The 144,179-nt window shown below is 35.8% G+C and overlaps 1 protein-coding gene across 2 annotated transcripts; it reads right to left on the reverse strand.

The window, feature by feature from the left end:
- Positions 1 to 973: 973 nt before the first annotated feature.
- On the reverse strand, positions 974 to 96,087 carry NET1 (neuroepithelial cell transforming 1). 2 transcript variants are annotated; one of them, XM_074194917.1, is made up of 12 exons: positions 95,810 to 96,087; positions 56,921 to 56,987; positions 45,731 to 45,790; positions 10,294 to 10,401; positions 9,572 to 9,739; positions 6,600 to 6,662; positions 6,190 to 6,286; positions 6,017 to 6,093; positions 5,228 to 5,485; positions 4,778 to 4,948; positions 3,416 to 3,602; positions 974 to 2,778 (listed from the first exon to the last, which is right to left on the reverse strand). In XM_074194917.1, exons 1-12 carry the CDS (start codon positions 95,953 to 95,955, stop codon positions 2,375 to 2,377), a joined length of 1,806 nt encoding a protein of 601 aa, XP_074051018.1. In that variant the 5' UTR covers positions 95,956 to 96,087; the 3' UTR covers positions 974 to 2,374. The 2 variants fall into 2 exon arrangements, with proteins under 2 accessions (XP_074051018.1, XP_074051019.1); XM_074194918.1 differs by lacking the exons at positions 45,731 to 45,790; positions 56,921 to 56,987; positions 95,810 to 96,087 and adding an exon at positions 18,829 to 19,110.
- Positions 96,088 to 144,179: the final 48,092 nt, after the last annotated feature.

The following is a 144,179-nucleotide window of genomic DNA, read 5'->3' on the forward strand; positions in this document are numbered from 1 at the left end:
AAGATGTATCTAAGAGTCTTCTGCATAGAGATGACAGCCAATAATAAGAGTATAGTGAGAAGACAACCCAAGGCAGGGTCTTCTGGCATCCTCATGTAAAATGATGGAGATTGAAAAGGTCAAATGGGTGGGAGAGAATAAGAGAGCAATATCATTGGAGGAGAAGGTGTCAACAGTATCAGAGGAAGATAGAGAAAAAGTTTCAAGTGACAAGTTTAGAAGCCAGATTTAAAGGGATGAGTAGGAGGCGAGAAAGTAGAGGAAATTAATATAAACAGGACCTTTTTTAGGAGTTTGGCTGTGAAAGAGAGGAGACTCAAAAGATTGTTTGAGGGGAATCAAGTAAAGCTTGATTAAGAACTAATGGCTTAAAAAGAAAGAAAAGAGAAGAGAAGATGATGGAAGGAGAAAGCCCCCAAAAGAAGCAAGAGGGAATGGATAGAATCTACCTTTTCCTCTGAGATTTAAGTAAAGGAAGAGAGTGGGAATGACGTTGAGGTGTTTGGGGTTGTGGAAAAAAGAGGGCTTGGAACAGAGAACCTCCTTTTTTTTCAGTGAAGTATTTATTAAAAGTCTTCAGCTGAGAGGGAGAAGACAATGATGTAGTGATTTGAAGAGAAGGAAAGTCTCAATACATGTCAACATACCCTATATTTAAATTTCACAAAATATACGAATATATACATATACAAGAAGCTTTTGGGGTGAGTTTGGGTTTTTTAATAGTATAATTCATTTATACAGACACCCCCTCTTTTGGTTTCATATATTCACAAACTTTTCCAATTCTCCTTTTCACTGTAAAATATGTAAGCTGTGATTAAAATTTTAGTCATTGTAGGGATGCACTCAACTTAAGTGTTTTTTAACAGATGGAAAACAAAACTAATTACTTTTTCTGATACATTCCCCTGGAAACATTTGGAAAGGTCTCCCAAGTGATCACACTCCTTGTGAAATTAAACCCCTAAAATAATACTACTAGTCAACTTTGTCAAGATTTAATCTTTTCCAAGTAACTTTTCTCAAATTCACTTCTTATTCACCATTCTTAACACCTTGCAAATCAAGTTCAATTCCCTCCAGCCTTCTTCAACTTGCTTTATACACCTTTGGTTTGTCTTCAATTTCCAATACTTTCACATTCTGGCAAAGACTAGCTATTTTACTTTAAGACAAAACCACTCCCCTTTTCCTTTTTGAAACTTATCAACCTGACCTTGTCCTTTTCTTCCCTAAGACTTTCACTGTGCTTCACAACAGCTCTCCTTCAGTAATGTGGAGCATAATCAAACCCTTTATTCATAATCAAACTTCTCCAAATGCTCCATTTAAAAGATGACTTTTTTTTACTGACTCAGGAAATAGTTTAGCTAAAATTATTTTAAAATAGATATATGTATACACACACACACATATACACCCAACACACACATACATATATACATACATACATATATTTTAAGAAAAGGAAGGCCAAACTTTAAAGAAATGCCAATGTGAAAAAACCATCAAAAATTTTAAAAAAGAAAATCTTAGCACTACTTAACAATGAAAAAAAAGTAACTAATTGGCAGCTTATATAAATGAAAAACAAAGAATGTGCAGTAAAAACCCAAAGTGTTCCAGTTATTAAAATATAAACTATTGAATTTCATGGTCTGTTTTCCAAAGAATTTCTATTTCATTTCAGATTTTAAAATACTACAGATACACATTACGCAGATTTTAATTGACTGTATAAAAATTCAATTTTGAGAAAAGTTCAGTTGTAAGATTAATGGGAAAAATATTGGTAAAGTTGTGAGTTTTCCTGACATTTCAATTATCATAATTGGTATCAAGAAGTCACAGCAGATTTCTTTTGCTTTATTTTTCTTGATTTATGTTTTCTTCTGCAGTATGACTAATATGAAAATGCTTTGCATGACTGCACATGGATAATATATCAAATTGCTTGCCTTCTCATTGAGGGAGGAAAGGGAAGGGAGAACTCAAAAGTTTAAAAAACAAATAGCAAAAATTATTTTTTACATTGTCATTGAGAGGGAAAAAAAAATCCATATTCTTTTTTTTTGTTTTTTTGCCCAAGGTCACACAGCTAGGTGATTATTAAGTGTCTGAGGAGGGATTTGAACTCAGGTCCTCCTGACTCCAGGGCCAGTGCTCTATCAACTGTGCCACCTAGCCACCCCTGAAAAAATTCCATATTCTTAAAAAAAAAAAACAGACCTTAGTTTAAGAAAGTTTTTACTATACCAGTAGCTGCCATTAAAACTTGAACACATTAGAATAAAGTAACCCTGGCAGATTCATATTACATCAAAAAATTTACATATTTATAAAGTCTTTTCTTTATTGGTACATGGTCCTGTTATACCAAAGTCTCTTTCCTTTTATCATTCAGCTGGGCCTTCTCTTGTGCTTTTTGGGACCCAGATTGTATTCTGTATGCTTTTATACCTGTGGAGTCTTCACTTAGAGCCACACTGGAAAATTCTGGGGAATTTTCATCCACTTCTAGAGGTATCAGACCAGAAAGTGTTGATGATTTCCTTTGGGTTTTGATATGTGATACCAAAGGGTTGTTCTTTTCACATCCCTTATTGAGCTCTGACAAGCCCTTAAACTCTGTTGGGCTGGTGGACTGATGAAAGGAGGCAATGGCAGTACGGATACAGTTGAACCACTGTTGCTTATGGAACACATCATTAGCTTGTAAAGTGTGGGACTGTCCTGGCAAAGGCTCTCGAAAACGAACTCTGAAGATATTTTTAGCTGGAAAAAATAAAAAAAAAATCTTATTTTAAAAAAGAGATTATACTAGCAAAAAGGATCAGATTGTAACTGATAATATTACTTCCCTTAAAAGATTTTACAGATAAGAAAATTTGGAGATTTGCTTAAATTTTCTGCCCTTCTCCCATTTACCAGAACAATCTGATGGTTGTTGGGTGTATATTATAAATTTCAAAAGATACAAACACAAGAATATTTCCATTCTTTAATTATTTGATCCTAGCAAAGATGTTAGGATTGAAGTCTGGCCTAATTTCTGTGAAATTTTTTTGTCTTTTTCTTTTTAATGATGAAAGATTTACTAAAGCAGATCAGCACCTCATCTGAAAGAGCTATCCAGCTGTTATGAGATAGGAACAGAATTTGAACGGGGTCTTCCTGATGTCAAAGCCATTTTTACCTTTCACTATTGGAGTTTTAGACCATTTAAAAGAATACTAGGACAAGATGGTTTTATTTTTGAAAAATCAGAGAAAAAATGTTTATCTAAAAAAAAGAAACTTTGGGTTAAGTTTTGGTGAATTACAATTAAAGATACTATATGCCACATCTCAATACCAGATACCATACATTAATATTAAAAAAAAGTGAAATTATCTAAAACATTTTTCTTTACCTTTGTCGGAATTGCTAAAAGCACCTCTAAATGACCCTCCCATTCTGACGTCACCATCTTGCAAATCCTCTAAAACCAGCTCTTGGACAGGAATAGGCTGACGGTAGACTTGGTAAGAGAGGCGTTCATTGCGTATAACAGGACGAGTCAAGACAAGGATATCTTGGAACAAGAAAATATAGAGTTTCTGGGGAAATGAAAGACAATAAAACAAAATATGAAATTATTATTTTTGGAGGCTGGCATTAGGGTCAGGTAGATGGTTTAGTGGATAGAATACTGTGCCACTTACTATTTAGGTGGTTTGAGCAAAACAGTTAATCTTTGCCTTCCTTAGTCCACTGGAGAAGGAAATGGCAAACTACTCTAGTATCTTTGTCAAGAAAATCACATGGACACTATGGTTGAGGGGTCACAATGAATCTGTCATGACTGAACTAAAAAACCATACTGCTAATACTGATTTGATTCAATAACACATGCCTCAATAAATTATTTTAGTGAAAACTATTTTCTTTATCCAAGGACAATATTCTCAAAATGGTTTAATTTTCTAGATGTAAATGATTTTATTCAAAAAATGTCTAATTTCAGACTGTGACTCCTGTTCTCAATTATTATTATTTATATTTATACCTTTGTGAGTGGAAAGTTAATTCAATCTAGGCTTCTAAGCATTTTTTAAGTTCCTACTATGCACCAGGCTTAGCTAAACACAAAGGCAAAAATAGTCTTTGTTATCAAGAAGCTCATAATATAATGGGATATTGTGGAGGGGTGTGGTGACAACATATATTCACAGGAGATCCATACAGAATAAACTGGGGGACAGTGTTAGAAGGAAAGCATTAAGATTAACGTCTCAGAAAGGTGTTTGACAGAAAGTGAAGCTTTAGCTGAGCCTGAAGCTATGAGATAGAGATGAGAAGGGAGAGTTCCAGGAATGGGGGATACAGCCTGTGAAAATGACCTCTAAGTGTCCTTTCTAGGTCTGAAAATTTCTTGATTTAAACAAAAGCATTTAGAAAATAGTTATGACTATCTTGTAATCACTTTATCAGATATTTGAATTATTACTTGAAGATGATTACACAATGTAAAAAATAATGATCCTTTTAAATATAGTAATTCCCCTCCTTTTTTTGGGTGAGGCAATGACTTGACCAAGGTCATAAAGTCAATAAGTATCAAGTATTGGAGGCTGAATTTGAACTCAGGTCCTCTGGACTCCAGGGTTGGTACTCTATGCACTGTGTCAATATATCTCCAAACATTTTTAAAAGATATAAAAAAGTGATCAAAACAAAAACAGTTTGAATAACTTTCTAATTTCACTTTACACTAGTAAGGAAATAAACTTACATGTCCATTTTTATTCTTCAATTCTCCATGGCAAAGCAACACTTTGCTAGCATCAATCCTAGGATCCTTCTGCTTGTCATCTAAATATTCCAGTTTGTCAATATAATATTGGCATTCTGATTCTCCTTTCTTCAAGTTGATATCGGAGAGTACTCCTTGTATTACCAACAGCTAAAAGACAAAAAAACCTCTTGTAGCAGTGTTTTTTTTAAAATAATATTTGCTTAAATATCCTTAATATTCCATTTCCCCAACTACATTAAAAGGCAGAATTTGCCATTTTTCTGTGCATCCAAGGCACAATGCAAGTACAAAAGAGTGTACACAGTAAAAATTTGATGTTGATGATTAACTTGAAAGTACCATTTTACACCATTCTAAGGTAATCCATAAATCTATAAATAAAATATTTCTAAAAATTTACATATATAAATTATTTTTATTACTTACAGCTTCTTCTAGAAGTTTTATATCAGTGTGGTCTTTGGGTGTATGTCTGAGAATTTCTTTTAACAACAAAGGGTATTTGACTAGGCGACTTCGAGGAATATCCAGGAAGCTCCAGAGGTCTAATTTTCTACTGAAAGGAGACTCAAGGCATCGTTGAAGGAAATCTTGAACTCTTGCATCTTGTTTTTTTTGATCAAGAAGAGCTTTAGCTGCAAACTGGTTACTGCAGTATCCTTTATAAGCATTTAAACCTGGCAACTGAAAGATTTTAAAATGAAACTTAAAGTAATTTTAGGAGAGACATCATTACTGAAAGTCTTGGATATACAACAATTTTCATAGTAAATTCTAAAAATCTACATGTTTATCACAATGGATTTGGGAGGTAGTAAATTTACAAGCTCATCATGAATTTTGTCCAGTTGGAGAATGATAGTTTCCCCAACTCTAACTACATGATGAGTTTTCTCCTCCAGATTAGATAGAAAAAAGTATAAATTCCTGATCTATCATTTAATAATTGTGAGATCTCTGTAAGGCTTAGTGAACCCCTCTGTTTAAAAAAGAAAGAGGGATGTGAAGGGGAGATTGTCCTGCCTCCTTTTGATGAAGATGAAATGATATAAAACATTAAGTATTTTGTAAATCATTAGGCATTGTATATTTTTATTATTTAACATGTTCAGTTAAAGTGTCTTATTTGTGCTGGTTCAATGATCCAGATCTTTCAAAAATTTGTCAATAAATTTCAATGAACTATCCTTTCAACAAATTTAACTTATCACATACCCAGTTCACAAGTATACGACCAATTTCCTCTACTGTCCCATCTGGCTTTGTTGCTTCTCCCAATCTTGCCAACAGATCTGAAATATTAAAAAGGTAAAATATTTTACAGTTGTTTTTAAAATGACTTGCAATAGATAATCATATGCAGTTGAAAAATAAATTGTAGGTTTTACCTTCATGCAGAGGTATGTAGGCATCTAAATCTCCAAATATGTGTGTGAGCTCTTCCTCTGACATAATAGATAGCTTCAACATTGGGTCATGGTAGGCCTATTGGGGGAATCAGGGGAAACTTGTCACATGTAAAACTAGCTAATTACAGTAAGACTACATCTGAAAACAGTCAATCAGAAAATGGGCCAAGTGAATATATTACAAGTAGAGGTGATAATCATGTAAGATGATTTTATTTCAAAAGACAGGATTTAGGAATAGATTGTTTCCATTTCCAAGTATTTAATAAGCATTTTAAAGTATTTTGAAAAAGTAGTGGAATTTTAATTTTTTTGGTGAAGTTGAGGAGAGATATAATAGAGGGAAATTGGGGAAATGGCATTTTTGAGAGCAAAAACTACTTACTGACCTTTCTGGCAAGCTTAAGATCCTCAATTAAATCTTGTTCTCCTCGGAGCATTTCATATATTGCCTGAAAAGGAAATACATTACATAGATGTGTTCTTTGCCTCTCTCTCTCTCTCTCAAAAAAAAAAAAGAGTAGTTATTGTAAAATTGCTTATATGGAGGGGCAGCTAGCTGGCAAAGTGGATAATAGAGCCCTAAAGTCAGGAGGACCTGAGTTCAAATTCAGCCTCCATCACAAGTTATATGAGCCTGGACAAGTTACCTAATTTCTGTCTTCCTCAATTTCCCCAACTGCATAATGGGGATAATAATGTCAACTACCTCCAAATGTTATTGTGAAGATCAAATGAGATAATATTTACCAAGTGCTTAGCATAGTATCTGGCATAAAAGATACTATATAAATGCTAGTTATGATAATCATCATCATCATCATTACACATATTGTAATTATTATATATAATCTATATAATAATATAATATTACTCAGTGTTTGGTAAAATAAAATTAATATCTTGACTAGACACTTGGGGACCATTACATGATCTGAGATAATGTATGCCATTTAGAATTGTTTGAAAATGGTAAATTCTTTGGTGTAAAAGCTCTAATAACATGGCTAAAAAACAAACTACCAAAAATAATTCTTTGATTTTGTGACAATCTGATCTAAAAGCAATGAGCAAGATGAGCAGAACCAGAAAAACATTGTAAAACCTAACAGCAGCATGGGAGTGATGATGAACCTTGATGGACTTGCTCATTCTATCAGTGCTACAACCAGGGACAATTTTGGGCTATTTGCAATGGAGAATACCATCTGTATCCAGAGAAAGAACTGTGGAGTTTGAACAAAGACCAAAGACTATTACTTTTAACTCAGGAAAAAACCTGTTGTCTTATTTTGCAATTTTGCTTTTTCTTCCTTAAAGATGTGATTTCTCTCTCATCACATTCAACTTAGATCAGTGTATACCATGGAAACAATGTAAAGACTAACAGACTGCCTTCTGTGGTGGTAGGTGGAGGGAAGCAAGATTAGGGGGGAAAATCGTAAAACTTAAAATAAAGAAAATCTTTCTAAAAAAATAAAAGCATTGTGTCAGTCAAGAAACATTTATTAAGCTGTCCATTTTGTTCTAGGCATTGGAGTGAACTAACCTTAATTCAAAAAGAGCTGACATTCTAACAAGCAGTAAAGCAGCACAGGGGTGAAGTGGAGGCCAAGAACAAATAGAACAAATTTAAGATGAGAGAAAGGCTGTTGGGGGAACTCAATAAAAGTTGGGGAAGGATCTCTTGAAAGGCTTCACACAGACAGTAGTTTGAGCTTTGTTTTGAAGGAAATGCAACCTGTGACATGGAGTTGGGAATTAAAGGGTTCAATATGAGGAACAGAGTGAAGGTCTGTTTGGCAGGAACACAAAGTATAAAGGAGGGCTAGGAGGTAATGGGCTTTAAAAGACAAAGAAGCAACTTTATATTTTATCCGAAAGGCAGTAGGAGTAGGGCAGTTATATAATCAAATTTGTATTTAGGGGAAAAATTACTTTGGTAATAGTGTGGACAACAGACCAGAGTGAAGAGAGCCAAAGACACCAATGAGGATGTTGGTTGTTGAAATAATATAGACAACAAAGAACAATAAAATTGATCATACTCTTTTATCCAACAATACCACTACTAGGTCCTCATCCCATAGGAAAAAAAACTGGAAAAGTCTCACATATTCAAAAATATTTATAGCAGCTCTTTTTTTTTTTGTAGTGATAAGGAACTGGAAATTGAGGGGATATCCATCAATGAGAGAATGGTTAAACATGTTATAGTATATGAATATTATGGTACTGTTCTGTAAGAAATCATGAGCAGCTGGACACATTGTACACATAAACAACATTGTGAGATGATCAAGTATGATGGATGCAGCTCCTCTCAGCAGTTCAGAGATCAAGGACAATCCTGAGAGATCTACTATGGACAATGCCATCCACATCCAGGGAAAAGCCATGGAATCTGAATACAGAGCAAAGCATACTATTGTCCACTGTTCAAAAGCTCCTTTTATTTTTTCCTTTTTTTCTCTGGCTTTTCCATTCCCTTTAATTCTAATTCCTCTTTCACAACATGATTAATGTGTAAATATGTTAAACACATGTACAACTTTTAGCAGACTGTTTGCTGTTATGGGGAGGGGGGGAAGGAAAGGGAGTGATAGAAAAATGTGGAACTCAAATCTGCAAATGGATGAATATTGAAAAACCACTATTGCATGTAATTGGAAAAATAAAATTTCAACAAAAAATAATATAGGCAAGAGGTGATGAGGGCTTGAACTAAGGCAATAACTTATGTGAAGCTGAGATGAGAGTAGGGGGTGAATATGAGAGATGTTTACATTAAAGCTCTACTTTTAGTAATTCACAGACCTTATATCATTGCTTCAAGGACTGTGATTCTTAGTCAGTATAGGCATTCCCTTTACCAGGCAAATAACAATTCCAGTAAGTATTAGCTTTATAAATTGTTGAGGCAGAAAGAATCTTCTTTTTTGTGGAGCTCAATCTCTGAACTTAGGCTGTTTCTCAGGTTACAGACATATAGCTATCTGACTAGTCCTTTTGAGTATAGTAGCCACTGGCTACCATCATTGGCACAGCTTTAAAAAACTCAGCTATCACTTTCTATTCCATAATGAGGCATGAAAGATTCATGAATTCATTTAAAATGATTATATATACACACCCTAGAGTATATAAAATCACTAATCTTAATAAACAAGTTAATTAGGGCATTAGAACCAGCATTCTACTAATTTAATTAGCATTCCATAACTATTTTTGCCAGTTTTGCAAATTTTGAGAAATTTAGAGAAATACACTTAACATATAGTAACAACATCCTAAGATTATAGCAGGTCTTTCCCCTATGACAGACATCAAGCATTAATGACATTTTGGATACACAACTTACCTCCTGACGTTTGATTTCTTTGGTGGTTAAAGATTCTTTCATGTTGATATCTAACATCTCTGACCATCTTACACTGTTTCTTCTTTTAGAAGGAGTTGGGACAGTAGCCCTACTAAATGACTTCTGGCCACAAGCAGGAGATCTGCTTTCACTTCGAAGTGTAAATGACTATTAAAAGATAAAAAAAATATAAAAGTATTAAAAAAAAAATCCTAACAATCAGAAAATATTTTAGTCGGAAATTAAATTAAAAAAATTTTAAATAAAAAAAGCATTAAAGAGGTTATGGCTTTTTCTTACTATATAGTATATTACTATCAGATCAAACCTTTTTTTTCTGAAACTGTAATTTTGAGGTAGAGATCATTCAAGAAATTCTTATTATAAACTAAGATCATGATTTCATTTGTTTTGATAACAATGTTATTTAGCTATTAAATTATTCCAAAATCTCTTAGCATATTTCCATTTATTTCTCATTAATGTGGCAGTATAACAAGTAACATCAGAATCATTAAGACCCGAGTTCAAGTGCCTATGACACAAACCTTGTTAAGTATTTAAGCATGTAAGTTAAAGAAAAACTGCCTAAGTTGGGAGAGAGATCCCTAAGAGGAGTTTCCTATGTCAATGAAATCACAGGGCCAAACCAAAAGTGAAGCAAAACAAAAACTTCTACAAAAAATATAATCTCATTTCTTCATAAAGGAACTTTTTCTTACTTGTATTGTTTGTCCAAAACGTCTGACTGCTCCATTTCTCACAGGAGAGATTAAACTTGCTAAAGATGAGACCCGGGCCAGAGATCGAACTCTTTTATTGCTTGGCTCCTGTGTAAGCAAAGACAGATTTTCATACTCAGTTTTTGCAAACAAGCTAGAACAATATCGAAGCAATAACAACATATATGCTTTCATACAAAGAACAGAAATGTGATTTTCTGAAAGAACAACATGGCACTTACTAAAAAATGAAAAACTCCCAAAATCACTTTCAGAACACATCATGTAGCAGTGGGGAACATTAACAAAGTATTTATTGTTCTAACTCCATTTAAAATGTCAAATATCTCATAAATATAACACCAAATTTGTTTTAGAATATAGTAAAATCTTATTTTGGTCTCTTAATTGTAATTATCAATATTAACTTCTTTAATCAAGTGCTGTCCGTCAAGACCTAGAAACGGATTGATGTCAAATTATCTGAGAAGAAAAAAAAATACTTGTAGACATAAGAAAACCAGATTTACTAATTAAATTTTGTAACCTTTATTCCTATTCTGGTCAATGAACAAATTATTAACTTAAAAGCAAGTAGGAACAATGTATCTTAGAATCTAAATTTAGACAACCAGTTAAGCATTTATCAAGTGCTGACTTTGTGCCAGACATTGCACTAAGCATGCATGCTGAATACAAAGAAAGGGAAAAAAATAAAAACACTGTCTCTAGTCCTTTGAGGAGTTGATATTCTCATGGAGAAAACAATATAAAAATAACTATGCATATAAACAGGTTACATACAGAAAAGAAAAATAATCTCAGAAGGAAGGTAGGTTTGGGACTGGAATGGACTCTAGTAGAAGGTATAATTTGAACTGAATCTTGAAGGAAGCTAGAGGAAAAAATAAAAAAATGTTCTTCCTATCAGTTACTAAAAGTTGGTGCGACACCTTCAAAGATGGCTTTTATGTATTATGTACTTTTCTGTATAATTTCAGAACTGAGTCATCCACAGTATATCTAGGTTACTCAATTTTTAGAGTGTAGGAGTTTATTCAGGGATTTTGAATTTCTAGGGTTTTTTTAATCTTTAATTCTAAACTTAAACACTAAAAAGGAAAAAAAAATTTCTATACACAACCTGAATCTCTATACCCCCCCATAATCTATTTTACTTTCAAAATTGTCCTGTTTGTTTGTGCTTCCTTCTTTGTCTTCTATACATTTAAAAAAAATTTCAATGGGTTAGTACTTGCTCACCTCCTCTTTTCCCCTAAACCCCAATGAAAATGGAATAACAACAGTCATACAAATGAATCCATATAATGATCATGTCTAAAATATGTCTGTACAATTTGCTCATTTATTCACTGAGATGAAAAAGATGAGTAATATGACTCGTCACAGATCCTCTAGGGGTATGGCTTATCATTTAATTGATCAGAATCTTTAAAACTTTGTTGTTTATCTCTAACATGTTACTCGTTCTCCTGGGTCTACTCATTCATTGGATCATACTAGCTAAGATTCTCTGAATGAACTCTGTTGTTTCTTATATAGCAACAACTCTCCACAAATGCAATATACTACAATGTGCTCACTCAATTCAGTTCTTTGCTTCAGAGGCACCACCATCTCCTGCTGTGCCCCCCCCCCCCCCCAACTCCTACCTTTTGGAATTAGAAGTTTGCTTTGTTTGCAGTTATTTCCTCAGTACTGTCTTCCCTCCTAAAGCATTCTATCTCACCATCCTGGTTTGTTTCTCTCTTTACTGTATTTAGGTATAATGGAGCCTAAATCACCTAACATGGATGGATGGAGATATCCAGAGGGGACTTTGGAGCATGCCTAGATGGTCCAAGATGGAGGCACTCTTTGGTATGTCTTCCTAATTCCAAGTCTAATACTATCTACTGTTGCCACCTAGATGTCATTTATATTTGTTCTATGCTAAATTATTTATAATAGGATGAAGAAAGACTGGAATCAGAATTTATCAGGAAGGGTCTTTAGACATCACCTTGTCAATAGGTAAAGAATTGGAAGAGAGCCCAAAGTCAATCTTTATCATTTTTGTCTAGGCTTCTATGGGAAGTAAACAAAGGTAGAAGAGGTAGAGATGCTCTCTATTGCTGCTTCCAGATTCTGCATTTGCTGCCTTCTTTTAAATTAATTTAATCCAAATTTAGAACCCAGTCAAGATTTTGGTAGTTATTTGACAGCCAACTCATTCTGCTCCCTTTTTCACTGAGTTCAGTGTCTTAGATCACAGTGATCTCCACTCCAAATTTTTCTCATTCTGGAGGGCTTCATCATACATTTTAACATTCTCTTAAATGCTGCCTTATTTTCTTGTTCATCAATGATAATTCTCATGCTCTACTCCAAAAGGGGGTGACCATGCTCTTGATCTTGATGTCAAGGTTTAACCTCCATATTCAAGTGGTTAATTTTTTGTTTCTGATCACAATCATTTATCTCTCCATCTTCCCTAAGTTTCCCCTACTCCTCCTAAACCTACACTTTGTCCTTATGTATGTCTCCATGGCTCAGGATTAACCCAGGCCATTAACCCTACTCTCAGTACTTCTTCATTCACAATCTTGAGTTCCTGGTGAACCAGTTCAATTCTATACTATACTATATTGTACTATATTATATTCTTGAATCCCCTGTTATCTTGTTCTATATCTTACCACTTTCCAAAATCCTAACCCAACAAATTTATACTGGCTCTCACGACAAGATGATCCTCATTTTTCCTTTACTGATCTCCTATTCCAAACCTTTTCTTAAGTATTCTATGCTACTCTCTCCCTACCCTCCTTCTTCTAAGGACTTCACTTCATACTTTGTCTCCAAAATGGATGACATTCACAGTAAATTCCTTATCTTCCCCTCTTCTCTCTATATCCCTCTGAAGCCAGCTCCCTTCACTCCAGTTTCTGACAAGATGGACCTTCTACTTAACAAAGCCAACCTTAGTCTCCACACATACCCTTAGATTCTACCCCTTCACTTCTCCAAAACATTGCTTCCACCATTACTCTTATTCTTGTTTTCTCTAAACTTCAATCTCTCTCTAAAAACTGGCTCTTTTCCTGTTGCCTTTAAATATACCCAAGTTGCCTGCATTAAAAAGAAAAACCCTCATTAAATCTTGTCATGCTTGGTAATTATCATCCTCTGCTTCTTCTCAGCTAAACTCTGAAAAAAAAAACAAACAAACCAGACACCATATTTGGTGCCTCCAAAACCCTTTGTAATCTGATTTCTGACTTAATTATTCAACTGAAACTACTCATTCCAAAGTTATCAATTGATCTTTTCCTAATTCTTACACTTTAAAATTTCTCTGTACCACATGACACACTGTTAACCACCCCTCCTGAATATACTTTCCTCTTTGGGTTTTTGTGCCCCCATTCTCTCTTCACTATAATACCTGTTGTCTGACTCCTCCGTTGTGGTCTCTTTGTTGGATCTTCATGTCACAGCTATTCTTTGAGTGTATTTTCCCTTGGCCTTTCAAGGCCCTCAACTCTTATTTATATTTCATCTACTCCTATGCAGTATATCTCTTACATATGTATTCCTCTTTTCACTCACATAGTTAACCCCATAAAGTTCAGGTCCCCTCACCTCAACTACTATAACAACCTTCAATTAGCAGGTAGGTGGGTAGAGAGGATAGAGCCCTGGGCCTAGATTCAGGAAGACAGATCAAATTCAACCTTACAAACATACCAGCAATGTGTTGCTGAGCAAGTCACTTGGTCTCCATTTGCCTCAGTTTCCTCAACTATAAAACAGGAATAATAATAGTACTTCTCAAGCAGGGTTGTTGTTGCTATTATCTAAGATAATATTTGGTATTGAATAGGCCCTATATAAATGCTACTTCCTGGGACAGCTAGGTGGCACAGTGAATAGAGCATTGGCCCTGGAGTCAGGAAGTCTTGAGTTCAAATTCAGCTTCAGACACTTAGTAATTGCCTAGTTGTGTGACCTTGGGCAAGTCACTTGACCCCACTACCTTGCAAAAAAAGAGAGAGAGAATGCTACATTCTTCCCCTAATTTCTCTGCCCCAATTTATGCTCCAATCATCTGTCAAAGTTCTGAGGATGCCACCATGACCCCCATTTGGCAAATTCCAGTGTCTCCTTATTACTTCAGGATCAAACTGTAAGTCCTTTGTTTAGCTTGTAAAGTTCTTTATAACCTATTCTTCCAATCTTTTTACACTGTAATCCTCTCCCTGAATTTCTATGATTTAGTCATATTGATTTATTAACTGTTCCTTGTGATACTCTTTTCTTTGAACCTTGGCTTCTTGAATTCCTAGCTTCTTTTAAGATTTTCTGAGATCTTTCCTGGTTCCCTCAGATTCTTGTCCCACATTTTCTATGAGTATCTTCATCAGTTCTATATTTAGCTTGCACCTTGAGGGAAGGGCTTGCTTTTTCTTACATATAAAATGCTTTATAAATGTTTGATAAGTCAATACCAGAACATTTCAATAATTTGTTAATTATCATCCCATACTGAAGTTTTTATTAATTCAACATACTAAAAAAGAATGTAGAAATAAAGGAGATTTCAGTCCTTTCTTCTAGGAAATGGCCTCTGGGGCAGAATCTATTTCCATTTTTTTCTCAACACTTCAATTCCTAGTACACACTAAACTTTTAAATAATCATTATCATTATTCTAGTTTTATTAATGTTTGGAATTTGATGATTCCTTCACTTTAAGAGGAAGAGGAGCTCAGAGTCATGAACAACCCCATTCTCATTTTGTAATGTCTCTCTATTTTGGGGGTTACTGTTTGTATCAGTGTCTTTTACTTTATTTTTTTTGTCTGCTTGTTTTTTTTTGGGGGGGGGTTAAGTGACTTGCCCAAGGTCATACTACTATATAATTATTAAGTGTCTGAGGCTGCATTTTAACTCAGGTCCTTCTGACTCCAGGGACGTGCTCCATCTACTGTACCACCTAGCTGCTCCCACAATTTACCTTAAAAGAACCAAAACAATCATATATTTAATGCTTTGAATTAATCAAGAAATTGAGAGAGCTGGGAAGATATCCCTAAAATTATTATCAGAGAAATAAGGTGTACAATATTAGTATATACTATGTTCTTTGGGACAAATACGACATCTCTTTACTAAATGATACTACATTCCAAAGGATAATAAACTTGTGTTTTAGTGAAGTTTCTGTACTTCATTTCATATGAAATATTAGGATATGTAGTGAGAAAACCTTATAGTTAATTCCAAGAGCTCAGTTACAGTTTCAGGGGAAAAAAATTAATTCCAACTTTAAGACTATTGAACAAATGGGACAAACAAAAGTGAACTGAAAAATAAGAGGCCTTTCACATATAGAGTTAATTGACACATTGAGGTAAATGACATATGTGAATGTCTTTCCACTATGCATCTGTGCAAGACTGAAGTGACACATGCATGTGCAGAAGGTCTGTCAAAAGGCATTCCTTTTCCTTTAGTAAAAACAGTACAAAAGGACTTCTGTTAGAAGGCAGACATAGTTACCATTCCCCTAGAATAAACTAAGAGTCATATTAAGATAAGCTAATATTAAGTAGAAACAAAACAGGTGTCAGTTTGGTTCTTTTTTGGGAATGAAAGTAACTCCCTTAAGGCAAAGAGGATTTAGCTTTCCTAGGTGTTCTTCCAGGGAATTAAAAAAAAAATTCCTGATATTATCTATAAGTTAAGTATTATATGACTATAGTAAATCAATTTAAGTAACAAAAATTTTCTTACAGTAAAAACAAGTGCTGAACAAAGGTAAATATTATTAAAAATACAAATTTTTAAAGCCAAATAATGGGTATAACTTTTATTTTCCTTTGAAAATATGAACTATAAAATAACTATAATGTTTGTTAAAAAGTTTAGCATTATACAAAGTTTTTAAGTGATCTTGCAAACATACAGAGAAAATAAATATCAACTATCTCACATAACTATGAATCACATTAGTATTAAAAGTACCTAATTTCTCTGCCAGTTTCAGGCTTGGCCCTTACCCAACTAGGTGGCCAGGGGCTTGGGTTAGCTTTAAAATTGGTCTGGAGGTGGGTGGTGGATAGGGAGTTGATTTTGGTTTCTTAAGTCATCTGTTCTATTTCTATTTATGTTCAAACCATTAGGTGACAGTTATTTATTTACTAGCACTGAAGGAAACTTATATGACTACATATATATATATATATGTAATACATATATGTGTATGTACACACACACACACACACACACACACACACACACACACCTCAAATAGGGTAAAAATGAGCTCCTGGGTTTTTGTAGTTTTATTTTTTTTTTGCCTTTCTTTGTGAAACTTAAAATAGTGTCCCAAACACAGAAGGCACTTAATAAATATTAGTTTTCTGATAAGCTGAATAACCCTCTTTTCCCACCCAAGGCATTGATTGCTGACAAGAGATTTTTTTGTATGCTTGAATAGAATTAAAAGGGGATCACATATATGAAAACAAAAAAGAAATGGATAATCAAAATTTTCACCACAAGGAGAAAAATCTTCCACTTCCATAAAGTTTTCATTACAGTACAAAGAGCAGCAATGTGTATTATATATGTAGAGGACTTTCTCCTACAAGCAACCTTTAACCAATAGTAAAGGTCACTTGCAGGGTATGAGGGGAAACATCACTAAATTTTGCAATTTAAATTTCCACAACATCCTTAGTAGTATTGCCACAATGTTTTTTTCAGGTATGTATACCTTTCTCTCTACTCATAGTCACCAACCTAGCTCAGTCCTTTGTCCTAAATTACTAATAGCCCAGACTAATGCAATAGTCTCTAATGTCTCCATCTGAAACCTCTTCCCAGTGTAGTTACCCTATGAGATATTTCTGAAGCACAGATCTGATCATATACTGTGACACTCTTTCAAACTCTCTCCTCTTCCTCCCCCCATCCCCCCATAAACTCCAGTGGTGGTACCCTATCAACTCTTGGAACAAATGCCACCATTTGGTATTTAAATTTTTTCATAACTTGGTCCAGTCCTCCCTTCCCATCCATTACACAATTTCTCCATCTCATATACACTAAGAGTCCAGTGAGGTTGCTTTCTTGTTATGCCTCACAAACATCACTCCATTTTCAGTTCCTGTGCCTTTGTCCTGGTTATTCTCCAGGCCAGGTTTCCTTCAGTTCAAACAGCATCTTCTACAAGAGGCCACTCTTTCTCCTTTAAGCATTAATATATGCTCTATATGTTTTTTATATAAACTTTTATGTGTGCAAGTTGTCCTCCTCATTAGAATGTAAGCTCCTTGAGAGCAAGAACCATTTAGCTCAGGACTTTATATCTCTATCACAAGGCACTTAGTAGCTGCATGAGTGAACTGACTGCCAATTTACCCACCAATTTTATTTTACTTTAATGAGAAATTTTTTCAGATTTTGCTTATTATATAATAGAATTAAGATTTTTAAGATAAATCTTTGATTAAATATGCTCTCTGATTTTTTAAAAATGTAAATAATTTTTGTCTTGTTAAAGTTTAATAGTTATGGCTTAATACAACACTTGAGACTACACATAAGAGAATCTTTGTTAACAAAGGAGAAGGCATATAAAATTCACAGAAGTTATCTTAAAATATGAAAATTTATACCTTACATAACTTCTATCCAGAGACAATTTAATACTGAGTGAAAATCATTTCATTTTTATTTTAGGAATTGTTTTTATAGGAAGAAACGAAAGTTGCAGAAATTAAATTCAGCTTCTGGATTCTAGAACTTGCCTAGTTGTTCTTTAATCATCTGAATGGACTTATATTTAAAATAAAGCAGATATTTTAAACCTGAGTAGTGAAGAAAAACTAGTTGATTATTGAGAACAAAATAATCAATTATTGATTTTGCTAAATTCCTCTTCAAATATTATTATTTAACAATGTGATGAAGCACATAAGGAAAAAAATGCCAAACAAAATTGATTTATGAAGGAAGCAGTTTTAAACACCAATGGGTTTAAGTTTAAATACAAAATTCAGTGTTTATAATCTGCCTTTCAAAATACAACTGGAGAAATGTCTAACGAAAATCTTGCTTTAAAACCGTCAGATAAAACATTTACTAATTTGATTAAAGATATGTTTATAAGAAATTTTTCAAATAACTATTTCAGAGAGTTAAAATAAGACTAGAGATTTAACATTGCTTTCTTCTGAGGAAGGACAGAACATAAAAGCAATCTGACAGATCAAGAATAAAAAAGTTAAGACATCAGACAACTTTATGCTTCCAATTTCTTCCAAGAAATAATTTTTTATACTTCTTAAAGTACTTAATAGACTGATATAGAAAGTAATGCACACATTTTAAATGCACACATTTAAAAATATATAGTAAGTAAATGTACATTTCTAGCCCATAAATCAACTTCAAACATTCATAAAAGGAGGACTGTAACATTTAAAACTGAGAAAAGCACTAAAATCATTTTCAAAGTCTTACCTCTTGTTCTCTAAAGGACTGATTATTAGCATCTAGAACCCGAATAGTCCTTTTAATAGGCAAGAAACTTCCAATTTCATCATGAGCCACCATGCTTTACCAAGTTCCACATACAACTTTTTTAAATAATCCACATCCGACTTGAGTCTACAAAGAATTACTATGGAATTTTTTTCTGTAAGCGTTCAGCCACCCTTGTCTGCCATTTGCCCAAGCTTCTTGCTGTGGTAAAACTCACAGCTTTACTAACTTCTGAGAGTTCAAAGCACAGCAAGGCAGGAGGAGGGGCGGCAGCAACAGACTACTTTAATAGGCTGGCTCCAAGAATCACATGACTTTGGTTAACTGACAGCTGCTGGCACACCTAGGCTGTGCAGTTTTCACAGTGGAGGAGAAAATCCTTTATACAAGACCTCTGGAATGTCTTTAGTTATTTCAATGAACATTATCATATTCTATAAGAGGATACTAGGTTTGGGTAGGATGGATGTTCCTAATGTATAGCTGAAACTTCTGTAGCATATTGACATCATAATAAGGATTTCAAAATGCTTCCAAAAACATACACTAATTTAGTATTTAATCTTTGGCATAAAGGTTAAAATAAATAAGCAACCTATGCAATTGCCATAACCTTATAGGTCCTTCCTCATTGCCTCAGCTATTAGTCCCTTCTCCTTTTTAGATATTTTGCTAGCTTGCAAACATTAAAAAAATTAACCTTTGTAATGTACAAAGAACATAAATAAGGAATTGTATATTAAACTGTACTACTTACTTACTGGCTATCCTGGAATGCTCACCTCCCCCTCTGGTTTACTTCAAGACTCAGCTCAAATGCCACCTATAAAAGGCTTCTTTTTCTTTGTTGTTTGATCATCCCTAACCTCATTTGAGATTTTTTCCATTTACATACCTAATATGCATCTTATATATTCAGTCTGTATATCAACCCCATTGAAGTGCTTGAAAGAATGGACCACATTTTTTACCTTTCTTTGTATACACAATGCTTGACCCTTTTAAAAAATGTATAAAACTTGTGTTCTTTTCAGAATTTTCTTATGATTTTTTTGTATATAATTCTAAATGTATCATTGCTTTATATTTATTTTTCCTACAATCTTGTATTTACTTTGAATTTGGATTTACAGTGAAAGTGACACTAGGCTAAACTTCCTGGAGATAAAAATACTTAAACTAGACAAGCTCGGCCTTCAAGGAACTTGCATTCAATTCAGGAGAGACAAAATATTTATGCCTTGCCCTCAAGGAATTTACATGCTAATAGGAGTGGAGACTAGGGAAGTCACAACAATAATTAAGTGAGATAAAGCAGTCCACAACACATCTTTTTCTAAGGCAAAGGTAGTAGTGATTATAGTTCTGAGGACGGGGAATGGGGGCAGGGAAGAGGGGGGAAGAGAGGAGTGGTTTAGAAATAATATAGGACAGAAAAAGGCCAGCATGAAAAGTTGTCTTTTGGGTTTTAGTGAGTCACCAAGTGGTCTGGCTCCCAGCAAAGAAGCTGTGAGCTTTTATCTGTGACAATGTAAACTTTTGAATTTCAGGGTGGGGAGTATTGAGTTTTATATTAGTATCCCCTGCACCTAACATGGTACTTAGTAGGTACTTTACTACCTACTTGCTAATGGACTGATACTGGAGAAGAGAGAGGATTGATATTGAAGAAAGAGAAAAAAATCATGCCCCTTTCTCTGCTCTGATACTGCCCTCTCCCTGGCCTTCTTGTGGGTCTCCCTGCTTTTTGCTTTTTATTACTATAAATATACTCCACTCTGCTAATCAAACTGATCTTCCTAAAGCAGAAATCTGCCTAAATCTAGTCAATAAACTCCAGTGGCTCCCTCCAGTGGCTCACCTCCAGTTTTTAAAGCCTGGTCTCTTTCTACCTTTCCAGTAATCTCACATCTTACTTCTCTCCTTATACTCTGTAATTCAGTTACTTTGGCATCACAAAAGAGCTATCTCCTGATGCCATGTATTTACATTGGTTGTCCTGCCTGGAATTTTCTCCCTTTTCATCTCCATCCACAAGGATTATTTCAGTTCTTGGTTTCAAAAAGCCTCTTCTATCCCCCTTTAATGCAGTGCCTTTCCCTCTAAGATTATCTCTAATTAATCTTGTATATTTCTTGTTTTTACATAGTTGTCATGAACTGTATCCCCAGAAATACAGTATTTGTCACACAGTAGATGTTTAATAATTCCCCATGTATGACAGACATCAGTCCATATCCTTTTACTAGATAGAAAGAATATATTCACAGATAACTATAATAACAAGTTAAGGAGTGACAGGAAGAAACAAATCAAAGAAGTAAAGGAAAATTTGAGGAGGAGGAAGAATGCATTCGTGGGGAAGGGGTTAGGGATGTCTCTTTCAAAAAGAAAATAGTATTTGGATGGATTCCTAAAGGAAGATTCTGAAAGGGAAAGGAACAATGAGGAAGGAATGCATAGAGGAGATGGCTGAAATCAGGAAATAGTACATTTTGTCTGGAATATATAATATGAAAGGGGAGTTAGGTGAGAAAGGGTTAGAAAGGTAGATTAGTTTCAGATGGTGGAGATTCTTAAATCCCTAATAAGGGGTTTATATTTGATTTTAGAGGCAACATGGAGCCATTGTGCTAGGCTCTAGGGAAACCTGTGCCTTAGGAAGATCAATTTACAAGTTGCTGAGTTAGGAAATTACATGGTCAGACCTGTGCATCAGGAAGATTACTTTGACAGTTTTGTAAAAGAATAGATTGTTGATAGAAAAAATGGAATTAAGGAAAAGATTACAAAAGTCTAGTGATTCTGTCGCCGCTGATTTGTTTCTTGCCTTCAGAAGTTCTGCCTCGTGATGAATTGCAACTCAGACTCGGGAATGCAAGTTTTGGAAAGAAGAGATTTATTAAAAAGAAGTTACAACACATTAAGAAAGTGACAGAAAAGTTATGAAAAGTTTAAAAAGAAGATCACATGGATTGCAGATTGAACTGGTCAGGCCAGCTGACCAGAGTTTCAACAGGAGGCCAAGAGAAGAGCCCCTTCCTCCAACTCCTTAAATTCTCCCTCAGAGTCCATGGGAGGCGTGGTGACCTGGGAGAGACCCAAATCCGGCATTGGAGATTTTGCCTTTTGGGGAGGGGTCTCTGCTGCTAAGCTTTCTGGCTGTCCCACCAGAAGGCAAAGCAATACAAATCAGGCTAAAAGTCAGGCCCTCAGGTGTGGCCTAAATTAGATGATAAAGGAAGAAGGAAGATTCTCTTAACAATGCAAACAAAAGATTTACAGTTTGTCTCCAACTGATCTCAAAGCCGCCTAATGCCTACACTTTCTCTGCATCAATTCATGAAGTGATTCATGAAGGTTTTAACTGGGTATGTGAGTATTCAAAAGGAGAGAACTGAATAGATGTGAGAGATTCCCTGGATGGAAAACGAATCTATTGGGGAAAAAATCATTCCCTACCACATACCATCCCCATAGGGGCAAGATCCTAAAAATCTTATAATGGACTTCTCCCATTTAATTGCTTTGGATCTTTTACTAAAGAACATTCCTAATATAGGCAGTACTGAAAGAAAAAGGGGGGAAAAAACTACATTCCTTTCAAAGATTCCCCACTTCCCCCAAGGGCTGATATTGTTGTGCTGGCAGTTAGGTGGCACAATGGACAGAGAAATGGCAAACATTCCAGTATTTTTACCAAGAAAACCCCATGGATGGTATTAAAATGATAAAAGATATATGACATGAAAAGATAAGTCTCTTGGGTCAGAAGATGTCTAACACATTACTGGGGAAGAGAAGAGGACAACTACAAGTAACTCTAGAAAGAATGATGTGGCTAGATCAAAATCAAAAGGAAGCTCAGCTGGGGATATGTGGTGATAAAAGCTGGGGTCTGATGCTATGAAGATTCCATAGGAATCTGAAATATAAGACCTATGAACTAAGGTAAACTGGATCTGGCAGCTCTGTTTGTGGTGGCAAAAAAATGGAAACTGAGGGAAAGTCCATCAATTGGGGAATGGCTTAACAAACTATGGTATATTTGTGTGATGGAACACTATTGTTCTATTAGAAACCAGGGAGGATGAGAATTCAGGGAAGCCTGGAAGGATTTCCATGTACTGATGCTGAGCAAGAGGAGTAGAACCAGAAGAACATCATACACCCTAACAGCAACATAGGAGTGATGATCAACCTTAATGGACTTGCTTATACCAACAGGGCAGCAAGCAGGCACAATTTTGGGGGTGTCTGTGATGGAGAATGCCACCTGTATCCTGAGAAAGAATTGTGAAGCTTGAACAAAGACCAAGGACTATTATTTTTAATTTTAAAAATGTCTTAGTATGTAATTCTGCTATATCTCATACTATATGTTTCTTCCTTAAGGATATTTCTCTCTCATCACATTCAACTTAGATCAATGCATACCATGGAAACAATGTAAAGACTAACAGACTACCTTCTGTGGGAGGTGGGGGAAAATTATAAAACTCAAAATAAATAAAACCTTTCTAAAATTAAAAAAAATCAGGAGATGGAAAGATTAAACACTGACATCTTGGATATCAGGGAACTTAAATGGATGGGAGGGGAGTTTAACTTAGGCAATTATTACTGTGAGAAGAAATCCCTTGGAAGAAATACAGTAGCCCTCATAGTCACAAAAAGATGAGAAAGGTAGTAATGGGATATAATCTCAGAATAAAAATCTGTTTAAATCCCAGGTAAACCATTTAATATCAAAGTAATACAAATCTATGCCAAAGAGGTTTCCAAAATTGCTCAATTCTATGAAGCCCACATCTTCTAGAAATGACACCCCCCAAAACCCCCCATAGTCATGGGGATTTGGAATGCTAAAGTAGGAAATCAAGAGATAATTGGAATAACAGGCAAATTTGGCCTGGAATACAAAATGAAGCAGTTAAAATTAACTCACTGGTTATGGTAAATAGCTTTCAGCAACACAGTCAATATCAAAATCATATTGATTATATGTAAGTTGTAGCCAAAGGCGGAGAAACTCTATATAGTCAATTAAAATAACACTTGGAGCTACTTGTGGTTTAAATCATGAACATCTTATTGCAAAATTCTGACAATTTAAAGAAAGAAGAGAAAACCATAAGATCATAAGTATGACCAAAATAAAATATTTAGAAATATGAAATAGAGGTGATGAACACATTTAAAGGATTTGATTTGGTAGAGTGTGAAGAACTATGGAAAGAGGTTCACAATACTGTACAGGAAGTAACTATAAAAACATTTTAAAGAAAAAGAATAGCAAGAAAGCAAAAAGGCTTTCCGATGAGGGTTTACAAATAGCTGAAGGAAAAAAGGAAAACTAAAGGTAAAGATATACCCAACTGAATGCAGAATTCAAGAGAAAAGCAAATTGCAGAGATATAGTAAACAATAGAATGGGAAAGACAAGAGTTCTCTCCAAGAAAATTACAGTTAGCAAGGGAAAATTTCATTCAAAAATGATAAAAGATGATGCTGTCAAAGAGCTGCACTTAATATTCTAGCAAATTTGGAAAATTCAACAGTAGTCATTGGGTTAGAAAAGTTCAATTGATACCCTATTCCTAAAGAAGGGTAATGCTGAAGAATGTTCAAATTAACAAACAATTGTGCTCATTTCACATTCCAGCAGGTTATGCTTAAGATTCTGCAAGTTAAGTTTCAGCAATATATAAATTGAGAACTACTAGAAGAGCATGCTGATTTTAGAAGAGGCAGAGGAACTAGACACCAAATTGCCAACATTTGCTGGATTATGGAGAAAGCAAGGGAGTTCAGAAAAACATATGCTTCTGCTTCACAATAATATTGTGAATCACAATAAGATGTGGGGGGTGGAGCCAAGATGGAGATAAGAAAGGATCCTGTCTTAGGTGCTCTCTCATAAAACTTCGAAACTAAAGACTAAATTTTCGAGAGACAGAGCCCACAGAGGGACCCAGTGAGGCAGTTCTCCTACTCAAGGTAACCTGGAAAAGAGCAGAAAGGCTCTGCTTCCCGGGGCCGGAGGGGCAGCCTGCCAGAGCCAAAGAACTTCAGCCTCCTGGAGGCAGCCCCAGGGCGCTGGGAGCCGGGGCTCACAGCAGCGGGGGAGTCTCCTGAGCTACGCCCTGGGGAGCACCAGGCACAAAGTGGGGGAACAGCGGGGGGGACCTCTGCCAAAGCAAGCATGTGAAGCCCAGCCCTCAGGACACACAGTAAGCAGCGTGGCCAAGGCAGTCCAGATCCAGGAACAGAAGCAGGTAAGCAGGAGCCCCCAGGGCATGAGCCCACTGAACTTAGGGAGGGGAGTGAAGAGAGAGATTGTGGAGCTCTGTCCTCTGTCCCTGGAACAGGACTCTGGGGCTCTGACCATATTCAGATCCTGATGGCAGTCTAGGCCCCCCCATACAACAACAGGACCCCCCCCACCTTGGCCCTGTGGCAGAGGGGGGTGCTTATGGTCATTCACAGACCAGGAGGGAGGACAGAACCTCACACACTGAGACCCTTGTGGGAGTGTCCCAAAAGCTCAGGAAGCACCCCAAAACCCAGGACCAGGCTGGGAAAATGAGCAAGCAGAGAAATAAGAGGAAGACCATTCAGAAATATTTTGCCTGTGAGCCCAAGAAGGATCAAAATACTCAGTCTGAAGATGAGGAAGCACAAGCTCCTGCATCTAAAGACTCCAAGAAAAACAGAAATTGGGCTCAAGCTATGACAGAGCTCAAAAAAGACTTTGAAAATCAAATGAGGAAGTTAGAAGAAAAACTGGGAAAAGAAAGGAGAGAGATGCAGGAAAAACATGAAAATGAAGTCAGCAGCCTAGTCAAGGAAATCCAAAAAAATGCTGAAGAAAATAGCATGCTAAAAACCAGCTTAGGTCAAATGGATAAAACAGTTCAAAAAGTTATTGAGGAGAACGCTTTAAAAAGCAAAATTGGCCAGATGGAAAAAGAGATAAGAAAACTCTCTGAGGGGAACAAATCCTTCAGACAAAGAACAGAATTCAGGGAGATTGATGAATTTAAGAGAAATCAGGACTCATTACTTCAAAACCAAAATAAATGAAAAATTAGAAAATGTGAAACATCTCATTGAAAAAACAACTGATATGGAAAACAGACTTAGGAAAGATAATTTAAAAATTATTGGAATACCTGAAAGTCATGATCAGGAAAAGAGCCTTAACATCATTTTCAAAGAATTACTACAGGAAAACTGCCCTGATATTCTAGAAGCAGAGGGCAAAATAGAAATGGAGAGAATCCACCAATCCCCCAGAGAAAGAGATCCCAAAAAACCAACCCCTAGGAATATTATAGCCAAGTTCCAGAACTCCCAAGTCAAAGAGAAAATATTACAAGCAGCCAGAAGGACAGAGTTCAAATACTGTGAAGCTGCAGTCAGCATCACACAGGACTTAGCAGCAACTACATTGGAAGCTCATAGGGCTTGGAATAGAATATACTGGAAGGCAAAAGAGCTTAGAATGCAGCCAAGAGTCAACTACGCAGCAAGGCTGCATGTCCTCTTCCAGGGAAAAAGATGGACTTTCAATGAACCAGGGGAATTTCAAATGTTCCTGTTGGAATGGCCGGAGCTGAACAGAAGGTTTGATCTTCAGATACAGGACTCAGGTGAAGTATGGAGATTGGAGGAGAGGGGGGAAATATGAGGGACTTAATGAGGCTGAACTGCATGTATTCCTGCATAGAAAAATGACACTGATAATACTCATATGAACCATCTCAGTTAATAGAGCAGGTAGAGGGAGCTTTTATAGTTGAAGCACAGGAGAAAGCTGAATTTGAAGATAAAATATGGTGTAAAAATGGAGTCAACATAAAAAAGGGAAATGTAATGGGAGAAAGAAAAAGGAGAGGGGGAATAGGCCAAGATATTTCATATAATAAGATTTTTCTTTATTACAATGAGCTATTGCAATGATATGGAAGGGGGGAAGACAAGGGGGAATGAGGGAATCTTTGCTCTCATCAGAGGTGGCTAGGAAGAGGAAACAGCAGATATACTCAATGGGGTATAGACATCTGGAGTAAGAAGGGGGGACAGGGGGAGGGGGGGTGATGTGAGTGATGGAGGAGAGGATGGACCATGGGGGGAGAGTGGTCAGATGTAACACATTTTCTTTTGTACTTCTTTGCAAGGGGCTGGGATTGGATGGCCTGTCTGGAACCATAGGGCCTGGTGGATGCTGGGCCTAAGGGGTGGTATGGGGGCTCAGGGCCTCTTGGCCCCAGGACCAGGGATCTGTCAGCTGTGCTACTCAGCGACCCTACAGCAGAGTCAGAGTGAAAGGAGAGAGAAAATATAGTACATGGTAGTGGAGAAATATGAAAGGAGGGAGTTGTGATCAGCAATGGCAATGGTGGAAAAATATGGAAGTAACTTTTGCCATGGACTTATCATAAAGAATGTGACCCGCTCACAACAGAGTTGTTGGTGTTGGAACAAAGACTCAAGCACATTTTTTATTATTATTATTTTTTTGGGGGGGATGTAGGGCAAATGCGGCTGGGTGACCTGCCTGGGTTCGCACAGCAGGGTAATTGTTGGGTGTCTGAGGCCAGATTTGGACCCAGGTGCTCCTGGCTCAAGGGCCAATTCTCTGTCTGCCACCCAGCCACCCCTACTATTATTACTGTTTTATTTTGGGTCTTTTCCCCCCTTTTTTTGGTTTTTGCAGGGCAGTGGGGTTCAGGTGGCTTGCATGTCACATGGTTGGGTGATTGTTGGGTGTACGGGGCCGGATGTGGGCTCGGGTGCTCATGGCTCCAGGGCTGGGGCTCCGTCCACTGTGACACCTGGCCATACCTACAATTATTACTATTATTTTTTTTATTTTAATTTTTTTCTCTCCCCTTTATTGCTCAAGTGAGTCTATATTTATGGGGGAGGGGTATTTCATTTACTCTTAAACAAAAATATTTTATTAATGTATGAAGACATTATTTGTACAAAATGAGAATAAATATTAAATTAAAAAAAGAAAAAACTCCAATAAGATGTGGTAAGTTTTCAAAGAGACGAGAATATCAGATCATTTTAACTTTGTCTCCTGAGGAACCTGTATGTGAACCAAGAAACAAAAGTTAAAAACAAACTGAGAGCAACTAATTGGTTCAAGATTGGGAGAAGAGTATGACAAATTGAAGTTAATTCAGAGTATTCATCTGAATGGGCAGCTAGATGGTGCAGTGGATAGAGAACTTGGCTTGGAATGAGAAAGACTCCTTAGCTCAAATCCAGGCTTAGACAAGTAACTTAACATTGTTTGCTTCAGTTCCTTATTTGTAAAATGATCTAGGGAAGAAAATGGTGGGGTAGCTAGGTGGCACAGTGGATAGAGCACTGGTCGAGGGCCTGAGTTCAAATCTGATCTCAAACACTTAATAATGACCCTGTTGTGTGACCTTGGGCAAGTCATTTAATCCCATTGCCTTGTAAAAACAGAGAAAGAAAGAAAGAAAGAAAGAAAGAAAGAAAGAAAGAAAGAAAGAAAGAAAGATAAGAACTACTCAAAAAAAAATCCCAACATGGGGGCACTAAGATTGATACAATGCAACAAGAACAACATCCACTGGAAGGACCAATACTGAAGCTGAAACACTTTGACCACATATATGGTTGGACTCGTTGCAAACAACCCTGATAGTAAGACTGAAGGTAAAAGGAGAAGGGGAAAGCATAGGGTAAGATGGATAGAGTTATGGAAACAATGAACAGGAGTTTAAACAGACTTCAGGAGATACTGAAAGATAGAAGGGTCTGGTGTGCTATGATCCATGAAGTCATGAAGAGTAGAATACGACTAAACAACAAAATGAATATATAGCCCATAGGCTGTATACATACAATTTAGTGTCCCCCTGTTTCTACTTGAGCTTGACACTGCTCTGGAGCATATTCCTGGTCTTCACTCTATATCATTTAATCTTGACCTTTATACCAATTTCAGGTCTAAATGAAGAAAATAAGCTTTTGAGGGATTGCCAGGGAACTGAATGATTTAGGCAATAGCATTTTATAGCAAAGACAACTAAAACTCAGAAAAGGTTAAATGACTTATTAAATCATACCAATCAATAAGCAGTTTTAAACACCTATGATGTGCCAAGTATTATGATGAGTTTAAGATTTCTACTGGATATCCAGTTTGAAATGTCTGATAAGCAGCTGAAAATGTGAGATTGGAATTCAGCAGAGTGAGTGGGGCAGGAAAGGCAGTATAGACATGAAGTGGTTTGGAAGAAGAGAGCTTAGAACAGAACCCTGAAGGGACACCTAGAGTTAAAAGGACATGATTTGGAAACAAACAACCAACCAACAAGCATTTTTAAACACCTATTATATGACAGGGGATAAAAAGACAAAATGAAAAAGGCCTTATCCTCAAGGGAATTTTATTCTGTTAAAGAAGTCAATACACAATATACAGAGTCAAGTCAAAGTAATATTAGGATTGTCACAGGATACTCGATTCCCTTTACCTTTATAAAGATGGATAATGGAGATACTGAGATCAACCTGAGATAAACAGTTGGCTTCAGCATTGATTGATGATCTATAAGAACATTATGGAAGCGTTCAACCCATCTTTCTAGGATCATGACCCTATCATTAATCAATGTAGCTCCATCAGAAATAGTCAAGGTGTATCATAGGTCTTTGGTCTATAAATAGCCTTCAGGGAATCATAAAAGCTCTTTAGATTGTTACTATCAGTGAAAACTGAATATCATCTGCCTTCTTACTGAGCCAATATTGCACTTGCACTTTACTTTTTTTTTGCAAGGCGGTGGGGTTAAGTGACTTGCCCAAGTTCACACAGCTAGGAAATTATTAAAGGTATGAGACTGAATTTGAACTCAGGTCCTCCTTACTCTAGGGTTGGTGCTCCAGGGCTAGTACTGTACCACCTAGTTGCCCTGTACTTTACTTTTGATGGAATTAAATGTCTTAGAAATGGATGAACTATCTTCCTGGTAAACCCTGTGGAGTTCTTGCTTTTCATTTAGCAGCTTCTGAATTTCCCCTTCATTTTCATCAAATCAGTCTTGATATTTGTGAGTGTTCTAACATAGATAGGCAAATGCAATGTTGTTCACTGTATCTCTGAAATCTTCCCTCTCCTTTTCTGCTCCACTGTTCCCATCTGTGTGTTGGCTCAATTTTCCTCCCAAGGTAGCATCAAACTGCAGAGAAGCACTCTAATCTGTTGACATTAATTCCTTTAAGTTCCTTTAAACTTTTTATGTCTGACCCTACCATGTTAGGGCAGAAGGTAGCAGAGAATAGTTAAAGTGCTGACTTTGGAGTAAGAAAGATATGTTCAGTTCTACTTTCACATACTAAATGTGTGACCATGAGTGAGTTATTTGAGTTTTGAGAAACTAAGAATTTATAAAGTATATGCAAGACCATCAATGCAAGGAATTTGCCACACCAAGAAGTCTCCAACAGCATTTAAATGAGAATGTCATTAGCATTTGCTAGTGTTTTGCAAGGAAATACCAATGTAGTCATTTGCAAGATGTAAATTTGCTAGCAGACAATAATATGGACTATTTGTTTCCTGTAGCATTATTTCATCTAAAGTCATATTTTGTCAGAATCAAATAATTTTCTATCATATTATTTTATTATTAAATTGATTTGTGCATAATCTCCAGAACAACACTGTGAGTTCCTTAAAGGTAGTAGTAGTAGTAGTAGTAGTAGTTGTTACAATGATGGCATTATCCTTCCCTTATTCTTAGTTGTGAATTATACTTGAACTTGTCTATTATCCTATGTGCTTAGGAAAAAAAGGAGTGAGAAAACAGAAAAAGACTGAAGTAATTTGTAGTGATTCAAAAATAAACTTATTTTAAGGTTATTCAAACAATATTTTCCAGGAAAATGACAATTACAAGACCCATTAAAATAATTGACAGATTATTTTTATTAAGAGATTGCTAAATATCTGGCACTAAAGGAAAAATAAATCCATTTGTATAATAATCAAAACTGTAATAGGTGGCACAATGGAGTGAGGGTTAGACTTAGAGTGAGTAACACTTGAAATCAAATTCTGCCTCAGACACACATTAAGCTATGTGCTTCTGAGTAAGTCATTTAACAGGTTTCAGCTTCCTCATCTGTAAAAAGGGAATAATGATGGCACCTTACAATGTTCTTATAAGAATCAAATAATATATTTGTAAAAAAACTTTTTCAATCCTTAAAAGTTTTATATAAATTCTAGCTATCACCATTTTAAAATTTTTTCTTTTTTAAATTATATATGTTTTCCAATTACATACAAATGGTAGTTTCTTCCAATCATTTTTTTGCAAGATTTTGAGTTTTACAGTTTTTTCTCCCTCCCTCCCTTCCTTCCCTTCCCTCAATAGAAAACAATCTGATAGAGTCTTTCTAGCTATTACAATTAAAAGAACTACACTGAAAGGAATTTTATGAGCTATTAAAGTAATATTGTCATGCCACTTAAGGAAAAGTGTTTCTGTATTAGAAACACACAACCACTTATCAGGAAGAAAAAGTTTTAATATAAAAAACAACAACAACAACAACAACAACAACAACAAAACTTGGCTAAACCTTGAACCCACAGGTCTACATCAGGATCTGATCTCTTTCCTTGAAGGGATAGGGTATGATTATTTTTTTTTCCAAAAATATCTGCTAGGTAGTATACACCTAACATCATTATAGAAAAAGTCAGTAAATTGGGAATACTTTTTTTTTTAACTTATCTCTAAGCTCAATAGTACTTTTAAGCACTTTGCTGTGAGATAACCACAGAATCTCTGGTTGATACAAAAGATTTTCATGTTCACTTTCTACCTCATTACAAAGAATTAACAGCTAGGAGATATAGTAATAGAGTGCTGGGTCTGGAGTCAGGGACACTTGAGTACCTGAAGCACACTTCCTTGCAGAGGTCACTTATGCTCTGCTTCAGTTTCCTCATCTATAAAATGGAATAATAGTAGTTAGCTTTCACCTTCCTAGATTTTTGTGAGAATCAAATGAGAACATAATTGCATATAGGAAAGCATCACATAAATGCTTTCTATTATTATGGCATCTCTGCAGAAAGGGAAGGAAAGTATATTTACTTATCTATTCTTCTAGGTCACAATTAATAGATTTATGTTTCATTTTTTGTTGTGTACTTTTCAATGTGATAGTCATTGAGAACATTGTTTTCCTATTTTGTCTTATGTTTTTGTATTCTGTTTTCACTCTGTATCATTTCACCTAAGTATTCCTATGTTTCTTGGGCTTCAAAGCCCTACATTCAGCAGTTCTTACAATGTAGTGATACTATAAAACATTAATGAAATACAATTCATTTATTCATTTTCTAAATCACTGTGTATTTGTTTTCATGTGCTGCTTTGAATATTTTGGGATCTTTGTTTTTTAACCTCTGGAGTTAAGCAGTGGGATTTCTCATTTAAAGAGTTCAACCTAAAATGCCTTAATCACCAAAAAAAAAAAAAAAAAAAAAAAAAAAAGATAATTCTAAATTTCTTTTGAGAGTGGAAAGCTCCACTGATAGCTCCAACTATTTCTATAATTTGTCAGCAATCTATTTGCTGCATGTAAAATGAAACCCCAAGGTTGTTTTGATGTTCATTTCTCTTAGTATTATTGATGTGGAACAACCTTTCATTTGATTGCTAATAACTGGTAATGTTTGTCCTTCATTTTCGAAGAAAGAACATGACATCAGGGAGGTGATGTCATGCATGACAAGCATGTGAATTGGATTTTAGTGAAGGGGTGCTGTGCCTCACTTTCTCCTCCAGAGTCACATGGGTCCAGAGGCCAGATATGAATCAGGACAACTGGAGACGACCCTGGACAATTAGACAATTAGAGTTCAGTGATTTGCCCAAGATCACACAGCTAGTAAGTGGCAAGTGTCTGAGGCTACATTTAGAACTCCAGTCCTCCTGAATCCAAGGCCAGTGTTCTATTCACTCTGCTACTTAGCTGCCCCTTGATAACTAACTGGTAAGTTTTCTTTGTATTTGTAATAACTGATAGGTTTTCTTCTGAGAACTGCTTGTTCATATTCTTTGACTAATCTATTCAACTCTTGGCCTTTTATTCTATTCTATATAGCTTAGATATCAGACCCTTATCAGAAACAGTTAATATCAAGATATTACTGGTTCCCATTACCATCCCTGCTTCCCTTCTTACTTAAAGAAGACACTGAATAAATCTATTATATGAAAATATTATTACTGACTATTAGTTATTAGTAATAACAGTACTCTTAAAACTTATTACTAAGATGTTTTGAAAGAAAGGTTGCCAGTGAGTTGTATATGATGAAATAATTCTAAAAATCACAAGGGGGTAGGAAAAAATTTAAAGGAGAAATTATCTCATGAAACCAAAGAATAAAAAAAAGAATACTGAGGAAGCAGGCAGAAGTGGAAAGCTGGTAATATTGGAACCTTACTCTCTCACCTGGGTTGAAGAGGAATCAACAGTATACAAAAAGAGGTTTAAAATTTTTGAACTACAGATGAAAAAACTGGGGGATAGGTTGAGAGAGGGATGTTTAGATTAAGATTAGAAGGGTGGGGTGAATGGATAAGACAATAATAGATGAGAGAGGGACTTTCAGAGGGGTGGATATAATGAAGAGTAAGAGGAGAATATGGGGAGAAGATAAAATAACTGATAGAATGAAAAGAGAGGCTAAGAAGGAAAATATTAAGTACATCACTGGTCAAAACAGATATAAAGAGGGATTTTACAAGAAAATTAAAAGAACATATATTACTTATCAAACTTAGGGACAGGCAAAAAAATTATAAATAAATAAGAGATAGAGAGTAATGTAAAGTGGTTAGTTTTGATTACCTGAAATTAAAGATTTTGGACAAATAAAACAAATATAGCCAAGATCAGAAGGAAAGCAGAAAATTGGAGAAAATGTTTAATAGACATTTGATCAGATAAAGATCTTGTAGCTAAAATAAATAAGGAATTTTATAAAATCTCTAAGAACACAAGTCATTCCTCAATTGATAAACGGTCAAAAGAAATCAACAGGCAATTTTCTAATAAAGAAATCAAAGCAATTTATAGTTACATGAAAGAATGCTCTAAATCAATTACTGATTAGAGAAATTTAAAACAACCTTGAGTATAATGATAATATACCCACCAGATTAGGCTAAAATGCTAGAAAGAAAAGTAACAAATATTGGAGGGGAATGTGGCAAAACTGTTAGTGGAATTGTGAAATAACCCAATCATTTTGGAGAGCAATCTAGAATTATGCCCTAAGAGTTATGAAACTACTCATACTTTTTGACCCAGCACCTTGGTCCATTTCCAAAGATAATTAGAAAAAAAGAAAAAGAATCTACATATTCTAAAATATTTATAACAGCTATCTTTGTGGTGGCAAAGAACTGGATATCCATAAATTGAGAAATAGTGGAACAAGTTGTGGCATATGAATATAATGGAATATATTGTTCTATAAGAAATGATGAGGTAGATTTGAGAAAAACCTAGACTTACATGAACTGATAATGAGTGAAGTAGCAGAATCAGGAGAACATTTTTTACAGTGACAACAACATAGTGTGATGATCAATTTTGACCTTCTCAACAATATAATAATCAAAAGCAATTCTAAAAGACTTCTATTGGAAGATGCCATGCACATCCAGAGAAAGAACTATGGAGAACAAATGAAAATCAACGCATACTATTTTCATTTTTTAAACTTGTTTTTTGATTTCTTTTTTGTGGTTTTTCCTTTTTGTTCTGATTCTTCTTTCATAACGTGACTAATATAGAAATATGTTTAAGATGATTCTGCATTTATAATCTATATTAGATTGGATGCTGCCTAGAAAAGAGAGGAGGGAGAAAATTTTACAAAAATGAATGTTGAAAACTATCTTTAGATGTAATTGGAAAAAATACTAAGATTAAAAAAGAAATGATATGCTCAATGATTTTAGAAAAAAATGTGGAAAGATGAAGTAATGAAGACAAAAATAATGAAGAGCAAAATGAGCAAAACCAAGAGAACATTGCTTACAGTAATAAGTTACTTTGAATATTATAAATAACCAAATTAACTGTACAGAACAAATGAAGAAAAGTGCTACCTGCAGCCAGAGAAAGAACTGATGAATATAAGTATATATAGAATAATGTCACACACAGACACATATATATCTCTATATGGGTCTAATGGTCACCATTTCTATGGAGGGATGACAAAAAATAAATTTACATGATAATGCTATATATTTGAAAGGAATAGCAATTTTGCATAATAGATTTGCAATTTCATGTGCAATCATCCTTTTTATTGTACTATGTCACAGGAATGCTTGTTTGATTTCATAAACTAAAAAAAAATTTAAAAAGTAGTAATAAAACATTTTCTTTTAACATTTGTTTCCTAAGGGTAAGTTTTATTTTGTAAGAAATCCAGGTTAATAACTGACAATCATAGTTGAAGAACTTTGGTCAAGAAACAACCTAAGTATTTCTCAACATAATATCAATTTACTTCCCAAGGGTAAACAGTACTTTTTGTGTCTTCCTTTAGATAACAAAGGCAATGATAACAAACAAGGACACACCTTGAAGACAAACACTGTGTTCTTTTCAAAATGAATCATTTAAAACCTAATAAAATAGTAAAGATAGATTTACAGCTGAGTATAATAAAACTTTAGCTAAGAAAAAAACATGAAAGATAAAATAGCCAATTAGTAATGTTAAATTATAACAAAATTAAATTAAATTTTAATTTCTTGTTATAGGGTTTCTAAATAATACACAATATTTATATAAATAGATCATGTTTCATTGAATACTCAAAATAGTTTTTACATATTTTAGTATAATAATCAATGTAATATTTATGTAATTATAGTTAGACTGAAAACTGCAAACTATTTTCAACTTTTTGACTTTTAAACAATTCCAATAGCTATAGATAGAGTGCCTGGACAGAAATCAGGGAGACCAAGTTGAAATCCATCCCCAGTCACTAATCAGATATATAACCCTGGGCAAATCACTTAATCCTGTTGGCCTCCTGTTTCCTTATTTGTAAAATGAATTGGAGAAGGAAATGGCAACCCATTCTAGTATATTTGTCAAGGCAACACTAAATGGGATTCTAAAGAACTGGACACATCTGAAAAACGACTAAACAAGTTTTAATACATAATCATTTTTTTCTTTTATCACTAGAGATGCCCTTCCTAGTCTTACTACTCCTCTTCATCCCTTAGGCAAATGAAGGAAGAGGAGACAGCTGAGCCTTTCATATGGTCAAATCATAGTAGAAAATATCTTTTGATATAAGCAAAGAAAAAAATATGAGAGGAAGTGAAGGATGTGTGATTTTGTTTGCATGAGGAACTCTAGGTGAGAGAATTAGCAGAATCATAGTTCAGAGCTGGAAGGAACTCTGGAGGCCATGGAGTCTAACCTCTATCATTTTATATATTAGGAAATTTAAATACAGAACAGTTACATTTCTATACCCAGGGGTAAGGGAGGAAGGAAAATAAGGAAAATAAGGGAGGGAACGAATTAAAAGCTGAGGATATAAATAGATATCTAGGTAGTGCAGTATGTGATAGAGTCCCTGACCTGGAGTTAGGAAAATTCGCAAGAGTCAGATTCATAAAGAATCAGACACGAGTGAAATGACTCAACATATAAATCAAGAGACAGCTCATATTCTCAAGAAGATCGTACTAGTGGGGAGATAACATAAAAGAAAGTTCAGCTCCAGACCATATGAAAGGCTCAGCTGTCCTCTTCCTTCATTTGCCTAAAATGAGTAATTTTTTACTACTAGGAGTAATTGGTAATTGTAATTTACAACAGTAGAAGTATATAAATAAATATAACATCATATCTTTCCAAATAACTTCTATTTTCCAGTAATCAAAACTTACAAGTAACTCCCAATTTCCTTCTCATTAGGTATATAGCCCAAATTTGCTTCTTCCTCCTTTATTTCTTCATATTACTATCTAACCTGCTTACTTCCTTTCAGTCAATATCATGGCACACCATGTTAGTTACTTTTATTTTTTGTGTTTGTTTTTGCAAGGCAACAGGGCTAAGTGGCTTGCTCAATCACACAGCTAGATAATTACTGTCTGAGGCTGCATTTGAACTCGGGTCCTCATGACTCCAGGACCGGTGTTCAACCCACTGAGCCATCTAGCCACCCCATTAGTTACTTTTAAATTGATATGTTTTGTTTAGGCAATAACAAACCTTATTCCAATATCCCTTCCTAACACTTTCTACCCCTCCCTTTCTAAGTCAGCAAATACAACAAATATATTTTAAAGAAAAAGGAAGAAGAGAAAATGGAAAGAAAAACCCTGCAAAGCCAATAAATACACCCCCAAAATCTGAGAGAAAACACAATATTCCATACCCATTGAACTTGCATCTCTGCTAAGGAGTAGGATGAAGGACATCTTATATCTCTACTTTGGGGCCATGTTTGTTATTTGTAATTTTGCAACATTCATTTTTAGATTTTTTGTTATTGTTCTTCCCATTTATATTACTGAAGAGAATGTATATGTTATTTTCTTGGTTTTGCTTGCTTTACTCTACATCAGTTTATGAATATCTCAAAATGTCATTATTCTTTCCAAACCCTCCCTCCTTCCAAACTTCCCTAATACCTTTGAGGGTACACCATACTCTAAGTCTCCAGGTACCTCACTTAGGTATCATCCTCTGTTCCTTACTCTTTCTCATCCCTATTCTCGATCTCCCCATTCAATGTTTTGCCAAGACCTGTCAATTTTACCTTGGAAACATCTCTTAAAAGGGAAGCTAGATGGTGCGGTGGATAGAGTACTTGGACAGGAGTCAGGAAGACTCATCTTCCAGAGTTCAAATATGATCTTAGATACTAGCTCTTTGCCTGCCTCCGTTTAATTCAGTTTGCCTCCTTTTTCTAGTCTGTAAAATGAATTGGGAGAAAGAAATGGCAAACTACTTCAGTATCTCCAAGAAAACCCCAAAAGGCATCACAAGGAATCAGACATGACTGACAACGACTGAACAACAACAAACATCTCTTAAATCACACTGCCTGAGGCAGACCCTCATCATCTCACATCTAGAATACAGCAACAGATCCATCTGTCACAAATCTCTCCTCACTCCAGTTCATCTCTCCTCTGATGCCAAACTGATTTTTCAAGTGTTAATCTGACTATGGCTCTATCTATTAACAACAAGATGACATATGAAATCCTAGTTGTCTTTTAAAGGACTTTGCAACTTGGGCCCCTCTCTTACTTTTTCTCATTTCCCAACTTTATGCCTTTTCACTGGCTATAATTGGAATGCAATCCCTCTTTATTTTTGTCTCCTGTCTTACTTCAAGATTCAGATCGGATCCTATCTTTTACGAGAAGACCCCCCCCACCCTCTCCCCCAATTCCAGCCTTTCCTCTGAGATTATTTCCAATTAATCCTCCAAATATATTACATAGCCATTTACAAGTTGTCTTTCCTATTAGAACAGAATCCCCTTGGGACTGGAACCATGTTTTTTACTTTGTATCTCACACAGCAAGAACATTTGCTGGCTTGCCCTAACTAGCCTAATTAAATTATAAGAGGCTTATTCAAAGACGATTTACTAACTCCTACAGGTATGGGAAACTCTGTGCCCATATGCATGAAATCATAGATAGGTGTAGTAAAAGATTAATTTCCACCTGTGACTTTGTTCTGAACTTGTGTCTTGGCATGTAGCCACAGAGCTCTCTGCATGGACCATAACAATGAAATTATGGATCTATGTAGTCATAAAGTATTAATAGTTTACATTTACACAAGTGTTTTACATTTTACAAAGTAAACAATTACCTGAATTGGAACTTATCCTGGTATAAAGCCTGGATGTTTTCATGTGTGGAATACAGAAACACATTTTGTGATTCCCTCTCTATGCCTACTTTCTTCCTGTTCACCCTACTTCAATAAAAATGTACATGTTTTTATGAAAAGACCTATTTTTTTCCTTACCAAAGTATTTTATGCACAGCAGGCACTTAAAATTTTTTTTGGGAGGGGAGGCTAGGTGGCATAATGGTTAAAGCACCGGCCCTGGAGTCAGGAGTACCTGGGTTCAAATCCGGTCTCAGACACTTAATAATTACCTAGCTGTGTGGCCTTGGGCAAGCCACTTAACCCCGTTTGCCTTACAAAAAAAAAAAACCTAAAAAAATTTTTTTTGTTAAGTTATCCTTTTTTTTTTACAGCTGAGAAAACTGGTGTTTAATGAGGATATTTTACCTAAAATTTATTAAATAGCAATCCTTTCAAAAATCTGAGAATAATTAACACGTCAGTCATGAAATCTTCTCTTATTCAGGTTAAATATCCCTACTTCATTATCCTAGCTGGGTTTCTCTAATGAGCTCTAGCTCAATAATATCCATTTAAAAACTGTGATCTTCAAAAGAGAATACACAACTCCAGATGTAGCCTACCCAAGGCAGAATACATATTCCTTTCTCAATGTAGCCCAAGACTGAAATAACCTTTCGGACTGCCATATCACATTTCTGACTCATACTGAGTTTAAAGTCTACTCTTTTTTCAGATGAACTATTGAGTGGCCCCAAACCACTGATCTTTTACTTATTAAGTTACATCTTAGTTGTCAATCCAAAGATCTAGTTTGTCTTTTTCAGTCCTGACCCTGCTCTCTATTCTGCTGGCTATTCCTCCAATCTTTGTCTTATCTGCATATTTGAAAACCTGCCATCTATGCATTTATGCATGTTACTAATTAAAAAAAAATCAAGCATAGGTTCATGGCGCTTTCTTAACTAGAGATCTCTTTCCAATTTGACAACAGACCATTAATCTTTGAGTCTAAATAAGAAATTTATTCCAAACCTACAATTTTGTCAGGATAAAAGTCAAACTTGCTTGCCTACCATTTGTTGATCATAATGTCCCATTTTTTTCAAAAAAAGAAAACAACATATGTCCTTCTATAGTATCCCTCCTGCTACCCATTATTTGTCAGATATCACTGGCAGTGGCTCAGGAGAGATATTTGACACCTTTTTCAGTCCTCTAAGATGTAGCTGATCAAAGATTACTTTCTTACTATCTCTCTAGAATGGCATAGAAGATAGAATGCTGGACTTGGAAACATAAAAATCTGGGTTCAAATATTATTTCTGTGTGATCATTGGCAAGTCATCTTAATCTCTAAGAGCCTCAGTTTTTACAACTATAAAATGGGGAGAATATATGTAATACTTCAACAGGGCTGTCCTGAGATTCAAATGAGACGATGCATATAATGGACTTTGCAAACATTAAAATGTCACATATATGTCACTATTTATCCAGTCTAAACATCATTCTTCTGAGCAGATAAAACAGAAGCAAGAGTTGAGTGGCACTGCCTTCTTTCTGTTATCTACTATACCACCCATGATCTTATTCTTAGGAAAACTTAAAACTGCACTAAGACTTTTGGAACACAGTGGAAAATTAAAAATCACTTATTTTTCTATCACTTGTTTTCCTTGCCAGTCATAGCCTATTTCAAGTTTTAGCAGCACCAATGCCATTTTGCCACTCTGCCACCCTTCTGTATTCATCTGTGTTACCTTTCATCTTCTGAATGATTTAAAAAAAAATAAGCTACTCAAGTACAATGATCAAAGACAATTCTAAAAAACTTGTGATGGAAAATACCATCCATATCCAGAGAAGTAACTATGAAGTCGGAATAAAGCCCAAAGCAAACTGTTTTCACTTTTTAAAAATTTGTTTTTTTTCTTTCTCCTAGTTTTCCCCCTTTTACTATGATTCTTTTAAAAATAATATAACTAATATAGAAATATGTTTAATATTATTGCACATGTATAATAACCTATATCAGATTATTCTCTGTCTAGGGAAGGGAGGATGAAAGAGAGGGAAGTAGAAAAATGTGAAACTCAAAATCTTACAAAAAATGAAAGTTGAAAACTATCTTTACAAGTAATTGGAAAAAAAATAAAATTAAAGTAAAAAAGTAAGATGTTTGATATTTCCTGTGTGTGTGTGTGTGTGTGTGTGTGTGTGTGTGTATTATTACTGTCAGACAATTCTATTTTCATCATCACCTGAAATATTTGTGTATTCAGAATTTTTTCTTTTCCCATTCTTTCATCTACAGCACAGTTGGCATGTGTGGACCTTGCATGATGTCCAAACCAGATTAAATTGTAATTGGAAAACATTCAAAAAATATTTTGTGGTTTTCTAAGTTCACAGGCTGCAATAGGGATTCATTTATATTTGATTTGTGCTTGAATTCTCATTTTAAAACATTTTAAAAACTCTTGCTTCAACCCTTGTAAAGACCTTGTTGATCTTGTAATCAAATTTTTGTTGTTTTAGACTTCTCTTACAGACGTTGTGGACTCATTCTCTTCATTTGGATTTATGCCTTAGGCATTCATGAATTTATAATTTTTTTTATTATCAGAGTCTTATTTGTTCCTTTTTACAGCCTTACTTCTTAAATTGGAACTTTGAGACAGTCAGGCACTGCACATTGAGGCCAGTGAAGCAGGCTATTGCAAAAATTTAAGTAAGAAGTGGCAGTTGTACCAGTGGAGAAAAGTGGTTGGATGTGAGAGATGTGAAAATAAGAAATAGTAGGATTTGGCAACTGATGGGCTGAGGAAGCTTGAGGAATCCAGAATACTGTCAAGATCATGAATCTGGGAGACCTGAAGAATTGTTGAACCTTTGATAGTGGGCAAGTATAGGGAGAAAGATAATGAACTCAGTTTTAGACATGCTGAGTTTTAAGATTTCTCCAGTTTGAAATGCTAAATAAGAAATTGGTGATGTGGGACTAAAACTCAGGGGACAGAGTAGGGGCTGGGTATATAGATCTGGGAATTATTTGCATAGACTACAATTTTAGACCTACATTTAAATTTCATGAGGTTATTTTGTCTGCTATTCCCTGTATGCAACTGTGCCTCTGTATATGTCATATCTGTATATGTGTTCTTTGCTTTGCACTGCCAGTCTACTCACCTTAACACCCAACTCAAAAACACCTCCCAGAAAAGTTTCCATTATTTATTCCCTTCTTTTTAACTGTTTATTTTTCTTACCAAATACTATGTTTACTAGTATATATATATATATGTATAAAATTGCTCCTGTTGTTCCCATTACAGTTGGCTTTAAGAGTTGGAACAAAATCATATCACACTATCCTATACAGGCAATTTCCCAAAGAAATTCAATAAATATTATTGAGAGACAAAAATTTTCTCCATTTTAATGTCCAAGATAAAAAAAATTTTTTTCAACTGTCTACTAATACTTTAAATTCACATGCAAAATACAACTAACAAGCAAAGAGAACTAGAGATGCAGGGAGGAAAAATTTGACCTCATAGATTTATCATTATGATGTGGTATGATGTAACTAATAGTTGGACTACTTATGTTACTAGGAGGATATAATTTATTCAAAAAGAACAGGATAGGTTAAAGGTTGAGAAGTACTAGCATTCTGAATTAAGAAGATATAGTCATGTTAGGAAATCTAAGAGCCATAAAGAAGGAAGCACTATAGAAAATATTTGAAGAATCATGTCAAGTTAAATCAACAAGCACTTTTTAAGTACTAATATATGATTTAATTGGATAAATAGTGATAGAAACTAATTGCTACAAGCAGAGTAATAAATATAACCATTATTTTTGTCAGATATAAACAGCATTATTTGATATTTTTGTTGTTTATTACAAAAAGAAAAGAACTGGAATGTGACAGAACTAATATTTATCAGTGTTTCTCTGAAGCAGATTCCCCCCCCCCCAACATGGGGAAGAGCAGGTCCCTCCTTGCTTCCCTAAACCTTTGGGATTAGTATTTTCCTAAAAGGAGATAAAGCTGTCTTCAGGATCTAAGTGACCCAGGCTTACTCAAAAATCTAAAAGCATAAGAAGTCACAGCCATAGCCAGTCAGGGTACCTCAGACTCAGTGGATTTATGAATACCACTCTATCAGGTTCTTCCTTGAAAACTAGGCAAGTTTCCATATGGAGATGTGGTGGACTACATCTAGAGAAGCTAAGGGCCAATATACCTTGTTGATCAAAGATCATTTATCAAGGGAGTTACTATTTGTGAAATGCTTAGTTCAGTGCCTAAGCATATAGTAGGCACTCAATAAATGTTTATTCTCTTTCCATTACTTATATTCTCAGTGTTAAGATAAACATCCTTCTGTTAAGTGTTCAATGAACTGAAAAACATCTCATTCTGTCCTAATAGCCAAAGGAATACTGGCATTAATCTCCAAAATAGGATATCCAAATGTGAACTTGCTTTTTTTTTCTGTTCTAATTTATAAATATAATGGAACCATAACTTTGTATATATAATTTGTATTCAAATTATTATTGCCCTAGTCCAAAAAAAGAACCATCTTATTAATTCAATAATTATATATTAGCTTCAGCTGAAAATCTGATGTCAAAATTTCTCTCACCACTTGCAATACCATAATGATGTAAAATGTTATCAAAGGATGAATCATCACTATAGGAAGAAGGATACTAACTCTTTAAATGTAATAGGGCAAATATCACAAACAAGTCCACAAATCAGTATGCTCACTCATACTTAACAGAATTCATTATTGTATTGAAGGGGAAATCCATCCCCCCCCAACAGAATAACAACTTTGAAAAAATTCTCAACTAGATTTAGGCAAATCTGAAGAAATTCATTGTTTTCATGGTGGTCATTTTTGTAATGACACATAAACATTAATGATCTCAATTACTACTGTGCTTAAAATTGTAATAACAAATTAGATAATTTGATTTGGGCATTTTTTCCACATAAGATTTTTAGGATACATTTTTTATTTAAAGGTTTTTTTCTTTAAGCAGAAATATGATTTCATTAATGTAGGGTGTCCTCTACTCCTTCAGATCAATGCCTTCTCTGAAACTTAGAGTCTATGAATTCATCAGGGCACTGAAAATCTAAAAGACTTCCCTAAGATCATAATGGTCAATCATGTCAGAGGCAAGACTTTAACTCTAATTTTCCTGACTCTGAGCACTGACTGACTCTCTTTCCTCTACGACAATTCTAATTTTTAAGGAATGATTTTCTTTAGTGAGTTTTTGTACCAACTTTTCCATCTGGCCAATTCTACTTTTTAGGTAGTTCTTTTCTTCACTGAATTTTTGTCTTTTTCCATCTGGCCAATTTTGCTTTTCAAGATACTTTTCCTGTTCACTGGATTTTTTTTGACTCTTACCATTTGAACTATTCTGTTTTTTTGAGAAGTTATTTTTGTCAGATTCTTTATCAAGCTAATTGATTCTTTTTTCATGATTTTCTCCCTTCACTCTCATTTCTCCTTATTTTTTCTCTATCTCTTTTTTTATTTTTTATTTTTAGATTTTTCAAGGCAATGTGGTTAAGTGGCTTTATTAAGTGTCTGAGGTTGGATTTGAACTCAGGTACTCCTGACTCCAGGGCCAGTGCTCTGCCACTCCTCTTTATTCATTTTTTTGGCCTATTCTTGACTTTTTACTCTATGCCTAATGCTGTTGTGTTGGGGTTTAGCCTTTGCTCCATTATCACCACAGTGTAACACACCTTTCCTATTCTTCTAAATTGTCTTGGGCTGGAAAATTGCTTTACCCCATGTTTTTGTGGGTTCTGGTCTTCATTTCTTTTGAGATATTATTTAAAGTTGTTTAGAGGGGCTTAAGGGAGACTTCAAACAAATCCCTGACTTTTCTCCACCATCTTGGCTCAACTCCCTCACAAGATAACATTTCTGAAAATACTTAATCCCTTTTTTTGGTATTTTTTCTTTTTTTTGGTAATTTATTTTATAATTTTTTTTTAAAGGTTTTTGCAGGGCAATGGGGTTAAGAGGCTTGCCCAAGACCACACAGCTAGGCAATTATTAAGTGTCTGAGGCTGGATTTGAACTCAGGTACTCCTGACTCCAGGGCCGGTGCTCTATCGACTGCACCACCTAGCCGCCCCATAATGATTTTTAAAACAATAAATAACATAGACATTCTTAGAAATTTGATAGAAAAAGACAATTCTACATGTAACTGCAGATCTACATTAAGGCCAGCTTGATTTTCTTTTTTTTTTAACTTTTAAATTTGAAAATAATTAATTCCTAATCAAAATATTGTAAGAAGTTCTACAAAAGCTCCTGATTTTTGAAATGCACAAATTTTGGAGGATATATTTTAAAAAAATAGATATGCTACAATCAAATATGTTCTTCAATATTTGTCAAGTTCATCCAGAGCAAGATGGGCAAGTGCTGGGTTTTTAGGATTTGCTCTCAATAAATGTTATCTGTGTGTATATATATAATTGTCATTTAATCATTTAAACCTCAATATTCCTTTGCTGTCTTTCATTTCTGTTTTAGATAGTGATATTAAAAAAAAGGATACTGCTAATTTCAAAATAAGACACAGGGGAATCTATATTACTCTGGACAAATTTTAGATACTATTCTAATATAATAAAGCAATTATACGAGTTAGTGTCTTATGATATATTAATAAAATGTTTAAATATTCAGACAATTATCTAAGACCAAAATTACAGAAAAATTAACTGCTTTGGTTAAGGAATTTTTTCACTCAGAGATCTTGATAACAATGACATCACTGGTCTGGACAGGATTTGTATATTTATAGTGTCTTGCTTTAACAGAGACACATCAACCACAAAATTAATTACCTTAAGATCCAGGCTGCTAAGACTTACAACATCATCATCTTTTTCTCTTCGTTTTCTTTTCTATAAAAAGAGAAAAACTCATTTAAATTATCAAATTTAACATGAAGATTTAACACTTAAAAAATAAGAAACTATGTAATCAGAAAGTCATATGAAAAAGAATTAAGTTGAATAATTACAAGTATTCTCTTACATATAAAAATTTGGGAGGCAAATCTCAAGAAAATGATTTTAGAAAATAACAGCTTTAAATGGCAGTGAACAGAGCTGGCTTCAGAATCAGGAAGCTGTTGGTTCTAGTTCTCTGATTCATATTGACTGTGTGATCATGGGCAAATCCTAACCTCTCAATCCTTTAGGACTATGCCAACTCATAAAGGTTATGGCTTGCTGGAGAGCCTAACTTGCATTGACACCAGAGATTTAGTTTCTGTTTCTTAACAGCAAAATAAAGGCAGGGATAAAAAGGAATGGTAGGCTTAATTTATTTACCTGGATAAACATTCCCTTTAACACAGTCTTTTGTTACTACCCTTTGTCTAAGTTGCATAGACAGATTTTTGTCAACAATTTTAAAAAAAGTCCTTATAGAGTCATACAATGTTAGAACCAGGAAGCACATTAAGAGATAATCTAATCAAAATACATTTTAAAATCAAGAAATAAAAATTAAATATATATATTACATATATATATTTTTTTGGTTACATGAAAAATGACCATTTTCTTTGTTCTTTAATTTGGGTTTTTTTTTTCTGCAAGGCAATGGGTCTAAGTGACTTGCCCAAGGTCACATAGCTAGGGATTTATTGTCTGAGGCTGGATTCTAACTCAGGTTTTCCTGACTCCATGTCTGGTGCTCTACCAACTCTGCCACTGTATCGCCCAAAATGATCATTTTCTAAAGGAAAGAAAACAAATGCCCTTACTCTTAACTACCTTTGATTTTGGAGGATATTACTTCATTTATCCCTAATTTTAATCAAATGGTCTCTTATCAAGCATGATAAGTATGATTTCTGGTAAAATTAGTTGCTCAAAAAGAAGGGAGAGGGCATCTCATAGTAAACTTATCAAAATAGATTATTTAAACACAATATATGATTCTTTAACTTAAGACGGGTTAATAAAATTGTTTTGCAGACTATAATTTTGGTCGAGTTCAAATATTTACAAGACTATTCTATTCAATATATTCCCTCTCTTTAGTGGAAAAAACCCTAAATATATTATTTCATACATTCACCAAGGACTAACAACTACTTTCTATAATAATAATAATAATAATAATAATAATAATAATAATAATAATAATAATAGATAAATGTTTCTGTGAGTCAGTTAACTTGATAATATATAATTACTCATTTATTAAGACAGTGAGAAAAATTAACAATTCTCAACTTAAAAAAATTAAAATGAAAGCTCTCTCAAATGACCCTTTATGCTTATTGATAGGTCAAAAGGTGAACCCTGGATATAAAGGAAGTGAATATAAAGCTGTATATTGAAGGAAGGTACAGCAGGCTGGGTCCAAGTGGACTCCAGCAGTGGGTAGTGGGAAGAAAAAGTCTTTTATAGGGTGTTGGATAGAGGAGGCATGGCATCTGTAGGGACTGGGAGCTGCTGAAGTCTCCAAAGAGGATGTGTTTTGTTGATGTGGTTCACCAAGGTGAGATTGTGCATTGCTTGGAGTTTCTATGGAGGTTAGGGTTCATGTCTTTAGGAAAGGATAATCAATGAAACTGGGGTCCAACACTTGTGTATGCATGAGAGGAGGATATGGCCCTTTCCTCTAGTCTTTCTAAACAATTTCACTCAATGATCTCATCCAAGCCCATGCATTTAATTATCATTTTCATGTTAATGATTCTCAGATCTATCTATCTTGCCCCAATCTCTCTGCTGATTCCCAAGCTAGAATTTCCAACTTCCTTTTTAGACATCTCAAATTGGATAACCAGAACTTTATAATTTTTTCCTCTAAATCCCTGAAAAGGACAACAGTATCCTCCCAGACATTCAGGCTTGCACTTTTGGAGTTAGCCTCAATTCCTCATTATCTTTCACCTCCCAAATCTAGGCAGTTACAAAGGTTTGATAATTTTATCACTGTAACATCTCTTGAATATGGCCTTCTCTCCTCTGATACCAATATTACTTCAGGGTCTTATCACCTCAAGCCTTGACTATTGATTACAGTAGCCTGTCAGTGGTTCTTTCTGTCTTAAGTTCCTTGATTCTGCCATCAAAGTGATTTTATCTAAGTCCAGCTGAGATCATGTCAAACCCTATCCCACTCTACTCAATAAATTGCAGTGGCATCTTCTTATAAGGTTCAAATAAAAAAAAATCACTCTATCATTCAAAGCCCTTCAAAACTTAGCCCCCCCATCCATTCAGTCTTCTTAGACCTTTTGATCTTGCAACACTGACCTGCTGCTTATTCCAAGAATAAGACACCTTCTCTCTCAACTAAAGAGACTTTCTCCCAAGCTCCCAAAAGCTCTCTCAACTTCAGCTACTGACTTCAGTGGTTTCCTTTAAGTTCCAACTACAATCTCAATCCCTTTTAATTCTAGTGTCTTCTCTCTGTTAATTATTTCCTATTTATTCTGTATATAGCTTGTTTTGTATGATATTTATTTGTATGTCTCCCCCATTAGCTAGTAATATCTTTGTGGACAGAGATTATATTTTGTCTCTTTTTGTATCCCACCCAGCTCTTAGCACAGTGCCTGGACAAAGTAGGCACATAATAAATGTTAAATGACTGACTGACATGTAAAAGATATGTAAACCAAAAAATCCTGAGCAAATGGCATTGGTGGCATTCCCGAAAGAAATCAAAAGTATTTTAAACCTGGATAGATCTAGTCTAAAAAGTATGTTTCTAAATAGATTAATCTACAGAATTCATTATAATGTACATTTTAATGCATAATCTTATAAAAGGCAGTAAGTTCACAAGCATTAATACAAATAAGAAAACCATATCATAGAAATCTGGTGATTCTTAAGAGATACCTTATTATTAAAGGAAACAACTCTACAAATATATTTTATGCATAAAGCTTTTGGTTAAGCATCATTTGAAGTGGTTATTTTATACTAAATCCTTAAAAGTAAAAGTCAAGCAAAAATACATAAAATGAAAAATACAATGAAGTATATTAAGGTAGCTTAGGATTTTTTGCAAAAATATGGATACAAAGAATCAATAAATATTTTAAATAATTTTCTTCCATTTTCTCTTTATTTTTCATTTCATTGCTTTTTCATTCTTATATTTTAAAATTTTATTTTACACATAACCAAAATATTATGTCATTTAAAACTTTTTTCCTTAATGGAGAATGGACAATGGCAGACAATATATTAAGCAGATATTTTGAGAGAAGAGAAAAGGCTCTTAGAAAAGGACTTTGAGAGCAATCACAATTAAAGGGAGTGGTATGGTAAGACAGCAAACATGATGGAGAAATACCAGTCAAATATAAAGAAAACCAGAAGAAAGTGATGTTATGAAAACCCAGAGAAGAAAAAGTATCCAAGAGGAGAAGGTAGTTAAAGGGTCAAACTAGGCAGATAGGAAAAAAAGAGGACTGAAAAACATTAGATAAAAGAACACTTTTTTAATTTAAAAGATGTTACAAAGCAATTATAATGTTCTTAAGTTAAAGACTAAGTGAGCCTTAATCATATTTTAAATATCCATTAACAAATAAATTTAAATATTTACAAATTATTCAATTTTTTACTCCCTTCCATAGTATGTATCACTTATCAAAATAATACTTATTTTACTACTAATCTCAAAAATTATTATAGTCCAAGAGAATTTGGTAATCATGTTATCTGAGAGCTAAAATGTTAAGTTATACTTCTATGGGAAAGCAACTTGAACAAACACTGGTGCTGGAGTCAGAAGTCTTGAATATTAATCCTGATTCTGAAGCTTACTTTCTATGTGACCTTGGACAAATGTTCCATGGGATTCAAGTTTATAAAACAAGAAGGTTAGACTACATGACCTCTGAGGTCCCTTATAGCTCTAAATCTAAGTTCCTTTGCAAAATGGCAATCAAATCATTTGTGTGTGTGTGTGTGTGTGTGTGTGTGTGTGTGAGAGAGAGAGAGAGAGAGAGAGAGAGAGAGAGAGAGAGTGTGTGTGTGTGTGTGTGTGTGTGTGTGTGTATGTACGTGTGAAAAACTTTGGAAACTAAAACATTATACAAATATAATACTGATATTAATAGGATGACTGAAACAGCCCCGAAAGACTACATAGTAGGAAGAAGTTCATTATTAAATATTATGCTATGGATTCACAATAACTAAGATAAGAATACAGAAATAATTTAAAAAAATAATAATTGACCAGTTAGATAAACGAATGTGTAAACTGCACATAATGTAAAATGGAGGCATTTAGATTTTGCATTAAGGAAATTATTGGTAATATTAACCCATAGAAAGGGAAGCAAATTCTATTCAGAGCAACTTTAGAAATTTCTTGTCATTACTGAAATAGACAACTTTATTGATTTACTGAATTTAGACAGCTTTTATTGTTTAGAATTTAGATAACTAAATAATAAACATTCATTCTAAGATACAACAAAGTGAATGAGTGCTCTTTCTCAAAAGGACACAAAAGTGGAGAATATACATCTTTATCAGCTCATTGTGAAATGATGGTAAATATAGAACAGAATAACCTTCCATCAAAATAAGAAAGTCTAGTATGTAGTTGACAGAGGACTGATTAAATTATTGTCCAAGTCTCTACTCTCCCTGAGAATTCATTTAATGATTTACTGAAATTCTTCTGTTGATTTTGTACTAGTTAAATAAGCTATTTAATGTCTGTTAACTTGGGTATTTTAAATTTTTCTAAGCATTCATTCATTTCCTCTAAATTATCAATTTTTGGCACATTATTAGACAGTAGTTTCTGATAATTTCCTTTATTTCTTCTTCAATTGTTGTGAATTCTCCTTTTTAATATTTGTTAAGAATAATTTTATTCTCTCTTTTAAAAGAATCATTAGTTTATGTACTTAAACATAGTTTATATGGCAATATAAATTGCAGAGGGTGATTTGATATACTAAATTTTTTATTTGTACATTTGATTCACTGATTCCCCCACCTTTTGTTGAAAATATTTAAAGAAAAAAATTTCCCCGTAAGGACTGCCTTAGTTGTATCTGGTATATTGTTTCATAACTGTCATTTTCTTTAACAAATTTTTTCATGTTACCACCAATTCTTTGGAAATAAATTATTAGTATCGATTTGGAAATATGTTTTGCATGACTGCACATGAGTAACATATCAAGTTGTTTACAATCTAAGGAAAGGGAAAAGGAAGGGAAAGAAGGGATTTGGAACTCAAAATTAAAAAAAAAAGTTAAAAAGTTTTTATTTTAATTGAGAAAAAAATTATTACTCCAAAAAAGTAATTTAGGTTATAATTAATTTAAGTTGTCTTCAAAGTCCCTTTATTGAATATAATTTTGTTGCATTATAGTAAATTATGTTTATATTTCTTTTTGTGTTGAAGATTTTGTGCCTACTATATAGTGAAATATTGTAAAAGTGACAGACACAGCTGAGAGGTATTAACTTCTTTTCTGTTCGCATTGTATATGTGAGAACATTAAGCTCTACCTTTTAAAAATTCTTTTCAGGTTCTGAACTTCTTTCTTGTTTATCTTGTTTATATGCTTTTTAGGTGTGAGAGGGGTACATTGTATCTAGATGCCACAACCAAATATTAGCATATATATTAAGTACTTAAATTGATTCACTGTTTAAGGTCACATTAAAGTAATTTCACTGCTTATCTTTTTTTAGTCATGTCAAAACAAAACCATATCTGAAACCCAAATTGCAAAACTTTGTAGAGTTCATCTAGGATATTAATAACTCTTTTTCTCTTTCCCTGATTCCTCATTCCAAATTTTAATTTCTTTTTCTTTTAAATTTCCCCTCATATTCTTCCCCTGGACACTGGGTTTTGTTTTGTTTTGGTTAAACCTATCTTGTTATTTTGTTACATTCCATCTTAAGCCCTCTCTGTTGCTGTCAACAATAACAAACTTTTTTTGAGTAATATTTTTCCCAATTACAATAAAAAGAATTTAACTTTTTTTTTAAATTGAGTTGTCTTTATGTTTAAGGTTTTAAAACTGATCTTTATGTGAATAGATATGTGTAATTGTGCTCAATTGTTTTCCCTCTGGCTCAGATGGAAATAAGGTTCACAGAACACTCCTACTTACCACCCCTTCTTCCATATTTGAAATACTCTTCATCTTATATACCTCTATTATTTGGTGATTTCTTTACTCTTCCTCCTTTTTTCCCCCTCCCCTATCCCTCCAAATTTTGCATTTTCCTAGAATCATCAAAATCATTCCCAGGTCGCAGTCTGTCATATTTTTCTTTATAATTCTTGAATATCCTAGAGTTCTGAGAAGACAATAATTTTTAACCAGTCAGTGGCATTTAAACTGCCCATCCTCGTGCTGTCCCCTTTAATTGAACAAGGTTTGTACTTTATATGTTTGTCTTGATTCTGGTATTTCTACTTCAAAGTAATCAGCTCTGCTGTTTTCAAGAAAGTTTGGAAATCTTTCATTTTCCCATTGAAGGGTTATACTTAATTTTGTTGAACAGGTTATTCTTGATTGTAAGTTTTTATCATTAGTATTTTGGAACAAATATTTCAAAGTTTCTTCTCATTTACTCTTATGGAATGTAGACCAGAGATGGTAAACTCATAGATCACAAAAACTCCAAATACAGTCCTCAAATTTAATCTGGTTAAGCCAGAATAAGAAGTAATTGAGAAATGTTTAACAATATACATAGATAGGGCAGCTAGGTAACACAGTTGATGGAGCACTGACCCTACAGTCAGGAGTACTTGAGTTCAAATCCAGCTTCAGACACTTAATAATGCCTAGCTGTGTGACCTTGGGGGCAAGTCACTTGACCTCATTGCCTTAAATAAAAAAAATTTTTGTACTCAAATATGCATAGTTATTATTTACAGATTATACAACATACCTCTATACTGATAATTATGTATATTATAAAACTTATACAAAATGACATTATTATTATTTTATTATTATCATATTTATTTATATTATATTCATACTATTATTTATGATTTAATTTTAATTCTTATTATTTAATCTATTATTATTTAATTAATTCATCATTCAACTAATTTATTATTTAATTAATATAATTAAATTAATATAATTAAATTAATTATTATTTAATTTATTATTTAATTTTGTTATAAGAGTAAACATAACCCCCCCCAAGAAGATGAGACCTCAAGAATAGTGAGAGAAATAAAATGTACTTCAGTCTGTGTTCAGAAATAAATAAAATTTTTTAAAAATACCTTAACCCCCCCGCCCCAATATACATAGGTAATGTTGAGCTGTGGTTTCCTAAGTCAATACATGAACTTTAGGGATCCATTTCAATTTGAGTTTGACACCACTGAAGTAGACTGTAGCTCTTTGGTACTCAAACTTTCTTTTGGGATGCTTAAATTATTATTATTATTTTTGATCTAGGACCTCTGGCTTATGGTTATGACATTGCTGGATGTTTTCTCTTTGGGGTTTCTTTTGATTTCATTTTGTCCTTCCATGAAATAATATTTCTCCTAGTCTTTCTAGGTATGATAAAACTTACTCTGTCTGCTGATTCCTTTCTTTGTCTTTTTCCAAGGAGGACATGTGAGCTATATTTCCATTATTTGCCTGCAACATCTTTCTTCTGGTTTCATTTATGGCAAGGATGTTAAGATGAATGAGATTCAGTATCTTCAGCAATATATTCATTTGTTGGTCACTGGACAAGTTGTTTATGATTACTATTTTACAGATGGGGCAACTAAGGTTTTAATTTCTTCACAGGATGAAGGAAGGTATCTTAAAATAATCTAGTATAACCTCCTCATTTTCAGTTTAGTAAATTGAGATCCAGGGTGGTAAAATAATTTAACCAAGGTAAAAATTACTAAAAACTATAGAAGTGAGAGAGGATTCAAACAGTTCCCTGTTTTTAAATCCAGTATTCTTTCTCCAGTATATGATCCTGTTTCTCTGAAAGTTGGAAAAAATGTGATACTAGCCCTAGAGTTGGAGGAGCTAGTTTTAAATCCCACCTTTGGCACTAACTACTTAAGTAACATTGGGCAATCACTTAATCTCCCTAGATCATAGTTTATTCATTCATAAAACAAGAGTTAGTTGAATTCAATAGCTTCTGAGGTAATTTCCAGCTCTAGTTCTATAACCTTGAGATTTGCCCAAGGTCACAAAGCTTTAAAATCGAGACTAAACTTATACCTTCTGATTCTAAAACCAGTACCTTCTCCATTATATTATGTTGACTCTCTATCATATAGCCCATAAACAGAGGTTACAGTACTTATCTGTGATGAGTATGCCAACTTCTAGTAGAAAGTTAGCTCCTTAAGGGAAAGACCTATCTCATTTCTGCATTCATATTCCCCAGTTCCCAAGCTTATACTAGGTTAACTATAATACAAGTTAGAACATGTTTATTGCTTAAAAGAAAAAACAAACTTAAAAAGATCAAGACAAAATAGGATATACTGTATAAACAAGTATATGATATTCTTCAAATCAAATCAAAAAGCATTTATTAAATGATTATTATTTGCTAGGCATTATACCAAATGATGGGGATAGAAAAAAGGCAAAACAAAAGCAATCAAGCAAAAACAACAGTTCCTTCTCTCAAGGAGTTCAGAGTTTTAATGGGGAAGACAACACAGAACAACATGCAGACAAGATATATACAGGATTAATTAAAGAGAATTTAAAAGGGGAAAAGGGCAAAGAAGCAGATTCTTGCAGAAAGTGTGACTTTAACCAAGGCTTGAAGGAAATTAGGATATAGAAATAAATAGGAATAGAGTTGGCAGGTATGAGAGACAATGAGTAAAAATGCACATTATCAAGAGATAAGAGTATACTGTGCAAGAATAGCAAGGAGACTAGAGTCACTGGGTCATAGAATATACAGAAAAGTGAAAAATAAAAAACCTGTAAGGGGCTAGGACATAAAGAGCCATTGGAGTTTCTTCAATAGGGGTTGATAAGGCAGACCTGTATTATTACTTTGATAACTGAGTGGAGGATGTGCCAGGTAGGGAAAGGTCTGAGGCAGGGAGACCCATCTGCAAGGTAGTGTAGTACTCTAGGTAGGTGATAGGAGCCTACAGCAGGGAAGTGATAATGTTAGATAAGAGGGGGGTACACACAAGAAATATTTCCAAGGCAGCAGAATTTAGCAATTGATTAGATATGGAAAAAGGTGAATGAAAGGAAAGGATGACCCCTAAGTTTCAAATCTGGGTGATTAGAAATCCTTGACAGAAACAGGGAAGTTCAAAAGATGGTTTGGGGAAAAACAGAATTTCGTTTTGAGTAAGTTAGTTTTTGATATTCAATATAAGTTGAAGATGAGATACTGGAAGTCACAAAAGGGATTAGGGTTAAACAAAAAGATCTGAGAATTATATTATAATTGAATACATGGAAGTTAGAGTAATTATTAGGACAAAGAGGAGGAGAATTTAAGAGGGCCCACTACAAAGCTTTAAGGACATCCACAATTAGCAGGTAAAATCAGGATAAAAATTCAGCAAAGGAGACAGAGAAGGAAGAAGAAAATCAGGAAAGAGTAGTCACAAAAAACTAGAGACAGGAAGAAAGTGGCTGACAGGATCAATGGCTGCAGAGAGAGATTTAAAAAAAGGATGAAGATTGAGAAAAGGTCATTAGATATGGCAATTAATTGGAGAAAGGTATTTTAGTTGAATAATGAAGTCAGAAGACAGATTACAGAAAGTTAATAAGACAGTGAGAGGAAAGGAAATGGATCAGTCATTCTTCAGTCTCTGAATTTCTCCACTTCTTTCTATTGCTCCTGCTTTTCAGATCTCCTTTTATATATTCTTTCCTCAACAGAATTAATAAGCTCCTTGAGAACAGGGACTATCTTCATTTTGCTTATACTTGTATTCCCACAGTACTTCATACATACTAAGTGCTTAATAAAAACTTGTTGACTCATTGGAACCTGGAAGGGAGGACAACACAGGACAACTGCTAACAGAAATGGACAGATACTATGAAGAACTTCTGAGGATAGGAGAGACAAGGGCATGTTTGTAGGTAGTAGGAGAGCTGACAATAGAGACAGAAATTGAAAACAAAAGAGAGGGGTGGTAATGATAGATGGGGCTGAAATGGAACAGAGAGTTTGGTTTGGCATCAAAAAAGGCTGCCTCTTTATGTGAATGGGTGAAGGAAGAGATGGTAGCAGAAAGTGTCCAGGAGATAGGAGGAGAGTTCAATAGAGCCAATCCAGTGAATTATGTAGCAAAGGTTTTCAGTTGAGAGAATGGAGAAGAGGAAGCTATGAAACATAGCTGGGTGGTACAGTAGATAAAGCACCTACTATTTGCCAAGCTTTGTATAAATATCTCATTGGGGTTGTGGTTAGGTACTATAATTATTCCCACTTTACAACTGAGGAAACTAATTTAGGTGGAAGTTAAGCGACTTGTTCAAGGTCACACAGTCAACAAGTTGTCTGAGGTCAAATTTGAACTTGGATCTTCCAGACTCCACTCCCACCATTCACAAAGTTTAAGGAGGGATGAAATGGTTTGGAAAAGTTATTGTGGGAAGTAAAACAGTGAATCAATTAGAAAAGAGCTGTTCTGTTGAAGTTAAATAACAGAATTGTAGTGGACCTAGTGAAACAGTTTCCAGATCTCCACTTTGCTCATCAGCATGTGAGTAGGAACAAAGGCAGTGAAGAGTAGAAAGGCTGAAGCCTGGCAAGGCAAGATCCTTGATAGAAAAAGGAGGCATGGGACTGGAGAGAAGTGGACAGTGTAGGGCTGAAGTGGATCACCAATGATTCATGAAACTTACAACTGTTAAAATTTGTCCTTTGGGTTTCTAGAGTTGTTTTGGGTTTTTTAAAAATCTAAATAGACTTCTCAATTTATTACTTCTATGTGCACTTCATAAAGAATATTAAATCTATAGAATTCCAAGTGCTAGCAAATTTTAAAGAGTTTTATTAAGGATATAAAAGGTATTTACCCACCAAAGTGAAATCCCAATGTGGTCCAGGTGTTAGAAATGTGAAGGAACTGCCTCTCCGAAGGGAGTATCTATTAACAGAAAATACAAAAAATAAATTTATGAGCTATAGACAGAGAAAATTGGTTATAATTTTGGGATACTTTTGAAGTAGCTTGGAGAAACAGTTAAAATATTTAATAACAGAATTAAAACCTCACCTCCATTTGTTCTTTCTCCCCCAGGTAACCCAATACAAAGCCAGAAGTAAGATTAATGTTATTAAAACAAAAGCAAATTAAGTGGACAATTTTTTACTATAACTTCCCCCCCTCCATTGGCAGAGATCACAAGTGGTTATCCAGATTATCCTCCTCCTAATTTTAGCACATCAAATCCAAAAAAAGACAAAAAATACAAGTCTGTATTTATAACAGATTGCTCTTAATAATCCCAAGTTTCTCCTGAAAGAGATTGATCATTTTAACATTATATTCATCCAAAGATATTATATGGTTATAATTCATGGACTATCTCTACAAACTAAAAGATTAAGATCAAAGAACATCCTAGTTTAAAGATCACCCCAAAAATAATGAAGAATGAATGGCTGGGGCGGCTAGGTGGCACTGTGGATAGAGCACCACCAGCCCTGGAGTGAGGAGTACCTGAGTTCAAATCCGGCCTCAGACACTTAATAATTACCTAGCTGTGTGGCTTTGGGCCCACTTAAACCTATTGCCTTGCAAAAACTAAAAATAAAAAATAAAAAAAAATGATGGTTGTGAGCATACTATAATATATTAACAATAACAATTTATATAGGAATAGTATGAAAGATATTGTAACAAAAAAAGTATGACAGGAAAAAGAAATGGACTAGTCATGTGACAAAAGTGAATAATTGATGGACAACTCATAGAATCACAGAATTTTAGTCTAATTTAGATCAGAAAGAAATCCTACTATAACACAGTTGACAAGTGATCAACTCTCAAAGTTTTCTTTTTTCTTCTTTTTAGAGTTTTTTTAAGTTTTTTTTTTTGCAAGGCAAACGGGGTTAAGTGGCTTGTCCAAGGCCACACAGCTAGGTAATTATTAAATGTCTGAGACTGGATTTGAACCCAGGTACTCCTGACTCTAGGGCCGGTGATTTATCCACTACGCCACCTAGCCGCCCCTCAAAGTTTTCTAATATGAGGAAATTGCAAGGCTACATATTCTACTTTGGAAAAGATTTAATTGCTATGACCTCTTCCTCTAATTTAAATATGCTTCTTTGCCATTTCCATTTGTTGTTACTGATTATATGATTCTTTAATTGATTCTCAAATGATTACATGAATAAATATTTATTGTTTATTACTCATCAGGCACTGTGATAAGTGCTGAACTTGCTGGGTGGTACAGTGGGTAAAAGCACTGGCCCAATTTCAAATCTGGCCTCAGTCACTTATTAATTGCTTAGCTATGTGATCTTGGGCAAGTCACTCTTTTTATTTATTTATTTTTAAAGAAAGATTTTATTTATTTTGAATTTTATAACCCCCCCCATCTTGCTGGTCACTCTTAACTCCATTGTCTTAAATTTTTTTTTAAAAAGAAAGAAAATAGGTTGAAATGAAATGGCATGAAGATGTTGAGGAAGCAAAAATGTAGTGGTCTGAATTTGGCCAATTATGGTCAATGTTCACCCAGGAGAGTTGGAGTATTAAATAAGAGGTAGAAGAATAGAGCATAGTTTTGTGCTATTGGGTCAAGGAAGGACTTTGGTAGTACTCATTCTTACTTTTCAAACAATTTGTGTAATATTGAAAAGAACTGTTCTTTAAATGTTTAAAAAAATTCACTTGTAAATATATTAGACCTATATTTTTATTTTCTGACAGTTAATTTATAATTTATTTAATGTCTTTTGTTGAGATTGGGTTGAGAACTCTATTTCTTGAACTGCTAATTTGAGCATTTTATATTAAATATCCATCAATTTAATTTAATCAGTTTTATTGTCTTATAATTGGGCAAATAGTTTCTGAAAATTTCCTTCTTTGAACATTTTCCTAGGACTTGAATGCTAGCTTAAAGATGCCTGAAGATGAAACTAGCCTATAATAGCATCTGAGAACCCAGTCTGGAAAAAGATTACTGGGTCCTGCATCACCATGAATTACAAGTGATCTCATACTGACTAGGCAGGATTATAAGTAGCTTGGAGACAGCATTCATGTACTTTACCTACCCACAAGGATCTATAAAGGAAGTAAAGCCATAATATGTTACAACTTTTTTTTAATCACAAAAGTTTTCTCAAAAGAGTATTTAGGGGTGGCAAAGTGGCACAGTGAATACAGCACCAGCCCTGGAGTCAGGAGTACCTGAGTTCAAATCCAGCCTCAGACACTTAATAATTGCCTAGCTGTGTGGCCTTGGGCAGGCCACTTAACCCCATTTTTTGCATAAAAAAGAAGATTATTTAGGACTTGAACTTTGAAATTTAAATAAGAATTGAATTTTTCCCTAGAAAAAAGGTAATTGTCTTTATTTTTTCTTTTCTAATACATGTCAAGACAATTTTAAGATTTTTTTTTAAACAAGAATTTGAGTTTTAAATTTTTCTCCCTCTTTCTTGCCCTCTCTCTTCCAAAAATGACAGGCAATTTTTTTTTCCTTTATGGCAATGGGGTTAAGTAATGCCCAAGATCACAACAGCTAGGCAATTATCAAGTATCTGAAGTCCAATTTGAACTCAGGTCTATTATCCTGACTTCAAGGCCGGTGCTCCACCCACTTCGCCACCTAGCTGCCATCAATGATAGGCAATTTAATATAGTTTATACATCTGCTATCATGTAAAACATATTTCAATGTCACAATCACAGTTGTGAAAAGAGAAACAGATCAAAAGAAACGGGAGAAAATATGAAAAAGAATAAAATTTAAAAATATGCTTCAGGCAGCTGCATGGCACAGTGGATAGAGCACTGGCCCTAGACAGTGGTATCTGAGTTCAAATGCAGCCTAAGACACTTAATAATTGCCTAGCTGTGTTACCTTGGTCAAGTCACTTAGCCTCCTTGCCTTAAATAAAAATTTAAAAAAAAATATGCTTCAATCTGCATTCAGAGTTCATCAGTTCTTCACCTAATATGGATAGCACTTTCTTTCATGAGTCCCTGAATGTGTCTTGGATCATTATGTTGCTGAGAAAAGCTGATCATCACTATGTTGTTGATAGTATGTACAATGTTTCCCTAGTTCTGCTCACTCTGCTTCAGTTTGTACAAATCTTCCCAGGCTTTTTTGAAATATGCCTGTTCATTTCTTATTGTACAATAGTATTCCATTACATTCCTATACCAAAGTTTGTTTAGCCATTCCCCAATTGATGGGTATCCATTCAATTTCCAATTCCTTGCCATCACAAAAATGACTACTAAAATATTTTTGCATATGTAGGTCCTTTTCTCTTTTTTTATGATCTTTTTAGGATACAGACCTAATAGTGTATTGCTAGATCTTTTAGGGCATAGTTACGCAATTCCACCAACAGTATATTAGTGTCTCAATTGTTCTACATCCTTGCTAACATTTATAATTTTCCTTTTTTTCCATATTAGCCAATCTGATTAAATGTGAGGTGGTACCTCAAGAATTGTTTTAATTTGCATTTCTCTAATCATAAGTGAACATATGTCTATAGGTGTTTTTGATTTCATCTGAAAACTACCTGTTCATATCCTTTGATTATCAATTGAAGAATGGCTCACATTTCAATAAATTTAACTCAATTTTCTATATATTTTAGAAATGAGGTTCTTATCAGAAACATGATGCAAAAATTGTTTCCCAGCATTCTGCTTTTCTTCTACTCTTGGTTGCATTGGTTTAGTTTGTATAAAAGTTTTTTAATTTAATATAATCAAAACTATCCATTTTACATTTCGTAATGCTACTTCATTTGGTTATGTTCTTATAACAAGAATATGTATACAAGCCCTGTTTGGGGTAGCAAAGAATTGGAAATTAAGTAAATGTCCTTCAATTAGGGAATGGCTTAACAAACTGTGGTATATGTATGTCATGGAACACTATTGTTCTATTAGATACCAGGAGGGATGGGATTTCAGGTAAGCCTGGGGGATTTGCATGAACTGATGCTGAGTGAGATGAGCAGAACCAGAAAAACACTGTGCACTCTAACAGCAACATGGGGGTGATGATCAACCTTGGTGCACTAGCTCATTTCATCAGTGCAACAACCAGGGACAATTTGGAGCTGTCTGTGATGGAGAATACCATCTGTATCCAGAGAAAGAACTGTGGAGTTTGAACAAAAACCAAGGACTATTACTTTCAGTTTAGGGGGAAAAATCCATTATCTTATTATGTAATTTTGCTATTTCTTATACTTTATTTTTCATCCTTAAGGATATGATTTCTATTTCATCACATTCAACTTAGATCAATGTATGCCATGGAAACAATGTAAAGACTAACAGAATGCCTTCTGTGAGGGGCGGGGGAGGGAAGCAAGAGTAGGGGAAAAGTTATAAAACTCAAAATAAATAAAATTTTTCTTTTAGAAAATATATGTGCTGAGGACTTCCAGCCAAGATGGTGGAGAGAAGATAGGTACAGTTCTAGTCTCCTGATCTTCCCTCACATATAAAATGAAACAAACCTTCTAACGGAAATCCAATCTACAAAACCCAGAACGGAAAGCCAGGAGAAGAATATCTAGCTCAGGATTTGTCTTCCTAGACAGTGGGTGAGTCCCATCCACCAGACCTCTAAGAGCCCGGGAGCCTGAGGGCCTGAAAACCGGACTGGCTCAATCAGTGGTTGGGGCTAGAGCCTGGGCGGCCACGGGGACTCAGGTCAACCAGAAAGCAGAGGCATTGGTTGTGGTGCTGACCCTTGAGTATGCGGGCAGGGTGGAGGGAGAGTTCCAGTGCCGGAGAACTGCAGACACCATCCCTGGGCTCCTGTGGGCCAGAGGAACTCAGAGTCCACACCTCCATTTCAGCTGAAGCCTCTTCCCAGAGCAAAGACAATTACAGCCCACCTTCTGCCCCAGGCTAAGACCAAGCAGCAGAACCAGCCCAGCGGGGAATAGGGAGAGCATTACCTGGCCCCAGGGTAGAGTCCACCTTGGATCAAAGATAAAAGTATTCAACAGCTTCAACCACTCCCTCCAGGCCAAGGGAGAGCGCCTCAATCAAGGTCACAGACACTCCAAAGAAAGAAACTAGCACCTCCTACTGGCCAACTGGAGAAATTGCACCCAGCGAGTAAAGCCTCCAGGGATCCCAACACCAAACCCCAGTGAACCAGCCCCTCCCCCAACGCAAGGTCTTAGGATAATGAAGAAAGGCCAGTAAAAAGGAAGGTCCATAGAGAAATTCTTAGAAGGAAAAGACACTAACTCAGAGAGACCTAGAACCTCTGAGGAGAATATAACCTGCACAGAAAGACTTCCTTGAAGAAATAAGGAAGGAGTTTAAAGGAAGGAGTTTAAAAATCAACTGGAAAATTAACACCTTGCAACAAGTAAACAATTCTCAGGGTGGCTAGCTGTCGAAGTGGATAAAACACCAACACTGGCCCTGGAGTCAGGAGTACCTGGGTTCAAATCCCATCTCAGACACTAAACAATTACCTAGCTGTGTGGCCTTGGGCAAGCCACTTAACTCCATTTGCCTTGCAAAAACCTAAAACAAACAAAAAAACAAACCAAGAAAACAATTCTCTCAAAACCTCAATTAACCAAATGGAAAACTCTTACAAAAATAAAACTGATCAATTGGAAAAGGAATTGAAAAGGTAAATGAAGAAAATTCTTCTCTAAAAAAATGGAGTCTGTGGAAACAAATGACATCCTGAGACAGCAAGAGTTTGTTAAATAAAACCAAAAAATTGAAAATTAGAAGAAAATGTAAAGTACCTCATCAGCAAAACCAGTGACCTTGAGAATAGATGAAGGAAGGACAACCTGAGAATTATAGGCCTTCCTGAAAACAATGAAGAGAAAAAAAGCCTGGGCTAATATTATAGGATTTAGTGATGGAAAAATGCCCTCATATCATGGAACCAGAGGGCAAAATGGTAATTATATTTATAATTTTATTTTTTTTAGGTTTTTGCAAGGCAAATGGGGTTAAGTGGTTTGTCCAAGGCCACACAGCTAGGTAATTGTCAAGTGTCTGAAGCCGGATTTGAACTCAGGTACTCCTGACTCCAGAGCCGGTGCTCTATCCACTGCACCACCTAGCCGCCCCTGCAAAATAGTAATACTGCCAAGAATCCACTATTTGGCAAAAATGAGCCTTATCTTCCAGGAGAAAAGATGGTCATTTAATGAAACAATTCCTGATGAAAAGACCAGAGCTAAATAGAAAATTTGGACTCAAACAGGAGGTTCAAGAGACACATGAAAAGGTAAAAAAAAAAAAAGGGGGGGCTAAAGAGGAAGAAAAAACTGCTATCCAATAAGATGAAACTGGATATATCCCAGCATGGGAAAAAGATTCCCATAACTCTTGAGAATTGTAACTCTAGCAGAGAGAATATACTTAGCCAGAAGTGATGGACACTCATGACTTATCCATGAGGCCACTATCCGATGGGAAGAAACTGGCTATAACCCTACTTGGGAGAAAGACTCTAATAACTCTGGAGAATTGTAACTATTAGAGAGAATATACTTAGCCAGAAGTGATGGATTCTCATGATTTTCTGTGACACAGAATGATTTTAAAACACTACCTCCTTAAAAAGGGGGATAGGAAGGAGACAGGAGGATGGAGGAGATTGAATGGGGGAATCTCATTACATAAAGAGGTACAAAAGACCTAACAGAGGGGAAGAAGGGAGGAGATGAGAAACACCTGAATCTTCCTCTCATCAGACTTGGCTTAAAGTTAACTTACACACACTCAGTTAACTTGAGAAACATCTTACCTTTCAAGTATTAAAAGGGGAAAAGGGGAGGGGGGAACGGAGACAGGGAGGAGGAGAAAAAGGGAACTAACGGAAGGGAAGGAAAAAGGGAAAGAAAGGGGGAGGGGTGGATACAGGAGGGCAAACACACTGAGGTGGTGGTGTTCAAAAACAATACAGGGGAATATGGATAATGTGAAAAGGAGGGGGAAATACAATCAGAGCAAAGATAGCATGGAGGGCAATAAAGAGTTAGAAATTATAACTTTGAACGTGAATAGGATGAACTCTCCCTTAAAATATAAGCGAACAGCAGAGTATATTAAAAACCAGAATCCTACAATATGCTGCTTACAAGAAACTCATTTGAAGCAGAGAGATACATAATAGAGTAAAGGTAAAAGGTTGGAACAAAATATATTTTGCTTCAGCTTAAGTGAAAAAAGCAGAGGTAGCAATCCTTATCTCAGACAAAGCAGCTGCAAAAATAGAGAGCATTAAAAGAGATAAGGAAGGAAACTATATCCTCCTAAAAGTTATGTCAGATCTATGGAAAGGGAAGCAGTTTGTGACCAAGGAAGAGATGGAGAACATCACTAAAAACAAACTAGATGATTTTGATTAAATTAAAAAGCTTTTGCACAGACAAAACCACTGTAACCAAGATCAAAAGAACTAGGAAACAATCTTTACAACTAGTATTTATGACAAAGGACTCATTTCTAAAATTAATATAGAGAACTTGAGTCAAATTAAAATAAAAACAAGCCATTGACAAATGGCTTGTTGACAAATTGACAAATTGACAAGCCAATTGACAAATGGTCAAAGGATATGCAAAGGCAATTTCCAGATGAGGAAATCAAAGCAATACACAGTCACAGGAAAAATTGCTCTAAATCATTACTTATTAGGGAAATGCAAATTAAAGCATTTCTGTGGTACCACCTCACACCTCTCAGACTGGCCAATATGATGAGAAATGACAAGGATCAATGTCAGAAGGGATGTGGGAAATTTGGGACACTAATACATTGTTGGTGGAGCTGTGAACTCACCTGACCTTTCTAAAGAACAATTTGGAATTATACCCAAAGGGCAACAAAAATGTGCATACCCTTTGATCTAGCAATATCACTACTGCGGTCTAATACCCTGAAGAGATGATGAAAAAGGGTAAAAACATCATTTGTACAAAAATATTCATAGCAGCCCTGTTTGTGGTGGCAAAGAATTAGTAATCAAGTAAATGTCCTTCAATTGGGGAATGGCTTAGCAAACTGTGGTATATATGTATGTGATAGAACACTATTGTTCTATTGGAAACCAGGAGGGATGGGATTTCAGGTAAGCCTGGAGGGATTTGCATGAACTGATGTTGAGTGAGATAAGCAGAACCAGAAAAACATTGTATAACCTAACAGCAACATGGGGGTGATGATCAACCTTGATGAACTTGCTCATTCCATCCGCGCAACTATCAGGGACAATTTGGAGCTATCTGTGGAGAATACCATCTGTATCTAGAGAAAAGAACTGTGGAGTCTGAATAAGACCAAGGACTATTACCATTAATTTGGAAAAAAAAAACCTGATCTCTTATTATGTAATCTTGCTATCTCTTATACTTTTTCTTCCTTAAGGATATGATTTCTCTCTCATCACATTCAATATGGATCATTGTATACTATGGAAACAATGTAAAGACTGGCAAATTGCCTTCTGTGGGGGGGTGAGGGCGGGAAGCATGATTAGGAGAAAAATTGTAAAACTCAAAATAAATAAAATCTTTCAAGTATGCTAATTTGGACTTATTCCCAAACAGTTATACAACTATGGATAACATTTGATCCAGCGACACTACTACTAAATCTGTATCCCAAAGAGAACAAAAAAAGGGCAAAAGACTCACATATACAAAATATTTGTAGCAACTCTTTGTTGCAGCAAAGAATTGGAAATTGAGGAAATGGGGGCAGCTAGATGCAGTAGATAGAGCACTTGTCTTGGAGTCAGGAGGACCTGAGTTTAAATCCAGCCTCAGATGCTGCGTGACCTTGGGCAAGTCACTTAATCTCATTGCTTTGCAAAAAAAAAAGGAAATTGAGGAGATAGCCATACATTGGTGAATGACTGAACAAGTTAAGGCATAAGAATATAATAGATACAGTTTTTCTGTAGAATTGATGAGATTTCAGAAAATCCTGTCATGAACAGATTTTAAGTGATGTGAGCAGAACCAGAAGAACACTGTACACAGTAGAAGTAACATTTACTTTGCATATGCTTTGATCCAGCAATATCCCTACTGGGTCTGTATCCTGAAGAGATCATGAAAAAGGATAAAAATACCACATGTACAAAAATATTCCTAGCAACTCTTTTTATAGTGGCAAAGAATTGGAAACTAAGGGGATACTCAACAATTGGGGAATGGCTGAACAAACTGTGGTATTTGTATGTGATGGAATACTATTGTTCTATAAGAAATCATGAGGGACAGGATTTCAGAAAAGCTTGAAAATACCTGCATGAATTGATGCTGAGTGAAATGAGCAGAACCATTAAGAACATTATACACACTAACAACAACATGGAACGATGATCAACCATGATGGACAATTTTGAAAGACTTGAGATGGAAAATACCATCTTTATTCCAGAAAAGAAGCTGTGGAATTTAAATGAAGACCAAAACTCATTATCTTCAATTTTTAAAAGTTGTCTTATGCATTATGAATTTTGTTATCTCTAATTTTTCTTTCTTCCTTTTGGATCTGATCCTTTTCTCCAAACACGTTTGATTTCAATCTATGTTTAGCATGGTTACAAATGTAGAGGCTATATTGGATTGCTTTCTGGGCGGGGGGGGGGGAGGAGAAAAACTGTAAAACTCAAAACCTTGCAAAAAAAAAGACTGGTAAAAACTACTATTGTATATAGTTGGAAAAACAAAATATTTATATATAAAAAGTAACATTTGTATGATTAACAACTATGATACACTTAGTTCTTTCTCAGTAATACAATGATTCAAGACAATTCCAAAAAAAATAGTGATGGAAAAAAAGTAACCTGAAGAACTATGGAATTTGAAAGTAAATTACAAATTGAAGTATACTATTTTCATTTTTTTGTTTTTTTCTCATAATTTTCCCCTTTTGTTGATTTTTTTCCAAAACATGACTAATGTAGAAATGTTTAATGTGATTGTACATTTATAACCTATATCAGATTGCTTGCTGTCTCAGGGAGGGTGGAGGGGAAGAAAGGAAGGGAATAAAATTTGGAACTTAAAATCTTACAAAAACATGCTAAAAACTATATATGTAATTATTTTAAAAAATACTATTAAGTAAAATAAGACTTTGAATATTGTGCTTGTGTTTAGTGTTGCTATTTCATTGTCTGTGGCACTTTTTTTTAGTAAAATGTAATTTTCCTTATCTCTTTTAGATCTAGTTTTGCTTTTGCTTTGTCTGAGATCAGGACTGCTATTCCTTTTTGTACTTCAGCTGAAGCATAAAACTTTGCTCTAGCCCCTTTCCTTAACTCTGTGTGAATCTCTTGGCTTCAAGTGTGTGTTTTTTGTAAATAACACTGCAGGATCCTGATTCTTGATCCACTCTGCTATCTGCTTCCATTTTATGGAAGAATTCATTCCATTTACATTCACAGTTATGATTACTAAATTATTTTTCCTCTTATTTGTCCTCTCTCTTCTTTCATCTTTTCCCCTCTCAATAGTGTTTTATTTCTGTCAACTGCCTCCCTTGGTCTGTCCTCTCTTCTGTCCTTCATACCCACTAGCTATCAATATTCAATATTGTGTATATTATTCCTCATTTGAGCCAATAAGAGTGAGTTTAAGGTTCAAGAGATGACTGTTGCCCACTCTCACATTTTTTCCTCCATGGTACTAAGTCCCGCTCCTTTTCATGTGAAATAATTTACCCTATTCTATCTCTCCCTTCCACAGCCAGTGTTTTCCTCTTTTTTATCCTTTAATTTTTGTCATTCCCCTAAATTCTCCTTATAACTATAGACTCCATTATGTTTATTCCTTTTAGTTATATTATTAATGATATAATTTTAAAGAATTTACAATTATTATATTTCCAAGTAGGGATATAAATAGTCTATTGAATCCCTTGTTTTCTTTTCCCTTTTTCAGCTTCTCTTGGGTCCTGATATTCGAGGTCAAATTTTTTTGTTCAATTTTGTTCTTTTTAAAAAATTTTAAATCCTTCTATTTCATTGAATGATCGATTTTTCCCTTGAATTACTATGCTTAATTTTATTGGGTAGGTGATTCAAGGTTGTACTTCTAGCTCCTTTGTTTTCTGGAATATCATGTTCCATGACCTCCAATTCTTTAATGTTTGAATCATTTCTTTCTGGACACTTGCAGTATTTTTTTCCTTGACTTGATAGTTTTGTAATTTGGCTACAATCTTCCTTGGAGTTTTCATTTTGGGATCTCTTTCCTTAGGTGATTAGTAAATTCTTCTGATGCCTATTTTGCCCTCTGGTTCCAAAATGTCAGAATAGTTTTCCTTGATAATTTCATAAAAGATGCTGTCCAAGTCCTTTTGATTATGGCTCTCAAGTAATCCAGTGCTTCATACATTGTCTCTCATAGATCTATTTTCCAGGTAACATATTTTTTTTTCATTCTTTTGAATGCTTGATTCTTGAAGTCTCATAGACTCTTTAACTTCCACTTGCCCAATTTTAACTTTTAATGAGTTGTTTTCCTCAGTTAGCTTTTGTAGTTCCTTTTCCATTTGGTCAAATATAATTTTTAAGGAATTGGTTTTTTTTCAATAGATTTTTGCCATCTCCTTTTCCACATGGCCAATTCTACTTTTTCAGCAGTTGCTTTCTTTTCTAAGCTACTGACTCCTTTTTTTCTTCTTGCATTATTTTCATTTTTTCCCCAATTTTTCTATGCTTTTTTTTTGAGAGTCTCTATGAGTTCACTCTGGGCTTGAGACCATTTTCCGTTTTTTCTTTGAGTTTTTGTCCATTGTGTTTTGACATTGTCTTCTGGGTTTGTGTCATGAGCTTCCTTGTTACCATAAGAACTTTCAATAATTAGACTTTTTTGTTGTTTTTTTGATCATCTTTTTTTGGCCTTTTACTATTCTTTTAAATTTGAGCTCTGCTTTCAGGGTGGAAGGAATAGTGTCTCAGGGGTCTTGTGTAAGGGACAACAAGCCCCACTAGTTTACCTAGTGCTGCACTGATGTTACCATGAAGCCCACAGAGGATCCTTGAGTCTGGTGCTGTGGGTAGTGGCTGGCACTTCTGGAAAATATAGGAGTCTGGTAGCTTACTCCATGCTGAACCAGGGAACTAGTGCTAATGTCCAGCATATGCAGAGGTCAGTGGAGTATTTCTGCATTTGCACAGGGTTACACTGAAGTATATGATTATCTGCCAGTAGGAGGCTACCTGCTGCCTGGGACAATGAAGAAGTCTATGGCAGTTTTCAGTGCTGGGGTTTGGTTCCTTTGACCATGATGAAGTATGAGATGGTCCTGGTATTAGGATTTGAGTACTATATCACTGTGACTCAGGGTCTTCTCACTGGTTTGCTGAGGTGGGGTCTATTGCTGGCTTGTTTAGATATTTCCAGTCTGGACTGCATTCCCCTTTTACCTAAATAAGACAGACCTTTCTTGCTAATCTTCCAAATTTCTTAGGCTAAAAGATTTGTTTCACCCTGTTGTTTTTTTTGGCTGTTCCTGCTCTTCCAGAATTTGCTATGGGGGTGCTTTTTTTTTAATGGTTGTTTTGAGGTGAATATGGGAGAGTTAATAGTGACTTACTAGTTACTTACTCTGCTATCTTGGTCCCAAATATTTATTTTTAAAGGATGGATTGGTTATTGAAAAATTAAAAAGAAAAAATTGGCTACTTAAAAGAAAACACAACTCAACAAATGTGGATTCCTTAACCAAAAAAATTAAAGAAAGAAACCATTCAAATTTGCACACACACACACATACACACACACACACACACACACAACTTAATTTCAAGAAGAAAACAAGGAGACAAGAAAGGAAGCTGCTTTCTCATAAAACACGGAGGAACAAAAACAAAATTAAGGAGTTTCTCAACTTTTGAGTTCATTCTAAATTAAAAAATTAACTTCTACTGCCACCTAGAGGAAGATAGCACCCCCAAATTTTATATTATCATATTTTCCCATGTATAAGATGCACCTTAATTTGGGGGCCCAAAATTTGAAAAAAAAAGTATCACATAAAGTTATTGAACTCAAGTTTTATTCATCATGAAATTCAAGGACCTTCTGCTCATAGCTTTCAGGTATCTTTTGGGCAAGTCTGGTGTATATATGCATGCTTAGTCCATTCAGTTTCATGAATCTGAAGCATCAATTGTGTCCTTTGAAATCAGTCACTTCTTTTTCATCAGCAATTTTTCTTGCCTTATTGATGAACCATCTTTGTGGACACAGGAATTCCAATGGCCCTTTGCTTTTGAACCATATTTTCAATTCCCTCTCTAAATCAGGCCATTTTGCTGACTTGCCTCTCCTGGACTGCTTCTGCTGTGGCATTTTTAGTAGGGGTTTCTTCTTCTCATAGCCAGTCTTGGATTGTTTTCTCAATTGGAGGAGAACCAAACTGACATTCAGCAGCACAATTTCCATTCACTTTTACAAACTGTAACACATTTTTGTTTATTTTTTATTGTTTCTTTGAATTTTACAGTTTTCCCCCCAATCTCACTTCCCTCCCCTGTCCCCATCAATGTGTTTCCATTGATCAAAATTGAATGGGTTAAGAGGGAAATCACATCCTTAAGAAAAAAAATATAAGAGATAGTAACATTACATAATAAGATACCTTTAAAAAAAAATTAAAGGTCTTTGGTCTTTCTTTAAACTCCACAATTCTTTCTTTGGATACAGATGGTATTCTCCATCACAGAAATCCTCGGACTTTGTTCAAACTCCACAGCTCCCTATCTGGATACAGATGGCACTCTCCTTTGCAGACAGCCCAAAATTGTTCCTGATTGTTGCACTGATGAAATGAGCAGGACCATCAAGGTTGATCATCACCCCCATGTTGCTGTCAGGTGTACAATATTCTTCTGGTTCTGCTCATTTCACTCAGCATCAGTTCATGCAAATCCCTCCAGGCTTCCCTAAATTCCCATCCCTCCTTGGTTTCTAATAGAATAATAGTGTTCCATGACATACATATACCACAGTTTGTTCAGCCATTCCCCAATTGAATTATTTACTTAATTTCCATTTGTCACCACAAACAGGGCTGCTATGAATATTTTTGTACAAGTGATGTTTCTTACGCTTTTTCATAATCTCTTTCAGGATATATACCCAGTAGTGGTACTGCTGGATCAAAGGGTATGCACATTTTTATTGCCCTTTGGGCGTAATTCTGTGTGGGATAAGAATCCACTTAAAAAAATATAGACACTCCTCTGAGCAAAAAGGAAAGTTTATTTTTGGCTTTTCTCCAGAAAAGGGTACCTCCAAGTTTCACAAAGGTGGTGAAGACCAAGGAAGGAGCTGCCCCAGGTGACAGTCAAGCAAGATTATATGGCCTAGCACGATTCCCCCCTCCCTACCCCCCTCTCTTCCAACCTGATTAAGGTTTTCAGAGTTACAGTCATTTTGCGAAAAATCTGCCCAGCAACAAAGAGAATAAAAGATTTTCATAAAATATTACCTCACCATCTAGATGGTGAGGGTATCAGAAGACTTTTTTTTAATTTTATTTTTTTAGGTTATTTTTAAATTTTTTTTTAAATTCTCATTTTGTACAAATTTTTTTTACATTAATAAAATATTCTTGTTTAAGAGTAAATAAAATATCCCTCCCCTCATGAATATAGACTTGCTTGGGCGATAAAGTAAAGGGGAGAGAAAAAATAAAATTAAAAAAATAATAGTAATAATTGTAGGTATGGCCAGGTGGCGCAATGGAGGAAGCACCAGCCCTGGAGCCACGAGCGCCCAAGCCCACATCCAGGCCCATAGACCCAACAATCACCCAGCCGTGTGACATGCAAGCCACCTGATCCCCATTGCCCTGCAAAAACATAAAAGAAGAAAAGAAAAGACTCAAAATAAAATAGTAATCATAGTAGGGGTGGCTGGGTGGCAGACAGAGCATTGGCCCTTGAGCCAGGAGCACCCAGGTCCAAATCCGGCCTCAGACACCCAAAGATCACCCTGCTATGTGGCCCCAGGCAGGCCACCCAGCCCCATTTGCCCTGCACCCTCCCCCAAATAATAATAACAAAAAATATGCTTCAGTCTTTGTTCCAACACCAATAACTCTGTTATGGGTGGATCACATTCTTTATGGTAAGTCCATCGCAAAAGTTGCTTCCATATTTTTCCAGCATTGCCATTGCTGATCACAACTCCCTCCTTTCTTATTTCTCCACTACCGTGTACTATATTTTCTCTCTCCTTTCACTCTGACTCTGCCGTAGGGTCGCTGAGTGGCGCAGCAGACAGATCCCTGGTCCTGGGGCCAAGAAGCCCTGAGCCCCCATACCACCCCTTAGACCCAGAATCCACCTGGCCCGATGGTCCTGGGCAGGCCTCCCAAACCCAGCCCCTCACAAGAAGTAAAAAAGAAAGTGTGTTATATCTGACCACTCTACTCCCATGGTCGATCCTCTTCTTTATTCACATCCCCACCCCTTCCCCCTGCTCCCCCCTCCTTCTTACTCCAGATGTCTATACCCCATTGAATATATAAGCTGTTTCTTCTCCTAGTCACCTCTGATGAGAGCAAAGGTTCCCTCATTCCCCCTTGCCTCCCCCCTTCCATATCATTGCAATAGCTCATTGTAATAAAAAAATTTTATTATATGAAATATCTTGGCCTATTCCCCCCTCTCCTTTTTCTTTCTCCCATTACATTTCCCTTTTTTTTCTATTGACTACATTTTTACACCATATTTTATCTTCAAATTCAGCTTTCTCCTGTGCTTCATCTATAAAAGCTCCCTCTACCTACTCTATTAACTGAGAAGGTTCATATGAGTATTATCAGTGTCATTTTTCTATGCAGGAATACATGCAGTTCATCCTCATTAAGTCCCTCATATTTCCCCCCTCTCCTCCAATCTCCATGCTTCACCTGAGTCCTGTATCTGAAGATCAAACCTTCTGTTCGCTCTGGCCATTCCAAAAGGAACATTTGAAATTCCCCTGCTTCATTGAAAGTCCATCTTTTTCCCTGGAAGAGGACATTCAGCTTTGCTGGGTAATTCGTTCTTGGCTGCATTCTAAGCTCTTTTGCCTTCCGGTATATTATATTCCAAGCCCTAGGAGCTTCCAATGTAGTTGTTGCTAAATCCTGTGTGATCCTGACTGCAGTTCCATGATATTTGAACTGTGTCCTTCTGGCGGCTTGTAATATTTTCTCTTTGACTTGGGAGTTCTGGAACTTGGCTATAATATTCCTAGGGGTTGGTTTTTTGGGATCTCTTTCTCGGGGTGGGATCGGTGGATTCTCTCCATTTCTCTTTTGCCCTCTGCTTCTAGAATATCAGGGCAATTTTCCTGTAGTAGTTCTTTGAAAATGGTGTCAAGGCTCTTTTCCTGATCATGACTTTCAGGTATTCCAATAATTTTTAAGTTATCTTTCCTAAGTCTGTTTTCCATATCAGTTGTTTGTTCAATGAGATATTTCACATTTTCTTCTAATTTTTTCATTTTTTTGGTTTTGAAGTATTGATTCCTGATTTCTGGTAAATTCATCAATCTCCCTGAATTCTATTCTTTGTCTGAAGGATTTGTTCTCAGAGTTTTCTTATCTCTTTTTTCTATCTGGCCAATTTTGCTTTTTAAGGCATTCTTCTGCTCAATAACTTTTTGAACTGTTTTATCCATTTGACCTAAGCTGGTTTTTAGCATGCTATTTTCTTCAGCATTTTTTTGGATTTCCTTGACTAAGCTGCTGACTTCATTTTCATGTTTTTCCTGCATCTCTCTTTTTTGAGCTATGTCATAGCCTGAGCCCAATTTCTGTTTTTCTTGGAGTCTTTAGATGCAGGAGCTTGTGCTTCCTCATCTTCAGACTGAGTATTTTGATCCTTCTTGGGCTCATTTGCAAAATATTTCTCAATGGTCTTCCTCTTGTTTCTTTGTTTGTTCATTTTCCCAGCCTAAGCCTGTTTTTTGGGGGTGCTTCCTGAGCTTTTGGGATACTCCCACAAGGGTCTCAGTGTGTGAGGCTCTGTCCTCCCTCCTGGTCTATGAATGACCATATGTGCCCCCCCTCTGCCATGGGGCTGAGGTGGGGGGCCCCTGCTGTTCTATGGGGGGGCCTAGACTGCGATCAGGATCTGAATGTGGTCAGAGCCCCAGAGTCCTGTTCCAGAGGCAGAGGACAGAGCTCAGCAGTCTCTCTCTTCACTCCCCTCCCTAGGTTCAATGGGCTCATGCCCTGGAGGCTCCTGCTTACAGCTCCGCCTTGCTTCTGTTTCTGGATCTGGGCTGAGGTGGCCACTCTGCTTGCTGTGTGCCCTGAAGGCTGGGCTCCACCTGCTAGCTCGGGCAGAGGTCCCCCCGCTGTTCCCCCACTTTGTGCCTGGTGCTCCCTGGGGTGCAGCTCAGGAGACTCCCCCGCTTCTGTGAGCTGTGGCTCCCAGCTCCCTGGGGCTGCCTCCCGGAGGCTGAGGTTCCTTTGCTCTGGTGGGCCACCCCTCTGTTAGGCCACCCCTCCGACCCGGGGGAGCAGAGCCTTTCTGCTCTTTTCCAGGTTAACTTGAGTAGAACTGCCTCACTGGGTCCCTCTGTGGGTTCTGTCTCTTGAAGGTTTAGTTAGTGTCCTTAGTTTCAAGTTTTATCCAAGAGTGCCTAAGACAGGATCCCTTCTTGTCGCCATCTTGGCTCCGCCCCCTCTCCAGAAGAAGATTTCTAATGACATTCTGTTAAATGAATTAATATCTGAGTATGCAAGGTCTTCTTAGTTTAGCACTTATCAAACAAGAGAAGACAGGCTACTGTTCTCAGTCTATTATCAAATAGGTAGCTAATTAAGACTACAAGGTCTCTTCTCTGGAAGTATTCCACTATTTCCCTGCCTAGCAGAATTGGGAGGGTGTCTGACTGTGAATGCAAGGCCTCTCTCCCTCTTCTAAGAGTAGTCTAAGGGTAATAGTCTGTCTTTGTTTGAATGATTTTTAAGCCTGAGAGGACTTCACTAGGAATGTTAAGTCTTTGTTGTTTTTTTTTTTTAGTTTTTGAAAGGCAAAGGGGTTAAGTGGCTTGCCCAAGGCCACACAGCTAGGTTAATTATTAAGTGTCTGAGCCCGGATTTGAACCCAGGTACTCCTGACTCCAAGGCCGGTGCTTTATCCACTACACCACCTAGCCGCCCTGGAATGTTAACTCTTAAGAAGGAATATTCCACTCAATTCCAATTGCTCTCCAGAAAGGTTGGATGAGTTTGCAGCTCCACCAACAATACATTAGTGTCCCAGATTTTCCCACATCCCCTCCAACATTGATCATTGTTCTTTCTAGTCATATTGGAACTGGAACACTTTTAACTTGAATTTGGCACTGCATGAAAATCTTCTGAGCCATTTCTGAGAAGAAAGAATGTGGAAAAACATAATCTAACATACTAGTAACAAACGTGAAATGAGTCCAAGATGACAACAACTGAGGAAAAAGTGGGAAATGCAAATAAAAAAATTACAATAATGAGTGCAAAAACAAGCATGAAAAAGCAGGAAATGCAAGTTAAAAAATCTACCAACATTGTATAAGATGCTCCCAGTTTTTAGACCCCAGATTTTTCAAAAAAGGGTGTGTCTCATACATGGGGACATATGGAATTTTTTTTAGGTTTCTTGTTTTATTTGGCAAGGTAAATGGGGTTAAGTGGCTTGCCCAAGACCACACAGCTAGGTAATTATTAAGTGTCTGAGGCTGGATTTGAACTCAGGTACTCCTGACTCCAGAGCCGGTTCTCTATCCACTGCGCCACCTAGCCGCCCTGGTAAATATGATATTTTTATGACTTGAACTTCAGGATATAATAAACATCATACCACCTGAAGTTCAAGTCATAAAAAAATACTATTAAATCTTAAAATTTTTAATTTTAGAAGGAATATTCTATTTTTTAAAAAAATCAGCCTTTATCACTTGCTAGAGAATAAAGAAATTATTTTAATAGCTACAACTGCACATTAAAGAATTTTTTTCTCTTGGGGTTATAATTTAAATAGGTTACTGCATTGGTATTTCCACTGTGGAAATTTTCTCCTCTAAGGCAGAATTCTGGTCTTTCTTTAAGGCAAAACATGAAAATAAAATAGTATATCATATATAACAACTATATAGTATCGTAAGATTTGTAAAACAGTATTTTCAATTTTTTATAAATGAGAAAACTGAGTTTCACACTATTAAAATGACATTCTTCTGAAAGTTTTGGAACAGACTCAAATAATCTACCAGGGAGGCTGGGAAACACCAGAAACTCACTTTGATGAGAAAATATTCTGTTTCTCTATCATGTTGGTAGGAGCAAACTATTTCTATTGACTATGTAGCCAGAACTGCCTGAGTCTATCTCTCTGGTGGCATCAAAGAGTGAAGTTCTCATTCACCCGCAACACGGGCACCATGCCTGCCACCTTTCCTTTGACCTTAGGCCCTCTTGTGCCAAAAAAGTTTGCAATATTAATCTTGTTCATTTGCTCTTTTCAGTTCTAGATACAGAGGGTGGAATCCCTGAACCTAAAAATATGAACCATGATAACCCTGAAATCTAAGATTCCAAGTCAAATATTGTGATCAGTCCAACAGAGAAATCCTGAGAAGCCAGGCTACTGGGATACAAATCCCAAAAGATGGGAATTTGGACTTGGAACCAAGGAAGAGTAGGAATGGATTAAGATGGCCAAAGTATGGGTGCTTAGGGGAGAGTGTGAGAGGGATGTTTATTTATTTATTCTTGTTATACCTTTGAAGTAAAGATTCCTATGTAAAAGCTAATCTGTTAAGTGGGTAAATGAAACCAAAGTGACTGGTCTGTTAAAATTAGGAAAACATTATCAGTGAGGGCTTGAGTCAATGGTAGTCTCCAAATACTCTATATACAAATACAAATACACCAAATACAAATAGATAACTCCAAAACTCCTTAAGAATAATACTGAACTAGGAGGAAGAAATGAAAGGTAACAGACCTGGCTTTTAGGCAATGAGGGCATTATTCTCTGGGGAGGGAAGGATATTAGGTTCAAAAACCTTAAGAATGTTACTTGGGCCACATGGAAAGGAAGTTCCTTCCCTTAATATCTCCATCCCAGTTTAGTGCATGGTATCCATGCCATAAAAGAAAAAGACCTTCATCATTGAATTGTGCCTCCTTTTTATTGAGCAGTAGATTATGAATTGAATATACTTTAAAGGAAGAGAGATTATTGAGTTATTGAGGGAAAGCCTGGAAGTGGCAATGAGAAGAAAGAAGCATTTCAACTTCCCCTTCTAGACCAGTGACTCAAAGGATTATGAATGAAAGTAGACTAACAGTGCTATAAAAAAAAAATTTTTAAAATAAAGATATTCAAAAAATAAAACTGAGATAAAAAAATTCTTATGATGCATCAAATGAGCCTAAAACAACAAGAACTGTGATATTACTTTCTGATAAAGAAGAAAAAAATATTGAAATATTTGTTTTCTGGTGACAGATTTTTTTTCTTTTAACAATTACAGATTCATAATATGGTTTGAAATCTCATACTGCTAGACTACCTTCCTATAGTTTTTTCAATGATTTTTCTAGATGTTCTTGACCTCTAGATGAATCGTTATTATTTCTCCTAACTCTACAAAATAATTCTTTGGTAGTCTGGTTGGTATGGCATGATATGGTATATTAAGTAGTTATTGATACTCAATTTCATTATATTGGCTCACCTACCAATGAGCAATTAATATTTCTCCAATTGTTTATTTCTGTATTTGTAATTGTGTTCATATAATTCCTAGGTAGGTTTTAGCATACAGACTGTCAAGAATTTTATATTTTAATGGAATTTCTCTATTTCCTTCTGTTAGGTTGTGTTGGTAATAGCTAGAAATGCTGATAATTTACGTGGGTTTATTTTAGATCCTCAACTTTGCTAAAATTGTTAATTGCTTTTACTAGTATTTTTTAGGTAAGTGCTCTGTTGGGTTCTGTAAGATGTATCTGTAAAGAAGGATAGCTTTTGTTGCCTATTCCTATTCCTTTCATTTTTTTGTCTTAGTAGTTGGCATTTCTAATTTAATAATGAATAGTAAGTGATTATAGATATATTTGCTTCACCATTGCAAATAGTGTTTGCTTGAGAGGTCAGACTTTAGAGAACCATGGCTTTGCATCAACTGATGCTGAGTGAAGTTACTAGAGAACCAAGAAGAGATAATGCACATTAACAGCAGCATTGTGAGATAATCAATTATGATAGATACAGCTCCTCTCAGCAGTTCAGAGATCAATGCCATCCACATCCAGAGAAAAAACTATGGAGTCTAAATGCAGAGCAAAGCATACTAAGTTCATGTTTTAAAAACTTTTATGTTTTTCCTTCCTCATGTTTTTTCTTTCCCCTGAGTTCTAATTCCTCTTTCACAACATGAATAATATAGCTAATGTGACTAATCTCAAACACCAATGTACATAAACAACTTTTATCTAATTGTTTGATACCATGGGGGAGGGTAGAAGAAAAATGTGGAACTCATAAACTTGGAAATGGATGAACATTGAAAACTATCTTTGCATGTAATTGGAAAAATTAAATAAAAATTTCAATAAAAAACAAACAAATAAAGCTTGTTTTTGGCATTAGATACTACTTATCATTTTAAGAAAAGCACCATTATTTACCCCCATGCTTTGTGTTTTTTTAAAATTGTATATTATTACAATAATCTTGTTATGAGAGTAAACATGACCCCCCCCCCCCCCAGAAGATGAGAAACCTCAAAAATAGTGAGAGAGGAAAAAAAAAGTTCACTTCAGTCTGTGTTCAGATTCTAATGGTTCTGTCTCTGGGGTGAGTTGTCTTCTTTATCATAAGTCCCCCAGAGAAGTTGCTTCAAAATCTGTCCCGTTGATATTACAAGCTGTATTTCTCCCCACTCTCATTTATTCTATTCTCTCTCTCTCTCCTTTTATCCTGTCCCTGACCAAAAGTGTTGTATCTTAGTACCCTCTCCCAAAATCTTCCTCCTCTTCTATCACCTATTCCCCCCTTCGTTCTCCCCATTCCTCCTTATCCCATTCATTTCTTCTCATTTTTCCCCTAGGGTAAGACAGATTTCCTCACCTTATTAAGTGTGTGGGTGTTATTTCCTCTCAGCCATTTCTGAGGAGAATGAAGCCTCATTCATTCCCCCTCACCTTCCCCCATTCCACTCCACTGAAAAAGCTTTTTCTTGACTTGAAATATCTTAAATCCTTCTTCCTCTCCTTTCTCTTCCTCCCAGCACTTTCCTTTATCACCCATTGACCCCATGTTTTTACTATATTATACCATTATATTCCACCCCTTCCTGTGCCCTGTCTATATATGCTCCTTCTAACAGTACTTATCAATGAGAAAGTTCATATGAGTTATCACTATCTTCTTCCCATACAGGAATACAAACAATTCAACAACATTAAGTTCCTCATAGTTAGTCCTTCTCGTCCATCCCCTCTATGGTTCACCAGAGAGAGTCCTGTACTTGAAGATCAAACTTTCTGTTCAGCTCTGGTTGTTTCAAGAAGAAAGTTTGAAAGTCCTCTGTTTTACTGAAAGTCCATCTTTTCTCCTGAAAGACGATGTTTAGTTTTGGTGGGTAGTTGATTCTCAGTTATAAACCAAGATCTTTTGCCGTCTGGAATATCATATTCGAAACTCTAATCCTTAATGTAGATGCTACCAGATCCAGTGTAATCCTGACTACAGAGGTAGTTGAATTGTTTGTTTCTTGAGCTTTTAGTATTTTCTCTTTGATTTCAAGAGTTTTGGAATTTGGCTATAATATTCCTGGAAGCTTTTCTTTTGGAATCTCTTGCAGGAGGTGACCAGTAAATTCCCTCAATTTCTATTTTACCCTCTGCTTCTAGGATCTCAGGGCAATTTTGCTGTATTATTTCTTGAAAAATGAAGTCTAGGCTATTTTCCTGGTCATGACTTTCAAATAGCCCAATAATTTCTAAATTATTTCTCCTGGATCTATTTTTGAGGTTGGTTGTTTCTTCCAATGAGATATTTTACATTTTCTTTTAATTTCTGGTCTTTTGGGGGAAGTTTTAGTTCTTCCTGATTTCTTGCAAAGTCATCAGCTTCCTTTAGTTCCATTCTGCATTTGAAGGAGTGATTTTCTTCAGAGAGCTTTTTTATCACCTTTTCCTGCTGGCTAATTCTATTTTTTAAGGCATTCTTCCCCTCATTTGCCTACTGTTTTGCTTTTTCCATTTGGCCTAAATTAGTTTTTAACATATTATTTTCTTCAGTATTTTTTGTTTTTCTTTCACCAAACTGATTTGTTTTTCATGATTTATCTGCATCGCTCTTATTTCTCCTCCCAATTTAAATTGCTTTTCAAAGTCTTTTTTGAGCTCATCCATAGCCTGCGCCTGGAGCTGTGAGGAAGGTCCCGCTCAGCTATCTTAGTATGGAAACCCAACCTGCAACTTGGATCTGAGAGTGGGCAAACAGCAGAGTCTTGCCCCAAGGAGAGCAGAGAGATTTCTAAAGTTTCTCCCTACCTCCTTACTGTCTGTGGGCTGCAGGCTGGCTTCCCCGATTCCTGCTGCAGGTTCCCACCGCAGGGCTGGGGCCAGTGCTCCTGCACTCCGGTGCAGTAGAATTCTCTTACTGCCCCTTCAAGCTGTTCCTGGTGATCCCTGGGCTGTGTGGTTTGGCCACAGCTTTTTTCCAACCCCTGGTCCTGATGAAACACAACATTCCCTTGGAACTTCTAACTTGTCTTGGACTGGGAAATTGTATCACTCAGTCTTTCTGTAGGTTCTGCCCCTCCAAATTTTGGCTAGAGTCATAATTTGATGGTTTTTGGAGTCTTTTGGGACATGAATTTCAGGGAAATCCTGCCTTCATGCCACCATCTTGGCTCTGCCCCTTCTGTGGTGGTTTTTTTTTTTTAAAACAGTAATGGTGTTGTATTTTGTCAAAAGCTTTTTCTGCAATTATTGATATAATCATATGATTTTTACAGTTTTGTTATTAATATGGTCAATTATGCTTTATGGTTTACCTAATATTGAGTCAACCCTGCATTTCTGATATAAATCCAACCTGGGCAGAATGTATAGTCTTTGTGATTTAATGTGATAAATCTCCTTGCTAGTATTTTGTTTAAAGTTTGTGTATCAATATTCATTAATGAAATTGCTCAATAATTTTTTTCTCTATTTTTGTTCTTAAATCTACAGATAATAAAACCATATTTATGTCATAGAAGGAATACGGTAGTACTCATCTATTTTTCCAAATAGTTTATATGAGAATTAATTCTTTAATTCTTTAAATGTCTGATAGATCCACCTGTAAATCCATCTTATTCTATTATTTAAAATAACATTGTTATTTAGTTACTCTTCCAACAATAATCCTATTACTCCACACAACACTTTGATGGTTCTACTTTCTTCACTCTGCATTATACCATTCAAATACTTTTGTGTGTTTTTTTTTAAACCAACTCACCACCATACAATACATCACAACTTATTCTGGTCATTCTCCAATTGGTGGGAATTCCCTCAATTTCCAATTCTTTGCTATGACAAAGAGAGCTGCCACAAATATTTTAGAACATACGGTTTCTTTTCCTTTTTTTCCTGATTGCCTTGGGAAACAGACCTAAGGGTGTTATTGTTGGGTCAAATGATATATACATGTCCATAATTCTTTGGGCATAATTCCAAATTGTTCTTCAAAACAGTTGGATCAATTTGCAATTCTACCAAAAGCTTATTAGTGTCCCAGTTTTTTCCACATATCCTCCAGCATTTGTCATCTTCCATTTCTATTATTTTAGTCGATCTGATAGGTGTGAGATTGGATGTCATGAGTTGTTTTAATCTGCATTTCTCTCAATAAAGGAATAGCTAGATGCAGAGGATAGAGCAGTGGGCCTGCAGTCAGGTAGATCAAATCCAGACTCAGATATTTATTAGCTATGTGATCTTGGGTAAATCACTTAACACTTCCTTGCCTCAGTTCCTCATCTGTAAAAAAGGGACATACTGGAGAATTAATTGGCAAATCATCCCAGTATCTTTGCCAAGAAAACCCCATGGACAAATCCATGCCTGAACAACAGAAATCAATAATGATTTAGAGCATTTTTCATATCTCTTTATATATACGTATATATATTTATGTATGTATGTACATATATATAATTTATGCTATATATATGTTTAATTTCTTCTTATAAAAATTGCCTGTTAAAATCCTTTAACCATTTATTAATTGAGAAATGAATCATTCTCATAAATTTGACTCATTTACCTATGTATTTGAGATGAAGTTTTATCTGAGAAAATAGCTATTAAAAATTCCCCCAATTTTCTATTTCCTTTCTAATATAATCTGAATTGGTTTTACTTGTAAAAAACATTTTAATTTAAAGTAATCAACATTATCCATTTTACATCTCACAATTTTCATTAGCTCTATTCCTATATTTTCTTATTCACAAACTCTGATAAATATGTTCTTTGCTTCTCTGATTTACTTATATCTCATGTCTAGGGAATGAATCCATTTTGATCATATCTTGGTAAACAATGTAAAATACTGGTCTATATCTAGTTTCTGCCATGCTATGTTCCAATTTTCCATGCAATTTCTACCAAATAGTGGATTCAATCTTTGCATTTATCAAAAACAAAGTTACTACAGTATATGGTCATATACCACTATGTACTGTATATCTACTCTATTCTACTGATCTACTGTTCTATTTCTTAGCAGAAAGCAGATAATTCTGATTATTATCACTTTATGGTAGTTTAAGATCTGGTGCTTCTAGACTTCCTTCATTTTTTTTTATTAATTCCTTTAATAGTTTTGATCTTCCAAATGAATTTAGTTATGATTTTTTTCTAGCTCAGTAAAACAATTTCTTTTGGTAATATAAGTGGCATGGTTCTGAATAAGTAGATTAATTTAGGTAGAATTGACATTTTCATTATACTGGCTAGGACCACAAATAAACAATTACTATTTCTCCAATTATTTAAATCTGACTTTTTTAAAAAAAAAATTATTTCATAATTATGTTCATCTAGTTCTTGGGAGTTGTCTTGTGAAGCACACTCCCAGGTATTTTATATTGTCTATGATTATTTCAAATGATGTATTTCTTACTATGTCTTCTTGGAGGGTTTTGTTAGTAATCTATAGATACAATGATGATTTAAGTGGGCTTATTTTATATCTTGTGACTGCTAAAATTATTGTTTCAACTAATTTTAATTGAATTTCTAAGATTTTTTCAAATATAGCATATCATCTGAAAAAGATAGTTTTATTTTCTTTATTGCCCATTTTGATTTCTTTAATTTCTTTTTCTCACCTTACTGCTACTGCTAACATTTCTAGAACAATATTAAATAACAGGAGTAATAATGGGCATCCTTCTTTCACTCCTAAAGCCTATTCCCATTACAGATAATGCTTGCTGAAAAGGTAGATGGTTCTAATCATTTTAAGGAAAAATCCATTTATGCCCATGCTTTCAAGTGTTTGTCAAAAGCTTTCTCTACATCTGTATGATAATATGATTTTGTTTTGGGTATAATTAATTATGTTAATAAATCCTATTTGATCACAATAATCTTTACATAAACTGCTAGTATTTTATTTAGGATTTTTATATTAATATTCATTAGTGGAACTTGTCTATAATTTTGCTCTTCCTGAATTAGGAATAATCTGCACAGGTGCAACTAGGTGGTGTAGTGGATAGAGCACTGGCCCTGTAGTCAGGAGGACCTGAGTTCAAATGTGACCTCAGATACTTAATAATTAGCTAGCTATGTGACTTGGGCAAGTCCTTAACTCCATTGCCTTGCAAAAACAACCCCCCCCACCAAAGGAATAATCAGTACAATATATGTTTCATAAAAAAGTTTGGTAAGACTCCTTTATTATTCCAAATAGTTTATTTAAAACTAGAATTAATTATTCTTTAAATGTTTGATAGAAAAAAGTTATATTCCTTTGTATTCCTATTTAGTTTACTTTTAGGTGTCCAACTTCTTTATTCTTTGTTTCTTGGTTACATTTATCTAGTTCTAAGTGGGGAACTTGACACCTCCCAGTTTTATGGTTTTACTATCTATTTCCACCTGTAATTCATATATATCTTCTCTTTTATAATTCTGGGTGCTACAGCACCTAGTGCATATATCATTTCATTATCCATGTTACTTTGAACAAAATGTATTTTCACCAATTATCTTTTTTTTTTTTTTAGTTTTTGCAAGGCAATGGGGTTAAGTGGTTTGCCCAAGGCCACACAGCTAGGTAATTATTAAGTGTCTGAAGCCATATTTGAACTCAGGTACTCCTGACTCCAGGTCCGGTGCTCTATCCACTGAACCACCTAGCTGCCCCCACCAATTATCTTTTAATTAAACCTATTTTATTTTTAACTTTGCTTGATATTATCATTCTACCTCTTTTTTTACTATCAGCTGAAGCATAATAAATTCTACTTCAACCCTTTATTTTTATTCTTCATGTATCACTCCCATTTTTAAATGTGTTTTTTTAAACAACATATTGTCAAATTCTAGGATTTGCTCCATTACACTATCCTTTTCCATTTTATGGGTGAGTTCATCCCATTCATATTAAAAGTCATAATTACTAATTAGCCATGTCCTCTGATTTCCCTTCTTCTGTTTATTCTTCTCTCTTTTTACCCTCTCTCCTCACATCTGACCACTGTCCCTCTAAACTGCATATTCTTTAAGAATCCCTCCCTTGTCCTATCTGCTTGACCTATTTTTCTGTAAGTTAAAAAAGACCTTTATACCCAATTTGATCTTATTCGGTGTTTAATTCAGTTCTGATAAAATTAAGGTTTCTATACTGCCTACCCTTCACCCTCCATTGTAAAAATTCTTCCATTCTTGCCTCTTTTTGCTCAATGCTATCTCTATTTACCTAATTTTTTTTTTTGGATTAACGTTCATAATAACTCAAATCTAAGCCCTCTAACTGGCCTAAAGAATGATAACCTTAAGAGGTGCAAATATTGGCTTGTCTTCCTGTGGGAAGTTAGTGCTCTAGGCGAACATTATCCCCCCAAATAACCTCCCGTTCCTTTGTTCTTTTCAACCACTGCTTGTCTCCTTTGCTCAAACTTTTTACAATGGCTCTGGATGTTTAGATTGTTTAGGCTGTATAGGAATCAGTGGTTACCTGCCCTTTAGTCTTTCTTTCCCTTTAGCTCACAGCAATATTTAAATAAACCCTTTTTGCCCCCATGTTAAAAAATAAACAAAAAACTTGTGAACTTTTGCAGCAAGCTGTGAATTAAAATTTAAGCCTTTTCTTACCCTCCTGAAATCAGAGAATCTAGTGATTTCTTCAGCCAAAACAAAAAACGAACCCACATCCATCCTTAATCCCCTACCCAAAGCCCATTTCTCCCTGCCTCATAATGGTGACTGATCAACAGCTTTTGGACTCTTGGAAGGTGAGAAATGCCTTTCTTCCCACCCCTTAATCCTATCTCTCCCCACCTAACCTTTAGCACCTTTTTAAAAAAATTTCTCTTCTCTTGACCCCAGGGTTTTAGCAAGAGAGGAAATGTGAGATAGCAAGAATTCCAGGGTATCTCTCTCAGAATTGTGGGAGACTGACTTAAGTGGATGGATGCCATTTGAGTCACAGTCCCTTCTCTTCCAGCCAGCATACTGGTGAAAAGGGTACATGGATACCTTTTGATCCAGCAATACCACTACTGGGTCTATACCCTGAAGAGCTTATGAAAAAGGGTAAAAACATCACTTGTACAAAAATATTCATAGCAGCCCTGTTTGTGGTGGCAAAGAATTGGAAATTAAGTGAATGTCCTTCAATTGGGGAATGGCTTAACAAATTGTGGTATATGTATATCATGTAACACTATGGTTCTATTAGAAACCAGGAGGGATGGGAGTTCAGAGAAGCCTGGAAGGATTTGCATGAACCGATGCTGAGTGAGATGAACAGAACCAGAAAAACATTGTACATCCTAACAGCAACATGGATGATCAACTTTGATGGACTTGCTCATTCCATCAGTGCAACAATCAGGCTATCTGCAATGGAGAATACCATTTGTATCCAGAGAAATAATTGTAGAGTTTGAACAAAGACCAAAGACTATTACCTTCAAATTAGGGGGAAAAAACCCGTTATCTTATTATGTAATTTTGCTATCTCATACTTTATTTTTCTTCCTTAAGGATATGATTTCTCTCTCATCACATTCAACTGAGATCAATGTATACCATGGAAACAATGTAAAGACTAACAGAAAGCCTTCTGTGGGGGTTGGAAAGCAAAAATGGGGGTAAAAAATTGTAAAACTCAAAGAAAAGGGTGTATGGGCATAAGTGTATGTCTCTGTGTCTGTGGTAGTAGGTCTCACAATTAGTGGATGATTCCTGCTCTCTACTATAGCTCAAAGAATCGCCTATGCTTTGTGTGAAGGCTTATATTTTAAAATTTTGGTAGAACTGCACTGTCTCCAGCTCTAGAACAGTACGGGAAAGTCTTATTCTGAAAAGTAGTTCTCTAGGTTTTGTTTTATGAGTTTATAATGTCTCTGTGGTTTTGATTGGTCAATTTGGTTATCTGTTGTGTCTCTCTTGTCAGGATGGCCAATTTGGCTGTCTCAGTTTTTATCTGCTTTGTGTATTCTCCTTCCCCCCTCCCAACTTGCAGAAGGGGGAAATCTGTCTGTTATGTCTCCATTGTCATATTGGCCAGTTTGGTTGCCTCTCTGTTTTGTTTTGTTTTTTGCAAGGCAATGGAGTTGACTTGCCCAAGGCCAAATAGCTAGGTAATTATTAAGTGTCTGAGATAAGACTTGAATTCAGGTCCTCCAGACTCTAGTTCTATTCATTGGGACACTTAGCTGATCTGTGTTGTATCTCTCCCTTTCCCCTATTTTGGCTTGGAGAATTGGGGAGATGTTGTGTATTTCAGGATCCTGAGAGGTATTATTAGATTGTGAAGTAACTCACAGCTCTATTTTCCCCTCCTATAACTTTCACTAGATTGAGCACCCACTCCACTTTCCACCTCCATTCTGCCTCTGTCTCTTGAATGTGAGTCTTTTGAATTTATTTAATTTGGAAAAATTGCATTAAGTAGGCAGTCAGCCATTTTATAATATTGCTATGGGTCTCTCAAGGTAGCCAGAAAAGCCACTTATATATTTCTACAGTAACAAAAACACTGTATGTCTCCTAGAAGTTTTTGTAGTCACTGAAAATGGGGGAATGTGAGATCTGAAACTCAACCCCCTGGATGGTGGGGGAGGGGGAATAGGGATTTAGTTTAAAATGCCTTTAAAATTAGAGTATGGTGTTCTTCCATTATTATTTGAAATTTGAAGACTGTAAAACTTTATGCATTCATGAGTATTTTGTAGTTTAAAATGAGAGTAAGAACAGTCAGTTTGCTATCTTATAGGTCTCCATTTGGAGACAAGGGATTTCAGCATTTTAAGAAATCAAAATGGAGGCAGCCACATGTTCAAACTTCCCCTTGCTATGAAAGTTTAAGTTACTTCAAGTTATTTTCAGAATGTTAAAACCTAAAATTGGTAATTTGATTAATGATTCGGTCTTTTCATCAGGACAAACTTGAAAAGACAAGAATTTTTTTTAGTAAAATTTCTGATGTATATTTGAAATGGAAACTATTTTTGCTCATTGTGTAGCTGGATGATTGGGGACACCAAATTTAAAATTGAGAGAATTTCCTTGAATGGTGAAAGGGTTTGGAGTCTTCGATTATGATTGAGAAATGAAGACAGCTTTTTTTAAAATAGTAAAAGAATTCATCTGCATCCCTGGGATTTAAAACTGCTCAGGATTTATTATATATGGCTGCAGTGTACAGATTAAAACCATTTCTTCTCCTCCTGGAAAAGCAGCAGGCACTTTGAGGTCAGGAGTGAATAACAAAAGACTAGGCTAGGAGAGAGAGAGAGAGAGAGAGAGAGAGAGAGAGCTTAAGAAAGAGATAGCCATCCTTGAAAGGCAAAGGTAGGGTGAAGAAGAGCAAAAAAGGGGTCTAGGCTCTTCCCTTCTTAATTTAAATGCCCTTCTATAGTAGTTGGACAAGGGTAGCATTTAGGAAGTGGTCTAGAACCTGGCTTCAAGTGTTCTCCAATAGGCAAGCTACAAACTGATCCTTCCTGTCCAAAGATGCATGACCTCTAAGTCCAACATGTCATTTCCTATCATGCCAGCATAAGCCTGACCCATCAGTGGCCAAAGTCAGGTAGCTGGACACCAGAAACTGGAGGAAGGAGAACAATCCAAGACCATTCCCATTTGGAATGGAGTCACTTTGAACAACAGTTCCCCAGATATTATTCACTCAATATTCACACAATATTATTCACTCCACAAAATTTGTTTCTAATTACAATATCTGCTTTGTCCTTAATTCCCTACATCAATTGCAATTCCATGAAAAGAAAAAAATGACTGTATCTAACCTGAAGTTCGTAGTGAAATTTACCAATTTTGATTTTGTTTTGAGGTTTGAATTTAAGCATAGTTCTCTGATGATCATTAAATCGATAATCCATCATTTAAAAAAATCACTCAGAATTGTTAGAGGTGGAGGTCAGGGGAAAAAAAAGCTGAAGGGACATCTTGCCCAAGGCAAGATCCCTCTGGCTAATTTTCCTATGTGTTCCTTTGAAAAGGAAAGTTTCCTACCTATTTATTTCCTGAATATGGTTTTGAGGTCAAGTGCTACTGCAATATTGATCGTCAGCTGTGACTTACCTGAAATCAAATACATGTCTGGAATCCTGTTGTATATGTAGGTGCTCACTTGGACTATTTTTACCCCTGAGGTTATCATTTTGAACTCATATTGGTTTAATCAGCCACAGCCACATTGTAACTCATTTCTAACATAGTGTGATCATTTTGGTCTTGTTCGATAATGAAAGACAAGAACCAACCAACTATATGCATTAACTCATCAAAGACGATTTTGGTATAATTTCTTTTTATGGTAAATCCACATAAAACCCAAGAACTTGGCTCTCCTGCAAGTGACCAAACAGTCCCCTCCTTACAAGACCCTGTTCCTCTACTACTACACTCATTGGCCATAGCCATAGCTTGGAAGCACACCAGGCCTGCATCCTGTGTCAATAGAGGGCCCTGATATATTCTCTTGAACCCTCCTACAGGGGGCAAAAAGTTCCCCAAAAGTCACATATGCAGTATCTGTACTTCATTTTCAATCAAGCTACCCCTCTGGGGATATCAGAACTTTCCCAACATCCTCCTAAGTTTTCAGGCTGGATGACTGCTTAAGTTCAACTTTTTTTTTTATATTTGACACTCTAAAAACCAATTTGAGACATTGTTTTAAATTATTTGAAGGGAAATTTGGGAGAGCCAGTTAATTTCCTGCTTTATTCCACCATCTTTCCACAGATCCTCAAGGAATCATGAAATGCATTTGTGTCCAATTGTGTGTATGAATGGGAATGTATATTTGTGTCCATGTAGGTGTGTTTTCTTCCCTCCTTTACTCAGTTCAGATGAAAGATGAGTTCAAATATTGACTTCTGTCCTCATCTCTTCCTCCTTATTTGTCATCTACTTCCACCTTTCAATTATGAGAACAATTTCCAGCATCCTTACTCTTTCCCCTCTAACTGAATTCCTTTCCCCTCTTTTCTTCTCTTCTTTTCTTAAGATAATAAAAAAATCAAAGGAGAAACACAAGATGTTAAAAGCAATTTAAGGCAAAAGACACAACTAAGCAAAGTCATCTTGAGGGCAAGAAAAATATAAGGATGACAAAAAATAGAGGGGGGAAAAAGGAAAACATCTCCAAAGGATTTTATAACGAAGTTTTTCATCCTTAAGAACAATCAATAGTCATCACACTTAAACTCTAACATAACATTCCCAGGCAAGCATATAGAGGAGGTAGACATGGCACTAAAGAGAATAAAGAAGAGAAAACAACTGGATTTAATCTAAAATACATGAAGAAGATTTTTTTTAGGAGTCAATACAATTTTGAGTCTTTGCAAGAATGATTCACAAATTATTTTTATTGGGCAAAGATACAAAAGTATCAAAAAAAAATCTTAAAACTTTCTTTTCTACCCAGTTGCAGTCCTCTAGCTCCTATTGGCATATCCCTCCCTCTGACAGGAGAGGATAGAGAATAAGATGAAAGAGCTCCTCTCAGATCTTACATTAAAGGAGGGTAGCCAGACCAGCCACCTCTTCATTTCCATCTGGCAGTACTCTATTGGACTTTATAATGCTACTTGATACTTTTTTTTTAAAGGACTGTGCAAGGCAAATGGGGTTAAGTGGCTTGCCCAAGGCCATACAGCTAGGTAATTATTACTTGTCTGAGGCCACATTTGAACTCAGGTACTCCTGACTCCAGGGCCAGTGCTCTATACACTGAGCCACCTAGGCGCCCCCCCCCATACTCTTTAATATCTTTTTATGTATAGTTTAGCTCCAGTAGATTATACCTTGAGGACAGGAACTGTCTCATCTAGCCTTCCTTTGTATCATCACTGCTTTACATAGATTAAGCAAAGAGAAAGTACTTAATAGTACTATTAATACAAGAAGAAACCAACTAATATCACATAAACAAATGCAAACTTATTTGACTACTTTCCCATTTATGTAAAAATTTTACATGAATCATGCATTCACAAATCAAGGGATTCTTGTTGAAGCAATATAGTAATATGGACCTGTGCCCCATGATGTAACTTGCCCTTAGAGATCAAGCCACAAACCAAATCTGGTCCACATTTTAGAAACCACTGCTTTGGAGAAAGGTACTCTTATTATATCTATATTACTATACCTGACATGAGAAATCACTTGGAATATGAAAGATGAAAAAGTCTGTGTTGTTAACAAAACTTCTATAAGTCTAAATAAGATGATCTCTGAGAAATCACTTGAAAAATCACAAAGCCCTACATAGTTTCAAACTGTATCTTTGACATTTACTAGCTGCTGTATCATGGTTATCTCTTAAAAGTATATTGTATAACATGGAAACAGTAAAGACTGACAGAGTGCTATCTGTGGGGTAGGGGTGGGGGGAGGGAAGCAAGATTGGGGGAAAATTGTAAAACTCAAATATCTTTAATAAAATTTTTTTTAAAAAGTATATTGTATAAACATAGCAAAACTTAACAGAGTTGTTGGAAGGCTCAAATGAGCTATTTAATGTAAAATACTTTGAAAATTTTAAAATTCTAAGTGATTAATGATCAGTTATTATTATTGCTCCCAGTTCTGTGTCTCATGGATTGAAAAGTATTGATATCATCTGAACCTGGTACTGAAGGGGAAAGGAAATCCCAATTCTATAAACATTATTTTATATCATTTACAAATTTCCATAAAAACAGAATCAAAGAATTTCAGAGTTAAAAGGGACCCCAGCAACCGTCTAGTCTAACCTATTCACAAAATGAATCCACATACCATGGTAGAAATGGTTCAGGATCCCCTTCCAAGAGCCCTAGGATAGCAGCATCCCCCCTTCCAAGTCACTAGCCCTGTCTTCCACCCATTTTCCATGGGGACAAACCCTATAAAAAATTAAGAAGTTATCTGTCTTTAGGGTACTATACCTCCTCAATACCCACAGCTACTTAAAATTCAAAAAAAGAAGGTTTTACTATCAAATTCCATGGCTGTCAATGATTCTGTGCCAGAAATGAAATGTTTTATTAATGGAAACAACACTAAGGTGGACAGATGCATCACTATTAACCTTGTTATTGTAACCGAAAGGCTACTGTGCCTTTAACCTTTAATATATGTTATCGCCTGTTTAACTATGAAATGCTAGAGAGCAGGAACTATCTTAATCTTTCTGACTAACGTGTATCACAGTGACTGATATTATGAACGTAATATTATGAACTTAATAAATGCTTTTTCATTCATTCATGAGCCCAGTCATGTGAAACATTAGAAAGTATACTTCATAACATCCCAAACAAGAGGTCATCCAGTCTCTGAAGATTTCTGGTAAGGATTACATACCACCAGCAATTGAGCAGGATTTACAGTTTGAGAGGCTAGCTGGAGGTGATCTATTCCAATCTCCTCATTTTACAGATAAGGAAAATAAGGCCTAGAGAAGTGATGGGATTTATTCAAGGTTACTCAAGTAAGTAGGTATAGGAGCTGGAATTGGAACCCGGGTCTCACAATTCCAACTCCATCTATCTTTTCATCATATCCTTGCCCAGTACATTTTTAGACTCTCCCTAAGCTAATGGAACTTCATATGAAACTTTTTCCTTATATAGAACCTATTCTGAGTATCAGTTTCCTCATATGTAAAAAAAGGGTACTGTATTAAAAAGGTCAGAAACAGAGTCTTTTTTAAAATGATAAGTAGTATCTATCTAAAACCAAGAGCAAGCATTAACTGTAATGGGAAAAAAAACTAGAAGTCAATCCAATAAGAACAGAGGTGAAGCAAGGAAGTCCATTATCACCACTGTTACTCAATATTGTATTAGAAATGCTAGCTACAGGAATAAAACAAGACAGATACAAGGAATAAAAATAGGCAACAAGAAAACTTATCACTCTTTGCAAATTATATGATGACATTTAAAGAACCCTAGAGAATCAACTGAAAAATAGTTGAAACAATAACTAGCAGTTGCAGGATAAAGTCACATCAATCATCAGTATTTCTGTATATTAAATATATAAATATTATACTATCATATAATAAATATATAAAAATATAAACAAAACTCTGCAGGAAGATATAAAAAAAAGAAATTCCACGTAAAATAATTGCAGACAATATAAGAACTTGAGAGTACCTGCCAAGACAAACCCAGGAACTATATGAATCTATCAAATTTTTTTCAGACAAATAAAGTCAGATCCAAAAAACTGGACAAATATTAATTGTTCATGAGTAACCCAACCCAATAAAATAAAAATGAATATCAATACCACCTAACTGACTTTACTGATTTAGTGCCATATCAATCAAACTAATAAAGAATTATTTAATAGAATAAAAATAATAAAATTCATCTGGATAAACAAAAGACCAAAAAAAATCAAAGGAATCACTGTAAAAATTTGTTAAGGCAGGTGGCCTACCAGTTCCAGATTTCAAACCATACTACAAAGCTGTAATCATCAAAACAATCTGGTATTGGCTAAGAAAAAAAGTGGTGGATCAATGAAATAGATTAGGGCCAACACACAGTAGTAAATCGTAAATCTTAAGTCATTTCCCATTCTTCATGACTTTATATGTGTTTTTCTTGGTAAAGATACTGGAGTAGGGGCAGCTAGGTGGTACAGCGGATAGAGCACCAGCCCTGGAGTCAGGAGTACCACAGTTCAAATCCAGCCGTGCGGCTGTAGGCAAGCCACTTAACCCCATAGCCTTGCAAAACAAAACAAAACAACAAAAAAAACCCTAATAACAAAAAAAAGATACAGGAGTGGTTTGCATTTCTTTCTCCAGTGAATTAAATTAAACAGAGGTTAAATGGACTTGCCCAGGATCACACAGCTAATAAATATCTGAGGCAGCATTTTAAATCAAGTCTTCTTAGACTATGGGCCCCAGAGCTCTACCCACTGAGGTACCTAGTTGTTTACATGGTTAGTGTAAATTGATATGAAAACTGTAAAGTGGTTTGGCAGAAACTAGGTATAGACCAACATCTCACACCATATATCACCATTAGTTCAAAATGGGTAGATAATTTAAACATAAAAGATGGTATCATAAGCAAATTAGGAGCATAGAAAATTTTACTAGTCAGATATATAGATAAGGAAAGAGTATGAACAAACAAGCAACCAAGACTCACAGGAAGTAAAAAGTAGATAATTTTGATGATATTAAAGTTTTGCCAAAATTAAAAGGAAAGCAGGAAACTGGGGAAATTTTACAAGAAATTTTTCTGATAAAGGCCTTATTTCTCAAATGTATATAGTAAAAGTAATTCACCCATTGATAAATGGGCAAAGGATATGAATAGGAAGTTTTCAGAAGAAATCAAATCTATTAATAGTCATATAAAAATTCTCTAGATCATCATGGTTTAGAAAAATGCAAATTAAAAATACCCTGATCTACGATATCACATCAATCAGACTAAGTAACAAGACAGAAAAGGAAAATGATAAATGTTGGAAAATATATGCACTAGGGGTGGCTAGGTGGCACAGTGAATAGAGCACCAGCCCTGGAGCCAAGAGGTCCTTGAGTTCAAATGTGGCCTCAGACACTTAATAATTACTTAGCTGTGTGGCCTTGGGCAAGCCACTTAACCCTACTGCCTTGCAAAAACCTAAAAAAAAATGTGCACTAATGTACTGTTGGTGGAGTTGGGAAGTGGTATAGTGAAATTGGAGAACAACCTGCAACTATGGCCAAAAGGCTATAAAACTACAAATCCTTTGACCTTGTTATGGTTGCCTCTCAGGTCCTCTGCCCCTGAAACCTGTCTCCCCAGCCCAGCAACCGAGGACCTGTAATTTTCCACTGCCCCCTCTTGCTCCAACCCAGCACCTGTAACTGCAACGAATGTGCTGGCATATGGCTTTCTTGCTTGGCTCTGTCTCCCAGACACTTGGTTTCCCCCTTTGTTGCCTAAGGTGGAAAGCCTCCAGGTGAAAGTGACCAAGTGTGATATTAGATTGTGATAAGGTGTAAACAAGGATATGGTTTTTCAGCATATTTAGCCTGTATCAATTTGCTATTGTCTTGGATGCTTTCAGACAATAAGCCCTCCATAATTAAAGGCTCCTGAATTCTGATTGACTCCCCTAAATTCTTGAGGCCATACCAACCTAATTCCACTTCTAGGTCTTTGGAGTCAAAGAGATTAAAGAAAAAGGAAAGGAAAGGATTTGTAAGTACATAAATATTTATGGAAATTCTTTTTTGCTTCCAAAGAACTGGAAAACTGAGTGGATGTCAATCAATTGGGAAACAGTTAAATAATAGTGGTATATGATTGTGATTCCAATACTATGGTTCTATAAGAAACGAAGAGGAGATGGTTTCAGAAAAATCTGAGAAGACTAATATGAACCGATGCACAGAGGAAAACACAACACAGCATAGCAATATTTTAACAATTTTCAACTGTGAAGGACTTGGCTTCCTTAATATAATGATTCAAAAGACTCGCTCGCATTTGAAAAATTCTATCTACCTCCGAAGAAAGAATGATGAACCCTGAGTACAAAGTGAAGCATACTTTTCTCATTTTCTTTAAGCTTCTTGCTTTTTTTAAAAAATTAATATGGATCTCTATTTTTGAATGACTTCATTGTGTATAAATGACATCGAGCTTGCCTTTCCAGTGAGTGGGGGAGAATTTGAAAGTCAAAATTTACAAAAATGAATGTTACAATAAAGAATAAGCTACAAGAGGGGCCACTGGGTGTGATAAGACGCAGACGGTTCTGTTGGGCTCCGAGTCTTGTACGTGCCAAGAGCGGCGGAGCGGGGCCTCGGAGGCCGAGGCTCAGGTGCGGCCCCGCCAGGCCCGTCCCTCCTCTAGGCCCCCGGGGCCCGGGGTGGCTGGGCGGGGCAGGCCAGGCGCTCCGGGCTCGGCCCTGATGTAAACAAGCCCTCCCCGCCCCCCGGCACCCACCTCCTCCGCTGGTCCGGCCTGGCCTCCGTCTCCTCGGCGCTGGCCGTCCTAGGCCCGGCCGCCCGGCGCTCGCGCCTCTGGGGCCGGCGCGGCTCGGGCTCCGGGGCCGGACTCCCCGCCGCCGCTGCCGCCGGCTCCGGCTCCATGACCGCGGACGAAGGATCGGAGGCAAAGGGCGAGTTCCTGGGGCCGGGGCTCCCAGGGCTGGGGAGAGCGGGAGAAACCGGGGCCGGCGCGGGGCCTCCGCGGGGGGAAAGGGGGCTCTGTCAGGAAAGCGCCGCCATAGTCAACATGACGGGGTTTGAAAAATGGCGGCAGGGCAGCGGCCAGCCAATCAGCGAGGCCCCGCGAGGCGTTGCTAGGGGATGCCAGGCCCCGCCTTCTCGCGGGGTTTTTTTTTTTTTTGAGTTGAGTTTTAAAAGGGGCGGTGCTCCTCGAGGAACCCTTTAAGTTGGGAGGGGGGAGGCCGCAGAAGGAAGGGGAGGGAAGAGAAGAGGGGCAGGCATTCTTTAATTAGATTAAATGACTGACAGTCTTCCCCGAATTCATCCCTCCAGGAGTAGAAAATTTCAATTCCTCGAGAGCTGCTTGCATCCCGCAAGAGCCCCCTGCACGGGAGAAACTGTCATCTAATCTTTGATAAACTGTTGAAGGCCACGGAGGCCACGCTTCCCGCCTTGGCTTTGCTACAATGTTCTTCTTTACCTCCGGGAGGCGTTTGGTAGTGTGAAAAGAACCTGGGTTCAAATGTGAGCTCCAATGCTTAAAAGTGCATGACTTGGGGGGAGGACCCCCAGCCACGGTCCTGAGGCTCAGATTACAGAAGAGAATGAGTGCAGGAGCTTTAGGTCACTAATCGAGACCAGGGGGTCTTTCAGGATCAAAATTAACATCCTCTGACTTTTAAAACTTTTCACAACCTAGCCGTTTCCTACTTTTCTAACCTTATTGAAAAAACCAAACCAAACCAATGTTTTTACACAAAGTTCAGATCTCTCTGTTGCCTCTCATCCCAGAGAATCAATCCCATTTTTTATTCTACTACTCTGTCCCTCCCATTACCCCCCATACAGAGACAGACAGACACACACACAGAGATTTAAAAAAAATTTTATTTTATGCCTGAAATATAATGCCTCGACACTTAAATGACTAGTATAGCAAAACAAATTCCCACACTAGACGATTCATTTCTTACAGCATTCTGTAACTGTTTTCCCCATAGTACCTCAACAATGTTTGCCATTTTCCCCTTTTTATCATCTTTCTCTAGACAGAGTGTAAATCGGAATCACAATGATGCTTTAGTGATTTAGACCATTTTTTCCTTAGTAGTCTTCCTTTTTAAAAAAATATTATTTAAAGCAATCGGGTTAAGTGACTTGCCCAAGGTCACACAGCTAGGCAATTATTACGTGTCTGAGGTCACATTTGAACTCAGGTCCTCCTGGCCCCAGGGCCTTAGTATTCCTGATAGTTTGAATTTCTTCCTTTGAAAACTGCTTGTTTATATTCTTTTATCATTTATCAATCAGGTTCTTAGTCTTATAAATTTGAATCAGTTTCTTATAAATCTTGAATATGGGACTTTTATTAAAGAGATAAAGATTTTTGCCCAGTTGCTCATTTCCCTTCTAAGTTCAACTACATTAATTTATTTGTGCACAAATATTTCTATAATCAAATATACAAATATATATAACTTAATTGCACAAATATTTATATAATCAAAATTGCCCATTTTATCATCTCTTCTCCTTTTCATAGATGCTCAAGATAATTTCTTCTTTCTTCTTATAATTTATGATGTAATCTTATAAAAATCTAGACCATATATATATATATACATTTTGCTTTTTTAATCTTTTTGTTTTTAATTTTAATTTTATTTTCAGTTCCAAATTCTTTCCTTCAGATCCTCCCCTGTCCACTGGAAGGGCAAGAAATAAAATACAAATTGCACATATGAAGTCATGCAAAGCATATTTCTGTAGTAGCCATGTTTCCTACCTCCCACCCACCCCTAAAAAGCAAAGAAAATGCATCAATTTATACTCTCTCAGTCTATCAGTTCTCTATCTGGAGTGGATAGCATTTTTCATTATGAGTCTTTCAATCATTGAATTAATCAGTTACTAGTCTGGAAGAAAAGGGTAAACCACTTAAGGAATTTTTGCTAAGAAAATCCCAAATGCAGTCATGAAGAATCAGATACAACTGAATAACAACATAATTGTTTTAATGATTATTCCTTTGTAGTACTATTTGAGATCTTACACTAATCCACTTTTATCATTTCTTCCAACTTTTTTTCCATTTTTTTACTCTTGAGATTCTTGACCTTTGAATCCTCCAGATAACTTTCAACATTTTCCTAGCTCTATAAAACATTCCTTTGATAGTTTGGTATAGGAGTGAATAAGTAAATTAATTTAGTTAGTACTTTTATTTCTATCATATTGGTTAGACTAACCAAGAGCAATAAATATTTCTCCAGTTATGGTTGTTGATAGCTGAGATTTTTTTCCTCTGAAAACTTCCTGTTCATTTCCTTTGATCATCTTTCAATCGAGAAGTGACTCTTTGGTTATAAATTTAGACTAGTTCCCTACATATCTTAGAAATGAGACCTTAATCAGAGAAATATACTGCAACGATTCCCATGTCCCCCCCCCCCATCTGATTCTATTCTAATTTTAGCTGAATTTTAACTGAATTGACACTTCTCATTTTATAAAATCAAACTATTTCATCTTCTGTGATTCTCTTTATCCTTTATTTGTTTATGAACTCTTCCTGTAACCATAAATCTTCCTTGCTCCTCTAATTAGTTTGTGATATCACTCTTTACATCTAAGTAATGTAACTATTTGAAATCTATCTTGATGTTGGCTGAGATGCTGGTCTAATCTTAGGTTCTGCTGAATTACTTGCCAACTCTCTAAGCAGTTTTTAGTGAATAGTGAATTTGGCTCCTATGTCTGGAATCTTTGAGTTAGTTAATAAATTGCTGGGTGTGTTTATGTATATAAAAAAAATACACACACACACATATATACTTCTAAATATTATGACTATTGACTCTATTTTTTAATCATTTTTTTCAATGTTAATTGCTTTGGAGCATAATTTGAGACCTGATAATTGCTAGACTCACCCCACCTCCTCCACATATTTCTAGTTATCATTGTGATTCTTTTGTCCCTACAGGTGAATTTTGTTGTTTTTTTCTTCTAATTCTATAAAGTAATCCTCTGATGGTTTTATTGCTATGACACTAAATAAGTTAATTTGCATTTTGTCATTTTATTGTATTAACTTTGACTAATTAATAGTAATGAATATTTATCTGATTGTTTAGATATGTAAAAATTGCTTCAGATTATATTCATATCACTTCTGTAGGTGTGTCAGCAAGAATTTTATAGCTTCCAAGTGATTGTAAATAGAATATCTCTTTCTCTTCCTCCTAGATTTTGTTGGTAATATAGAATTACTTATGGTTTATGTGAGTTTATCTTATACATGCTATTCTGCTGAAGTTAAATGGTTCATTTCTTTAGTTGACTCTAGGATTTATAAGTAAATCATCATGTTATGTTTAAAAATTAAAATTGTTTCTATCATTGTTCCTTCTATTTGTTATTCTTATTCTATTGTATCTGGTAGAATTTTTAGCACTTTATGAAATGGTAGTGATATTAATGGACTATCTTGGTTTAAATCAAGATCCTGTGGGAAAGGCCTCTATTTCATCATATATATATATATATATATACACACACACATATAGATAGATAGATAGATAGATAGATATAGATACACACATATACACACACGCACACATACTACCACTATTGTATTAAGGAAAAATGTATTTATCCTTATGCCTTCTATTATTTTTAAATAGGTACAGGTGTATCTTCTCAACATTTTTTCTGCTTCTATTATTCTCATTCATATGTAATCAATTATGTTTATAGTTTCCTTATGAACGTGAATTCTTGGTGTAGATCCAACTTGGACATAAGATATGATCTCTCTCTGTAGACTCCTTGATAAAATTTTATTTAAAGCCAATATTAATTATGGTTATTAACCTACAGTTTTTTCTTTTTTTTTTTTGATTCTCCCATACTTAGATCATATAAACATCATATTTGTGTCATAGAAAAAATTTGGTATGACTTTTTCTTTTTCAAATACCTTATGTAATAATAGAAATAATTTTGTTTTGATGATTGATGGGATTTACTTATAAATCACTATGGAATCTTTTTTATTTTAGTTTTGAGGTTTTAGTCTTTGTGATCTCTTTTATGGTTTATTCAGTTTTTTTTTGAGATTGAATTTAGTTTCTCTTTGTCCTATTTTTTTTTTTGTAAATATTCATCCATTTCATTAAGATTGTCAGTTTTGTTGGCATATAATTGCATAGTATAGTTTCTAATGCTTTCCTTTATTCCTTCTTCATTTGTTGTGAATTCACGTTTTCTTTTTTTGATACTGATCATTCATTTCAGATTGTGCTACCTTTCCCTAAGAGTGTGTATGTATATTTAAAATAGATCACAATATTTTAGCTGTTGCTTATTTTCTCTTTTCCTTTTACATCTCTAAGTTTGATCTTTAACCACTTTTAGAACTCTCACCTTAGAAGAGCCTTTTCAGCTGAAGTGGCTGCAAGCTTTAAGAGACATCTTGAATTTGTCCTTCCTTATTTTGTTATTTTGTGTGTGTGTAAGAATAGGAATGGCTGAATAAATAAATTGAACTAAATAATTTCTAGATTTTCCTTTTCAACTGTAATATGATATATACATTCATCCTCCTTCCATGTTCTATAAGTTTCTTGGATAAATGGAACAAGAATATTAAAATTATTTCCCTAATCCCAGTGATTCTCAAACTTTTTGCTGGTACAACATTATTCTTTGCTATTAGAAACTAAAACATATTATGAAAGAGTTCTGAATGCATATATAATTCAATTCTTGGCACACTTGAAGAAAATTCAAGGCATATTCTATGAGAATCAGTGTCTTAAGAAATTCTCTGTAGAAGGACTATTTGATAAATCTAATGTTTATTAGATTTCAAATCCCTTGAAACTAAAGTGGACAGCCTTTAGGGATGAACTGTTTGATTATATTATAAACAAGTTTTTAAAACTAAAAATGAGTCCATGGGCATGAGCAACAAAGATTAAAAAGCTATAATCATAATTAAAAGGTACAAGGAAGAAATTAACTATTCCCACAAATGGTGCATAGGGAAATCTACCAATCAATATTTGTTTATTTGTTTGTGGACATTTGCCTTAAATATACAACCCTTGAGAGGAGAGGATAAAAGAGAAAATATGCCATTATTATTAGAAAATTGGTTTTGGATTTTAAAGTTTCAAATTATTTTAATTAGAGATAGATTCCTTTGATCATGGATTATTATTGAGAATACAACTGGATAACTGGGTATTCATTTTATCTTGTAGACAATTTTTTTTATACTATGGTACAAACTGTATTCTGATAAATATGCTCAATTGTTCTTTCACTGTATTTGAACTGTCTACTAATCATAATTTTTAGAAATTGATCAAAACAATGAAACAGCAGACCATTTTTACACCTTTATATGAAATAAGTTTAGGAAGATTATTGCTGGTATTAATGTAAACTATAAAGATAAGTGTACTTTGAATTTTAAGCAGTGAAGCTTACTGTGTGAATGGGAATTTCTTAGGAATATGAATTTGATATATTTATTCATCTATTGTGTCTTTGATCTAGTTGAAAGTATTATTGGTGATGAATACACAACCTATCATCTAGAGAAAATTATGAATAAACCTAAACTGACATTATTCTGGTATGAGCAATATACGAGAGTATTAAAACAGTTATAGGTGGATATAGATTGTTGGGAAAGTTAGAATGCAGATCATACAAAGGCCATAAAGCAGGATCATCCTTATTCATTTCTCATTTATTTTGCTTCTTACCTTTGAATGGGAAAGCCTCACTAACATAATGTTATTCTATATGATGTACCAATTAACTGTTGCAAAATTATTCTTTGATCTTTACCCAGAATCAAATAGAGATTTGGAAGTCTTGGACTTCCATGCCTAAGAGAGGTCAATCTGCAACTTTCAGAACCAGATCTGAAAGACATTTGATGATACTATAGCAACGTCTCACTTCTGTGCTTATAGTAAATTTCTCTGACCTGTGAATATCTTATGATGATATGTCACTGTGCATCTTTAAACCCAAAGTAGTAAGGATATAAGGAAGGAAATTATTTTTCTTGTAGGAATCAATTTTTTTTCCTAATTGTTGTATATACACCAAAGTTTGTTATTCCTCGTGTTTAAGAATGGATTAGAGAATCCATTAAAGAGAAACAGAAGGAGATCCTTAAAACATAAATTAGCTCAGAGGATACCAAAGCCCTCTGATTTCAGGATCTCCTTAGCCCTATCCTTTCCCTAGGACCCTAACCTATTTTAGAGATGCAAAAAAAAATCATAGTATTTGGAGGATGGGGACTCAGAAGAGGTAAAATGTTCTCAGAAACTCAAGTTTCCTATGAGCTCATGACCATCTATAATGGTAGAAATCCTACCTAATCTTCTGGTAATGATCAAGCAACTTAGAACTCCCTGTAAAAACTAGTGCATATTTAAATTGTAATCTCTTATAACTCTGCAGCTTTAATTGTTTCTTTTTTTATTTTTTATTTTATTTTTTTAATTCTCATTTTGTACAAATGTTTTTTTTTACATTAATAAAATATTCTTGTTTAAGAGTAAACCTATACTCCTCCCCCCATGAATATAGACTTGCTTAGGCGATAAAGTAAAGGGGAGAGAAAAAAAATTAAAATTAAAAAAAAGAATAATAGTAATAATTGTAGGTATGGCCAGGTGGCGCAATGGATGAAGCACCAGCCCTGGAGCCACGAGCATCCGAGCCCACATCCAGCCCTGTAGACCAAAAAATCACCCAGCCATGTGACATAAAAGCCACCCGATCCCCACTGCCCTGCAAAAACCTAAAAGAAGAAAAAAAAAGACCCAAAATAAAATAAAATAGTAATCATAGTAGGGGTGGCTGGGTGGCAGACAGAGCATTGGCCCTTGAGTCGGGAGCACCCGGGTACAAATCCGGCCCCAGACACCCAAAGATCACCCTGCTATGTGGCCCCAGGCAGGCCACCCAGCCCCATTTGCCCTGCACCCTCCCCCAAATAATAGTAATAAAAAATGTGCTTCAGTCTTTGTTCCAACACCAACAACTCTGTCATGGGTGGATCACATTCTTTATGCTAAGTCCATCGCAAAAGTTACTTCCATATTTTTCCAATGTTGCCATTGCTGATCGCAACTCCCTCCTTTCTTATTTCTCTACTATTATGTACTATATTTTCTCTCTCTCCTTTCATTCTGACTCTGCTCTAGGGTCTCTGAGTGGCACAGTAGACAGATCCCTGGTCCTGGGGCCAAGAAGTCCTGAGCCCCCATACCACCCCTTAGGCCCAGAATCCACCCGGCCCCATGGTCCTGAACAGGCCTTCTAATCCCAGCCCCTTGCAAGAAGTAAAAAAGAAAATGTGTTATATCTGACCACTCTCCCCTCATGGTCTATCCTCTCCTCCTTTATTCACATCCCCACCCCTTCCCCCTGCTCCCCCCTCCTTCTTACTCCAGATGCCTATACCCCATTGAGTATATATATGCTGTTTCCTCTCCTAGCCACCTCTGATGAGAGCAAAGGTTCCCTCATTCCCCCTTGCCTCCCCCCTTCCATATTATTGCAATAGCTCATTGTAATAATAAAAAAAAATCTTATTATATGAAATATCTTGGCCTATTCCCCCCTCTCGTTTTTCTTTCTCCCATTACATTTCCCTTTTTTTCTATTGACTCCATTTTTACAACATATTTTATCTTCGAATTCAGCTTTCTCCTGTGCTTCAACTATAAAAGCTCCCTCTACCTGCTCTATTAACTGAGGAGGTTCATATGAGTATTATCAGTGTCATTTTTCTATGCAGGAATACATGCAGTTCATCCTCATTAAGTCCCTCATATTTCCCCCCTCTCCTCCAATCTCCATGCTTCACCTGAGTCCTGTATCTGAAGATCAAACCTTCTGTTCAGCTCTGGCCATTCCAAAAGAAACATTTGAAATTCCCCTGGTTCATTGAAAGTCCATCTTTTTCCCTGGAAGAGGACATTCAGCCTTGCTGGGTAGTTCATTCTTGGCTGCATTCTAAGCTCTCTTGCCTTCTGGTATATTATATTCCAAGCCCTACGAGCTTCCAATGTAGTTGCTGCTAAGTCCTGTGTGATCCTGACTGCAGCTCCATGATATTTGAACTGTGTCCTTCTGGCGGCTTGTAATATTTTCTCTTTGACTTGGGAGTTCTGGAACTTGACTATAATATTCCTAGGGGTTGGTTTTTTGGGATCTCTTTCTCGGGGTGGGTGGGGGATCGGTGGATTCTCTCCATTTCTCTTTTGCCCTCTGCTTCTAGAATATCAGGGCAATTTTCCTGTAGTAATTCTTTGAAAATGATGTCAAGGCTCTTTTCCTGATCATGACTTTCAGGTATTCCAATAATTTTTAAATTATCTTTCCTAAGTCTGTTTTCCATATCAGTTGTTTTTTCAATGAGATATTTCACATTTTCTTCTAATTTTTCACTTTTTTGGTTTTGAAGTATTGATTCCTGATTTCTGGTAAATTCATCAATCTCCCTGAATTCTATTCTTTTTTCTGAAGGATTTGTTCTACTCAGAGAGCTTTCTTATCTCTTTTTCCATCTGGCCAATTCTGCTTTTTAAAGCATTCTTCTCAATAACTTTTTGAACTGTTTTATCCATTTGACCTAAGCTGTTTTTTAGCATGCTATTTTCTTCAGCATTTTTTTGGATTTCCTTGACTAAGCTGCTGACTTCATTTTCATGTTTTTCCTGCATCTCTCTCCTTTCTTTTCCCAGTTTTTCTTCCAACTCCTTCATTTGATTTTCAAAGTCTTTTTTGAGCTCTGCCATAGCCTGAACCCAATTTCTGTTTTGCTTGGAGTCTTTAGATGCAGGAGCTTGTACCTCCTCATCTTCAGACTGAGTATTTTGATCCTTCTTGGGCTCATGAGCAAAATATTTCTCAATGTTCTTCCTCTTATTTCTCTGCTTGCTCATTTTCCCAGCCTGGGCCTGGTTTTAGGGGTGCTTCCTGAGCTTTTGGGACACTCCCACAAGGGTCTCAGTGTGTGAGGCTCTGTCCTTCCTCCTGGTCTGTGAATGACCATAAGCACCCCCTCTGCCACAGGGCTAAGGTGGGGGGGGGCCTGCTGTTCTATGGGGGGGCCTAGACTGCGATCAGGACCTGAATGTGGTCACAGCCCCAGAGTCCTGTTCCAGGGGCAGAGGACAGAGCTCAGCAGTCTCTCTCTCCACTCCCCTCCCTCAGCTCAATGGGTTCATGCCCTGGGGGCTCCTGCTTACTGGCTCTGCCTGCTTCTGTTTCCTGGATCAGGGCTGGGGAAAGACCAAGCTGCCAGCTGTGTGCCCTGAGGGCTGGGTTCCACGTGCTCGCTCTGGCAGAGGTCCCCCGCTGTTCCCCCACTTTGTGCCCAGTGCTCCCCCGGGGTGCAGCTCAGGAGACTCCCCCTCTGCTGTGAGCTGAGGCTCCCAGTGCCCTGGGGCTGCCTCCAGGAGGCTGAAGTCCTTTCACTCTGGCAGGCCACCCCTCTGGCAGGCCGCCCCTCTGACCTCGGGGAGCTGAGCCTTTCTGCTCTTTTCCAGGTTACCTTGAGTAGGAGAACTGCCTCACTGGGTCCCTTTGTGGGTTCTGTCTCTCGAAAGTTTAGTTCGAGTCCTTAGTTTCACATTTTATCAGAGAGCACCTAAGACTTGATCCCTTCTTGTTGCCATCTTGGCTCCACCCCTCAGCTTTAATTGTTTCTTACTCTATTTTTGCTTTTACTCCTAACCTAGTGAAAAAGGTTCTCTCTCTCTCTCTCTCTCTCTCTCTCTCTCTCTCTCTCTCTCTCTCTCTCTCTCCAGTTCACATTTTACTTGGCTCAAGAAGGGAGAATATAGAGACACCCTTCCCTGGCCTTAAAAGGAGTGAATCCATTTTACTAGTTTCCATTTTAACGTAAATTAAGCAAACTACATTGTCCTCTCTCTGTCTGGGTTAGATGCAACTACTTGCTTTGCCAGGCTTAGCATAGAAATAATTTAATTGTTCCAAACATCTTCAAAAGAACAAAGTTGTTTTGTTTCCTTTACTAAATAAACTTTAGAGAAAATAAGTTAATTTCTCCTTACTATAAGCTTCAAAATTAGTTGTTTTTCTTAGATTAAAAAAAGGTTAATCTTTGTTCTATTCAGATGGAATCTTTCATTAGAATCTTCCCATTACTCTATACCTCTTAATAAACTTCCTTTTCTAAATGGTATTGTTTACATTAGTAGTTTGACCTTCATAGTTGATCCTGTAATCAAATAGTTCTACTATATACTGTCATGTTTTTGAAGCCCTTCCCCTCTTATCTTGGTACTGCTTATACCTTGCCAAATTTCAACCCTGAGGTAGTAGGAGCAACATCTACTAAAGTCCCTGCTATATAGAGTAAGATATTTTATTTTTCTCCTAAAAAGTAATTTAATCATTATTGAGACTTAAACTGGTTCAGTAGATTAAGACTCAAACTATTGATATTGCACTGTTGACTCAATTGCATTAATTCAAAAGCCTATTAAATGTGGAGTAAATAACAATTCATGCTTGACAAATGTTGCTGAGCAGGACACACCGTCATAGCAAATGCAGAGGCAGGGTACTGTACCTAATGGAATCAGTGCTGATATCCTTTCAATATTAGCAATTTTTCTTTATGAGCTTTTAGATGAATTCCTATTATCTCATTTCATTCCAATCATAACAGTGAATTGGTCCTGGTTTAGAACATTTTGCTAGGTTGATCAAACTGGATTGGAATGACTAAATGACTGATATATTATTATTGAAATTGCAGAAGGGCAATGTAAAGAAAGGGAAGAGTTAGGTGATCAAATGGCTAGCTATGATAACCTTGTATCCTGTGGTTACTATGCTTTTGGGTGTATACAGATAGTTTTTGCAATGAGATATAAAGACAAATCCCACTTACTAAATGGGACTAGCACAATGGGTCTTAAATCAACTTAATATGGGGGGGGATAAAGATAATGCCAGAATAAATATTTCCTATATATTATTAATGATCTTACAAAAGATGGATCACTAGCATGAGGAAAATTAAACTGTATATGATCATTTAACAACTATAGGTAGAGGTAGAGCTCTTGTTTTTAGGGCTGTGTCTTGAAAGAAGCACTCTGTAATCCAGGTGAAAGGAACAATAGTGGAAACCATATAAAAATGAAATACATGTATATATATATATATATATATATATATATATATATATATTTGTACTACAAAGAGAGATAATTTGAAATTGTCTCAAATATATAATTGAGAAATTATTCTTAACTTTAAGACGTTCTTGCTGAAATCCATGTTGTTTTTTCAAGCCAAGAAGATTTAAAAAATCATAAAGAAAAACTGTCCAATTCTTCTAGAATTAAAGGATAAAGAAAGAATCTAACAATTACCTTCTGAAATGAACCCCTAAAAGAAGAGTTCAAGGGATGTCTTTTCAATATGTAGAATTCTTACATGAAAGAAATATTGCAAGCAGCTAGAAAGAAGCAATTCAGTTACCAAGAAAACATAGGATAAGACTTGGCAGCTTCTATGAAAAACAAGACAATATCTTGTAGTACAATGTTCCAAAAGGCAAAAAAGATAGGTTTATAAACAAAAATAATGTACATTTCAAAACTAAGTATAATCCTAGAGGGGAAAAAAATGATCTTTATTAGAATAGAGGACTGCAGGGGCGGCTAGGTGGCGTAGTGGATAAAGCACCGGCCCTGAAGTCAGGAGTACCTGGGTTCAAATCCGGTCTCAGACACTTAATAATTACCTAGCTGTGTGGCCTTAGGCAAGCCACTTAACCCCAATTACCTTGCAAAAAAAAATAATAGAGGACTGCCAAAGCAAATGGGGCTATATCATTCCACTCTTCTAGGCATTAGTTATCTGTTACCTCTCTTCTAAGTTAGGATGAGTGATCTCTCTAAGCACCAAATTCTAACAAATGTCTCCCTCTTGTTTTATAGAATATTTTTCTCCCATAGGAACATTAATCAATGATACTCCTTCCCACCCTTGAAACAAGATTTTCCCCTTCTTTCTTCCTTTTCAATCTCTGCCTTTGTCTCTGTATCCATTTGTGTGGTTTTATTTTTTATCTCCTGCAACTTTGATACAGATATTGTTCCAATTAATTTATTAGTTGACTATCTAGTGATGCTTTTGTTTCCTATGTCCAGTCTTTCAATTTCTTTTTTTTCTTATTGCTCTAGAGTGATGGTGCTAATGAATATTGTTATTTCAACCTTGATCTTAATGGGAAGTCTTCTAGATTATTCCCATTATAATTAATACTTGCTTTTGATTTTAGATACTACTTATCATTTTAAGGAAAGTTGTGTTTATTACCATACTCTCTAGTATTTTTTAATGGCTGTTGAATTTTCTCAAAAGCTTATTCTGAAACTATTAAAATAATTATATGATTTTTGTTGTTTTTTTATTATTTATGCTTAAAGTTTTCCTAATATTGAATTAGCCATGCATTTCTGATAAAAATCTTCTTGCTAGTTTTTATTTAAGGTTTTTGTATTAATATTCATTAAGAAAAGCAGAATATAGTTTTCCTTCTCTGTTTTGATACTCTCCTTGGTTTAAATATCAAGACCACATTTATGTCAAAGGAAGATTTTGATACTTACTTTTTCAGTTTATGTACTATTAGAATGAATTGTTCTTTAAATATTTGGTAGAACTAATGATTCTGACAAAGGACTCATTTCTAAAATATACAGAGAACTGAGTCATATTTTTAAAACAAAAAGCCATTCCCCAATTGACAAATGGTCAAAGGATATGCAAAGGCAATTTACAGATGAGGAGATCAAAGTAATCCATAGCCATATGAAAAAATGCCCTAAATCATTAATTATTAGAGAAATGCAAATTAAAGCTTCTCTGAGGTACCACCTCACACCTCTCAGATTGGCCAGTATGACCAGGAAGGATAATGATCATTGTTGGAAGGGATGTGGGAAATCTGGGACACTATTACACTGTTAGTGGAGCTGTGAACTCATCCAACCCTTCTGGAGAGCTATTTGGAACTATGCTCAAAGGGCAACAAAAATGTGCATACCCTTTGACCCAGCAATACCACTACTGGGTCTATACCCTGAAGAGATGAGGAAAGGGGGTAAAAACATTACTTGTACAAAAATATTTATAGCAGCCCTGTTTGTGGTGGCAAAGAATTGGAAATCCAGTAAATGTCCTTCAATTGGGGAATGGCTTAGCAAACTGTGGTATATGTATGTCATGGAACACTATTGTTCTATTAGAAACCAGGAGGGATGGGATTTCAGGGAAACCTGGTGGGATTTGCATGAACTGATGCTGAATGAGATGAGCAGAACCAGAAAAACACTGTATACCCTAACAGCAACATGGGAGTGATGTTCAACCTTGAAGTACTTGCTCATTCCATCAGTGTAACAATCGGGAACAATTCTGGGCTGTCTGCAAAGGAGAGTGCCATCTGTATCCAGATAAGGAGCTGTGGAGTTTGAACAAAGTGCAAGGACTATTCCCTTTAATTTAGAAAAAAAACCAGATAGCTTATTGTCTGATCTTGTTACCTCTTAGACTTCTCTTTAAGGATATGATTTCTCTCTCATCACACCCAATTTGGATCAAGGTACAACATGGAAACAAAGTAAAGACTGACAGAGTGCTTTCTGTTGGGGAGAGGGAAGAGGGAAGCAAGATTGGGGGAAGAATGTAAAACTCAAATAATATCTTTAATAAAAATAAATTTAAATAAAAAATAAATATTTGGTAGAATTCACTTGTAAACCCAGTCCTAGGAATATCCTCTAGGGAACTTATTTATGATTATTCAATTTATTTTTCTAAGACAAGATTATTTAAGTATTCTATTTCCTCTTCTGTAAATCTGGGAATTTGTATTTTTGTAAATATTTATGTATTTCTTTTAAAATGGTTGGTTTTATTGGTAGATAGTTAAGCAAAATAACAAAATAACAACAAAATAACAATTGCTTTCATTTCATCTTCACTGTTGTAAACTAATCTTTTTTTCATTTTTGATGCTGTTAATTTGACTTTATTATTTCTTTTTTTTTTTTTAAAAAAAAGCTCTAGTTTTTGAGACACTTAATGCAATGTTGGTGGAGTTGTAAACTGATTCAGCCATTCTGGAGAACAATTTGGAACCATGCCTAAAGGATGATAAAACTGTTCATACCCTTTGATTCAACAATACCAATACTAGGTCTGTGTACCAAAGAAATCATAGAAAATGGGAACAAGTCTTAAATGTTCAAAAATATTTATAATAGCCCTTTTAGTCAAGGTGTTAAGGAATTGGAAATTGAGGGGATGCCCATCAATTGGGGAATGACTGAACAAGTTATGGTATATAAATTTTATGGAGTACTTTTGTTCTGCAAAAAATCATGAGTGGTCAGCCCTTAGAAAAGCATAGGAAGATTTATATGAACTGATACTAAGTGAAGTGAGCAGAAGCAAGAAAACGTACATATTTACAACATTGTGGTATGATCAACAGTGATGGATGTAGCTCCTTTCAGCAGTTCAGAGATCAAGGGCAATCTTGAGAGATCTGCTATGGAAAATGCCATCCTCATCCAAAGGAAAAACTCTAGAGTCTGAATGCAGAGCAAAGCATACTATGTTCACTTTAAAAATTTTTTTTTTATGTTTTTCCTCTCTTTCTCATGTTTTTTTCTTTTTCTTAATTTCAAATTCCTCTTTTACAATATAACTAATATAGAAATATGTTAAACATCATTGTACATTACAGCTTTTCCCAGATTATTTGTTGCCACAGGGAGGGGGGAGAGAAGGGAGGATGGTAGTGAAATGTAGAGTTCACAAATTTACGAATGGATGAATGCTGAAAACTACCTTTGCATGTAGGAAAAATAAAATAAAATTTCAATTAAAAAAAAAACACCTAGTTTTCGGAACTCTAATGCATTGTCAGTGGAGTTATGAACTGATTCAACCTTTCTGGAGAGCAATTTGGAACTATACCTAAAGGACAATAAAACTGTTCATACCCTTTCATCAAGCAATATCACTACCAGGTCTATATTCCAAAGAGATTATTTTAAAAAATGATCTACACATACAATATTTATAGTAGCTCTTTTTGTAATGGCAATTGGAAATTGAGGAAATGCTCATGAATTAGGGAATGGTTGAACAGGTTATATGAATGTTATGGAGTACTCTTGTTCTGTGGTGACCATGAGTGGCAGGACTTTAGAAAAACGTGGGAAGATTTGAATGTACAGATGCACAGTAAAATGAGCAGAACCAAGAGAACATTATATACATTAACAAGAACATTGTGAGATGGATTAACTATGGTGAACTTGGCTCCTCTCAACAGTTTAGTGATCAAAGACAACTGTGAGGAATTATAGAAAAATGACATTCACATACAGAAAAAGCAAAAAACAAACCAACCAAAAAAAAAAAATCCCTTCAAGTCTGAATGTAGAGCAAAACATACTATGTTCGGGGAAGCTAAGTGGTGTAGTGGATAAAACACCAGCCCTGGAGTCAGGAGTACCTGGGTTCAAATCCGTTCTCAGATACTTAATAATTACCTAGTTGTGTGGCCTTGGGCAAGCCACTTAACCCCATTTGCCTTGCAAAAACCTAAAAAAAAACATACTATGTTCACTTTTGAAAATTTCTTTTGTTTTTACTTTCACTCTTCTGGTTTTTTTCCCCCCCTTTGCTCTAATTTCTCTTTTACAGCATAACTAATATGGAAACATAATTATATATGTACAACTTTTATCAGATTGTTAGGGGAGGGGGGAGGGAGGGTGGTAGGAAAATATGGAATACATAAATTTGCAGATGGATGAATGTTGAAAACTTATCTTTGCTATTGGAAAAAATACTCCTAGTTTTATTTATGCATTCAAAGTTTTTTATAAATTTGCAATTATTTGATCTCTTCTTTGATTTTCAGGATTCCTATTTTGGTGTTAATTAGAAATTTTTAATTTATTGCCTTTCTAATTTATGTAGTTGCATATTCAATTCTTTGATTTCCTTTTTTTCCCCCATCTCAATAAGATATTAGAGATCTAAATTTTCCTTTAAGTATTGCTTTTGCTATATCCCACAAATTTTAGTATGCTGTCTTATTGTGACATTATATTTAATGAATTTTTTTATTTTTCTCATGATTTATTCTTTGACCACTCATTCTTTAGGATTAGATTATTTAGTTTCAAATTAATTTTTTACCTTTATTTCCAAGGTCCTTTACTGAATACAATTATAATTGTGGTCAGAAAAAGATGCCATTAATATTTCTGATTTTCTGCATTTGTATGTGAAATTTGTATGCCCTAATTACATGGTCAATTTTTGTGAAGGTGACTAGTACAGTTGAAATATAGGTATATTCTTATCTATTACCATTTAATATTCTCCAGAGATCTATTATAGCAAACTTTTCTAAAAATTCATTTCATTCCCTCAACTTCTTGTTTATTTTTTGGCTAAATTTATATAAGTCTGGGTGGGGTGAATTGTGGTCCCCCACCATTATAGTATTATTGTTTATTTCCTCTTACAAATAATTTAACTTTTTTTTATTATGAATCTAGATTATTTCATTTGGATCATAGATGTTCAGTATTATTATTGAATAATTGCTCACAGTACCTTTTTGTAAAATGTAGTTTTCCTGTCTAATCTCTTTTATATAGGTATATTTTTGTTTTTGCTTTGTCTGAGATCATGATTGTTTACCTCTGTTTTTTTAACTTTAGCTGAAACAGTAGATTCTCATCTAGTCTCATACTCTTTGTATCCTTCTGTTTTAGTATGTTTCTTGTAAACAAATATTAGATTATTGTTTCTAATCACTCTGATATACTCTTCCATTTTATGAATGGTTCATTCTATTCATATTTAGTAGTAAGCTATGTATTTCCCTCCATACTATTTTTTTATGCTTATCATTTTCTTTATGCTTAGCCTTTCTCTCTTTAGATGTCTATTTTGCTTCTGACCACTACCTTCCTTAATTTACCTTCTCTTTAATTCTCCACCCTTGTTTTCCCTTAAACCTTTTCTTCTTATTTCCTTGTTGGGTAGTATGAGTTTCTGTATTCAACTGTATGTATATGTATATGTATATTCTTCCCTCCTTGAACTCCTTCAGATGAGAATGAGATTTGAAATATTGTCTGTTCTGCTTCACTGTCCCCTCTTTGTATAAAATTTTCCTTGAATATTCCATTTATAGTAGATAATTTCCTCCAGTCTTTCTTCTTTTTCCTTTTTCTCAATGCATTCCTCTTCCTCAAAATTTTTTAGAGATTATTCAAATATTATAGAATCACATTCAAGCTTTCTGTTTAATAGACTCTCTTTTATGATAAGGTTCTCAGGGCCATCATGTATCATCTCTCCATATAATAATGTATAAAGTTTAACCTTTTTTTAAGACCTCTATGATTGTATTTATCTTTTTATCCTTGAGTCCTGTGCTTGAATGTCATATTTTTCTATTCAACTCTGATTTTTTTTAAAATCAAAAATGTTTAAAAGTCCTCTATTTCAGTAAATATTCTTATTCCCCCCCACTAGGATTATATTCAGTTTTTCTTGGTAGATTATTCTTGGTTGTAATTCTAGATCCCTAGCCTTCCAGAATATCATATTCCAAGTCCATCATTTCTTTATAGTGTAGTGCTGCTAATATGAATCTGTTACTGAATTCTCTCTGGCTGCTTTCAATTTGCTCTTTGATCTGGTTGTTCTGGATTTTGGTTATAATATTCCTGGAAGTTTTCATTTTGAGGTTTTGGGGTGTGACACATAGATTCTTTCAATTTCTATTTTATCCTTTGGTTATACGGTATCTGAGTTGTTTTTCTTTAAAATTTATTGAAATAAGATGTCTAGGCTATTTTTTTGTTTGTGACTTTAAGATAGACCAAAAAAAAAAAAACCACCTTAAACTATCTTTCTTCAATCAATTTTTTGACAGTTCTTTTCCTATCAGACATTTCAAATATTCTTCCATTTACTCAGTCTTTTGTTTTTGTTTTTATTATTTCTTGATGTATGATGGAGTCAATAATTATTTGACCACAACTAATTTTTAAGGAGTTATTTCTTTAGTAAGGTTTTTTCCAAACTGCTTATCCTCTATTCATAACTTTTATTTTCTTTCTTTGGTTTTATAAGTCAGTTTTTGCTTTTTTAAAAAAATATCTTTGACTCGTGTCTTAACTCTTCTAGGAATTCTTTTTCTGTGTGTGTATGTGCTTATATCCCATCTGAATTTTTCTATGTGACTTTACTTGGTGATTTTTTTTTCAAATCTTCTGTGTTTTTGTCCTGAACTCTGTCATCGGAGTAATTCTTCATGGTAAGATTCCTTTTATATTTTCTTATTCTCCCAGTCTACTTTTTAACTTTGGACTTTACATTAGTGTTGGGCTCTGTTCACTTCTGGAAGGTAGTGGTGGTAGGATATATTTGTGGCTTTAATTACCAATTTTGGAGACCTGCAAGTTTTCAAAAAGTGTTTCCAGAGTAATGTTATCCAGGGAGAGGTCTATTCAAACCAAGGCCCTCCTGTTTTGAGCTCTGCAAGTTCCTGACCCAGGTTTAGGTGTGTTAGCTTATGCATATTGAGTTTCAGTAGATTGTTGCTAGATTTAGTCACTGTTAGCACACTAGGAGGTTCCAGATGTTCAAGTTGACTAAATTACTGACTCCCCTTTGCTCTTGATCTCTTGCCCTGATTTTTCCACTACAAGTTTATAAGCTTAGCTAAAGGTTAAAACTGAGATGCCCCCTTTGCTTCTGGGCTCAGAGCCACACACTTAAGTTTCTGGAATTTGTTTTGTGTTAAGTACTTTGGGACAGTTAGGTAGTATAGAGTCAGGAAGACTCATCTGCCTGAGTTCAAATCTGGCTTCACACACTATGTGACCCTGGGCAAACCACTTAACTGCGTTTGTTGTCTTATCCTCATCTGTAATATGAGCTAGTGAAGGAAATGGCAAACCTCTCCAATATCTTTGCCAAGAAAATCTAAATGAGATATATACATTTGGATAATATCTATGCAAACTAGGCATTCCAGATTTTAGGAATTCTAAAATCCTTGATGACTACATAAAAGAGAAATGAATTCAGGGTGGCTAGGTGGCACAGTGGATAAAGCACTGGCCCTGGAGTCAGGAGTACCTGGGTTCAAATCCGGTCCCAGACACTTAATAATTACCTAGCTGTGCCGCCTTGGGCAAGCCACTTAACCCCATTTGCCTTGCAAAAAAAACACCTAAAAAAAAAGAAATGAATTGTGTATATATTTTATTAAACAACCAATTTGATACTTTAACAAGCATGTTCCTTTTATTTTTTTGTATATTCTTACCACTTTGCAATTATGCAAAGATATTAATCTGACTAATTTGATATTGAAAAAAAAGTATATTGCCAGAAAGGTATATTCATTCAGACTAACCCAGTGAGAGTAGCTTTCATTAGCTCAATGCTACCTTCTATATAGGACTTTTCCTGATCTTGTCCTCCCATCTCTGAAATTTCCATCAAATATTTCTTTTGAATATTCTTGTATACAGTCTAATTCCCCAATAGAATCTAATTTCTTTGAGTAGAGGAACTGCTTCATTTTTTTCTTTGCTTCCCAGTTATACTAAAGTATATAGTATCTGACACACAGTAGGAGCTAATTAGCTCTTGGTGATTAGCAACCATGTCAGTTTAGGACATTAGCTGTTAACACTGATCCCTCTTCCCATTTTTATCTACTTTTCTAGTCAGTGATCATGAAGGTCTGAAAATAAAATGAAAAGTAGTTTGGAGATTTCTGGGTTTTTTTTGCAAGGCAAATGGGGTTAAGTGACTTGCCCAAGGCGGCACAGCTAGGTAATTATTAAGTGTCTGGGACCGGATTTGAACCCAGGTACTCCTGACTTCAGGGCCAGTACTTTATCCACTGCTCCATCTAGCTGCCTCTAGTTTGGAGATTTCTACAAAATTTTTTCCCCAAATAGAAATTCACTTCCTTCATACTCAATCAATTTATGTCTGCTCAGGTCTTATTTTTTCTTGTGGAAGATTCCACATACTTGTGCCAGATTCCAACTTCTTTCTACCCAAACCCAAGTCTGTCTGGTTTGCTATTAAATTTTTTCCCCTTCTTCAGTCCTAAGGATATGCATATTAATAAGTGTGAAACAATGGAGAGTGACAATATGTGCTAAAAAAATTCATTTAGAAATAATTCCAGCCATCCAAAGTTAGTTCCTCCGTTTCTATCCTGTTAGAAGAGCAACAAGCTGTTATATCATTGCTAACTAGATAAAAGGGGATTTGGCCACCAGATGGTGGTCTTGATTCATGAGTAGCCTACTTACATTCATTGCTCCTGCATACTCAGCTAGAATGTGATTTCAGCATTCTCTAGGTAAAATATAAAACACATTCAAATCTCTCCTTAATATAATTAATAGCCTTTTCTCACAGGCTACCTTTATCTCTTCAAACACAATCCCCTTCTCCAAACTCATAAGATTCAGTAGTTCTCTGTTAATGGTCCTTTGATTTAATAGTACAATAGTGTCTTGGAAACTCAAGAAAATAATAAATTTGAGCCTCAAATAAGAGGCTTTGATATTGCCAGAGTTTGGGTTAATATTCCTTTTCTCCTCACCCTTTCTCCAACTTGGCTGGTGTGGAACAGAAAGGAAAGGGATTGGTCAGGATATTTTAAAAAAACACCCCAAAACCGGATCTAAGTTTTTTCAGTAAGTGCTCTGAGAAAACAAAGGAAAAGAAACTTTAGAACCAGAATTACTTGATCTCATCAATGCAGGTAGCAACTCATATTTTCATCTGTTTAGTACTTCATTGACAAGGTCATTCACTCATGGATTTCTCCAATTGCCTCTATCCATGAATAGTTTCATAAATTGATCTCCATTCTCAATCACTTTACCTTCACTTACAATTGCTAGGACAAAGCTCTTCCAACCTCTGTCACAGATAATTGAGTAACCCTGGTAAGTAGCATCAATTCAGGTCAACAATACTCCCCCCCCCCCCAATTTTTTAAAATTTAATGTTTTATTTCACCCACCAATTACATGTAAAAACATTTTAAATATATTTTTTAAAAATTTGTGTTCCATATTCTCTTTTATTTTCCTGCTCTCTCTTCCTCCTACATGTTTTTCTGTGAGCATCCTGTTCATAATCAGTGCTCCAATCACAATCATATACCACAATTTGTCCAGCTATTACCCAATTGATGGACATCCCCTCAGTTTTTTACTGTCACAAAAAGAGTTGCTATAAACATTGTGCATATAGGCTCTTTTCATTTTTGGTTTTTATCTCTTTGAGATACAGACTAAGTAGTGCTATTACTGGGTCAAAGGGCTTATATAGTTTTATTACCCTTCCAGCATAGATCCAATTTGCTCCTCAGAATGACTGCATTAGTTCACAACTGATTCACAGTGCATTAGTGTCTCAATTTTCCAATATCCCCTCTAACATTAGTCATTTTCCTTTTCTGTTATGACAATCTGATAAGTGTGGGATGATACCTCAGAGTAGTTTTAATTTGAATTTCTCAAATAGTGATTAAGAGATTTTTTTCATATGATGGTAGATAATTTTCATTACTTTGCTGAAAACTGCTTGTTCATATCCTTTGATGATTTACTAGTTGGAAATTGCTCTTTTATTTATAAATTTCACTAAATTCTTTGTTTGAGAAATGAGGCCTTTATCAGAGAAACTAGCAGTAAATTTTTTCCTCAGTTATGTTTCCTAACTATATTTCCTTCTATCTTATTTCTCCCTTTTATCTTATTCTCTCTCTCTCTCTCTCTCTCTCTCTCTCTCTCTCTCTCTCTCTCTCTCTCTCTCTCTCTCTCTCTCTCTCTCTCTCTCTCCCCCCTACTTTCCTGTAGGGTAATATAGATTTCTATACCCAACTGAATGTGCATGTTATTCCCTATTTGAACCAATTCCAATGACAGCAAGATTCAAGGATTATTCACCTCATCTTTATCTTCCCTTTACCTCTTTTATGTGAAATAATTTATTCCATATAGCCTCTCCCTTTCCCTTTTTCTCAGTGCCTTTTTCTTTCTTATCCCCTTAATTTTATTTTATTTTGTTTTTAGATATGATTGTGGGTTCCACAGCATCTAATCTGCAATAAAAAACAACTGAGGGAGAGCTCCAAGCTAGGAACTTGGTCCCCTCTAATGAAAGTGACCTCAATTTTCTTTATGATCTGACATGCCCTCTTACTCTAGGGTCTTATTTTTATAGTGCTTGATACATAGATACAGACTGAATCCCATTTGTTGACAGACCTATATCTTACTCTCCAAAAGAATTGGAAATGAAGGAACTGTATGGGTGATCAAGACATGGGCTTTCTCCTGGATGACAGAGTGGTTCAAATATACAAAAATAAATTGAAGGACATTCTATATCATTAGGTCATCTATGCCATGCAGGGCTTGGCTACAGTGATTAGGCAAAAGAGGGTGAAGGTCTGGAGGTTCTCTTACCCATGATGATCATGGTCACTTACTCATCAGGCCAAAAGGGAAGAGGTGCTCTTGTCAGCATTCTGTTGTTGGTCAGGTGAAATTTATAATAAACAAAGGAACATATAGCCTGCAGTTGAAAGTTTGGGGGCCTAATACAAGAAAGGCTCTATCTAGCCTTATCTAATCATCCGTCAAAATAAAATACATATGTATTAATATTAGTTATTAATTCAACTAAGTGTTTATTAATAGACAGTCATAACAGAAATAATCAGTACCCCTAAGGAATCATACTAAACTGATTAATACTGATTGGAATACCATAGGGGCGCAATAAGCCATTTCACACTCATTTGATAATAGTCAGCATACTCATGTCCTTTGTCTGTATATACTCCTTATAACTGCTGTAATAATATGACAGTTTTTAGGAGTTACCAATAACATTTTTCCATGTAGGAAAGTAAACAGTTTAACCCTTATGAATCACTTTTAATTTCTCTTTCCTGTTTACCTTGCTATGCTGCCCTTGAGTCTTGCATCTGAAAATCAAATTTTCTATTCAGTTCTGATCTTTTTATTAGTAATGCTTCCAAGTTCTTTATTTTAATGAATATTCATTTTTCTCTTTGAAGGAGTATGTTCAGTTTTGCTGGGTTGTAATTCTAATTCTTCTGCCCTCTAGATTAACATATTCCAAATCCTTTAATACTTTAATGTAGAAGCTACTAAATCTTGTGTAATCCTAATCATGGTTTCACAATACTTGAATTGTTTCTTGTTGCTTGAAGTATTTTCTCTTTGACTCAGGAACTCTGAAATCTGGCTATAATATTTCATTTTGTATTCTGTTTCAGAAAGCGATCAGTGGATTCTTTCAATTTCTATTTTGCCCTCTGCTTCTAGAATATCAGAACAGTTGTTCTTAATAATTTTTTTTAGGTTTTTGCAAGGCAAATGGGGTTAAGTGGCTTGCCCAAGGCCACACAACTAGGTAATTATCAAGTGTCTGAGACCGGATTTGAACCCAGGTACTCCTGACTCCAGGGCCTGTGCGTTATCCACTGGGCCATCTAGCCACCCCTCTTTTTTTTTTTTAAAGAAGAGGCATAGGTTGCTGCAAAAAGCTCACAGGTTAAGTTCTTTAACAGGTTAAGTTCTTTAACAAGGTACAGAAAGTGAGTTTTAAAATAAGTTTTATTTATTTATTTTCATCCATTTGTACATACCTATTTCAAGTTCCAATTCCCTCCACCCTCCCTTCCCATCCTCTTCCCCTCAGTTGGGAACAGTCAGGTTAGCATTTTACATATATATTTTGTTAAACATATTTACAAATTAGTAATTTTTGGCATGAGGAATTAGGATTAAGAGAAAGAAATACATAAAAGATAATTTTTATAAAGTATTCATCAGATTCAGTTGGAGGTTTTTTTTTTCTGTGTGTTTTGTTTTGTTTTGTTTTTCTTCCTCTAGTTGGGGAAAATATAGTCCATAATCTGTCAAATATGGTTGTCCTAGCTCTCTGGACTACTGAGAGGGGTTGCTTCCATCAAGGTTGTTCATCTCATAATGGTGATGTGTAAATTGTTCTCTTGGCTCTACTCCCTTTGCTCAGCATTAGATCCTGTAAGGCATTCCATGCTTCTCTAGAGTCCAACCATTCATTGTTTCTTATAGAACAATAATATTCCATACTATTCATGTTCCATAACCTGTTTAGCCATTCCCCAATTGATGGGCATCTTCTCAACTTCCAATTCTTTGCCACTATGAATATTTTGGAACATGTAGGACTTTTTCCATTTTTTACAGTTTCTCCTGGATATAGTCCTAGAATTGGAATTGCTGGATCAAAGGGTTTGAACTTTGTTGCTCTTTGGGCACAGTTCCATATTGCTCTCCAGAAAGGTTGGATCCATTCACAACTCCACCAGCAATGCATCAATGTTATAATCCTCTCACAATCTCTCCAACATTGATCATCTGCCCTTTTTCTAATCTGGGCTAATCTAGTAGGTATAAGATATACCTCATTGTTGTTTTTATTTGCATTTCTCTAATCAATAGTGATTTGGAGCATTTTTTATATGCTTATATATATAGCTTTAATTTCTTCATTTAAAAACTGTCTGTTCATATCCTTTGACCATCTATCAATTGGAGAATGACTTGTAATCTTATAAATTTGATGCAATGCTCTATATATGTTAGAAATGAGAACTTTTCTAATTTTGGCAGCATTGATTTTATTAGGGCAAACACTTTTTAATTTAATTTAGTCAAAATCAGTTTACAATGTGCTCTAATTTTTGTTTGGTCATAAATTTATCCCTTTTCCACAGATCAGATAGATAGAATATTTTTGGTCTATTAATTTATCTATGGTATTGCTCTTTATTTCTAAATCCTGTACCTATTTTGATCATATTTTGGTATTGGGTGTGAGATGTGAATCTATGCCTAGTTTTTGTCATACTGTTTTCCAGTTTTCCCAACAATTTTTGTCAAATAGTGAGTTCTTATCCCAGAGGCTGATGATGTCTTTCGGTTTGACAAATAGGAGATTGCTGCAGTCATTTAATGTGTTTTCTTTTGAACCTATCCTAATCCACTGATCAATTATTCTATTTCTTAACCAGTACCAGGCAGTTTTGATGACTGCTGCTTTATAGTATAGTTTTAGATAGAGCTAGGTCACCTTTACATTTTTTTCCATTAGTTCCCTTGCTATTCTTGCTCTTTTGTTGCTCCAGATGAATTTTGTTACTATTTTTTTGTAGCTCAGTAAAGTATTTATTTGGTAGTTTGATTGGTATGGTAGTGAATAAGTAATTTAATTTGGGTAGAATTGTCATTTTTATTATATTAGCTCAACCTAACCCTGAGCATTTGACACTTTTCCAATTATTTAGATCTGACTTTATTTGGGTGAGGAGAGCTTTATAATTATGTTCATACAATTTCCGGGTTTGTCTTGAGAGGTAGATTCCCAAGTATTTAATGTTACCTACAGTTATTTAAAATGGAATTTCTCTTCCTATCTTTTGTTCTTGGATTTTGATGTATATACATACACACACACACACACACACACACACACACACACACATATGTAGAAATGCTGATGATTTATGTGGGTTTATTTTATATCCTGCTACTTTGCTGAATTTGTTAATTGTTTCAAGAAGTTTTTTTTTTTTTTTTAGATTTTTCAAGGCAGTGGGGTTAAGTGGCTTGCCCAAGGCCACACAGCTAGGTAATTATTAAGTGTCTGAGGTCAAATTTGAACTCAGGTACTCCTGACCCCAAGGCTGGTGCTCTATCTACTTTGTCAACTAGCCACCCCTGTTTCAAGGAGTTTTTAGGATGATTTTCTCAGGTTCTCTAGGTATACTGTCATATCATTTGTGAAGAGTGAAAGTTGTGCTTCCTCATTGCTTATTCTGATTCCTTTGATTTCTTTTTCTTCTCTTATTGCTACTGCTAGCAATTCTAATACTAAACTGAACAGTAATAGTCATAGTGGGCATCCTTGTTTCACCCCTGAATTTATTGGAAATGCTCTGAGTTTATTCCCATTAAATATAATATTTGCTGATGGTTTTAGATAGAGATTCTATTTCTTATTTTAAGGAATATACTTTCTAGTGTTTTAAGAGGAATATATATTGTATTTTATCAGAGGTTTTTCAGCATCTATTGAGATAATCATATGGTTTCTGTTAGTTTTACTGTTGATATGTTTAATTATGTTGAGTGTTTTCCTAATGTTGAGCCATCTCTGCCTGCCTGGTATAAATCCAACCTGATCATGGTATATTATCCTGGTAATAATTTGCTGTAATTTCATTGATAAAATTTTATATAAGATTTTTGCATCAATAGTCTGATCGTGTTCCTTTTGTTGTTTGAATTCTTTTCTTTTTGCTGTTTGCAATATTCTCTCTTATTTGAGAATTCTGGAAGTTGGCAATTATAGCCCTGGGAGTTTTTATCTTGGAGTCTCTTTCTGGAGAGGTTCTGTGGATTCTTTCAATTGCTGTATTGTTATCTTGTTCTAGTAGATTGGGGCAGTTTTCCGTTATAATTTCCTGAATGATGTTTTCCAGTTTCTTCTGTTGGTCCAGGTTTTCTAGTAGTCCAATGATTCATAGATTATCTCTCCTGGATCTGTTTTTCCAGGTCATTTGTTTTCCCTAGAAGGTACTTCACATTTTCTTCAGCCTTTTTATTTTGTTTGGTGGAATCTTATAGTCTTGTAGATTTATTGGTTTCTAACTGTTCAATTCTAGTTTATAGGATTTTGTTTTTTTTTCAATTACCTTTTGTATTTCCTTTTTTAAAGGTGTTGAATTCTTTGGTCAACTTTTCACAATTTTCCTGCATGACTTTTATTTCTTTTTTCCATTTTTCTTCTTCCTCTCTTCTTTAGTTTTTAAATTCTTTTTTAAGTTCTTTGTTGAGTTTTTGTATTTGAGTCCAATTTATAGACTGTTTTGATACTTCCCCTATGAGAAGATTGCTGAGTCAAAGTGTATGAACAGTTTTATTGCTCTTTGGGGACAATCTGTTGGTGGAGATGGAATAGAATGAGATTGTATAGGTAGATGAATAAGGAGTAAAACCACCCCTTCATGTGAGACACAGGTAAAGGAGAAGATAGTGGCATATGAGTTTTATTAGATGAAGAAAAGAGGAAGCTTACAGAGAATTGTCTCAATGTTTTCTGTAAAATATGAGGCAAGTTTCCCAATTGAGAGAATTGAGTCAGGGGGAACTGTGGGAATTGTGTAGAGGGATGAAAAGGTTTGGAAGAAGCACATTTGGAAGATGGTGAATGGATAAGGGAGATTTAATAGGATTGCCAGCAGCACTGAACCCAGTTGAGGTACTGTAACAAAGATTTGCAGTAGACCCAATCAGAACCCTTATGAAATTTGTTCAATGGTCTGTCTATAGAAGCAAAGGAGGCAGATGATGGGAGTAAGCCAAAGCAAATGCTTGTCAGGGTGTAATTGGTGCTATGATAAGGGGGTTAGGGACTCAAGAGAAGAGGACAATGTGGAATTAAACTGGTTTATTAAGGGGTCAATATGGAGAAATGAATAGAGAATGGTGGAGAAATTGTTATTTTTCTATTATATTAATAATCAAATTATTAAATTAGGATTGTAGGTCTATGACCTCTGAAGGACATAATTAGAATTAGGATTATGTCCTCTGAAGGACATTACTGATAAATGAGATTACCCAAGAATCTCTCTAACTAGAGAATCTAATTTGAGTGAGGTCCAGTCTTAAAAGTTTTAAACTCAAGCTCTTTGAAATCCAGGGAGTGCTCTGGGTGGAGACAGATATCTTTGTCCAGCTAGCTAGATTTATCTGAGTGTCATGATCAAGCCAAGTTATCATTAGGAGGAGCTGAAGGTCTTCAATCCACTTCCTTGTTCACTACATCACTAATTGTTTGCTAACCATGGTTGATCTCTGCCTATCAGGTCATTCCCCTTTCCAAAGGTATTTAAGTATGATCTCCAAGATTTTGTCTTTGGTTATTGAGAGAGATGGTTAATCTTCAATTTATTGATTATTTGCTAGCCCAATTAGTGAAATGTTTATTAACCACCCATAACACGTTCTCTAGGACTTTTCATTTGTCTCAATGGTCAGTGCAAGAATAATGGCCTGGAAAAGAATTAGGGGTTGAGGGATTGAAGGTCACAGTATGGAGAAAGAACAGGATTTATTATGGGAAATCAAAGGGAGAGGTAGAAAGTCAATAGATTATGGTCAGATAAGGGGATCTAGGAATTCATAGACATGGAGATAGTGATGATGGCATTTGTCCTTCATTCTTGAAGAAGACCATGACATCAGGGAGGTGATACCATGACAAGCACATGAAATAGATTTGAGTGAGGGGGTTTTGTGCTAAGTCATCAACCTCACTTTCTCTTTCAGAGTCATCTGGATTCAGTGGCCAAATATGAATTGGGACAACTGGAGAAGGCCCTGGATAGAGCTGGTAGTCAGGGTTAAGTGACTTGTCCAAGGTCACACAGCTAGAAAGTGTCTGAGGCCAGATTCAAACACTTATCATCTTAACTCCAAGGCCAGAGCTCTATACATTGTGCCACCTAGTTGCCATGGGTTCAGATCCCGCCATTGCCACCATGGAGATGGTACATTTGTAGATAACAGAAAAATCATGGATAAAACTGTCTTCCTGTAAGACCAGAGATGTTGTTTGTCTTTCATTCTCAAAGAGGACCATGACATTAGAGAGGTGTTGCCAGGAGGGTGAACTAGATTTAAGTCCTGGGGAGGAGAGCCAGGAGGGGGAGTAGTGTACAAAATTACCAGTCTCCCAGTCTCACTTTCTCTCTGGCATCATCTGGGTTTAGTGGCCAGATATAAATTAGGATGATCAGAGATGGTCCTGGATGTAGTGGGAACATGGCTGGAAAAAGTTGAAGGAGTAGGTCATGAGAACTGAACAGGTTGAGACCTGTGTGGTAAAGACATTTGAGGGAGTCAGCATGTATGTTGACTTGCTAAAGTATGAAGACAGAAGTTACAATGGAGAGAAAAATTGTCAGCCAGGTACCAAACTCATTGAGGAAGTATCAAACTCATTGAGGAAATATCAAACTCATTAAGAGGGGAAGGGGAATTTTCTTCTATAGGTCTATAGACAACTACCAGGATTTTGACTAGGTAGTAGATATGAATTGTATAAATCCCAAAGGAGAGATCAGTACATGTATATTTAAATATCTTAACATGAGGGAAGAAAGAAAATTGTGAGTCATATAACAAACTCATTGAGAAAGCAAGAGGATTAACCTGGGAATTTGTAGAAAATAATTTTTTTTTTTGCAAGGCAATGGGGTTAAGTGGCTCGCCCAAGGACACACAGCTAGGTAAATATTAAGTGTCTGAGGCCGGATTTGAACTCAGCTGCTCCTGACTCCAGGGCCGATGCTCCATCCACTGGGCCACCTAGCCACCCCAGAAAATAATTTTTAAGAGTTTGATTAGGTGACAGATATGATTGGTATGAATCTCCAAGGACTAGAGGTTACTGAGTGATGGAGATGGCAATCAGGAACAAGGAGTGCTCTAGGTCCTACATCTTGATCTGTGAGCTGAGAAGAATGAATGAAGTTGTAGTTTCAATAGTAGTTAGAAGACAAAAGAAGAGATTTAGGGGTAATGAAAGTTAGTTACCTATGGAACAAGCATTTTAGATGACACAGTGAAAGGGGTAGGGGGTACTTGGTTGGAACTTTGGAGAAGAAGGATTGAGGGGTTTGGGAATAAGGAATTCGGTGGTAGGGGATGGGGAATGGAATTTAGATGACAATTTACAGTGGTTCAGAGTCACTGGGATGTGTAGGATATCACTGGGTATGAGAATGTTTATCATTGAGTGGAAAGTTCTATTCCTCTTCCCAGAAGAAGTAGAGATCACAATGTAGATAAGAGGCCAGAAGATGGAAGGTAGATGATCACATTGGAGGCCCCATTTCTCAGCTTTTGGTTGGAGATAGGAAACTGCACAACAGGAGATGGGAATCATATTCCCCATCTACTCTCTAATATTTTGCCATTTAAGGAGGGAATTCATCTCATCATTTCTCAGCCACCTGTCCTCCCAGATTTCAAGATCTCCAGAAACTCATCATTCTGAAAAAAGGAAATCAACATTGCAACTCATTTCTTTTTTTAGATATTTTATTTTTATTTTTCCAGCTATATGTCATGAAAGTCTTTTATCATTCATCCACCTGCATATTCATAGGTTATACATTTTTTTCTACCACCCTCCTTTTCTAATCATTCTATCCCCCAGCAGTGAAGTCTGTACATGTTCAACATGCCTACATATTAGTCATTTTGTATATGAGGAATTAGGACCAAAGGAAAAGAAAGAAAACCATGGAATAGGCCTTTCATTTCCTGTTGTGTTATCCCTTGAGAGGAAAGGAAGAGGAAAATAGTTTATAAGAGAAGTTTTAAAAAGGTAGACATAATATCCATTCCGATTCTGTGGTGTCCTACCCACTACCCCAATATGTATGGCATTATACATAACAGTTCTCCCAGGATTGTCTTAGATCTCTGAATTGCTGAGAGAGCTGCATCCATCAAGATTGATCAATTCACAATGTAGTTAATGTGTACAGTGTTGTCTTGGTTCTGTTCCCTTCCCTCAGTATCAGTTGGTGTAATTCTTTCCATCCTTCTCTAAAGTCCAACCATTTATTGTTTCTTATAGAATAATAGTACTTCATAACATTCAAATGCCACATCTTGTTTAGTCATTCCCCAAATGATGGATTATGCCTCATTTCTACCACAGCTTCAGGACTTCAACATGCCCCAAGACTGGGACTGTCTTTGTGACTTTTTTGGTATCCCTAGCAAAGTGTCTGACTCAATGAGTGTTAATGACTATTTTCCCTTCTTTTCCTCTCAAGGGAAAACACAACAGGAAATGAAAGACCTGAGGTCAAAGAGAAAGTTGTTCCTCTTTGGCCTGGAAGGTCTTCACATCTCAATTAGGAGATCAAACTCAACAGGAAGTAAAAATTGACTCATGCTAGCAAAGATGGAAGTTGGGAGATAGAGGTAGAATGTAAGATACAGAGGACTCTCTCTTCTCATTCACTTCTTACTCTTTATAATCTATCTTTGGACCTCATCATTGGATCAAAATCATCTATCAATTGCCAAATCAAATTTTTTCCAGTGTTTTTCCCGGGGCCCTTTTCTGTTTCTCCTCTGTACGACTTCACTTGATAATCTTATCAAGTCCCATGAATTTAATGAAAGTATCTACTTTGATAATTCTCAAATCTACCTATCCTGTCATAACCTCTTTACTCTTCTCCAATTTTGAATCTCCAACTGCCTTTCAGCCATCTCAAACTGGATATCCAGTAGACATTTTAAAATCAGCATGTCCAAAGCTGAACTTTCTCCCTACATGTTCTCCCTAACCCCATCCCCATCCTCTCTTAGACCTGAAACCTAAACATTAACTCCTCACTATCACTCCTAAATCCAATCTGTAGCCAAGACCTGTTGATTTCACCTGTGCAACATACCTCAAATATGCCCCCTTCACTCCTCCAACATTCTGGTACTCTAGTGGAGGTTCTCATCATCTCACATCTGTAGCTATAGCAAGGTATTGTAATAGCCTGCTGGTGAATTGGCCTGTCTCAATTCTCTTCCCACTCTGATTTATCCTCCATTCTGTGACCAAATTGAGTTTCCTTAATAATAGATCTAACCAAGTTACTCCGTAAACTCCAATGGCTTTCTTTCTCTGTGAGGATCATGTCTTCTGCTTAGCATTCAAATCCTTCATAATGTAGCCTCTCCTACCTTTCTAGTCTTCCTATACCTTACCACTCTTCCTTTTCCCCCAAGTATTCTGTGCCATTGGCTTCCTTGATGTTCTATAAATAGGATACTCTATTTCTTGGCTCTGGTCATTGAATGCTCTCTCTCCTTATTTTTTACTTATTTACTTCTCTGTCTTTAAGTCTCATCTAAAATGATATCTTCTACAGGAAGTCTTTACCTTCCCTCTTTTAATTATTTCCTTTTTATATTATAGATTGCTGATATGTTTTTGTTTGCTTGTTGTCTCCCCACATTACATTGTAAGCTTACTGATAGACTCTCTTTTGTCTCTTTTTGTTATTCCCAGCATTTAGCATATTATCTGGTATGCTTTTGTTGTTCAGTCATTCAATCAGTCATGTCTGACTTCTCATGATCTCATGATCCCAAGGACTTTATCATTCCAGGCCCTTCTCACCTCTACTATTTCTCACAATCTGTCCAAGTTCATTATTTTTTATATTAAGATATATCTATATTACTATATAATTAAATATAGATAGATATTACTATCTAATTATATTGCTATAATATCTCATCCTCTGTCATTCCATGGAGTGTGTATAATACATATTTATTGATTAAATGGAACTAAATGGATGAAGAATGTCTATTGAACAGATTTCAACGTGGAATAGAATTGTCTAATATAATGTGTTGAGGCTAGACAATACAGATGGACAGTGAGTAGGTGCTTGGATTGAAAAGGAAGAAGAGAATGAATTGGATTACTTTTGGTATATTGCAAAGCACTTTTATTGACCTCTAGCTTCTTATGACAAAAAGTCTGTCTTTTCAATACAAACATTTTACAAGTGTTGTTATATACAGGAAACTTAGAATAATATTGCTTTAGAAGTAGAGAAAAGGATCATCACACAGAAGATGATGGAAAGTTGTACAGTTGAGTTTGAGCAGGCTACAACCTATAACTCGAAGAACTCAGAAGAACAGGAGTAAAGGATATCTATCAGTACCCATCAAATTATTTTATGACAGAGAGAAAAGAACTGGTCATGTGGCAAGAATAAGAGATGACAGGTAAAAGGCCAGAAAACTTTATACATACTTTTATAATGTCAGGAGAAATCAAAGAAGGCCTCTAGCACATAAGACAGACTCTCTATGTTAAGCTTTTGGGAAGATCTAGACAAATTTTCCTTAGGATAGGCAGGCAGGGAAAAAATCTATCATTGGTAGAAATTCCCAGATTAGTAAAATCACAGGTCCATTTGAATATCTGAGAATAAGAGAAAGCTACCCAGAACAGAATGGGAAATAGCTGAACTTTAGCTAAACTATTTTTTTCCAGACCAGTGTTTTCAAGGTTTAGTTCAAGTTCCATGATTTCCTAAGTTTTCAGTACTAGTGTACCAATATTTTAGGACTCCCAAGCCAGTATTTTTCTTACTCTACCACAATGCACTTTCTCTTTTACTGGGAAAAGGACTTTAGAAAAGTTATTAAAATAATTCTTGTCACCTAGCTAAACAATAATTTGCTATAATCATCAGTTTATAATTTCAAATTAATAACTTTACCATTTGTGAAGACTTCCCTGAGCACCCATTTTCCTCCCACGGCAGAGTCTCAATAATAATAGCAGCTATGTTGTACACTGCTTCAAAGTTTGCTAAGTGCTTTCCATGTTATTTCATTTCATCATCTAATTATTGATATAATGGAAGGAAAGATGGGCCTGAAGTTAAGTATGCAGCAAATTTCAAATAAACTCTTAGTCACTTAGTAGCTGTGTGACCCTGGGCAAGTCACAATCTCTCTTTGCCTCAGTTTCCTCAATTGTAAAATTGTAAAATAATAGTACTTACAGGGTTTCTGTGCAGATCAATTAAGATATTTGCAAAGAATGTACCCAGAATTTATTAGGTGCTTAATAAATCATTATTCCCTTTCTCCTCTTATTCCCCCTCCAAATTCTATCCCTTTGATTCCTGACTTATGAACTTCTCAGGGTTTTCCATGGACAAATAATTTATCACTTAATCACCAGTAGGTGATGAATTTCTACAACTTAATTTAGTCAGGTTCTTAGACAATAGACATAGATAAATCTTTTCCATTTTGATAGAAATTTCCTAAGCTTACATTCCCTTTGAGAACATTGTGTTCCTTCCAAGCCACACGAAGAATTAGAAATTTGTTATACTTTATATTGGTTATTAGATTGTAATTTTTTTGAGGATAGGACTGTAGGTCATTTCTTCTTTATCATTATATTTCCTTCAGTGCTTCACAAACAACTTAATAAGTATCCTCTTTCCCTCCTCATCATTGTTGAAACTTTTCATTGTTTTTGTCACCCTCTTCTTTTTTTTTTTTGGTAAGACACTGGGGTTAAGTGACTTGCCCAAGGTCGCACAACTAGGCAATTATTAAGTGTCTGAGAGCAGATTTGAACCCAGATCCTCCTGACTCCAGGGTAGGTGCTATCCAATGCTCCACCTAGCTGCCCCTGCCACCCCCTTCTAAATGAGGTTCAAGTTTTTAATATATCATGCTTTAGTTACAAACTATAGGGAGAGCTAGATGGCGCAGTAGGTAGAGTGCTGGCCTTGGAATCAGGAGGACAGGAATTTGAATCCAACTTCAGACATTTACTAGCTGAGTGACCTTGGGCAAGTCACTTCACCCTCATTGCCTCACATCCAGGGCCAACTCCAGTTGTCCTGATTCATATCTGATCACTGGACCTAGATGGCTATGAAGGAGAAAGTGAGGCTGGTGACTTACCGCAGTATTCCTTCATTCAGAACCAATTCATGTACGTGTTGCCGTCACCTCCTGGATGTCATGGTCTTTTTCAAAAAACAAATGACAAACATCATACTTAAGTTTGAGGGAAGTCTCCAAATCTGAATCTGGAGGAAGGATGACTTTGTTCCTACAGACTTAGATGCTGCTCCTATTTCTAAATTATATTCCAGTGTACTTTTCACCCTGAGCCCATGTGAACATTCTCTTGGTCTCTCAAGACTTACAGCTCAGGTGTCATCATTCTCTCACTTCTCATATTAAAGCTTTTGCTAAGTCTTATCATGCCTCCCTTTGAAACATCTCTTGTATGTATTCCATTCACCCTCATACAGGCTGCTCATTGCCTCATTCCTGAACTATTACAATATCTTTCTGGGTGGTCTTCCAGACTCAGGGCTCTCCCTAGACTAGTACATCTTCCATTTATCTATCAAAATGATATTCCTAGAGCAAAAGTCCTACCATGTTATTAAGCATGTTGCTCCCTATTGTATCCAAGATCAAATATGAAGTCCTCTGTTTTAAAGGAAAATCTATTCCTTCCATTATATGACCCTTTCCTACTTTTCCAATTTTCATATTCTTTACTCCCTCCATGTGTTCTATGATCTTTGGCTGACTTATTATTTTAGATATGAGAAGATTCCATCTCCTTATTTCAAGCATTTCCCTTATTTCCCCTCATTCCTGGGATTCCTTCTTTCCTAATCTCTACATCCTGGGTTTCCTGACTTCATGCAAGTGTCATCTAAAATTCCACCTTCTGGGTGACATTTTAGGAAAAATATCCTCATATTTTAGGCTATTGGACACTAATCTAATGGACTATTCCAGGCCCCTAATTCTTAAATGAATCATAGAGATTGAAGTCCCCAGCTGTTTTTCCAAGGATAGTAAAGATAAAGATGCAGAAGTTCCTTAGACTAACTGCCTTTTAAATCTACATATTTCTGTGTAAATATGTTCAGTAATAATTACTATAATGGTGTGCTCTCAGTGCTTACTGCTCCCTAAAAGGAGTTATTATCTCCAGTATTTTGCTGATCAAAGTATTTCTAGAGGGTAAACAGGTCTGTTACTGTCAAACCTATGCAAATGTTTCTGTACTGGAAAAATTCCCTTTTTTTAAAGGTCAGTCTATTCTTCAATCTATGGAATTTCAAAAGCTGCTGGAAGTAGGCCTGCCAGAGGAATTCTATCCAACTATCATTTCAATTCATTTTAATAACCATTAATCAAACACCCAAAATTCCAGGATATAGGAGAGTCAAAAAATTAGTAACATTGTCCCCAACCTATATATTTGTTAATGCTTAATAGATTGCCATAAACTCTTTGCCTTATGATTCTGTTGGCACTCAAAATTACCTATGAAGGGATAAGGGATAAAATTTTAACTATCAGTTGGAATAATATCAGTCCTTTCCTATTTGAAGAAACAGGGAATATTTTGAGTAAAGCTTTGGGGAGGGGACAGGGAGAGTGAACTGAGATTCTAGAGGCAGAGCTGGGATAACAATCAATATACAATATTCTGAGAAATTGCATTTGTACTGTTTTTCTTTCTAGATTGACCCTTGATAGCAGTGAGTTGTAATCCATTGATGGCTCCTTTTTCTGTACACACAAGACAGGATTAGATCTGGATAGCTAGGAAATTTTTTTCTTTCCTCAACTAAAACTGTGAATTTCTATATGCCCCTCATGTAAGGATGGCAGGCATTGAAGGCAGTCTGCTTTGATAAACTGCCTTGTTATTTTATTTGAATGAAACTTTCTATTGTTCCTAATTTGTTCTTTGACTCACCAATTCTTTAGGATGAAGTTATTTAGTCTATAATTAATTTTAATCCTTTCTTTAAAGATCCATTATTGAATGTAATTTTTATTGCATTCTTTTAGTGAAGAATGTATTTAATATTTTACTTTTCTCCTTGAGAAATTTTTATTATCTAATACCTGGACAATTTTTTTTTGCAAAGGTACTATGTGTCATTAAAAAATATTTATAAGCCTTTCTGTTCCCATTCAGTAGCTAGATACTGGACTAGATAATTTGTAAGATTCCTTCTGACTCTAGAGCTATGATCCCATGCCCCTATTTTTTCCAAAATTCAATTCATATTTTAACTTCTTTTTCAAAACTATCTTTTGTTTAGATTTGTCTAGATCTAAGAAGATTACGTTCAGATATCCAAATATTTTTGGTTTTACTATCTTTTTCTTCCTTTAAATTAGTTGACTTTTCCTTTAAGAATTTAGAGACTATGCTATTTAGTGCATATGTTAAATATTGATTTAAATTCATTTTGGGGGCTTCCTTTAATCATAGGGCAGTTTTCCTATATCTTTATTTTAAGGAAGTCTATTTTTACTTGTCTTGTTGAAGTCATGATTTCTTTTTTTTTAATTTATTTTTTATTCTCATTTTGTACAAATGTTTTATTTTACATTAATAAAATATTCTTGTTTACAAGTAAACAAAATACCCCCCCCCCATGAATATAGATAGACTTGCTTGGGCGAAAAAAGTAAAGGGGAGAGAAAAAAAATTAAAATTAAAAAAATAATACTAATAATTGTAGGTATGGCGAGGTGGCGCAATGAACGAAGCACTAGCCCTGGAGCTACGAGCACCCAAGTCCATATCCAGCCTGGTAAACCCAACAATCACCAAGCCGTGTGACATGCAAGTCACCCAATCCCCGCTGCCCTGCAGAAAACAAAAAGAAGAAAAAAAAAGACCCAAAATAAAATAAAATAGTAATAATAGTAAGGGGCTGGGTGGCAGACAGAGCATTGGCCCTTGAGCCTGGGTCCAAATCCGGCCCCAGACATCCAAAGATCACCCTGCTATGTGGCCCCAGGCAGGCCACCCAGCCCCACTTGCCCTGCACCCTCCCCCAAATAATAATAACAAAAAAAGTGCTTCAGTCTTTGTTCCAACACCATCAACTCTGTCATGAGTGGATCACATTCTTTATGATAAGTCCATCACAAAAGTTATTTCCATATTTTTCCACCATTGCCACTGCTGATTGCAACTCCCTCCTTTCTTATTTCTCCACTACCATTTACTATATTTTCTCTCTCCTTTTACTCTGACTCTGCTGCAGAGTCGCTGAGTGGCGCAGCAGACAGATCCCTGGTCCTGGGGCCAAGAGGCCCTGAGCCCCATAACACCCCTTAGGCCCAGAATCCACCCGACCCTATGGTCCTGGGCAGGCCTTCCAATCCCAGCCCCTTGTAAGAAGTAAAAAAGAAAATGTGTTATATCTGACTACTCTCCCCGCATGGTCCATCCTCTCTTCCTTTATTGACATCCCCACCCCTTCCCCCTGCTCCCCCCTCCTTCTTACTCCAGATGTCTATACCCCATTGAGTATATTTGCTGTTTCCTTTTCTAACCACCTCTCATGAGAGCAAAGGTTCCTTCATTCCCCCTTGCCTCCCCCATTCCATATCATTGCAATAGCTCATTGTAATAAAAAAAATCTTATTATGTGAAATATCTTGGACTATTCCCCCTCTCCTTTTTCTTTCTCCCATTACATTTCCCTTTTTTTCTATTGACTCCATTTTTACACCATATTTTATCTTCGAATTCAGCTTTCTCCTGTGCTTCAACTATAAAAGCTCCCTCTACCTGCTCTATTTTTTTTAGATTTTTTTTCAAGGCAGTGGGGTTAAGTGACTTGCCCAAGGCCACATGGCTAGGTAATTATTAAGTGTCTGAGGTCGGATTTGAACCCAGGTACTCCTGACTCCAAGGCCGGTGCTCTATTCACTGTGCCACCTAGGCACCCCTCTACCTGCTCTATTAACTGAGAAGGTTCATATGAATATTATCAGTATCATTTTTCTATACATGCAGTTCAGCCTCATTAAGTCCCTCATATTTCCCCCTTCTCCTCCAATCTCCATGTTTCACCTGAGTCCTGTATCTGAAGATCAAACCTTCTGTTCAGCTCTGGCCATTCCAAAAGGAACATTTGAAATTCCCCTGGTTCACTGAAAGTCCATCTTTTTCCCTGGAAGAAGACATTCAGCCTTGCTGGGTAGTTCATTCTTGGCTGCATTCTAAGCTCTCTTGCCTTCCGGTATATTATATTCCAAGCCCTACGAGCTTCCAGTGTAGTTGCTGCTAAGTCCTGTGTGATCCTGACTGCAGCTCCACGATATTTGAACTGTGTCCTTCTGGCTGCTTGTAATATTTTCTCTTTGACTTGGGAGTTCTGGAACTTGGCTATAATATTCCTAGGGGTTGGTTTTTTGGGATCTCTTTCTCAGGAGGATCTGTGGATTCCCTCCATTTCTCTTTTGCCCTCTGCTTCTAGAATATCAGGGCAATTTTCCTGTAGTAATTCTTTGAAAATGATGTCAAGGCTCTTTTCCTGATCATGACTTTCAGGTATTCCAATAATTTTTAAATTGTCTTTCCTAAGTCTGTTTTCCATATCAGTTGTTTTTTTCAATGAGATATTTCACATTTTCTTCTAATTTTTCATTCTTTTGGTTTTGAAGTATTGATTCCTGATTTCTGGTAAATTCATTAATCTCCTTGAATTCTATTCTTTTTCTGAAGGATTTGTTCTCCTCAGAGAGTTTTCTTATCTCTTTTTTCCATCTGCCCAATTTTGGTTTTTAAAGCATTCTTCTCCTCAATAACTTTTTGAACTCTTTTATCCATTTGACCTAAGCTGGTTTTTAGCATGCTATTTTCGTCAGCGTTTTTTTAGATTTCTTTGACTAAGCTGCTGACTTCATTTTCATGTTTTTCCTGCATCTCTCTCCTTTCTTTTCCCAGTTTTTCTTCCAACTCCCTCATTTGATTTTCAAAGTCTTTTTTGAGCTCTGTCATAGCCTGAGGCCAATTTCTGTTTTTCTTGGAGTCTTTAGATGCAGGAGCTTGTGCTTCCTCATCTTCAGACTGAGTATTTTGATCCTTCTTGGGCTCATGAGCAAAATATTTCTTAATATTCTTCCTCTTATTTCTCTGCTTGCTCATTTTCCCAGCCTGGTCCTGGTTTTGGGGTGCTTCCTGAGCTTTTGGGACACTCCCACAAGGGTCTCAGTGTGTGAGGTTTTGTCCTCCCTCCTGGTCTGTGAATGACCATAAGCGCCCCCCTCTGCCACGGGGCCGAGGTGGGGGGGGTCCTGTTGTTCTATGGGGGGGCCTAGACTGTGATCAGGATCTGAATGTGGTCAGAGCCCCAGAGTCCTGTTCCAGGGGCAGAGGACAGAGCTCAGCAGTCTCTCTTCACTCTCCTCTCTCAGCTCAATGGGCTCATGTCCTGGGGCCTCCTGCTTACTGGCTCCACCTGCTTCTGTTCCTGGATCTGGGCTGCAGAAAGACCAAGCTGCTGGCTCTGTGCCCTGAGGGCTGGGCTCCACGTTCTCGCTCTGGCAGAGGTTCCCCCCCCTCCCCGTTCCCCCACTTTGTGCCCGGTGCTCCCCGGGGTGCAGCTCAGGAGATCCCCCCCCCCCCCCCAGCGCCCTGGGGCTGCCTCCGGGAGGCTGAAGTTCTTTGGCTCTGGCGGGCCACCCCTCTGGCAGGCCACCCCTCCGACCCCGGGGAGCAGAGCCTTTATGCTCTTTTCCAGGTTACCTTGAGTAGGAGAACTGCCTCACTGGGTCCCTTTGTGGGTTCTGTCCCTAGAAAGTTTAGTTAGAGTCCTTAGCTTATGAGTTTTATCAGAGAGCTCCTAAGACTCGATCCCTTCTTGTCACCATCTTGGCTCCGCCCCTGAAGTCATGATTTCTATTCCTATTTTTTTTTAAGTCCACCAACAACATAATAGAGGCGAGAAATAATTCATTTGGACCCCTATTCTATTCCAAACAGTATTACTTGATTTGATTTATTTCATAGGGGTAGTAATTATAAGTTTTGTATGTTAGGCCTCAGACTTGTGAACTGCAGATTATAAAATCACTTGCTTAACTAGAGGCCCTCCACCCTCATTTTCCCTTGTCATAATGACTAAGCCCAGTTTAGTAAAGGTGATTCAATTACATGGAAAGTCCCCCAATTTATTTTTGTACCTCCAAATATCTCTTGTTCAACATGAGCAGGTGACCACTTATGACCATTTAATCAGTGGAGATGCCCCATGCTTCACCCAATCTATAAGCCCACCCCTGCTGATATGTCATTTTTGATCCTCAACAGCAAGTTCTATCAAACTGTGAGATTCTGTGTTTTGCCAAAACTCTTTTGCATATTTGGGTATCAAACTCTATAAAGATGCCACCTGGAAGGAGGTGGCATCTCAGATAGTGAGGTAGATCTGAGGTTCATTTCATTTTTTTTTTTATTAGGTTTTTGCAAGGCAAATGGGGTTAAGTGGCTTGCCCAAGGCCACAAAGCTAGGTAATTATTAAGTGTCTGAGACCGGATTTGAAACCAGGTACTCCTGACTCCAGGGCTGGTACTTTATCCACTATGCCACCTAGCTGCCCCTTGAGGTTCATTTCATTAAGAGGGATCATGGACCCTTTAATAGAGTATCATTGGTTTAAAACTCTGCCTCAATTTCTTTTATTGTAGGTGGGACAGTTTTAATTCCCACAGAGATTTTGCTTCATTCCCTCTTTTTGACTCTAGGTGGATCTGTAGTGAGAATAGTCTTGTTAACTTAGTATAACCTTTTTGTTTTAAGCCTTCATTTTATAACTAAATTGTTTTCCTGTTAGATTACTTAGATTAGATTAAGTTGTTTTTCAATAATAAGATAAACACTTATGTAGTATATTTTGGAAACCACCATATGTGTGTTCATAAACAACTGATAACATATATGTGGGCTCTTAGATATGACTGATGACCAATAAAAAAAATAAACATCACTATCAATGGCTTATGTAATAATCAGCAATCAAATTATGTGGTAAACAAATTAGGTAATAGACCATCAATTAGGATGTGAACAGAGCTATATGACCCACCTAGGTAGAATCATAAGAGCTGGTCAGAGTTCCCAGTTATCAACCTGCTCCTAAATTGAGGCTAGGACAGATTACTACGCCTCTTTGCATTTGAGAACCTTTCAACTGTTCTTTGCTTGAGGATGGTGTTGATAAACAGAGATTTACCAGATCATCCTAGAAGGATACATAGTCTGTGGCTAGGTGAAGTGGAACCATTTTAGGAGCACTAGTATGAGGTGTGATTACTGGGATACCTAGGAAGTAGGATGGTTTGTTCCTTGAGGGCCTGATGCTTGTTTTGCTGAAGAGATAATTATACATTATAGTTTTATAAAGTTTGATGGCATACATAGTTGAATTTAGTGTTTCCTAGTCACACCAGAATCTGACTAGTCAGATTAATAACACTAAGTCAGTTTGGTAGGTGCAATGTATGATATAGGATCTTTCTGTTTCAAGTGAGCTGCTTATAAATAATATAATGTTAAATTCTTTCTAATACATTCTGCAACTATCCTTCATTTTATGGGTGAGTTCAATCCCATCCACATTCACAATAACTACTCTATAGTTATTTCTATCATTTATTTTTCCGTTTCTATCTCCTTTCTTTTTTTTAACAAAGAAGATAAAAGTGAAAGAGGAAGAATGCATTCACCACTAGATATTTGTATTTAATCTGCTTCTATCCATTCCTCTTTTTTCTTCCTCTTGCCTAGTATGTGATTACAGGTTTTTATCCTTTATTTTCTTTTATTCTCTCCTTCACAATTTGTCATCTAAAGATTGGAGATTTTTAAAGATTAATTTCTCTTAATTACCTTTTAATTCCTTCCTTTAATTCCTTCCCTCTTAATTCCCATCTCCCTCCACTTCTGTTTCTCCTGATTTTTTCTTGAGTTTAATACTTCTTTATTTCTAATGAGTTTAATTTCTTTACCAAACTTGTATGTGTGGGGGAAGGGGAATGAGAGGGGAGGATAGTCTAGTTCCCTTAGTTCAATTCAAATGAAAGTGAGTTTCATGTGCATATTGCTCCTCTTATTCCTTCCTCACGTTTGTGTAATCTTGTGCAAATCTATTATATGATATAGTAAGACCTACCTCCTCCTTCCCTCTTTCTTCATTATCATATTCTTTTTTTTTCTTAAGATGATCAAAATATAACAAACTGCTCCTAGACCTTTTGTTTTATTTGCTTCCTCTTTGAAGACATTAAGATTCTGAGAAGACACATTTCTTTCCATTTATTAGTCTGCAAATATTTCATTATCATATAATCCCTTCCACTGGAGCAATAGAGTAAGGCTGATCCAGGGAAGTTCCTGATCACTGTCTTTCTGGGTCAAGACACATCTCAAACTCTAGTTTGGTGTTAAACCAATACAGCTTGGGGTCTAGGTTTCCTGGTTTCCCCTCTGAATACTTAGCTGGTTCTCTCTTATCTGACTACTTCTCAGTTTTCTTAACTGGATCTTCATTCAGCTCATGCCCACTAATCCTGAGTGTCTCTTAGGGTTCTCTGTCTGGGCCCTCATCTCTTTTCCATCTGTATTACTTTACTTGGGGAACTCATCAGCTCCCATGGATTTAATTACATTTCTATGTTGATGATCCTGAAATCTATTTGTCCAGCCCCAAGCTCTCTACTGACCTCAAATCACCAATTTCATTCAGACACATTAAATTCATTATCTTTGTCCCTACCTTCTCCCTTTCAAACTTCTATTATATTGTAGAGGACACCATCATCCTCCCAGGCCCCTAAGGGTAGCAACTTTTACATATCATCCTTGACTCCTCACTAACTCTCCCCTCTTTCCCTTCCCTGCCCAAATCCAATCTTGTCAAGTCTTCTCTGGATTTCAGCCTTTGCAACCTCTGTATTGTTGCATTATTCAATTCTTTCCTACTTTAATCCAGCCTCCCTTTGACCACAAAAGTGGTTTTCCTAAAGTGAACATCCAACTATGTCACACACACACACACACACACACACAAACACACAATCTTGATATACTCCAATGGGCTCTCTTTCATTTAAAAAAAATCCTCTCTTTGGTATTCAGGGTCCTCCATAATCTGCTCTTTCTCTACTTTTCCAATTTCCTTACACTTTACACCATCAATTCACGCCCCATACAGGTCTCCTTGCTATTCACAAAACACAGCATTCCATCTCCCTGCTCCACTTGTTTTCTCTTCTCCATTACTGCAATGTTCCCCTCCTTACTTCCCTGACTTCCAACTAAAATCCTGTCTTCCACAGGGAACCTTTCTTAATTCCTCTTAATCCCAACCTCTTTTAATGATTTCCTTTTTACCCTATGAATAACTTGCTTGCTTGTACATTTTTTCCTTTTGTTTTATTCACCATTAGATTGTGAACTCCTTGAGAGATGGGACTGTCCTTTGCCTTTTTTTTTTCTTTGCCTTTCTTTTAAACTTCAGTGTTAGTAAGGGCTTAATAAACACATATTGACTAACAGGATTCCAGAGATACTTTGATATGACTGTCCCAGTGACCTTCTGCAATGTGTCCCTACCAGTAGATTGTGTTACCATTTTAACATATTCCACTTTCTTTATATATATATCAGGAACTATTATATTCTGGAATCAACATATAAGAAACTAACTCCTTTGATTTCTCTACAATGATCAGTGGGGAGATGTATATTAAAGATGACTGGCCCCTGAATATTACTGAGGACATACACTGTTATTGAGGATCCTCCCTATTCCTTGGTCTGACAGCAAGGCTTTACAGTTTTTTCCTAGCACTTTATCATGGTCTTGGTTGGAGGTGAGGAAGTAGGGTAAGAGATAAGAATAGTTGTATTTTTATTTCTCCCTTTCCCACCATAGTGGCAATTGTAGCTTGAAGCTAAGTGCCCTGACTACTTCTTCAGCCCTTCTGTTTCTTTCCCTTCCTCAGGTCAGTGACCAGAGCTGATTATTCAGCTCTCTGGTATGTTTGGGAATTCTTGAGTTCCTAATTCAATTGCTCAGCAAAAGGCAATTCTTAATTCTAAGGAAGCTTCTTAGAGGGGAAGGTGGTTTCTGCAGCTTCAGCAACCAAAATCATCATGACTGACCGGCCAGGAGCTCTAGAACTTGTGCAAATCTGAGGTGAATGAAAATATTACAAAGGAGGGTTTGATTTATTATTTTGTTGTTTGTCAAGGAAGATTGTCCAAGGGGAAGAAGAGCAGTCGTACTATACAATTAATCAATTGGCATTTATGAAATCCTATGCTAGATGGACACTGTGATAGGAACTGGGGATGCAAAGACAAAAATCAAACAGTACCTTGCTTTGTGGAACTTCCATTCTCCCAAGAGAAAAAAAATATGTACTTATAAAAGTATATAGAAAACAAATATAATGTAGTTTTGGTGGGAGGCACTGGCAGTTGGGTAGATCAAGAAGGATCTCATAAAGAAACCTGGATTCTGGATACCTGGGATTCTAAAAGGTAGAGGGGAAGTAGAGAGGGCATTGCAGGCATGTGGGAAAGACTATGCAAAGAGAAAGCATAGAGATAAACAGATCCAATAAATATTAGAGGAAGAAGAGAAGACTTTTCATAATGGATGAAAACTACCCACTTCTGGGGATTCATGTATACACAGATATTGCTTCAGGGAGAACCTAAAAAGAATTTACAAAGATTATAAACACTAGAGCTCAAAACTGAAGATTATAAAATCACTGGTTTACTGAAGTGAAGGGATAAAGAAGAAAAAAAATTGATTTGGGAAATGAATAGTTAGCAATAAAAGTGCTATATCTGAAATTGGTATTACAGCTTTTGTGCTGTATTTAAAATATAGGGATAACAGATTCCTGCTCAGAGGTGGAATTTACTGAGAAAAGAAAGGTTAAAATTGATTTGCCTGGTGATTTGTAATTCGGTCAGTCAATAAAAACAAAATCAAACATCAAAGGAGCTTAAATTAAAAAGGATGGAGGTTGAAGAAGTTGCTTATGTATATCCACAAAGTTAGATACTATATAGAATAACTATAAAGAATAAAGAGGGGGCAGCTAAGTGGCACAGTGGATAGAGCACCAGCCCTGGAGTCAGGATGACCTGAGTTCAAACCTGTCCTCCGACACTTAATAATTGCCTATTTGTATGACCTTGGGCAAGTCACTTAACCCCATTGCCTTGCCAAAAAAAAAAGAATGAAGAATAGTATGTGAAACACCTAGAAGTTCACAACACCCAAGAAAGTAGTAAAACTCAAATGCCCAAAATTTATAAAAGTCCTAAAGTAAGGGGGAAAATTAACCCATAAATAGATTATAGATTATAGATTATGCCTCTGGATGGTTATGCATTATTCAAAAGAATTAAGATAGAAAAAGGAAGAGAAGGTTGATGTAGTTTCAAATATTAACAAGTCATGCTTATGAGAGAAAAGTCAAGAATTTGGAAAGGTCCCTTTGGCAAACACATCCTTTTGGATGTGAGGAAAACTTAATTTGGACTTTAATACTCAGGTGTCTGACAGTTAGGAGTATTAGTGAAAACAAGAGCTTAGGGATAATCAAAGATGAAATCCGGAAGACTTACAGGGCAACTTTCCAGTGAAGAGGAAAAATGATATTTGTCCAAAAAGTCCAATGGGATGTCAAGGAAGCTCACTAATCAACGTAGATTTTAAAAATAGCTATTCTGAAGATGGAAGAAATGCCAGATAATAGAGGATAAATATGAAAGTATAAAAGAATACTGCACAAATAATATGAAGAAGATTAAAGTTCAGAATGAGCTAAAGTTGGCAAAGGAAGACAAGAATTACAGAAAGGTGGTTTTTGTTTTGGTTTTTGTTCTTGCTATATGGGAAGAAAAGAGAAGATAAAAGAAAGATGTAAACTTTGCTTGGGATAAATATTGATGTTTTGTTTGTCCTTTGTTCTTGAAGAGGACCATGACATCAGGGAGGTGATTTCATGACAATCATGTAAATTGTATTTGAGTGAGGAGGTGCTGTGCTAAGTCACCAGTCTTGCTTTTTCCCTTGGAGCCATCTGGATTCAGTAATCAGATATGGAATCAGGATGACTGGAGATGACCCTGGATGTAAAATAATCAGGGTTAGTTGACTTGCCCAAGATCTCACAGCTAGTGAGTTTCAAGTGTCTGAGGTCAAATTTAAACTCTATTCCTTCTGACTCTAGGACCAGTGATCTATCCACTGTGCCACCCAGCTGTCCATGAATAAAGTTGTAATTGATAACAAAGAGAAGGTGGAAACATTCACTAAGAATGGATCATCCTATTCTGCTTTTGCTTTCTTTGCCTAGGAGAATAGCTGATTTCACACAGGAAATAATAGAACAAAATAGGCTAAGGGGGAGATGATACCCAAAATAAGTAAGCTAATATGAAGTGAGCATCTTGTTGACCTAGATGTTATAAAGTCACTTGGCCCAGATAAATGTGTTGATTTGTTTGCTGAGTCATTGACAGCAATATTTGGAAGATTGTAAAAACTAGAGAAAGAGTCACACAAAACTGGGAAAGGGAAAAGTGTCTCAGTTAAAAAAAAGGTATAGAACATTAAAACCATAGATCAATAATCTTTTATTCCTATTCTCTCTAATATTTTTATATAAATATTTTATTTGTTTTCGAATTATATACAATAATAGTTTCTACCTGTCATTTTTGGTAAGGTTTTCAATTTTACAATTTTCCCCCACCCTCCCTTCCCTCCTCCTACTCCTCCACAGAAGGCAATCTGATAATCTTTTGTTTCAATGCCATACATTGATCAAAATTGAATGGGTTGAGAGAAAAATCATATCCTTGAGGAAAAAATAAAATATTAGAGATAGCAAAATTATGTAGAACATAAGACAACTTTTTTTTTTAATTGAAGGTAGTAGCCTTTGGTCTTTGTTTAAACTTGATATTTCTTTCTCTGGATACAGATGGTATTCTCCATCACAGATACCCTAAAATTGTCCCTGATTATTGCACTGATGGAATAAGCAAGTCCATTGAGGTTTATCATCACCCACATGTTGCTGTTAGGGTGTTCAATGTTCTTCTGGTTCTGCTCATCTCATTCAGCATCAGTTCATGCAAGTCTTTCCAGGCTTCTCTGAAATTTCATCCCTCCTTGTTTCTAACAGTAAGGACCAATAATCTTGACTTAAATTTGAGGGAAAATTTTGAAATGGATAATCAAATAGATTGTTAGTGAAGATCTAGAAAAGGAAGTAGTGATTGTAAAGAGTTGTCTAAAATTCAGTAAAAATAAGTAGTATCAAAATAATAATTTTCCATTTTTGGCAGGGTTATAAAACTGGTGGATGAGAATATATTTTACTAAAGTTTATTTAGATTTTAACAAGACTTTTGATAAAATCTC

The sequence above is a fragment of the Macrotis lagotis genome, chromosome 7 (assembly GCF_037893015.1).
Source record: "Macrotis lagotis isolate mMagLag1 chromosome 7, bilby.v1.9.chrom.fasta, whole genome shotgun sequence".
NCBI lineage: Eukaryota > Metazoa > Chordata > Mammalia > Peramelemorphia > Peramelidae > Macrotis > Macrotis lagotis.

Bases quoted from the DNA above. Each gene is read 5' to 3' on its own strand.
- NET1 (XM_074194917.1), bottom strand. From the start codon at position 95,955: ATGGAGCCGGAGCCGGCGGCAGCGGCGGCGGGGAGTCCGGCCCCGGAG. The intron at 56,988-95,809 runs GTGGGTGCCGGG...TTCTGTTAATAG, and splicing joins AGGCCGGACCAGCGGAGGAG to ATACTCCCTTCGGAGAGGCA. The intron at 2,779-3,415 runs GTAAAGAAAAAT...TATTTTTTCCAG, and splicing joins TTTTAGCAATTCCGACAAAG to CTAAAAATATCTTCAGAGTT.